Genomic DNA, 144179 nt, shown 5'->3' with positions numbered 1-144179 from the left:
CCCACACTCCGTACAGCTGTACCAGCAAGTGCACTGGGTTGTCCAAGTAATACCTGAGAGAGTCAGGGTCGATCCCACGAGGATTGTGGTTTGAAGCAAGCTATGGTTATCTTGCAGGTCTTAGTCAGGTGAAATCAGAAGGTTGTTGGATATGGAATTGTATTAGGATTAAAATCAGTAATGGAAATATAATTGAGGATTGGAGTTGCTTTGTCTTTCTGAGTTAACTCTGGTAGTACTGTCTTCTTTGCTTGTGAGAGATTTCTTCAATGGCAGGCTGTATGTGATCAACGCCATGGGCCGTGGTCATTGATCTCCTCTGCTACAAATTGAACACCATTGGCCGTGGTCATCCAATCTGACGAAGGGTAGAGCTCTAGCAGTTCATTCTCCTAGCGATCCTACTCAAAATGCCACAGACAAGGTCGAATCTTTCGGATCAGAGAATGCTGCTTCTTTGGATTCTAGCCTATACCACGGAGACCCTAATCTCCCTGAAAATCGGCTGAACTGGTGTCTTGAGAAGTCCCCAACGAAGTCATAGATTAGCCGTCTGAGATATATGTATAAACATAGCTGTTGGTTCGTGCTTTCCAGTCACGTATTCACACGAACCCAAGTAGACGCGGGTGTTTGTCAGGCACGTTCGTCTTAGTATGATGAACAGAGCTGATTGTCACTGACCATCCTATTCACCATGTTGAAGAGTGAGTATACATCTTAGAGATAATCAAACACAGATCGAAGAAGAAATAGTAATACTTTTATTAATTCATAGGACTCAGCAGAGCTCCTCCCCTCAACTTAGGAGGTTTAGAAACTCATACTGAAAGGAAAATACAATGTAAAACTTGAAAATATACTAAATGATGGGCGCAGATCTGATAAAAGGTACGAATGATATAAATCTAATCTTTTAAATACTAAACAAATGACTAGTAAGGGTAAAATAGTCTTTTTAGTGCTAAAATCCACTTCTGGGGCCCACTTGGTAAGTGTTTGGGCTGAGCTTTGATGAGATCCATGTTCTATAAGGCTCCTAGGGCGTTGAACGCTGGCTAGGGGGTCCTCTTTGGGCGTTTGGACGCTGGTCTTTGCTCTGTGGGCGCTGGACGCCTGGAAGGGGGCAGGAAGCTGGCGTTAGACGCCAGTTTTGGGCCTTCTAATCTAAAGCAAAGTATAGACTATTATACATTTCTGAAAAGCTCGGGAAGTCCACTTTCCATAGCCATTGAGAACGCTCCATTTGGACTTTTGTAGCTCCCGAAAATCTCTTCTGAGTGCAAAAATGTCAGATCCGGACAGCATCTGCAGTGCTTTCTCTGTCTCTGAATCAGACTTTTGCTCCAGCTCCTCAATTTCAGTCAGAAATTACCTGAAATTGAATAAAAATACACAAACTCATAGTAGAATCAAAAAATATGAATTTAACACTAAAACCTATAAAAACTTAATAAAAACTAAATAAAAAACATACTAGAAACTATATGAAAACTATGCCAAAAAGTGTATAAAATATCCGCTCATCAAATACGAACTTCTGAATTTGTCTTTAAATTTGTTAGATACTTAGATGATTCTGAATTGGCTGTTGTATTTATCTATAAATAAATTCTACTAGGAAACCAAGAGGGGTCTAGCAAAAAATAAGCCAACAAGCGGTTTTGAATTTCACTCTATACTAAGTAATAATCATTAATTAATAATTATTTAAATTTTATATTTTAGAAGATACAACATTAATGATTATTAATTACCTCTTCTTACTCTAATTCACCTTTTACTATTTATTACTCAAACCCTAATTCTTTTTTCTAAAAATAATTTCGAAATTCCAAAAAAAAACACACCAAAATATAAGATAAAGAATCATTCAACTCCTAAGAAAAAACATACAAAATATATGAAAAAGAATCATCCAAAACTAATAAAAATAATCATCCAAATCCTAAAAAAAATACAAAACATAGGAAAAAGAATTATCCAAAACTAATAAAAAGAATCGTCCAAAATTTAGGAAAAAGAAACATAAAAAACTAGTTAAAAGAATCATCAAAACTAAATAGGAGGAGGAGAAGACCGCAGGGTGGCCAGCGACGACGTCTTGGACGGTGTTGCGTAGATGGTGGGGGACTCACGGTGGCGCGTTGTGAGGAAGAAGCTACGGAGGTCGCGCATTGCAAGTGGAGGAGTCGCCATGGATCGGAATAGTTGATCGCGCGTCGCGAATGGGGGCCTGGCGGTGGTTACGTCGCGACGAATGGAGGCCGTGATAGTGTTCGGTAGTGCAGATCCCGCGGCGGTGAAGGCGACTATGTCCAACAAAGAAGGACGGCTCGTACGGTGGCAGAATGATGAGGCACCGACGGGGTGGTTCCAAATGCGACAATCACGTTGGTAGATCGAGGATGAAGCGACACGGTGGTTCAAACGGTGGCTCGTGCGGCAGCAGAATGAGGAGGGAGCAATGCAGTGGTTCTAATGGTTACAAGAAATGAAAACGGTGGAAAAGAACAGTGCCAAAGAGAACTCAATGCATGGAAGAATATGCATTTCCAATTCTTCACCGTGATTAATGCTACAGTGTTATTACATCCTCTAAATTTTTCAAATCAACCATTAATACACTCTCTAAATTTTTTAAATCAACCATTAATGTTAATTATTCAAATTATAATTTATTAAAATAAAATAAAATTATTATAATCAATTAAATTGTTTAAGTTGGCTAGTTAGGAACTTGATTCCTATACTATTCCTTTTAAAAATTAAATATGGGAACTAGAAATTGTGATGGATTGAATGATCACTAGTTATAACATTTGAAGAAGTAGCTTTCTGTTAAATTTATTTGGCAGTTATTTTATTGAAAATGTAACTATTTGTATGTTCTTAACATATATATATATATATATATATATAAAAGATATTTGTCATTAAGAATCAAGAGATATAGATTCTAGATCTCTCCTGTTTGTGCAGAATTTTTAGTCTTTCAATATTATTAATTAAGTTTTGGTCATTACTGCATTTCATCCTAATAATTACTCATTTTTCCCATTTAGAAAACATAAATGTGAAATTGTGAATTAAGTGGTGTAGGATCTTGTCCAGTAAAAAAGGATTTGAGATGCAGGTTTGGGATGTAAAAAAGAAGCTGGAAGATCAATTGTAGAAGTCTAAAATAATTTGAGGTCGTCATTTATTAATAAATGATCAATCAGCATTTATACAGTAAAATTGTAAACTTTTGTGCTAATGAACAATTAATATCTTTGTTCACGACTTCATATTCAGGTTGAAGAGCTCGAAAGAAAATCGAAAGAACAAGAACAAAACTCAGAGAACTTGCTTCAACAAAAGGTATTGAATTATTTTTCTCAATTTGACACTCTTTTAATCTATCACATGTTTTATTTTATAATTTATTAGATTCATCGTTCACGCTAGAAAAGGCACGTGGATACAGGCCTCCAATGACTAATGAAGATAGTACATAGTTCATTAACTTAACTTTTCATGACCTTTAATTTTTAATGTTGTTTCAGGTCACTTATTAGTCGATTAGAAGAAGTAAATCTTGGAAAGTTGAAACATGAAGAAAATCTAGTTTTCTTGTACACAATGCTTTCGTGATGCATGTAATACTAATAAGGTTTAATTATTCTGTTGGTCTCTACAGTTTCGCAAAATTTTTAATTAGGTCCTTATACTTTTTTTTCCTTTTAATTGAGTTCTTGCACCAATTTTTTTTTAAATCGGGTCCCTACACTTTTTTTTTCTTTTATTTGGGTCTTTGCACCAATTTTTTTTAATTGGGTCCCTATACAATTAAGCCAGTTACTACCAAGAGAGACCTAATTGAAAAAAAAATTGGTGCAGGAACCCAATTAAAAGGAAAAAAAGTATAGGGACTTAATTAAAAATTTTGCGAAATTATAGGGATCAACAGAGTAATTAAACCTACTAATAATTATCCTCAAAAAGATAAAACTCTTATTTTCTTGTAATACTCTTCACACATTTGTCCTCTTTGATTTGCTAGTTTATAATGTGCTCATTGGGACCATTGGCCATAAAGCCATCAATGTACATTTGAATTTTGAATAATAAATTTGGCCATGGATTTCTTACTCCCACTTTTATGTGGGAGTACCGTTAACCTGTCAAAAAATATTTACAAATTGAACCCCGTTTTTTTATTTTTGAAAAAAACTAATGATTAAAATTTTGCCTCTCTAGTTTTGCTTTTCACACTTTTTTCCCTTTTCTTGTAACCATAGTTTTAGAGATGAGAGATGTTCTGCTAGGGTTTTTCAATAATGCTCATGTTCTTCTCCCATCTCTGCAGCTACCATTGATGCTATCGCTGCCTGCACTCAGTACTGCTACCACCACTTCTACTGCCGCCACACCACACTTTTCGGTCCTCTGCATTGTTGTGCTTCGTCTCTGTCTCTGTGAACTACTCAGGTTTCATTTTACTTTATTTTATTTTAATGCTTTTTCTATGGCAATTTTTGTGAATTTGGAGGTTTTTCTACTGTCTTCGCACCACAGTTTTTATTTTATTTTATCCCTCTGCCCTGCTTTTTTGCTTTTACGAAAAGAAATTGGGGTAAGTCGCTGAAGCAATCTTAATTATGTAAGACATAAGTCCGAGAGATACATCATGTAGAATTGGTCTTTCTTTATCAATTAGAAGTTAAATCTTGTTGTCTATAAGATTGTTAGATTTAATTGATTAATTTTTATTTTGTAATGTGTTTGCATAAAGAATTAATTGATGGAACATGTCCATGAGAATTGAAAATCTTAATCTCTTCTAGCAAAGAACTATCTTAATTAATTTTGGATTCTTTTCGTAGCATCTACTTTTAGTTATATACTATCAAATGTACTTCCTATCATCCTAATGTAGTAGAGTTGTATTCAGTATTCAGTGTTACTAAGGTAGAAAACAGGCTTCATCAGTTGTGAGCAAGGAGAATAGGCGCTTTTTATCCTCTGCATTCCTAATTCACTGTTTGTTATTTAAGTGAATTTGAAAGTTCTTGCTCTAGCACGATCCAACAATAATCTTTATAAAGTTATTTGCCAGAGTATGCCTTTTGAGAAGTGTGAAAATGTGTAATTTTGATTGGCAATAAATTTATTTATGAGTTTAATAGTTTTACTTGAATGTTGTTTTGATTTCAAAAGAATTGTATAGTAAACCAATTTTCAATTAAAAGTTTCCCATCCTTATATGTCGGTGATCATATTTTGCGTTTGTGAGAATCATGATAGTTTGCACTACCTTTGGCTATAGCTTTCCACATAGAATACGTACCACAACCAAAAGAAAGCTGTAAATTTGATGACATGTAACATGGTTCGATTAGATGTATCCATATATCTAGAATGTGCACATGATTGGGCCAACAGTTGCAAAGGGAACACCACTTAGAGGTGCCCAAAATATTTGGAATGGATTTGTGCGGGCAACTTTTCATGAGTTCTTGCGACCACACTAAAGGTTACAATCCAAGGATCTCATTATGCTACAGCATGATTCCACTTGGATCTTGTACTATGAAGTTGAATGCAACAACTAAGACGATGCCAGTAACATGGCCTAGCTTCACTGATATTCACCCTTTTGCACCAACTGAACAGACTCAAGGTTATCAGGTAGCTAGTTTGATGTTTAAATGGTTCTTTTTAGACTCTTATAAAATATGGAAGAGAAGGGTTTTTTTAATTTTATTTTCTGTGTCTGAACAATAAAATTTGGTGTCTGAAAATGTTCAACAATTTGGATGACTTGCTGTGTACCATCACCGGGTTTGACTCCTTCTCTTTGCAACCAAATGCTGGAGCTACAGGAGAGTATGCTGTGCTGATGGTTATTCGAGCATATCATTTATTATGATGACTTAGCTCATTTGAAATATGTCTGCTTAACTTTTATGGAAAATATTTGCTATTAGAAAGGATTTTTTATCAATTTATGAGTTAATTTATGACTCTTCTGATTTACTTACATTCAAAACAGTATTTGACATTTTTATTTAACATTGTACTTGTTCATTTCATCCGATAGTTGATAACCTTCAGTTGTGCTATTGTCTCTTGCTGTATATTTATAAGAGATCAATTTTTTGTTTTTTAATGTTGCTCAAATAAATTCCTGCAATGGCTCTTAACTATTTTGGAAACTAGAAACTGCAGGCAAGAGGAGACCACCACCACAATATTTGCATTATACCTGTCTCTGCACATGGTACAAATCCTGCCAGTGCTGCCATGTGTGGCATGATAATTGTTTCTGTCAGAACCGATGCCAAGGATAACATTAACATTGCAGAGTTGAGGAAGGCCGCAAAAACTCACAAGGACAACTTATCAGCACTTATGGTAAAATCCTTGAGGAAGTAGGTGTGGGGAACTTCTTTCAAATTTTGGGATTACTGAAACATCAGCTTCTTTACTCGTAAATGTCATTATAACATTTTTTATGCTCCCTTGCATTGCTCTTTCCATGAAACTTATGGATATTTCAGGCAGGAGGTAAGTTTAACTACAATTTCAAAATTTATTATGTAGTTTAAATTTGCTTTAGCCTTTTTTTGTTGTTCAAGATATCCTTTCGTAAAGTGTATTATAAGTTATAATCATATCTTTCTATAGTCTTATTCGATAACACTTTTCTAAATTACAAAATACAAAGATACTGAGATTGTAGAGAGATAGTAAAAATTCGTATATACCATATCCATATTTTGGATGGATATAAATTTCGTCTATCTTCTTCGATCAGTTTGTGTCTTTAGATTTCTGTATTTTTATTCAGAAACTGATCTCCAATTACATTCTTATATTCAATTTAAGGACAAATAATGCATCATTGTTCTAAATGAGAATAATTATTTGTGAAATGCAGGGCACTATTGCTCAACACAATCCCCATCTTGATAGTGTCTCTAACAGTACTAGTACTAAGGGATTCATTTGCCATGAGTTCTATTGTGAATGCAGTAGTAACAGCAACATGTGTCATTGTCTATGAGAGCATATTCTGCATGGGATTTGGTGTGATTCCCAACATTATTTGTGCACAGATTTTTTCAACAAGTGTGAGAGGAATATGCATCTCAATTTGTGCACTCACATTTTGGATCAGCACATTGATGGTCACATCTTCATTCCCATTCTTGCTGCATCAAATTGGACTCACTGGTGTCTTTTCATTGTTTGTTTGTGGTTGCATCATTTCATGGGTGTTTGTTTACATGAAAGCTCCTGAGACAAAGGACATGCCTTTAGAAGTCATCATCGAGTTCTTCGCCATTGGTGCTAAGCCTGGAGCTGATCTTCGCCATTTTGTTTATTTGGTAACTATCTCATAACAAAGATAGAGAGACATTGGAAGACACAACACAACTATTTAGAGAAAAAAATAAACAAAATGTCTCTGTCTTTACTTAACCCAAAATGGATGGGACAATAAAAGAGTTTATAAAGACAAGTTTTCTGTGTCTGAGATCATTGGCAAACAAAACATTCATAATATTATCATTATTGTGATCACAAAGAATTGAAGCAGCAGTAGATTGATATAGTTTTGAGTCTTTAGTTGATTTTGATTCCAATTCCTATTGAGAGTTGAAGATTTCATTGGTGAAATGGAAATATTAGAACCTTTTGCTGGTACAGATAAGATTATGTATCTTTTTTCCATTGTACTTTGAAAAATAGAAATTACAATACAAATACTTAAAACAACTATAAGTGTTATGGATTGATAATATTCTAATCAAATTCTTGCACTTATAACATTTGTAAGTAATAGGTGATTGAGTTAAACTACTTTATTACTCTTATTATAGTATACGATTAAATATCTATTAAAAAATTTAATATTAAACATACATACAAATAATATAAGTAACAAAATATTTAAGCTTTGTTTGGTTGGAGAGAAGTGAAAAAGTAATAGAGGAGAGGGAAGAGAAGTTGCAAATTTTTATGTGTAATTCATGAAAAAAAATTTGCAACTTTTCTGTCTCCCACTATTTTTCCACCACTTATCTCCAACCAAACAATTGAAGTGTCCATTTCCTTGTGCTGGGCATTTTTTTTTCTGGTGAATGCTATGAAAAATTTCTCCTTGTATGAAGAGTTTGTGGACAAATGAAATCAAGATATGTATGAGGTTGTTAACTTTGCACGACAGAACTTGTCTTATTTAGCATTAATTAATTGTTGTTAAAATTAATTAATGCTAAATAAGACAAATTTAAACTATTTTTTTTGTCTTTCTAACATTATTGGTTATACAAATACATTACAATAAGCCAAGTATAATGCCATTTTGTGGTTGACAAGTGATAGTTGTTCGAATTGCTTAAATACCATTTTGTGATAATGTGATTGATGGTTAGAAGAATATATGAATACCCTTATCAATTACAAAGAATTTTTTTATCCAATAGTAAAAATAGGGTGACCATGCAGGCACGAAAACATAAAAAATCCTGGACCTTCTTCATTCACTACCTTAATACAGATTCTACAGTCCTATACTGCATTCTTTTTTCACCCTAAAGTGCCAACATCAGCAATCACTGAATGATCCCATTCTGCCCTTTAACTAATATCTTCTTGGATATAACAGATTTCACCTCTTCTACCATCATATTTGGACAATTCATGGCAATCAAGTTCTGTCATTTAGAAGGATTCTCATTGCTTTTCCCAGCATTCCCACCATTAGCAAGTGAGGCATGAAATGCACGCGTAATCTGAAAAAATAAAATTAAAAAATAAAAATAAAAAACCATTAGCTTCCATCCTTCCACATACATTTTATTGTAAATTTGTGATACATAATAGGAAAATAAACTTGTCTATTCATTGCTCTGTATAGTTTTTATCTACTCCCATAACCCCCCCCCCTCAAGATTGATATTATGTACATTCCAAGACTCGAGAAAAACAATATAAAAACAAAGAGAAGGAAAAATTGCACTTCTTATTCAAATTATGTTGGTTTGGTTAAATCAAGGGGACAAGTCTTTTTTTTCAATGCAGATTCAATGCAGAACAACCCCAAAAATTACTTATCCAAGTAACTGAAACTTTGACACAAAACAATCAGATAGCAATGCATGCTCAAGTAAGACAGCACAATTAGATGAAATGGAGAACAACCCCATCAAAAGAAAATCACTCAACCAAGTTTTTAAAATATAGAACATATTTATATCTACAAAAAAAATTATTTCAACTTGTAAATAATGAATGTTAAAAACCATTGATGCAGTGCTCATAGAATCTCACAATGAGACATCAATTAATAATCACAAGTTTGCAATGTAAAATTCATGGTGTTTGTTGTCAATTGCAATGCTCAGTTAATCTTGCATTCTGGACAATACCATGGTCCTTCTTGTATATGCATTTTCATAACACCAATACACCTGGAGTGATAACTCAGAATTGTTTTAACATATAACTATAGTTCCATTATAAGAATTCTGCACTTATGAACCAGAAAAATAGAATCACTGATAAACAATTGAAACAAAATTTCCTCTAACATATATCAAGCACAAATTGAAAATACAATAAAACAAAACAAAATAAAATAGAACACGAGTTTGGAAAGAAGCAATAAAATATATCATATACAAGAGATAGGGTGAAAACGACACCTAATAGAAAATGATATTGCGGCGGCGGGAGAAGCGGGTTGAGCGGCGGCTGCGGAAGCGGGTTGCGCGGCGACTGCAGAAGCAGGTGTGAAAACGACACCTAATAGAAAATGATATTGCGGCGGCGGGAGAAGCGGGTTGGAGGCGACTGCGGAAGCGGGTTGCAAGGCGACTGCGGAAGTAGGTTGTGCGGCGAAGATGAGCGGACGGGAGAGAATGCAGAGGGAGACGAAGAGACCATAGCAATAGTGATTGAAAGAGGGACAAAATCCTAACAGAGCAAATGGCTTACTACTTTGAATTTCAAAGTGTAAAAAAAAATAAACATAGGGGTCAATTTTTAAATATTATTTTTTTCAAAAATAAAAAATGAGGTTCAATTTGTAAATATTTTTTGACAGGTTAACGGTACTCCTACATAAAAGTGGGAGCAAGGAATCCATGGCCCATAACTTTAATGTATTTATGAATTTTGTCTTTTTTTAATTTCTATATTTTGATATAGATATTGTGAATACTTTTTGTATTTATTTAAAACATTGATTTATTTTCGATTCTTTTTATATTTTGTTGAAATATAATTATTTATGAAAATCAAGTTTTAATAATGGTATATGTGAAACTAGTAAAAATCTATAATTAAGAAATCAGTAACAATGACCGATTTAGCGACTAATTTTAGATTTTCAGATCAGACATCAACGACTGATTCTGCAACCAATTTTATCAGCGATCAAAAAGTGGGTCACTATTTAGCGACCGATTTTCTTAGCAACCAATTTAGCAACAAAAAAGTGGTCGCCGTTTAGCGACCGGTTTTATTAGCGACCGATTTAGCAACCAATATCGCTTGGTATTAGTCTGGTAGCATTGGTTGAAAATCGGTCGCTAATATCGGTCGCTAACGGTTAGCGATCGAAGTTAGTCGCTATTTTTAAATTAGCGACCAAGGTTTTAACAACTACCAAAATCGGTCGTTAATGGTTTAGCTACCGATTTTCAAGAAAAATAAGTTGCTAAATCGGTCGCTATTTCGATAATATCTTATAGCATAATAACTAATTTTATTAGTTAATTATAGTATACATCTAATAAATTACACTAATATTTTTTTAATTACACCTAATAATATATGATGACTGTAATTTTAAATAATATTAGCGTAATTTATTAGGTGTATACTAAAATTAACTAATAAAATTAGTTATTAATGTAAAATATATATATATATATATATATATATATATATATATATATATATATATATATATATATTAAAATACAAAATACATATTAACAATAAATTAAATTACATATATATTTATATAAAAATATATGATGATTAATTTTAATGATTTCATATACAAATAATATTTTTTATATGAATAATACTAAAGTAGAATAATAAACTTCATTAATTCAAATAAAATTTCAAATTTATTGTTTTAGTCAAAATTTAATCTTTCAATAGTAGTATCAACTATCAAGATTTGTAAATTTACAATAATAAATACTTTTAATTAAATTTACGATAATTTTTTAATCATATTAGGTGTACATGAAAATAAATTATTAACATAAAATATATATTAAAAATGAATTAAATAATATATATATTTATATATAAATATATAATAATTGATTTTAATAACTAATTTTAGTGTATATTTAATATTCTTTTATCTTTTTTATACCAAATATCTCATGTTTTGTGTATGGTTTATTTATTCAATTAAATATGATAAAATAAGAGAAAATAGATAAATGAAAAATCAGAAGCATTATTTAACAGTAGACCTAATTAATAGGATTTTGTATTTATATAAATTAAATAATTCTATTAATTACCGATTTATATCATTTTTAGCATTTTTACCAAAATGCATTGCATCTCATATTTCGTTTATAGTGTAAACGAAATAATTTTGAACATATTTCGTTTACACTGTAAAAGAAATATAGAAAAATTTTTAAACATGTGTTATGGGTGCACATGTAATACGTGAAAATTGATGTACTCCACGTATTTCGTTTACATTGTAAACGAAATACGAGTACCTGTAATTATAAAAAATTTAATTTTTATAGGTATAAAAATATCATTTTTAAAATAATGAAACAGTATTAAAAAATAAATTTGATCGATTTAAAAAAATAAAATTCGATATATGTTTGTTACTGTTTAGATCTATCTTAATTAATTTATATCTCATCTATATTTTAAAATTTAAACTAATAACTTTCTCACGTTGTTACTCTACAAAGTGGAACGTTTCAATTAACAAGCGGTTTTAACTTAAGTCACGTAATTTAAAATTGTCAATTTAATATAACAAATTTTATAAGATTTTTCATGTATTCTATTATTTAAAATTTTCAAATTATATCGTTCAAATTATATTAAAATTTTTAAATTTAAATTATATATCGTTTAAATTTTGTTTATTAAAATTTTTAATTTTTTTATGTTTTTTTTAAGTACGAATTTAAATGAGATGATTTTTAGAAAATAATGTGATGCCAATTTTAAATTACGTAATTTGATCGCTACGGTTTAAATAGACAGTTTTAAATTACGTGTTTAAATGGGTAGTTCTAAATTACGTGACTTAGTTAAAGTCGCTCACTAAAACCGTCTATCTCCCATATTGCACTTGAAACATTTCTATTTGTAGAATAACAACGTGAGAAAGTTATTAGTTTAAATTTTAAAATATAGATGAGATATTTTTTTTGAAACAAAGGAGCTCAAAACAAGAATGGAGCAAAACAAGAAAACAGACATAAATTAAATACAACTAGGTAGCACCACACAAAGCAAAAACATATCCCGCTGTCATTTTCGGCATTGCCATCAACAACTAAAGGGATTCTGATGCCTCTACTCCTCAAAACTCTGAAAAGATGCGTTAATGGTATCTTCTACACTTTTTTCTGCATTCTAAAAAATCCTCCTATTCCTCTCCATCCAGACGTTCCACACAATGGCAAAGAAGCAAATTAGCCATTTCTTTCACTCTTCCTTTCTCGTAGTTACACCTGTCCAACTGTGGAAATGTTCCTTTACAGTACCAGGAAATGACCACTTCCTATCAAAGTGATTCAGCCATGCGCACCATACCTGCCAAATAAAATCACACCCAAGAAACAAGTGATAAACATTTTCAGCATCCTTACTACATAGGGCACACATGTTGTTGTCATGACCAACTATCCCAAACCGGCACAATCTGTCTTTTATATTCACTCTGCCTATCAAGACAAACCATATAAACAGCTCCATTCTTGGTGAGACTAATCCTTTCCAAATAGAATTGGTAAAACTATAACTTGTTATGTCCTCCGGGAACGTATCCTCCTGCAATACCTGCACAAAGGAGTTAGTAGAAAAAATACCTTGTTTATCAAACTTCCACCCAATCCTATCCTCCCTGTTTGGCGCTAATTTAAAATTTAACCACTCTCAGAGTTTCATGTAACTGATTCAGAAGTTCCAATTCCCACTGGAATGGCTCACGCCTCCATTGGAAGTTCCAAACCCAATCTAACCCGTCCCAGAATCCGCAGACCCCAATGACACATCCTTTTTGCATTGAAATCGAGAAGAGCCTTGGAAACCTATCCTTTAGGGGACCACAGTATAGCCAGACATCCTCCCAAAAATGCGTTCTTCTCCCATCTCCAACCTCCATGGACAACTCATTTATCATCTTGTCTCTGACATGTTGTTCCTTGATCTGTAGCTGACATATATCCTTCCAATGACCTCCTTTAGTGGGCAATGTCTGAGTGGATAACAGCTTGTTAGGATTGAGATTATTGCACGAACACACCACCTTCTTCCACAGGGACAATTCTCCTTTGAGAACCTCCACCACCATTTAAACAATAGCGCTGTGTTACGTATCATCGCATCTCCAACACCTAGCCCACCTAGCCTTTTTGGCGCTTGAACCACTTCCCATCTAACCAACACCAAGCCATTCCTTCCATCCCCTCTACTCCACAAGAATTTTCTCTGTAGTGAAATCAACTTTTTAGCAACAGCTTTCGGCATCCTGTACAAGCTTAAGTAATATATTGGCAAGCTATTTAAAACAGCTTTGATGAGCACCAACTTTTCTGCTTTATTAAGCACCTTCGACTAATCAAAGGTAGATCTAAATAGTATCGAATTTTATTTTATTAAATCGGTCAAATTTATTTTTTTAATACTGTTTTATTATTTTAAAAATGATATTTTTATACCTATAAACATTAAATTTTTTATAATTACAGGTACTCGTATTTTGTTTACACTGTAAACGAAATACGTGGAGTACATCAATTTCCACGTATTACGTGTGCACCCGTAATACGTGTTTAAAATTTTTTCCATATTTCGTTTACAGTGTAAACCAAATACGTTCAAAATTATTTCGTTTACACTATATACAAAATATGAGATGTAATACATTTTGGTAAAAACGTTAGAAATAATATAAATCGCTAATTAATAGAATTATTTAATTTATATAAATAAAAAATCCAAAATAATAACTATTAGTATTAATAAATATATGTCAATAAATTTTATAATAGAATAATATTTGGTTTTATACTAGTAATTATATATATATATATATATATATATATATATATATATATATATATATATGCTTACAAAGTCTGTTTAGCTTTTGTTTAAACTCAAGATTGTCACAATTAGTGTCCCTAAAATATTCATCAACCAAGTATTCTCTGATGACAAGTTGGTGTGGAAATACCTTGCCAAGAGCTAATATGGTAGTTTTCCCATGGTTGGCTTGCTTTGTGACACCTCTCATGATACTTTCATCTCCCATCATTTCTTTCTTTGATAGATCAAATGAATGCAGTTAATTTCCTTGGCAGTGAATGTTATGCAGGACTTGTCATATCATATTTAGATAATAATATCCTATGCTTTAATGTCTATGACAAATTTGTAATGGGTAGGACAGATAATACAAGAACTTTGCTATAGACATATAAAATTTGGATTAGTTGGAAAGCAAGTCCTTCATGGAGATTGTGTTACTAGTTTGTGGTCGTTGGAAAGAGGTTTGGATTAGATTTTTAGCTCTAATTACATCTAATTTGAAAGAGAATAACTAGGGAACTAAAAGCATATCAGCCAAAAATCAGCCAAAATGTGTTTGGGTTCCATGAAAAATTGGGTTTTGATTTGTGCTCCGTGATCTCAGGAACAGTTTTCAAACATATTATTCAAAAAGTGATTTTAATTAAACAGTTTTGTTTACTTTTTGGCTGGTCACATTTTAGTTCCGTATACTTTTCCAATTTGAAATAGGTACTCTAATTAGGATCTCTCAAAGGCAAAAAGACTTGCATTTTCATTGTAAAAATAGCTTTGCTATTACAACACAACACCTGTCTCGACAGTTGGCCTATAGCCCAAATCAATGACTTGGGTTTTCCTAAATGGGCCAACCATAAAAATACTCCAAGCAAGACCTTATTTCACCATGACCCAAATAAAAAAGACAACTCAATTTCAATTGGCCAAACAAAATATTGTTAAAGTGAAACTGCTGCATACAACTTTAACAAAAAAAAAGCTGCTGCCTACAAAACAGAAAATTTTTCCCCAATCACCAAAAAAAAAATGTTTCAAAATCACCGATTCCGGCTCCCCCAACCAAAAAATTTTAATCTTCATTTTTTATTTAACTTCACTCTTCAAAATAACAAATTTCATTATTATTTTTTATATAGCTAAATTGATAAACAAAGAAACCATATATATATATATATGCATGAATTAATTCTTATAAGATGAGATGGATAAAAATATCTTTTTACGTGAGATATCCATATATTTTTATTAAGATAAGATGGATCATAATCATCGTAACAGCAAATATCTACTAAATGTCCAAATTGGTGTCCCTAAAAACTGAAATAGTGGCAATTATTAATTATAACGAGAAAAAACATCGTATAGATTAATCTTCATTTTTTTATTTAACTTCACTTTTCAAAATAAAAAATTTCGTATATTATTTCTTATATAGATAAATTGATAAATAAACAAACTATATATATGTGTGTGTGCATGAATTAATTCTTATAAGATAATCTGCCTAGTTTACCTAACTACTTTTAGTATTTAGTTTTCCATAAGAGTAATTAACCAACAATTTAACTGTTTTCGATGATTTAAAATCTAATGTTATTGCTAACTGTTGACATATAATAAAGAACCTGATAGAGAGAAGACCAAGTCAATAATCAAGATTGACCAAGATTCTAATTTAGCCGCTGAATCAGTTAGCAAAACAGCATGGAGATACATAAGCTAGCCTAGTAGTATAGTTTTTCCACTTGTACAAATATTGATTGAGCTTGTTTTGTAAAGAAGTTTTTTCATGATCATTCATTCAATACAAACACATACACAGATTTATGATTCATCATGAATAGAACTTCAGATCTTCCTTTACTTTTTCTCATGGTATCTAGAGCTCATTAAGATCCATGGGAGAAATAGTTCCAATTTCCACCACTTTACGCAATGCGAAAAATTTTCTTTCTCAACCAATCCTTGATAAACTTGATAAATCTACCTTCAAAACATGGGAGCAACTTGCTCTTCACACGATTGGTTCCAAAACTCTCAAGGATCATCTAATCAAAGAGAAGATTCCTCCAAAATTCTCTACTGATGCAGAAAAAATAGCAGGAATAGAATCTTCACAGTACAAAGAATGGAAGGCTCAAGACCACTACCTTATGACTTGGCTTCTCACGTCTATGGATCTTTCTTTTAAAAATAAAATGCTAGATTGTGTTTTTGCATATCAGGTATAGAAAAGATTCATGATCATTTTGCAAAAACCTCCAAAATTCAAATCACTCAGCTTCGAGCATAATTGCTATCAATCAAGAAAGGAGGAATGATAGCTTCAGAATATCTAAAAATAATTCAAAAAATTGTAGATTCTCTTGCTTCTCTTGGATTTAATGTTTCTTCTGATGATCACATTACTGCAATTACACAAGGACTAAATGAAGATTATGCCTTGTTTTTATCATCTATTATGACTAAGGCTGATTCCATTACTCTTCCAGAAGTGAAAACTTTACTTTTGGGACATGAGGATATGATAGAGAGGTTTAGAAAGACTGAGAATACTCTTATCCAATCTAATTTCACTCAAACCAATTTTGGTAATTCTAGAGGCAATGGTAAAAGTTTTTCTGGCAGAAGAAGCCATGGACAAGGACGTAGATTTGGTAGAGGTGGCAGATTTCAATCTTTATACTCTTCCAGAGTTCAATATCAAGTCTATGGCAGAATGGGACATTCGGCCTTGACCTGTTTCCATTGTTACAATCAAAATTATCAAGCATCTTCACCTTCTTCGAGTTCAACCTCAGGCCCACCAATTCCTCCACCTACATCATACCACAATCCAAGAGCTTATCTTTCTACTGCTACAAAATTTTCAAACAATTCCTGGTTTTCAGATACTGGTGCATCTCACCATATCACCCCCGATCAATCAAATCTCTTAAAAGCATCTGAGTTTAATGGTTCTGACCAAATTTTGTTTAGTAACGGAACAGATACTCACATTGCACACACTGGCCACACTTATCTCATTTCTTTAGATACAAAGCGACAATTCTTTCTAAGAAATATCATTCATGCCCCTGATATGTCGCAGAACTTAATTCGTGTTCAGAAATTTGCAGAAGATAACCACTCTTTCTTTGAATTTTATTCCACTTTTTGTTGTGTTAAATCACAGGAAACTCAGGAGATACTCCTCCGGGGCATACCTAAGCATGGCATATATGAATTTCAAAGAATTGCTATTACTTCATCTACTTCTAATGAATCTGCCTCAAACCAGCAAGTTCATTTTCCTAGAGAAAATCAATGTAGTTCTCAATTTGTTCCTAGAAGTTTCAGTGCTAATTGTCCCTCATTTTCTCTTTGGCATGATAGATTAAGTCATACTTCATCTAATATAATCAAGAATGTCATTTCTAAATGTAATCTTCCTGTTTCTAATAATAATACAACAAACAATAAGGTGTGTGAAGACTGTTGCATGGCAAAGATGCATGCTCTTCCATTTCAATCTGATTCTTTTCAATTTCATGCACCTTTAAAGATAATTTATACTGATGTTTGGGGTCCAGCACCCATGTTATCTTATCATGGATTTCGATATTATGTTTCTTTTGTGGATGCATTTACTAGATTTACTTCAATCTTTCTACTTCAAACAAAATCACAAGTTTTGCAGGCATTCATGCAATTTAAAAATCAAATGGAGAACCACACTGGTCTTAAGATTAAGTCCCTGCAATCTGATCATGGCAGGGAGTATTTGTCATCTTCATTTTCTTCTTTTTTAACTATGCATGGTATTGTTCATAGATTCTCATGCCCTCACATCCATCAACAAAATGGGAGGGCTGAGAGAAAATATAGGCACATTGTAGAGATTGGTATGGTTATATTAGCAAGAGCTTCTATCCCTCTTCTTCATTGGGATGATGCTTTTTTGTCATCTGTTTATCTAATAAATAGACTCCCTTCACCTAATACTTCTAATGTCTCACCTTTTGAATTACTACATAATCAAGCCCCTGATTACTCTTTTCTAAAATTTTTTGGTTATGCATGTTATCCATTTTTAAGACCTTACAATAATACAAAATTCTCTTAAAAATCACAATTATCTGTTTTTTTTTTTTTTTGGGTATGCACCCAATCACAAAGGGTATAAATGTTTAATGAAAACTGAAAAATAATTATCACTCGACATATTATTTTTTATGAAACTTCTTTTCCTTATCCTCAATTATTTCCTACTACCTCTACTCCTTACATTAACAATAAATTCTCTCAAACTTCCTTAAGTATCCCTCTTTTACCTGTACCTGCTTCAATTTCTATGGCCACTAATCATGATGCAGATCCATTAAACTCTAATGATGATCAACATTCCAATCAACAATCCTCACTTTCAAATTCTAATACTAATCCTATCCCTCAACCTGGTAATAATCATAATGTTCAACCCTCTAATACCAGTGATCCTCAACCCTCTATTCCTATTTCAGGTAAAGAAATCTTGTTACCTTCTACTACACGTACCCAAAGTACTCATAATCAACACCCTATGGTCACTAGATCTAAGTCTGGAATTTATAAACTAAGAGCATTAAGTGCACTCACTTCTTCCTCAAGTACTGACCCTCAATGTCTACAAACACCTCCTACAGTAAAACAAGCATTACAGCTTCCACACTGGAAGAATGCAATGCTATCTGAACTTCAAGCTTTAGAATAGACGCAAACTTGGTCTCTAGTTCATCCAAGTCCCAATTCTACTGTGATTAGTTCCAAATGGGTTTATGCCATTAAAAGAAACCCAAATGGCTCAGTAATACGCTATAAAGCTCGTCTTGTAGCTTTATGGAATCATCAATTTGAAGGGATGGATTTTACTGAGGTATACAGTCCTGTGGTTAAACCTGCCACTATTAAAGTGGTTCTCACTCTTGCTCTTTCTATGAACTGGCTTATCAATCAATATGATTTTAACAATGCCTTTTTAAATGGCAAATTACAAGAAGTGGTATACATGAAACAACCACCAGGCTTTGATAATGGTGACTCTAACGCTGTTTGCAAACTTCATAAAGCTATATATGGATTAAAACAAGCACCTCGGGCATGGCACATTACATTATCTACAACTTTAGGCAAGTTTGGCTTCACTACAACAAGGTCAGACCCTTCCTTATTCACTAAAAGAACTTCTTCTTCTATAATTTTTATTTTAGTTTATGTTGATGATATACTGGTGACTGGTAATAATCAAAATGAAATCACTGCATTGATGTAGAAATTACATGGCATGTTTGCTTTGAAATCTCTTGGCACTTTCAATTATTTTTTAGGAATTGAGGCCACTAAACTAAAATCTGGTGCATATCATTTATCTTAAACTAAATACATAAAAGATGTGTTACACAAGTCAGGCATGATTGATGCTAAGTCAGCCCCAACACCTATGATTACTTCAGAAAATCTCTCTAAACATGGTTCTGAATATTATTCTGATCCTACTCACTATCGTTCTATAGAAAGGGCTCTGCAGTACTGCACCCTCACTAGACCTGAGATAGCATTCTCAGTAAATAAGGTAAACCAATTTATGAAAAGACCTTTGCTCAACCACTGGAGATTAGTAAAAAGGATCCTTCGATATCTAGCTGGTACAATTGAGCAAGGTTTTCTTTTTCGTCCATATACTAATCTTCAAGTTTTTGGTTTTACAGATGCTGATTGGGCCTCTGATGTTGATGATAGGAGATCCACTTCAGGCTATTGTATTTTCTTAGGCACTAATTTGGTTGCTTAGTCAAGTAGAAAACAACATGTAGTCAACCGTTCCAGTGCAGAATCTGAATACAGGAGTATGGCAGCAGCTACAACTGAGATTATTTGGTTACAAAATCTCCTATCTGAGCTTGGTTTTCAACATTTTGGAGTATCTACCATTTATTGTGACAATGCTAGTGCTGTCCAATTATCTGCCAATCCCGTTATGCACAGTAGAACCAAGCATTTCGAGCTTAATATTCATTTTGTGAGAGACTTGGTTAACCAACATCAACACCACATTGTTCACATACCTGGTGTAGATCAAATTGCAGACCTTTTTACTAAGCCGTTATCTGTTTTCTCCTTTAATCGGTTCTTGGACAAACTCAAACTCACTCTAAGAGTGTCCTTGAGTTTAAGGGAGGATGATAGAGAGAAGACCAAGTCAATAATCAAGATTGACCATGATTCTAATTTAGCCGCTGAATCAGTTAGCAAAACAGCAGGCAGTTACATAAGCTAGCTTAGTAGTATAGTTTTCCCACTTGTATAAATACTGATTGAGCTTGTTTTGTAAAGGGATTTTTCCATGATCATTCATTCAATACAAACACATACACAGATTTATGATTCATCAAGAATAGAACTTCAGATCTTCCTTTACTTTTTCTCAGAACCAGCATATTTGATGTATAGACATTTTTAATTGGAATGATCATTTTATTATGTGGTAAAAATTCTAAAGTCTAAAGTTATTGTCATTAATTAAGCTTTGATACTAGTCAATTGAAATTTAAAATTATTTTATATAAGATAAATGACAAAAATAAAATAAAAATTGTAAATATTATAAAATTTAATAACTGAGCGTGACACTGAAATTAAGTGAAAATCTAAAAAAATATATTGAATTTTGTGAGTTTGTTTTTGGGTTTCAGAAATGAATATATGATCACGTGTTATTCTGATCTCCGAACAATGATTACTATGATTAAACTTTAGAGTCTAGCGGTTAGGCATCATTTTCAATATTTACTGGTGAAATTTCTGTTGGATTGCATCCAATGAGCATTGTTTTCCCCCAAACTTAATTTCTGATACTAGATCAAGATGCTACCTGAATGCATTATTGGATTTCATTTAAGCCACCTTAATGCTTATTAAAATAAGCAGACTCTTGTCTAGTGAGTATGCATAGTATATGCGGCTTTGTAGCTAGTCATCATTGTATCTGTTACATAGGTTATTTTTTGCCATAGAAGTTGTTATCATGACTAATCATAACTTGTGATCGTCACTGTGAGTGTATTCATTTTTTTATCTCTTATTTTTCTATCATGGGTTCATGGGTTTGAGGGTTTTTCATACTCCTAAGGCATTCACTTGAATTTTCCAAACAAAAATTGCACTTGGGTCTAGTCTTTTATGAGCATCATTGATAGGTCTTAGCTTTATTTTACATTTTCCAATGGGTAGCATAGTCACGCCTTAATCATTCCTTGAATAGTGTAATTACTTTTCATAAGCACCAATGCTATAATTATTATTGTTGTAATTGTGCAACTTATTGGCCTTTGCATGTGAGACGGCAGTGGCAACATCACATAAGTGTATGTGCACGCAAGCTTTCATAATTCATACTTAAATAATAGACACTGACAACCCTGTCCCCCAAAAAGAAAATGCTTCAATTTTCTATATGTAAGGTTAGGAACCTAGGACATCATATATATGGTAAAAAAATTGACCCCTCAAGCACAATAATGTGAACACGAATTGATAACACACCCGTGATAGTCATAATAATAATAATAATGCCTGCACTTTGAGCTGGGACTATGCTAACAGAATGAATTTGTAGGTCAACTCCTAATACTAATAGGTGTATTACTAACTAAATGAGACCCATGAGAGAATTGCACTGCACACATGCAACACATTATTTGTGTAAATTGTTTGATTTGCATTTAGCATGTTCCATTTTGAATTTGAATCTCCTAAAAGTGAGTATTTTAGTGTGAAAGGTTTTATTATTGGATTAAGAAAATTATAAAGGGGAATAATTCCATTTTGTTGATTTAGAGTAAAATTCTCACTTTAGAAGGGATTTTTTATTTATATAAATTAAATAATTCTATTAAATACCGATTTACATCATTTTTAGCGTTTTTACCAAAATGCATTGTATCTCATATTTCGTTTACAGTGTAAACGAAATAATTTTGAACATATTTCGTTTACACTGTAAAGGAAATATGGAAAAAATTTTAAACACATATTACGGGTGCACACGTAATACGTGAAAATTGACGTATTCTACGTATTTTGTTTACAGTGTAAACGAAATACGAGTACCTATAATTATAAAAAAATTTAATTTTTATAGGTATAAAAATATCATTTTTAAAATAATAAAATAGTATTAAAAAATAAATTTGACCGATTTAAAAAATAAAATTCTATATATGTTTGTTACTGTTTTGATCTATCTTAATTAATTTATATCTCATCTATATTTTAAAATTTAAACTAATAACTTTCTCACGTTGTTACTATACAAAGAGGAACGTTTCAATTAACGAGTGGTTTTAACTTAAGTCACGTAATTTAAAATTGTTAATTTAATATAATAAATTTTATAAGATTTTTCATGTATTCTATTATTTAAAATGTTCAAATTATATCGTTCAAATTATATTAAAATTTTTAAATTTAAATTATATATTTTTTAAATTTTGTTTATCAAAATTTTTAAATTTTTTATGTTTTTATTTTTTTGAGTACTAATTTAAATGAGATGGTTTTTAGAAAATAATGTGATGGTAATTTTAAATTACGTAATTTGATCGCTACTGTTTAAATGGACAATTTTAAATACGTGACTTGAGTTAAAGTCGCTCACTAAAACCGTCTATCTCCCATATTGCACTTGAAACATTTCCATTTGTAAAATAACAACGTGAGAAAGTTATTAGTTTAAATTTTAAAATATAGATAAGATATAAATTAATTAAGGTAGATCTAAACAATATCGAATTTTATTTTTTAAATCAGTCAAATTTATTTTTTTAATACTGTTTCATTATTTTAAAAATGATATTTTTATACCTATAAAAATTAATTTTTTTTATAATTATAGGAACTCGTATTTCGTTTACACTGTAAACGAAATACGTGGAGTACATCAATTTTCACGTATTACGTGTGTACGATACGTGTTTAAAATTTTTTTTATATTTCATTTACAGTGTAAACGAAATACGTTCAAAATTATTTCGTTTACACTATAAACGAAATATGAGATGCAATACATTTTGGTAAAAATGCTAAAAACGATGTAAATTGGTAATTAATGAAATTATTTAATTTGTATAAATAAAAAATCCAAAATAATAACTATTAGTATTAATAAATATATGTCAATAAATTTTATAATAGAACAATATTTGGTTTTACACTAGTAATTATATATATATACTAGTGTTAAACTCGTGCGATGCACAGGCTGATATTTAAATTTGATATATTAACCTAAAAATAATATTTTATAATCATAATTTTTTTTTAGTTTAGTATAACACGATCATCGTCATTATATAATAAACGTACTGAATATGTTGTTTTATCTTTATTCAAAGTAAAAAGCAAATAGAAGAGTTTGAAGTCTATAATATTCTTGAACCATAAGGAGGGAGACATGAAAAAAATAAGAACATATATAACTGTAATAATAGCATGTCAATTTTACACTAAATTTTATATCAAAAGGCTAATAAAAATTTATCGACAACCTAGTATCTTAATAACTTCGTTAGAAAAGCAATTGGCATATGATGTTGTGCTCCTTGTTACATATTTCATCTCAAATCTGAAAACAGAGTTATAGATAAATTAGTTATATCTACAGTAAATATTTATACAAAAGTGTAAATCATAACATGCTATTAAAATGAAAATAATATTATTCTTACCTAAATATTATTAAAAACTTCTTTGAACACGACATTTGTTGTTGATGACTTTGGATTGCCGTCTTCGTCTATAATTAAAACCCTGAGGCCACTGCGACTCTTAACTCTTGACAAAGCAACATAAAGTTGTCCATGGGTGAACACTAATTTTGGCAAGTAAAGTCCTACATGTGATAATGATTGACCCTGACTCTTGTTAATGGTCATTGCAAAGCATACTGTTAATGAAAATTGTCTCCGTTGAAACTTAAATGACAATCCTGAATCTGAAGGGATCAAGTTCATTCTTGGAATGTACACTTTATCTCCAATATTTTTACTGATCACTACCGTCGCTCCAATTATGTTGCTGCCAAGTTCGTTAATTATTAATCTTATCCCGTTTCATAAACCTGAAGTATGGCCTATGTTTCGCAGTAGCATTACAGCGACTCATAGCTTCAAAGTCAACTTGTGATTGGATAGTCCCGAACATTTGATGTCATTTAGGAACTCTGGTGTGAACCACTCTTGATGTACATCTTCATTCTCATCAGCTTGACATGTTGTGTCAAAACTCAAATACTCATTTTTCATCACTGGAAAGATTGTCAAGACAAAATCGTTTACCTTTTCGATACTCTCAAGCATGGGTTCAAGAGTTATCCTACTCTAAAAATACCTGTAATCTTACATGTTTTGCAACAAATCTGGATATGCAAAGTCTACCGTAGTTGTAATCAATAGATTATTTGGAATTTCAATTTCTGATTCATCACCAACAACAAAATCAATATTTTCATTTCCAACATCATGTATCCAATTAGCAAATCTCTTCATTTCACCTTCATCTTGATCTGAAGAAGACATTAGAAGTTTCATGATTAAGAATATAGGAATTAGTATTAGAATTTTAAATTTTAAATTTTTAAAAGAGCTTCCTAATTAGCTAGTGCAAATTTTAAATTTTTAAATAAAATTTCTTAATTAAAGGTTCGTTGTTCATTAGGAATATATGAATTTGTTAATTTAAAAATAATTTTTATTAGTTTTGTCATAAATAGTATCAATCCTATTATTTGTTGATAAAAATAAATAAAACTAAATACAATCTAAAAATTAATAACCTTATAAATTACGTAAATTTAGAAAAAAAAATTAAAAAGAGAGAAAAAATGAAAGTATTTCTATTGTGGAAAAACAATCTAAAAGATAACAATGTAAAATGAGTAAAGAGAAAATTTATAAATGTGGCAAGTAAAAAAAATTTAAATTTAAAAATTAAAACGGTTAAGGGATCACTTAATTTTGAATTAGTATTAGGATTTCAAATTTTAAAATTTTAAATAGAGTTTTCTAATTAGCTAGTACAAATTTTAAATTTTTAAACAGAATTTCCTAAATAATTCAATTTTGTCGAAACAACATTAGAAACAGAATTCAGTATAGAAGAATATCAAATTAAAATTTTCTTTTAAATAGTATAAATAACCTCACATTTTAATAAGACTAATAATTCTATTTACTTTAATATAATCTTTTGTAATTAGCATAATAGCTTATAAATTATATAAAGTTTTAAAAAATATTCTCAAACCCAATTGCTTACTTAAAAATTCAAAAAAAAAGTTTATTTGAATTTAAATTTAAAATTTTAAACATAATACTTTAATTAAAAATTATAATTAGATTTTTTTAAAAATAGGTACACATTAAAAATTAATAACTTAATTGTATCAATAATAATTCATATGAGAAATTTATAAGTTTCTGACATTAAATACTAAATTAGAAATTAACAGAATATCAACGGTGTGAATCGAATTAAAAATAAAACCACAAGTAATAACCAAATAACTTCAATTTATATTTAAAAAAAATTCTAAATTCTAAACATAAAAATCGAAAAGAACCAAAAGAAAAATAACAACTCAAGAAAAGACAATGTTTCTACCAAAACAAACATATGCTTGGCATTATTCTATTAGATAGACTCTAAAAGGGATTCCAAAACATGTGCATCCAAATTCTCAAGTTTCATTCTCAATCTTGATCTTCTTGCAAGTTGAGGTATCACCTTGCACCTTCGAATCTTCCGATTCCGATCGAGGATAGTTGCTTGGTTGGTGTAATAGCATTTTCCAACACTTCGGATTCATCATTATCCGCAACTTCAATGGAGAATTCAAGCAACAAATTCTGTATAAAATACTACGTTAAATTAAAGACTTCCTTCTCACCTTTGATTTTATCTCAATAATATTTTTTGAATAAAATAAGGATCTAACTTTGAGAAAACAAACAAACAAAAAGTTCATTTTTTGAACAAATACCTTAGCACCTTCTACTTTCTCCCCTTCAATGATTGAGGATGCCTTTGAAGTTGGAAGCAAACCACCGCTATAGTCAACATCCTAAAATAATAATTAGTTATTAATTATTATTTATAAATTAGATACTACTAATGACCAAGGAAGAGAAAAATAAACTGATTGTTAATAGAAAGTACACTTATAACTGTACTCACAATTTGAATAGGGTGAGCCTTTTTGAATTTATTTTTGAGGTCCACATTATCAGTTATCTTCTTAACTTTATAAGAAGGTGAAAAATGTATTATCAGATATTTGAACCTCAACGATGAAGAGGAAGGTCTTATCAATTAGGTTGAACAAAAGTGTAGGTGTATACGATAGATCTCCTTTCTGCAGGGTATTACATAATATATTAATAATAAATAATATAAAAATTACCATAAAAATATCTTCACTAATGTTTTTAGAAATAAATATTGGTTAGAATTTACCAATAGGAGTGGATCAAGTATCTCTACACAGCTCTTTCCCAAAATTTATTTTGCCTCCTTGTCAAAGACTACGAAACATGCACAGTTAGAGTCATCAATGACACCAAGCTTTATTTGGTACTTACTTAATAAAAAAAAAGTATAAAAAAAGTTAAACATAGACTTATTCAATATCTAATCTATTGTGATTAGACTTTAAATTAAATAAATAAATAAATAATCTTGGAGTTATGGATAAAAGGAGACAACCACAACTTGAACATTTGAAAGTTTTTGTAAAAGCATATGTGGACCTGTTGCATTCACATTGCTCGTACTACCAGTCTGGAGTATCTATAATATGACTTATAGTAACCAAGCCAACACAAACAACATTCTGAAAAAAAAAAAAACTTAATGATTTAAATTCCTTGAATTTGGTGAGTTTTTAAATCTAAAAGATACATCTAAATAAATAAGATGAATAAACAAAAATAATCAATGTACAACATATTTAAATTAATTTTTTTCTCAACTTTTTTACAGAAAAGAAAATTACCATATCTAATTCTTTTAACTGCTCAATGGTTTTGCCTTAATAAATTTTTAAGAACGCATCCTCATTTGGAATTGCACCGATATTACCCCTATGTCAAATCTTACAAAGCTAGATAAATAAAGCGAAAAAAAAAATTACGTTAGATAACACACATAATTAATATTAAACTAAAGAATTAATATATATATATATATATGCCCACCTATTTTTAAATTAGATGACATTTGCTTTTTTAAGATTGAAGAGCATCTTTGTGCCATACATAAAATTCTGTAAAATAATTTTTTCTGAAAAATTTAATTTAATACAAAATGAGTAAAAACTCATAAAAAATGAGTAAAAGCTCACATATAAAAATTCACATAATTATAAATAAATATTACCGTTATATAACTTAACTCTAACAAATTGTAAGACGACAACAACTCCATTTTTATTGCCGGATCCCAAAAAAGTATTTAATTCATGTGCAGAGTTGCCAAAAAGTGCACACTCCATTATTTTTCTATGTCAAATAGAATGTTTAATGTTAAATATATTTTTTATAACAAAATAAACAAAAAATAATTACACCTAAAAAAATAACTACCAATAAAATAATATCAAATTATATATATATTTATATTTTAAAATTTTAAAATTAACAATAAAATTAAACGTCAAACACAATTTAAAAAAATTAATAATTAGTTTATTATTTATTTTAAACTCATAAAAAACTAACTACGGAAAAAATGCTTTCTATTAAAATTCTTTTAAAAAAAGATTTAAACACTTTCTTTCAAAACCAATCCGAACTTATTTTTCAAAAAATTTAAATACTATTAATAAAAAACCGTTGCCTTTTTTTTAAAATCGTTGCCTTTGATTCAAAAACGTTGCCTTTGAATAAAAATATTTGTTACCTATTAATAATATTAATAAAAATAATCATAATAAAATAAATTAAAATAGCAATTTAAAAAGATGAGAATATCAAAATTTTTAGATTTATAAAAATAAATATATGATTATCCATCATCAATTTCTAATTTAATAATGGTGTACTTGGTAGATTTGTCATCTTTTTCAAGAGTCCTCTCACTCCCAATTCCAACAAGATATCCAGCAACATCTGAAATGATTTAAAATAAAAAAAATTATTCTCAATAAGTTTGTTAAAAAAAAAAACATAGCCGAAATTATCAATAAAATAAATAAATTTATAAAAAAATTATACTTTTTCTAAAACAATAAACTTACCTACTAAGTAGGTGTAATCGTACCCAAGAGCATTGAGAGTGTCAAAACTCACAAAATTAAATTCATATCATGGGATACCTGACGATTCTGGAAGTCTGTGCACATCGGTACGTTGGTTTAAATTAACCACGTACTCATGATGTGTAGTCTTGAAGTTACCCTCATTGAGTCCAACACCAAAATATCTTATTTGGTAAGATATTCTTCCTTTAGCAAATTCACGAATCGAGACACAAGAGCCCTCTTAACCGAGCCAAACCATCTCAATTAAGTATGGCAATGAAGAATTTCCGTCACTTGGTAGTGTCCATAACCGTATCACTCGTATACGTACACACAAATTATCAATTGTAGGATTGATTTCTGCAATTTTGTGAATACCAGCCATTGGAATAAGTAGAAAAATTTTAGATTTTGGATGTATGTAAAGAAAGGGGTTGATGTACTTTGAATTGTGGTGCTATACATATCTCATAACTTATACTTTATAGTTGACTCATAACTAAAATTTTTAAATTTGATTGACTTTAATTTAAAATTGAATTAAATTTGTAGATAAAGTAAATAAATATATTAACAATTTTAAAAATTCTAAATTAACGTAAATATATTTAAATTTACGTATGTAGCTACAATTTAAAAAAAAATCTACAAAAATTTAAAAAATAACAACCTAAATAAAATAATTTAAAATTTAAAAAATAACAACCTAAGTATAATAACCCAAACAAATAATTTAAAATTTGAAAATAACAACCTAAGCAAATAAACTCTTAAACTCAACGTATGAGCTCCCCATTTGTATTACTGAAAAAAATCTACAAAAATTAAAAAAATAACAACCTAAATAAAATAATTTAAAATTTAAAAAATAACAACCTAAGTATAACAACCCAAACAAATAATTTAAAATTTGAAAATAACAATCTAAGCAAACAATAATTTATAATTTATAAATATAAATCTAAAAATTTCTATTGACGACACCTAAGCAAATAAACTCTCAGACTCAACGTATGAGCGCCACATCAGCATATGAGCTCTCCATTTGTATTACTACTAGTGTTAAACCCGTGCGATGCACGGGCTTATATTTAAATTTGACATGTTAAATTAAAAATAATATTTTATAATCATAAATTTTTTTGAGTTTAGTATAACACGATCATCATCATTATATTATAAACATACTGAATATGTTGTTTTATCTTTATTCATTATTCAAAGTAAAAAAAGCAAATAGAAGAGTTTGAACTCTATAATATTCTTGAACTATAAGGAGGGAGACATGAACAAAATAAGAACATATATAACTGTAATAATAACATGTCAATTTTACACTAAATTTTATATCAAAAGGCTAATAAAAATTTTTCGACAACCTAGTATCTTACTAACTTCATTAGAAAAGCAATTGGCATATGATGTTGTGCTCCTTGTTACACATTTCATCTCAAATATGAAAACAGAGTTAGATAAATTAGTTATATCTACAGTAAATATTTATACAAAAGTGTAAATCAAAACATGCTATTAAAATGAAAATAATATTATTCTTACCTAAATATTATTAAAAACTTTTTTGAACACGGCATTTGTTGTTGATGATTTTGGATTGCCGTCTTCGTCTAGAATTAAAACCCTGAGGCCACTGCGACTCTTAACTCTTGACAAAGCAACATAAAGTTGTCTATGGATGAACACTGATTTTGGCAAGTAAAGTCCTATATGTGATAATGATTGACCCTGACTCTTGTTAATGGTCATTGCAAAGCATACTGTTAATGAAAATTGTCTCCGTTAGAACTTAAATGGCAATCCTGAATCTGAAGGGATCAAGTTCATTCTTGGAATGTACACTTTATCTCCAATATTTCTACCGGTCACTACCGTCGCTCCAATTTTGTTGCTGTCAAGTTCGTTAACTATTAATCTTGTCCCGTTGTATAAACTTGAAGTCTGGTCTATGTTTTGCAGTAGCATTATAGCGACTCCTGGTTTCAAAGTCAACTTGTGATTGGGTAGTCCCGAACATTTGATGTCATTTAGGAACTCTGGTGTGAACCACTCTTGTTATACATCTTCATTCTCATCAGCTTGACATGTTGTGTCAGAACTCAAATACTCATTTTTCATCCCTGGAAAGATTGTCAAGACAAAATCATTTATCTTCTCGACACTCTCAAGCATGGGTGCAAGAATTGCTCTACTCTGAAAATACCTGTAATCTGACATGTTTTGCAACAAATTTGGATATGCAAAGTCTACCAAATGAGAGAGAGGGTCATCAGTAGTTGTAATCAATAGATCATCTGGAATTTCAATTTCTGATTCATCACCAACAACAGAACTAATATTTCCATTTCCAACATCAAGTATCCAATTAGCAAATCTCTTCATTTCACCTTCATCTTGATCTGAAAAAGACATTAGAAGCCTCATGTTCGTGTGCAGTTTTAGAACCTTACAAAACGACCACAGATGGGATGAGTTAATAGCTGATGTCAATATATCGTGTCTACTCCCTTTCGGAACACCGGAAGTATCTGTCTGAAATCACCTTCTAGAATAACAACCTTACCACCAAATGGTTGATGTGTCTTATGTTGATCGGTAACTGACATAAGATCTCTGAGAGTCCGATTAAGTGCTTCAAAGCCCATTTTATTGAGCATTGGAGCTTCATCCCAAATTATTAAGCTACTTTGGATGAGCAGTTCAGCCTTCAAACTGCCATGCTTGATGTTGCAAGTAGATTCATCAGTAATTGTAATGGGTATTGAAAATCTATAATGAGCCGTTCTGCCACCAGGTAGGAGTAAAGACGCAATTTCACTGGATACGACATTTAAAACAATCTTTCCTCTAGACCGAATAGCAGAAGAAAGTCCATTCCAAATAAATGTCTTACCACACCCACCATGCTCATAAGCGAAGTAAAAACCACCAAAGTCTGTAATAACAGCATTGAGTATCTCATCGAATACTAACCTTTGCTCATGAGTCATCTTTTGTTTCTTATATAAGTTTGTATGAGTCAACTCATTTGTGTCATATGCTAACTCCTTCTCTATTAGCTTATTCTAAAAATGCCGAATATCAGATATCTCAGGATATGGCATTGATTGATAGTCTCTTAAAGATTTCGCATTGCTGTTGAGCATCTTCTCAATCTCAATAAGGCAGAGGTTTTTCAATTCTTCATCAGTCATGTTTAGTCCTAGCAAAAGCACGTGGTGGTTTTATGACATATTTAATAAGTAATTCCAAAATAAAACTATTAATATTATTAATAAAAATAAAATAATAAGATAATACAATCTTGATATAAAAAAAGACATAGTAAAATACCTTGGTTTTTCAAAGCTTTTCTCCTCTCATATAGTATTCCATCAGCTAATAATGTCCAAGTTGCATTCCAAACATGCTCTGGGTTGCTAATGCTATTAGATATCAGTAGCATCGTAAATAATTTTATTGGCCTCCATCCAAGCTAAGAACATCGTACATTTTCCTTACTCTTCTTCCACGATTTTCTCAAGATCGTCATCATCTTTAAAGATGATATTTTGCTCTCCAGACAAATGAAAGGTTAATCTCATCACTGAAGGCCACCTCTAATGAATATCATAAGCTAAAGTTCTCTACACAGCTTCACATGCAGACAAATATCTGCAATTATAAAATTGTTTGATCTCATTAATAACCTGAGCATACTCTCCACTGAAAGCTTCCTTTGTAACTCCAACTGCTATCCTATCTGGACCTTTATTCACGTATTTGAACAAATATTTGATAGCATTTGATTCGTTGCAGTACTCTACATTAACATGCACTTGATAAGACATAAAATGATTTTTATTAGTTTCATCATAAATAATATCAATCCTATTATTTGTCGATAAAAATAAATAAAATTAAATACAATCTAAAAATTAATAACCTTATAAATTACAGAAATTTAGAAAAAAAATTTAAAAAGAGAAAAAAATGAAAGTGCTTCTATTGTGCAGAAACAATATAAAAGATAACAATGTAAATTGAGTAAACAGAAAATTTATAAATGTGGCAAGTAAAAAAATTTAAATTTAAAAATTGAAATGGTTAAGAAATCACTTAATTAGGAATTAGTATTAGAATTTCAAATTTTGAATTTTTAAATAGAGTTTCCTAATTAGCTAGTACAAATTTTAAATTTTTAAATAAAATTTTCTAAATTAATTCAATTTTGTCGGAACAACATTAGAAACAGAATTAAGTAGAAAAGAATGTCAAATTGGAATTTTCTTTTAAATAGTATAAATAACCTCACATTTTAATAAGACTGATAATTCTATTTACTTTAATATAATCTTTTGTAATTAGCATAGTAGCTTATAAATTATATAAAGTTTAAAAAAATATTTTCAAACCCAATTGCTTATTTAAAAATTAAAAAAAAAGTTTATTTGAATTTAAATTTAAAATTTTAAACATAATACTTTAATTAAAAATTATAATTATATTTTTTTAAAATAAGTACACATTAAAAATTAATAACTAACTTAATTGTATCAACAATAATTCATATGAGAAATTTATAACTTTATAACGTTAAATACTAAATTAGAAATTAACAGAATATCAACGGTGTGAATCGAATTAAAAATAAAACCACAAGTAATAACCAAATAACTTCAATTTATATTTTAAAAAATTCTAAATTCCAAACATAAAAATCGAAAAGAACCAAAAGAAAAATAACAACTCAAGAAAAGACAATATTTTCACCAAAACAAATATATGTTTGCATTATTCTATTAGATAGACTCTAAAAGGGATTCGAAAATATGTGCATCTAGATTCTCAAGTTTCATTCTCAATCTTGATCTTCTTGCAAGTTGAGGTATTTTCTTGCACCTTCAAATCTTCCGACTCCGAAGATAGTTGCTTGGTTGGTGTAATAGCATTTTCCAACACTTTGAATTCTTCATTGTCCACAACTTCATTGGAGAATTCAAGCAACAAATTCTGTACAAAATATTACGTTAAATTAAAGACTTCTTTCTCACCTTTGCTTTTATCTCAGTAATATTTTTTGAATAAAATAAAGATCTAACTTTGAGAAAACAAACAAACAAAAAATTCATTTTTTGAACAAATACCTTAGCACCTTTGATTTTCTCCCCTTCAATGATTGAGGATGCCTTTGAAGTTGGAAGCAAACCATCGGTGTAGTCAACATCCTAAAATTATAATTACTTATTAATTATTAATTATAATTGTTACTCTGAGGTTGTAAAATTTGTTGTTCATTCTCTCCCTGGCAATGGCGCCAATAACTAGTGTACAATACCATGGTCCAAACATAACTTCACAATTTCGCACAACTAACCAGCAAGTGCACTGGGTCGTCCAAGTAATAAAACCTTACGTGAGTAAGGGTCGATCCCACGGAGATTGTTGGTATGAAGCAAGCTATGGTCATCTTGTTAATCTCAGTCAGGCGGATATCAAATGGTTATGGAGTTTTCGAAAATTAATAATAAATAAACAGAAAATAAAGATAGAAATACTTATGTAATTCATTGGTGAGAATTTTAGATAAGTGTATAGAGATGCTTTCGTTCCTCTGAACCTCTGGTTTCCTGCTGTCTTCATCCAATCCTTCCTACTCCTTTCCATGGCAAGCTTTATATAGGGCATCACCGTTGTCAATGGCTACATCCCATCCTCTCTGTGAAAAAGATCCAAATGCTCTGTCACGGCACGGCTAATCATCTGGAGGTTCTCGATCATGCTGGAATAGGATTCACCCTCCTTTTGCGTCTGTCACTACGCCCAGCACTCGCGAGTTTGAAGTTTGTCACAGCCATCCCTTCCTAGATCCTACTCGGAATACCACAGACAAGGTTTAGACTTTCCGGATCTCAGGAATGGCCATCCATGGGTTCTAACTTATACCACGAAGATTCTAATATCTCGGACTCGGTCCCCTGTATTAGATATCTAAGAGATACTCATTCTAGCTTGTTTGCATGTAGAACTGAAGTGTTTGTCAGGCACGCGTTCATAAGTGAGAATGATGATGAGGGTCACATAATCATCACATTCATCATGTTCTTGGGTGCGAATGGATATCTTAGAAGCGGAATAAGTTGAATTGAATATAAAACAATAGTACTTTGCATTAAATCATGAGGAACAGCAGAGCTCCACACCTTAATCTATGGAGTGCAGAAACTCTACCGTTGAAAAATACATAAGTGAAAGGTTCAAGCATGGCCGAATAGCCAGCCCCCATGAAAGTCTAAGATCGCATAAAACTGATCAAAGGTGATCCGAAGATCATAAGATCGATATACAATAGTAAAAAGTCCTATTTATACTAAACTAGCTACTAGGGTTTACGGAAGTAAGTAATTGATGCATAAATCCACTTCCGGGGCCCACTTGGTGTGTGCTTGGGCTGAGCTTGAAGTTTACACGTGCAGAGACTTCTTTTGGAGTTGAACGCCAAGTTGTAACGTGTTTTTGGCATTCAACTCTGGTTCGTGACGTGTTTCTGGCGTTTAACTCCAGACTGCAGCGTAGAACTGGCGTTCAATGCCCTTTTGCGTCGTCTAAACTCGGCCAAAGTATGGACTATTATATATTGTTGGAAAGCTCTGGATGTCTAATTTCCAACGCAATTAGAAGCGCACCATTTTGAGTTTTGTAGCTCCAGAAAATCCACTTTGAGTGCAGGGAGGTCAGAATCCAACAACATCAGCAGTCCTTCTTCAACCTCTGAATCTGATTTTTGCTCAAGTCCCTCAATTTCAGCCAGAAAATACCTGAAATCATAGAAAAACACACAAACTCATAGTAAAGTCCAGAAATGTGAATTTAACATAAAAACTAATAAAAACATCCCTAAAAGTAACTAGATCCTACTAAAAATATACTAAAAATAATGCCAAAAAGCGTATAAATTATCCGCTCATCACAACACCAAACTTAAATTGTTGCTTGTCCCCAAGTAACTGAAAATCAAATAGGATAAAAAGAAGAGAATATACTATAAATTTCAAAATATCAATGAAACATAGCTCCAATCAGATGAGCGGGACTTGTAGCTTTTTGCCTCTTGAATAGTTTTGGCAGCTCACTTTATCCATTGAAGTTCAGAATGATTGGCATCTATAGGAACTCAGAGTTCAGATAGTGTTATTGATTCTCCTAGTTCAGTATGTTGATTCTTAAACACAGCTACTTTATGAGTCTTGGCCGTGGCCCTAAGCACTTTGTTTTCTAGTATTACCACCGGATACATAAATGCCATAGACACATAATTGGGTGAACCTTTTCAGATTGTGACTCAGCTTTGCTAAAGTCCCCAATTAGAGGTGTCCAGGGTTCTTAAGCACACTCTTCTTTTGCTTTGGACCTTGACTTTAACCGCTCAGTCTCAAGTTTTCACTTGACACCTTCACGCCACAAGCACATGGTTAGGGACAACTTGGTTTAGCCGCTTAGGCCAGGATTTTATTCCTTTAGGCCCTCCTATCCACTGATGCTCAAAGCCTTGGATCCTTTTTATTTACCCTTGCCTTTTGGTTTTAAGGGTTACTGGCTTTTTGCTCTTGCCTTTTGGTTTTAAGAGCTTTTGGCTTTTTCTGCTTGCTTTTTCTTTTTCTTTCTATATTTTTTTTCGCTATTTTTTTTTTCTTTTCTATTTTTTTTCTGCAAGCTTTTGTATTCACTGCTTTTTCTTTCTTCAAGAATCATTTTTATGATTTTTCAGATTATCAAATAACATGTCTCCTGTTCATCATTCTTTCAAGAGCTAACATATTTAACATTCTTAAACAACAACTTCAAAAGACATATGCACTGTTCAAGCATTCATTCAGAAAACAAAAAGTATTGTCACCACATCAATATAATTAAACTAAGTTCAAGGATAAATTCGAAACTCATGTACTTCTTGTTCTTTTGAATTAAAAACATTTTTTATTTAAGAGAGGTGATGGATTCATATTCACTACTTTAAGGCATAGACACTTAGACACTAATGATCATGTAATAAAGACACAAACATAGATAAACATTTAACATAAGAAAACGAAAAACAGAAAATTTGAGAACAAGGAATGAGTCCACTTTAGTGATGGTGGCGTTTCCTTCTTGAGGAACCAATGATGTCCTTGAGCTCTTCTATGTCTCTTCCTTGTCTTTGTTGCTCCTCCCTCATAGCTCTTTGATCTTCTCTAATTTCATGGAGTATGATGGAGTGCTCTTGATGTTCCACCCTTAGTTGTCCCATGTTGGAACTTAGTTCTCCTAGGGAGGTGTTGATTTGCTCACAAAAATTCTGTGGAGGAAAGTGCATCCCTTGAGGTATCTCAGGGATTTCTTGATGATGAGCTTCCTCACGTGTTTCTTGAGCTCCATGAGTGGGCTCTCTTGTTTGCTCCATCCTTTTCTTAGTGATGGGCTTCTCTTCCTCAATGGGAATGTCTCCTTCTATGAAAGCTCCAGCTGAGTAACATAGATGGCAAATAAGATGAGGGAAAGCTAGCCTTGCCAAGGGGGAGGGCTTTTCGGCTATTTTGTAGAGTTCAAGGGAGATGACTTCATGAACTTCTACTTCCTCTCCAATCATGATGCTATGAATCATGATGGCTCGATCCACAGTAACTTCAGATCGGTTGCTAGTGGGAATGATGGAGCGTTGGATGAACTCCAACCATCCTCTAGCCACAGGCTTGAGGTCCAGTCTTCTAAGTTGAACCAGTTTGCCTTTTGAGTCAATCTTCCATTGAGCTCCTTCCACACATATGTCCATGAGGACTTGGTCCAACCTTTGATCAAAGTTGACCCTTCTAGTGTAGGGGCGTGCATCTCCTTGCATCATAGGCAAGTTAAACGCCAACCTCACATTTTCTGGACTAAAATCTAAGTATTTCCCCCGAACCATGGTGAGATAATTCTTTGGGTTCGGGTTCTTACTTTGATCATGGTTCCTAGTGATCCATGCATTAGCATAGAACTCTTGAACCATTAGAATTCCGACTTGTTGGATGGGTTTTGTTAGAACTTCCCAACCTCTTCTTTGGATTTCATGTCGGATTTCCGGATACTCATTTCTCTTGAGTTGGAAAGGGACCTCGGGGATCACCTTCTTCTTGGCCACAACATCATAGAAGTGGTCTTGATGGGCTTTGGAGATGAATCTTTCTATCTCTCATGACTCGGAGGTGGAAGCTTTTGTCTTCCCTTTCCCTTTTCTAGAGGATTCTCCGGTCTTAGGTGCCATGGTAATGGAAAAACAAAAAGCTTTATGCTTTTACCACACCAAACTTAGAATATTGCTCGCCCTCGAGCAAGAAAAGAAAGAATAGATGAAGAAGAAGAAGAAATGGAGGAGAGGGAGAGAGAGAAGTGTTTCGGCCAAGAAGAGGAGGAGGGGGTTGTGTTGTGTGAAATTGAAGAAGAATGGAGGGGTTTATATAGTGAAGGGAGAGGGGTTAGGTTCGGCCATTTAGGGTGGGTTTGGGTGGAAAAGTGATTTTGAATTTTGAAGGTAGGTGGGGTGTATGAAGTAGGTTTATGGAGGAGAATGGGTGGATGTGAGTGGTGAATAGGTAATAGGGAAGAGAGTTTGAGGTGATTGGTAAAGGGTTTTGGGGAAGGGTGTTTATTGGAAAGAGAGGATGAACATTGAGAAGAGGGAAGAGTATGAGTGGAGGTAGGTGGGGATCCTGTGGGGTCCACAGATGCTGAGATGATCCTGTGAGGTCCACAAATCCTGAGGTGTCAAGGAATTGCATCCCTGCACCAATTAGGCATGTAAAATGCCTTTGCATGCAATTCTGGCGTTTAAACGCCGAATTGATGCTTGTTCTGGGCGTTCAGCGCCCAGATGCAGCATGTTTCTGGCGTTGAACGCTAGTTCTATGCTTGTTTCTGGCGTTCAGCGCCAGCTTTCCTCAGTGTGCATTCCTAGTGTCTGAATGCCAGGATGCTGCTTGTTTTGGGCGTTCAACGCCAGATCCATGCTCTGTTCTGGCGTTGAACGCCAGCCAGATGCTCTTTACTGGCGTTTAAACGCCAGTAAGTCCTTCCTCCAGGGTGTGATTTTTCTTCTGCTATTTTTGATTTTGTTTTTGATTTTTCTATTTATTTTGTGACTCCACATGATCATAAACCTAATAAAACATGAAAGAACAACAAAAATAAAAATAAAATTAGATAAATAAAAATTGGGTTGCCTCCCAACAAGCGCTTCTTTAATGTCAATAGCTTGACAGTGGGCTCTCATGGAGCCTCACAGATGTTCAGAGTATTGTTGAGACTCCCCACACCAAACTTAGAGTTTGGATATGGAAGTTCAACACCAAACTTAGAGTTTGGTTGTGGCCTCCCAACACCAAACTTAGAGTTTGACTGTGGGGGCTCTGGTTGACTCTGTTTTGGGAGAAGCTTACTGTGCCTATTTTCCATGTTTACAGAAGGATGTCCTTGAGTTTTAAACTCAAGGGAGTCCTCATTCAATTGAAGGACTAGTTCACCTCTGTTAACATCAATCACAGCTCTTGCTGTGGCTAGGAAGGGTCTTCCAAGGATGATGGATTCATCCTCATCCTTCCCATTATCTAGGATTATGAAATCAGCAGGGATGTAAAGGCCTTCAACCTTTACTAATATGTCCTCTACTTGTCCATAAGTCTGTTTTCTGGAATTGTCTGCCATCTCTAATGAGATTTTAGCAGCTTGTACCTCAAAGATTCCCAGTTTCTCCATTACAGAGAGTGGCATGAGGTTTATTCCTGACCCAAGGTCACATAGAGCTTTCTCAAAGGTCATGGTGCCTATGGTACAAGGTATTAGGAACTTTCCAGGATCCTGTTTCTTCTGAGGCAATCTCAGTTGATCCAATGCATTTAGTTCATTGGTGAACATGGGAGGTTCATCTCCCCAAGCCTCATTACCAAATAAATTGGCATTCAGCTTCATGATTGCACCAAGGAACTTGGCAACTTGCTCTTCAGTAACATCCTCATTCTCTTTTGAAGAGGAATACTCATCAGAGCTCATGAAGGGCGTAAGGAGGTTTAATGGAATCTCTATGGTCTCTAGATGAGCCTCAGAGTCCTTTGGTTCCTCAAAGGGAAACTCCTTGTTGATCACTGGACGTCCCAGGAGGTCTTCCTCCTTGGGATTCACGTCCTCCCCTTCCTTTCTAGGTTTGGCCATGTTGACTATGTCAATGGCCTTGCACTCTCCTTTTGGATTTTCTTCTGTATTGCTTGGGAGAGCACTAGGAGGGGTTTCAGTGATCTTCTTACTCAACTGGCCCACTTGTGCCTCCAAATTTCTAATGGAGGACTTTGTTTCATTCATGAAACTCAGAGTGGCCTTAGATAGATCAGATACTAAGTTTGCTAAATTAGAGGTATTTTGTTCAGAGTTCTCTGTCTGTTGCTGAGTGGATGATGGAAAAGGCTTGCTATTGCTAAACCTGTTTCTTCCACCATTATTAAAGCCTTGTTGAGGCTTTTGTTGATCATTCCATGAGAGATTTGGGTGATTTCTCCATGAGGGATTATAGGTGTTTCCATATGGTTCACCCATGTAATTCACCTCTGCTATTGCAGGGTTCTCAGGATCATAAGCCTCTTCTTCAGAAGATGCCTCTTGAGTACTGTTGGATGCAGCTTGCATTCTATTCAGACTCTGAGAAATCATATTGACCTGCTGAGTCAATAGTTTGTTCTGAGCCAATATGGCATTCAGAGCATCAATTTCAAGAACTCCCTTCTTCTGAGGCGTCCCAGTACTCATAGGATTCCTCTCAGAAGTGTACATAAATTGGTTGTTAGCAACCATGTCAATAAGTTCTTAAGCTTCTGCAGGCATTTTCTTTAGGTGAATGGATCCACCTGCAGAATGGTCCAGTGACATCTTTGATAACTCAGACAGACCATCATAGAATATATCCAGAATGGTCCATTCTGAAAGCATGTCAGAAGGACACTTTTTGGTCAGTTGCTTGTATCTCTCCCAAGCTTCATAGAGGGATTCACCTTCTTTCTGTCTGAAGGTTTGAACATCCACTCTAAGCTTACTAAGCTTTTGAGGAGGAAATAACTTGGCTAAGAAAGCCGTGACCAGCTTATCCCAAGAGTTCAGGCTATCTTTGGGTTGAGAGTCCAACCACACTCTAGCTCTGTCTCTTACAGCAAACGGGAAAAGCATGAGCCTGTAGACTTCAGGATCTACTCCATTAGTCTTAACAGTATCACATATCTACAAAAATTCAGTTAAGAACTGAAAAGGATCTTCAGATGGAAGTCCATGAAACTTGCAGTTTTGTTGCATCAGAGAAACTAGTTGAGGTTTCAGCTCAAAGTTGTTTGCTCCAATGGTAGGGATGGAGATGCTTCTCCCATGTAAATTAGAATTTGGTGTAGTAAAGTCACCAAGCATCTTTCTTGCATTATTATTATTTTCGACTGCCATCTCCTCTTCCTTTTCGAAAATTTCTGTAAGGTTGTCTCTGGATTGTTGTATTTTAGCTTCTCTTAGTTTTCTCTTCAGAGTCCTTTCAGGTTCAAGGTCTGCTTCAACAAGAATGTTCTTGTCCTTGCTCCTGCTCATATGAAAAAGAAGGGAACAGAAAAATAATAATAGGGATCCTTTTTACCTCAGTATAGAGGTTCCCTTGTTGTTAGTAGAAGAAGAAAGGGAATAAGAGTGAAGAAGAATGGATAATCCAAACACAAGGGTGAGGATAGGAGCAGTAATTTGAGATGAAGAGAAGTGTTAGTAAATGAATAAATGAATAGAATAAGATGAGAGAGAGAGGTTTTCGAAAATAAATTTTGAAAAGGAGTTAATGATTTTCGAAAATTAAGATAAAATTAAAATTAAAATTAAAAATTGAAACAATTAATTAGTTAAAAAGAATTTTTGAAAAAGAGAGAGGTATTTTCGAAAATTAGAGAGGGATAGTTAGTTAGGTAGTTTTGAAAAAGATAAGAAACAAACAAAAAGTCAATTAGTTAGTTGAAACAAATTTTGAAAATCAATTTTTAAAAGATAAGAAGATAAGAAGTTAGAAAAGATATTTGAAAAATATAAGATAAAAAGATATTTTTGAAAAGATATGATTGAAATTAGTTTTGAAAAAGATTTGATTTTTAAAATCACAATTAATGACTTGATTCACAAGTAATCACAAGATATGATTCTAGAACTTAAGGTTTGAATCTTTCTTAACAAGCAAGTAACAAACTTGAAATTTTTGAATCAAAACTAATTTTTGATGAGATTTTCGAAAATTATGAAATAAAATTAAGAAAAAGATTTTTTGAAAAATATTTTTAAAATTTTCGAAAATAGATAAGAAAAATGAAAAAGATTTGATTTTTGAAAATGATTTTGAAAAAGATAAGATTTTCAAATTGAAAATTTGATTTGACTCATAAGAAATAACTAGATTTTAAAAAAATTTTGAAAAAGTCAATCCAAATTTTCGAAATTTTAAGAGAGAAAAAGGGGAAGATATTTTTTTGATTTTTTGAATTTTTAATGATGAGAGAGAAAAATATGAAAAATGATGCAATGCATGAAAATTTTGGATCTAAACATGTGATGCATGCAAGAACATTATGAATGTCAAGATGAACACCAAGAACACTATGAATGTCAAGATGAACATCAAGAACTTATTTTTGAAAAATTTTCAAGAAAAGAAAACATGCAAGACACCAAACTTAGAAATTTTTCATGTATAGACACTATGAATGCAAGAATGTATATGAAAAACAAGAAAAGACGCAAAACAAGAAAATATGAAGATCAAACAAGAAGACTGGCCAAGAACAACTTGAAGATCATGAAGAACACTATGAATGCATGAATTTTCGAAAAATGCATAAATTTTTTTTTTGAAAAAATGCAATTGACACCAAACTTAAGAATTGACTCAAGACTCAAACAAGAAACACAAAAAATATTTTTGATTTTATGATTTTATGATTTTTTTTTTTGTATTTTTCGAAATTATTTGAAAAAGAAAAATAAGGATTTCAAGATTTTTAATATGAATTCCAGGAATCTTGCACTCTTAGTCTAAAGCTCCAATCTAGGGGTTAGACATGGCTTAATAGCCAGTCAAGCTTTAGTATGTAACTCAGATATACTGCTCATTAGTTATCAAATTAACTTGCCTCTATGCTGATGGTTTGGAAACCTTAGTCCAAAAGATTTTAGACATGGTTTTACAGCCAGCCAGGCTTCAACATGCTTCATGAAACACTAGAATTCATTCTTAAAAATTCTGAAGAAAAATGTAAAATTTTTTTTTTGAAAAGATTTAAGTTTTTATATATTTTTTTCAAAAATTTATTTGAAGAAAAATGAAAACAAAGAAAAAATTTTTTGAAAAAGTTTTTGAAAACCAAATAAAAGTTGAAACAAGAAGAAAATTACCTAATCTGAGCAACAAGATGAACCGTCAGTTGTCCAAACTCAAACAATCCCCAGCAACGGCGCCAAAAACTTGGTATGCGAAATTGTTACTCTGAGGTTGTAAAATTTGTTGTTCATTCTCTCCCTGGCAATGGCGCCAATAACTGGTGCACAATACCATGGTCCAAACATAACTTCACAACTTCGCACAACTAACCAGCAAGTGTATTGGGTCGTCCAAGTAATAAAACCTTACGTGAGTAAGGGTCGATCCCACGGAGATTGTTGGTATGAAGCAAGCTATGGTCATCTTGTTAATCTCAGTCAGGCGGATATCAAATGGTTATGGAGTTTTCGAAAATTAATAATAAATAAACAGAAAATAAAGATAGAAATACTTATGTAATTCATTGGTGAGAATTTCAGATAAGTGTATAGAGATGCTTTCGTTCCTCTGAACCTCTGGTTTCCTGCTGTCTTCATCCAATCCTTCCTACTCCTTTCCATGGCAAGCTTTACATAAGGCATCACCGTTGTCAATGGCTACATCCCATCCTCTCTGTGAAAAAGATCCAAATGTTCTGTCACGGCACGGCTAATCATCTGGAGGTTCTCGATCATAGTGGAATAGGATTCACCCTCCTTTTGCGTCTGTCACTACGCCCAGCACTCGCGAGTTTGAAGTTCGTCACAGCCATCCCTTCCTAGATCCTACTCGGAATACCACAGACAAGGTTTAGACTTTTCGGATCTCGGGAATGGCCATTCATGGTTTCTAACTTATACCACGAAGATTCTAATATCTCGGACTCGGTCCCCTGTATTAGATATCTAAGAGATACTCATTCTAGCTTGTTTGCATGTAGAACTGAAGTGTTTGTCAGGCACGCGTTCATAAGTGAGAATGATGATGAGCGTCACATAATCATCACATTCATCATGTTCTTGGGTGCGAATGGATATCTTAGAAGCGGAATAAGTTGAATTGAATATAAAACAATAGTACTTTGCATTAAATCATGAGGAACAGCAGAGCTCCACACCTTAATCTATGGAGTGCAGAAACTCTACCGTTGAAAAATACATAAGTGAAAGGTTCAAGCATGGCCGAATGGCCAGCCCCCATGAAAGTCTAAGATCGCATAAAACTGATCAAAGGTGATCCGAAGATCATAAGATCGATATACAATAGTAAAAAGTCTTATTTATACTAAACTAGCTACTAGGGTTTACAGAAGTAAGTAATTGATGCATAAATCCACTTCCGGGGCCCACTTGGTGTGTGCTTGGGCTGAGCTTGAAGTTTACACGTGCAGAGGCTTCTTTTGGAGTTGAACGCCAAGTTGTAACGTGTTTTTGGCGTTCAAATCTGGTTCGTGACGTGTTTCTGGCGTTTAACTCCAGACTGCAGCGTAGAACTGGCGTTCAACACCCTTTTGCGTTGTCTAAACTCGGCCAAAGTATGGACTATTATATATTGTTGGAAAGCGCTGGATGTCTAATTTCCAACGCAATTGGAAGCGCGCCATTTTGAGTTCTGTAGCTCCAGAAAATCCACTTTGAGTGCAGGGAGGTCAGAATCCAACAGCATCAGCAGTCCTTCTTCAACCTCTGAATCTGATTTTTGCTCAAGTCCCTCAATTTCAGCCAGAAAATACCTGAAATCATAGAAAAACACACAAACTCATAGTAAAGTCCAGAAATGTGAATTTAACATAAAAACTAATAAAAACATCCCTAAAAGTAACTAGATCCTACTAAAAACATACTAAAAACAATGCCAAAAAGCGTATAAATTATCCGCTCATCAATTACCCTTAGGTTCTTCAAATATTACAAAGCTAGATAAATAAAGCGAAAAAAACGACGTTAGATAACACACATAATATTAAACTAAAGAATTGAAAAAAATATATACCCACCTATTTTTAAATTGGATGACATTTGCTTCTTCAAGATTGAAGAACATATTTGTGTCATACATGGTGTAACAGCCCAGACCACCCGCTAGCACGATATTGTCCGCTTTGGCACACAAGGCTTCACGGTTTTGCCTTTGACGATAGGGACGATAGCCGAAGCCCCCACACTCACTCGTCAAAACACGTCATGCTAGGGAGAGGTATCCACACCCTTATAAGGCATGCTTCGTTCCCCTCCCTAACCGATGTGGGACCTTACAATCCACCCCCTAAGGGAGCCCAGCGCCCTCGTTGGCACATCGATCCGGGCTCCGGCTCTGATACCATCTGTAACAGCTTAGACCACCCGCTAGCACGATATTGTCCGCTTTGACACACAAGGCCTCACGGTTTTGCCTTTGACGATAGGGATGATAGCCGAAGCCCCCCACACTCACTCGTCAAAACGCGTCATGCTAGGGAGAGGTATCCACACCCTTATAAGGCATGCTTCGTTCCCCTCCCCAACCGATGTGGGACCTTACACATGGAATTCTGTAAAACAATTTTTCCTGAAAAATTTAATTTAATACAAAATGAGTAAAAACTCACATAAAAAATGAGTTAAAAAGGCTCAAATATAAAAATTCACATAATTATGGATAAATATTACCGTTATATAACTTCACTCTAACAAATTATAAGACGACAACAGCTCCATCTTTATTGTCAGATCCCAAAAAAGCATTTAATTCATGTGGATAGTTGTCAAAAAGTACACACTTCATTATTTTTCTATGCCAAATAGATTGTTTAATGTTAAATATACTTTTTAAAACAAAATAAACAAAAAATAATTACAACTAAAAAAGTAACTACCAATAAAATAATATCACAATATATATATATTTTATATTTTAAAATTTAAAAATTAACAATACAATTAAAACGTCAAACACAATTTAAAAAAATTAATAATTAGTTTATTAATTATTTTAAACTCATAAAAAACTAACTACGAAAAGAATGCTTTCTATTAATTCTATTTAAAAAAAGATTTAAATACTTTTTTTAAAAAATCAATCCGAACTGATTTTTTTAAAAATTTAAATGCTATTAATCAAAAAACGAATTGCCTTTTTTCTCAAAAACGTTGCCTTTGAATAAAAACATTTTTTACCTATTTCAAAAAATTTAAATATTATTAATCAAAAAACGTTGCCTTTTTTCAAAAAACGTTGCCTTTGAATAAAAATGTTTGTTTCCTATTAATAATATTAATAAAAATATTCATAACAAAATAAATTAAAATAACAATTTAAAAAGATAAAAATATCAAATTTTTTAGATTTATAAAAATAAATATATGATTACCCATCATCAATCTCTAATTCAATAACAGTATACTTGGTAGATTTACCATCCTTTTCAAAAATTTTCTCACTCCCAATTCCAGCAAGATATCCAACATCTAAAATGATTTAAGATAAAAAAAAAATTATTGTCAATAAGTTTGTTAAAAAAAACACAGCCAAAATTATCAATAAAATAAATAAATTTATAAATAAATTATACTTTTTCTAAAATAATAAACTTTTCAGCTAAGTAGGTGTAATCGTACCAGGAGCATTAAGAGTGTCAAAACTCACAAAATTAAATCCATATCGTGGGATATTTGATGATTCTGGAAGTTTGTGCACATCTGTACGTTAGTTTAAATTAACAACATACTCATGATGTGTAGTTTTGAAGTTACCCTCATTGAGTCCAACACCAACATATCGTGGGATATTCCATTCTTTAGCAAATTTACGAATCGAGACACAAAAGCCCTCTTAACCAAGGCGTGTATTTTTCCTCCCTAGAATTGATATACAAAAATTAAAGAACAATTAGATGGGGATAAACAAACAAATTTAAAATATAAATAATATAAATTTAAAATAAAATAAAAATATTAGTAGAAAACTCACGTCTTCATCAAGCCAAACCATCTCAATTGAGTATGGCAATGAAGAATTTCCGTAACTTGGTAGTGTCCATAACCGTATCACTCGTATACGTACACACAAATTGTTAATTGTAGAATTGATTTCTGCGATTTTGTGAATACCAGCCATTAGAATAAGTAGAGAAATTTTAGATTTTGAATGTATGTAAAGAAAGGGTTTGATGTACTTTGAATTGTGGTGTTACACATATCTCATAACTTATACTTTTATAGTTGACTCATAGCTAAAATTTTTTAAATTTGATTGACTTTAATTTAAATTTGAATTAAATTTGTAGATAAAGAAATAAATATATTAACAATTTTTAAAATTCTAAATTAACATAAATATATTTAAATTTACATATGTAGCTGTAATTTTTGAAAAAAATCTACAAAAATTTAAAAAATAGTGCTAAAAAGAATCAACAAATTTTTAAAAAATAGTGTTAAAATTTAAAAAATAACAACCTAAGTAAAACAATTTAAAATTTAAAAAATAACAACCTAAGTATAACAACTCAAACAAATAATTTAAAATTTGAAAATAACAACCTAAGCAAATAATAATTTATAATTTATAAATATAAATCTAAAAATTTCTAGTGACAATACTTAAGCAAATAAACTCTCAGACTCAATGTATGAGCGCCACGTCAGCATATGAGCTCCCCATTTGTATTACTATAAAGATAAAGATATATATGCATTTACAAAGTCTGTTTAGCTTCTGTTTGAGCTCAAGATTGTCACAATTAGTGTCCCTAAAATATCCATCAACCAAGTATTCTCTTATGACAAGTTGGTGTGGGAATGCCTTGCCAAGAGCTAATATGGTAGCTTTCCCATGGTTGGCTTGCTTTGTGACACCTCTCATGATACTTTCATCTCCCATCATTTCTTTCTTTGATAGATCAAATGAATGCAGTTAATTTCCTTGGCAGTGAATGTTATGCACGACTTGTCATATCATATTTAGATAATAATATCCTATGCTTTAATGTCCATGACCGTTTGTAATGGGTAGGACAGGTAGTACAAGAGCTTTGCTATAGACATATAAAATAGTCCTTTATGGAGATTGTGTTACTAGTTTGTGGTTGTTAGAAAGAGGTTTGGATTAGATTTTCAGCTCTAATTACATCTAATTTAAAATAGGTACTCTAATTAGGATCTCTCAAAGGCAAAAAGACTTGCATTTTTATTGTAAAAATAGTTTTGCCATTACAACACCTGTATGACAGTTCAGGGACTAATTTATTACGGATCTAAACTCTATATAAAGATTTATTGTTGGCTAATCAGTTGCTGCATGCACAAGACAGTTCACTTATTAGCTGCTGATGTGTTCAAGTTGGGCTTATAGCCCAAATCATTGACTTGGGTTTTCCTAAATGGGCCAACCATAGAAATACCCCAAGCAAGACCTTATTTCACCATGACCCAAATAAAAAAGACAACTCAATTTCAATTGGCCAAACAAAATATTGTAAAAGTGAAACTGCTGCATACAACTTTAACCAAAAAAAAGCTGCTGCATACAAAACAGAAAAATTTTTCCCCAATCACCGAAAAAAATGTTTCAAAATCTCCGATTCCGACTCCCCCAACCAAAAAATTTTAATCTTCATTTTTTATTTAACTTCACTCTTCAAAATAACAAATTTTGTTATTATTTTTTATATAATCATATATATATATATATATATATATATATATATGCATGAATTAATTCTTATAAAATGAGATGGATAAAAATATATTTTTACATAAGATATTCATATATTTTTATTAAGATAAGATGGATCATAATCATCGCAACAGTAAATATCTACCAAATGTCTAAATTGGTGTACCTAAAAACTGAAATAGTGGCAATTATTAATTATAACGAAAAAAATATCTTATAGATTAATCTTCATTTTTTATTTAACTTCACTCTTCAAAATAAAAAATTTCGTATATTATTTCTTATATAGCTAAATTGATAAATACCTAAAAACTGAAATAGTGGCAATTATTAATTATAACGAGAAAAAACATCTTATAGATTAATCTTCATTTTTTATTTAACTTCACTCTTTAAAATAAAAAATTTCGTATATTATTTCTTATATAGCTAAATTGATAAATAAACAAACTATGTGTGTGTATGTATAAGATAATCTGCCTATTTTACCTAACTACTTTTAGTATTTAGTTTTTCATAATAGTAATTAACCAACAATTTAACTGTTTTCGATGATTTAAAATCTAATGTTATTGCTAACTGTTGACATATAATAAAGAACCTGATAGAGAGAAGACCAAGTCAATAATCAAGATTGACCAAGATTCTAATTTAGCCGCTGAATCAGTTAGCAAAACAGTAGGCAGTTACATAAGCTAGCCTAGTAGTATAGTTTTTCCACTTGTATAAATACTGATTGAGATTGTTTTGTAAAGAGGTTTTTCGATGATCATTCATTCAATACAAACACATACACAGATTTATGATTCATCAGGAATAGAACTTCAAATCTTTTTTAAATTTTTCTCATGATATCTAGAGCTCATTAAGATCCATAGGAGAAATAGTTTCAATTTCCACCAGTTTACCCATTGCGAAAAATTTTCTTTCTCAATCAATCCTTGATAAATTTGATAAATCTACCTTCAAAACTTGGGAGCAACTTGCTCTTCACACGATTAGTTCCAACAGTCTCGAGGATCATCTAATCAAAGAGAAGATTCTTCCAAAATTCTCCACTGATGCAGAAAAAACAGCAGGAATAGAATCTTCACAGTACAAAGAATGGAAGGCTCATGACCACTACCTCATGACTTGGCTTCTCACGTCTATGGATCTTTCTTTTAAAAATAAAATGCTAGATTGTGTCTTTGCATATCAGGTATGGAAAAGATTCATGATCATTTTGCAAAAACCTCCAAGATTCAAATCACTCAGCTTTGAGCACAATTGCTATCAATCAAGAAAGGAGGAATGATAGCTTCAGAATATCTAAAAAGAATTCAACAAATTGTAGATTCTCTTGCTTCTCTTGGATTTAGTGTTTCTTCTAATGATCACATTGCTGCAATTACACAAGGACTAAATGAAGATTATGCCTTGTTTTTATCATCTGTTATGACTAAGGCTGATTCCATTACTCTTCCAGAAGTGGAATCTTTACTTTTGCGACATGAGGATATGATAGATAGGTTTAGAAAGACCGAGAATACTCTTATCTAATCTAATTTCACTCAAACCAGTTTTGGTTATTTTAGAGGCAATGGTAAAGGCTTTTCTGGCAGAAGAGGCCATGAACAAGGACGTAGATTTGGTAGAGGTGGCAGATTTCAATCTTTATACTCTTCCAGAGTTCAATGTCAAGTCTGTGGCAGCATGGGACATTCTGCCTTGATCTGTTTCCATCGTTACAATCAAAATTATCAAGCATCTTCACCTTCTTCAAGTTCAACCTCAGACCCACTAATTCCTCCACCTGCATCATACCACAATCCAAGAGCTTATCTTTCTACTGCTACAAAATTTTCAAACAATTTCTGGTTTTCAGATACTGGTGCTTCTTACCATATCACCCCGATCAATCAAATCTCTTAAAAGCATCTGAATTTAATGGTTCTGACCAAATTTTGTTAGGTAATGAAACAGATACTCACATTGCACACACTGGCCACACTTATCTCATTTCTTTAGATACAAATCGACAATTCTTTCTAAGAAATATCATTCATGCCCCTGATATGTCGCAGAACTTAATTTGTGTTCAGAAATTTGCAGAAGATAACCACTGTTTCTTTGAATTTCATCCCACTTTTTGTTGTGTTAAATCACAGGAAACTCAATAGATACTCCTCCGGAGCATACCTAAGCATGGCATATTTGAATTTCAAAGAATTGCTATTACTTCATCTACTTCTAATGAATCTGCCTCAAACCAGCAAGTTCATTTTCCTAGAGATAATCAATGTAGTTCTCAATTTGTTCTTAGAAGTTTCAGTACTAATTGTCCTTCATTTTCTCTTTGGAATGATAGATTAGGTCATGCTTTATCTAATGTAATCAAGAATGTCATTTCTAAATGTAATCTTTCTGTTTCTAATAATAATACAACGAATAATAAGGTGTGTGAATACTGATGCATGTCAAAGATGCACGCTTTTCCATTTCAATCTGATTTTTTTCAATTTCATGCACCTTTAGAGATGATTTATACTGATGTTTGGGGTCTAGCACCCATATTATCTTATTATGGTTTTCGATATTATGTTTCTTTTGTGGATGCATTTACTATATTTACTTCAATCTTTCTACTTCAAACAAAATCCCAAGTTTTGCAAGCATTCATGCAATTTAAAAATCAAATGGAGAACCACACTGGTCTTAAGATTAAGTCCCTGCAATCTAGTCATGGCAGGGAGTATTTATCATCTTCATTTTCTTCTTTTTAAACTATGCATGGTATTGTTCATAGATTCTCATGTCCTCACACCTATCAACAAAATGGGAGGGCTGAGAGAAAACATAGGCACATTGTAGAGAATGGTATGGCAATGTTAGCAAGAGCTTCTATCCCTCTTTTTCATTGGGATGATACTTTTTTGTCATCTGTTTATCTAATAAATAGACTCCCTTCACCTAATACTTCTAATTTCTCACCTTTTGAATTACTACATAATCAAGCCCCTGATTACTCTTTTCTAAAATTTTTTGGTTGTGCATGTTATCCATTTTTAAGACCTTACAATAATACAAAATTCTCTTACAAATCACAATTATCTGTTTTTTTTTTGGGGTATGCATCCAATCACAAAGGGTATAAATGTTTAATGAAAACTGAAAAATAATTATCACTCGACGTGTTGTTTTTTATGAAACTTCTTTTCCTTATCCTCAATTATTTCCTACTACCTCTGCTCCTTATATTAATAATAAATTCTCTCAAACTTCCTTAAGTATCCCTCTTTTACCTGTACCTGCTTCAATTTCTATGGCCACTAATCATGATGCAGATCCAATTAACTCTAATAATGATCAACATTCTAATCAACAATCCTCACTTTCAAATTCTAATATTGATCCTACCCCTCAACCTGGTAATAATCATGATGTTCAACCCTCTAATACCAGTGATCCTCAACCCTCTATTCCTATTTCAGGTAAAGAAATCTTGTTACTTTCTACTACACGTACCCAAAGTACGCATAATCAACACCCTATGGACATTAGATCTAAGTCTAGAATTTATAAACTAAGAGCATTAAGTGCACTCACTTCTTCCTCAAGTACTGACCCTCAATGTCTACAAACACCTCCTACAGTAAAACAAGCATTACAGCTTCCACACTGGAAGAATGCAATGCTATCTGAACTTCAAGATTTAGAATAGACGCAAACTTGGTCTCTAGTTCATCCAAGTCCCAATTCTACTGTGATTGGTTCCAAATGGGTTTATGCCATTAAAAGAAACCCAAATGGCTCAGTAATGCGCTATAAAGCTCGTCTTGTAGCTTTAGGGAATCATCAAATTGAAGGGCTGGATTTTACTGAGGTATACAGTTCTGTGGTTAAACCTGCCACTATTAGAGTGGTTCTCACTCTTGCTCTTTCTATAAACTGGCTTATCAATCAATATGATTTTAACAATGCCTTTTTAAATGGAAAATTACAAGAAGTGGTATACATGAAACAACCACCAGGCTTTGATAATGGTGACTCTAACGCTGTTTGAAAACTTCATAAAGCTATATATGGATTAAAACAAGCACCTCGTGCTTGATACATTACATTATCTGCAGCTTTGGGCAAGTTTGGCTTCACTACAACAAGGTCAAATCCTTCCTTATTCACTAAAAGAACTTCTTCTTCAATGATTTTTATTTAGTTTATGTTGATGATATACTGGTGACTGGTAATAATCAAAATGAAATCACTGCATTGATGCAGAAATTACATGGCATATTTGCTTTGAAATCTCTTGGCACTTTCAATTATTTTTTAGGATTTGAGGCCACTAAACTAAAATCTGGTGCATATCATTTATCTTAAACTAAATACATAAAAGATGTGTTACACAAGTCAGGCATGATTGATGCTAAGTCAGTCCCAACACCTATGATTACTTCAGAAAAGCTCTCTAAACATGGTTATGAACATTATTCTGATCCTACTCACTATCGTTCTATAGTAGGGACTCTGCAGTACTGCACCCTCACTAGACCAATATTATTCTGATCCTACTCACTATCGTTATATAGTAAGGGCTCTACAGTACTGCACCCTCACTAGACCTAAGATAGCATTCTCAGTAAATAAGGTAAGCCAATTTATGCAAAGACCTTTGCTCAGCCACTGGAGATCAGTAAAAAAGATCCTTCGATTTCTAGCTGGTACAATTGAGCAAGGTCTTCTTTTTCATCCATCTACTAATCTTCGAGTTTTTGGTTTTGCAGATGCTGATTGGGCCTCTGATGTTGATGATACGAGATCTACTTTAGGCTATTGTATTTTCTTAGGCACTAATTTGGTTGCTTAGTCAAGTAGAAAACAACTTGTAGTCAGCCGTTCAGTGCAGAATCTGAATACAGGAGTGTGGTAGCAGCTACAACTGAGATTATTTGGTTACAAAATCTCCTATCTGAGCTTGGTTTTCAACATTTTGGAGTATCTACCATTTATTGTGACAATGCTAGTGCTGTCCAATTATCTGCCAATCCCGTTATGCACAGCAGAACCAAGCATTTCGAGCTTAATATTCATTTTGTGAGAGACTTGGTTAACCAACATTAGCTCCACATTGTTCACATACCTGGTGTAGATCAAATTGCAGACCTTTTTACTAAGCCGTTATCTGTTTTCTCCTTTAATCGGTTCTTGGACAAACTCAAACTCACTCCAAGAGTGTCCTTGAATTTGAGGGAGGATGATAGAGAGAAGACCAAGTCAATAATCAAGATTGACCAAGATTCTAATTTAGCCGCTGAATCAGTTAGCAAAACAGCAAGCAGTTACATAAGCTAGCTTAGTAGTATAGTTTTCCCACTTGTATAAATACTGATTGAGCTTGTTTTGTAAAGGAGTTTTTCCATGATCATTCATTCAATACAAACACATACACAGATTTATGATTCATCAGGAATAGAACTTCAGATCTTCCTTTACTTTTTCTCAGAACCAGTATATTTGATGTATAGACATTTTTAATTGAAATGATCATTTTATTATGTGGTAAAAATTCTAAAGTCTAAAGTTATTGTCATTAATTAAGTTTTGATACTGGTCAATTGAAATTTAAAATTATTTTATATAAGATAAATGACAAAAATAAAATAAAATTGTAAATATTATAAAATTTAATAATTGAACGTGACACTGAAATTAAGTGAAAATCTAAAAAAAATATATGAAATTTTGTGAGTTTGTTTTTGGGTTTTAGAAATGAATATATGATCACGTGTTATTCTGATCTCCGAACAATGATTACTATGTTTAGACTTTAGAGTCTAGCGGTTAGACATCGTTTTGAATATTTACTGGTGAAATTTCTGCTGGATTGTATCCAATCAGCATTATTTTCCCCCAAACCTAATTTCTGATACTAGATCAAGATGCTACCTGAATGCATTATTGGATTTCATTTAAGCCACCTTAATGCTTATTAAAATAAGCAGACTCTTGTCTAGTGAGTATGCATAGTATCAGTATTGCAGACATCTAAATTTGAATGCGGCTTTGTAGCTAGTCATCATTGTATCTGTTACATAGGTTATTTTTTGCCATAGAAGTTGTTATCATGACTAGGTCTTAGCTTTATTTACATTTTCCAATAGGTAGCATAGCCATGTCTTAATCATTCCTTGAATCGTGTAATTACCTTTCATAAGCACCAATGCTGTAATTATTATTGTTGTAATTGTGCAGCTTATTGGCCTTTGCATGTGAGGCGGCAGTGGCAACATCACATAAGTGTATGTGCACGCAAGCTTGTATAATTCATACTTAAATAATAGACACTAACAACCCCATCCCCCCAAAAAAAATGCTTCAATTTTCTATATGTAAAGCTAGGAACCTAGGACATCATATATATGGTAAAAAAATTGACCCCTCAAGCACAATAATGTGAACAAGAATTGATAACACACCCGTGATAGTCATAATAATAATAATGCCTGCAATTTGAGATGGGACTATGCTAACAGAATGAATTTGTAGGTTAACTCCTAATACTAATAGGTGTATTACTAACTAAATGAGACCCATGAGAGAATTGCACTGCAACATGCAACGCATCGTTTGTGTAAATTATTTGAGTTGTATCTAGCATGTTTCATTTTGAATTTGGATCTCCTAAAAATGAGTATTTTAGTATAAAAGGTTTTACTATTGGATCAAGAAAATTAAAAATGGGAATAATTCCATTTTGTTGAATTAAAGTAAAATTCTCACTTTAGAACAAATTTTTTATTTATATAAATTAAATAATTCTATTAGGTAGCGTTTGTTTTCGGAGACAGGACACAGAGACATGGACAACACATGTTTAAAAAATATTTGAAAGCAAAGACATGGACACTGAACACATTGTCTCCGAGACAGTTTTTTATACTTTTGTGTTTTTATTATAAATCAAATAATAGAATACAAGATTAAAATGGTATTGAAGTAAACCCGATAAAAAGGAAAGAATTATCCACCCCAATAAAAAATTCTACAAAAAAGAGAGAGTACCTGAAAAAAAAAAAGAGATAGAGAAAGAGCAGAAAGAAAAAAGTTCCTCTCTGAGAACAACGTAATAAGAAAAATAAGAAGGGGCAATAGTGGAATAATTTAAAATATCTATGGATAAAAAAGGAAAACAAAATTTATAAAAAAGTCCATGTCCACTCTTCTAAATCTTGTGTCAATCATTGTCCTTCGTAAAAGAGTGGACACAAAAGTATAATAGTTTTCTAAATAAAAATAGATTTTTATGTGCAAAAATTATTTTTTTCATGTAAAAACAGATTCTTTTTAAAATTAATTTTTATTTAAAATTAATTTGGTTTATTAACCTAAACAAAATTTTTTATTAATCAAACTTAGATTTATTTTTTTGTTATTCTTAACCATATGTATTCCTACATATTAATAATAAATTTAAAAATAAAATAATTATATTTATAAATTTTATTTTAATATAAATACTATTATATATTTTTTTATTAAAATTTTTGGCCTCTTTAAACATTTTTTTCAAGTTCCGTCTGTACTCCTACGTACTCTCATTCTTTATTAGTTTGTACTTGATGTAGAAAATTTAGAATCACATGGCTATTTTAGTCATTTCATATAATATTTTAGTCTTGTCTATGTGTATCCAAACATAATACTGGACATTACATTAGTGTCTTGTACATCGTATCCAAACATAATACACAAAGGATAATTTCTAGTGTCTCCGTCCTATTGTCTCTGTCTCAGTGTCATGTTCTGTACTGTCTCTAAAAACAAACGCGGTCTTAATTACCAATTTACATCATTTCTAGTGTTTTTACCAAAATTCATTGCATCTCATATTTCGTTTACAGTGTAAACGAAATAATTTTGAACGTGTAAACGAAATATGGAAAAATTTTTAAACACGTATTAAAAATTTATTTTTTAATACTATTTTATTATTTTAAAAATGATATTTTTATACCTATAAAAATTAATTTTTTTATAATTACAGGTACTCGTAATTCGTTTACACAGTAAACGAAATATGGAAAATTTTTCAAACACGTAATACGTGGACATTGATGTACTCCACGTATTTCGTTTATAGTGTAAACGAAATACGAGTATCTGTAATTATAAAAAATTTAATTTTTATAGGTATAAAAATATCATTTTTAAAATAATAAAATAGTATTAAAAAATAAATTTGACCGATTTAAAAAATAAAATTCGATATATGTTTGTTACTGTTCAGATCTATCTTAATTAATTTATATCTCATCTATATTTTAAAATTTAAACTAATAATCTCACGTTATTACTTTATAAAGCGGAACGTTTCAATTAACGAAGCGGTTTTAACTTAAGTCACATAAATTAAAAGGCAGAAACTCACCTTCAGTCGACTTCACATGAAGTTATTTTTGAATGAATGACATGTGTTATCATTTGGTTTAAAAAAAACTGATTTATTTTATATAAATAATTTAATTAAAAAATCAATTAATATAGCTATGATATTAGATTTTTCACAGTATTTTATTTTAAAAATAAATTGACTAATTTAAATTGAGAAATTGTAGTTAATTATTTGCTATATAATTTTTTAACCAAAATTATAATTAAAAATCATTAAAAAAATAAAATTATCTAATATATTGGACCAACTAAATATTAATAAAGTTTTTTTCTATTATAAAATATAAAAAATTAATTCTAAAAAAATTTATGTTATTTTTTAGAATTTAATTTTTTTATTATGTTTTAATTAAATTATCGGTATAAAATAAATCGTTTTTTCTAAACCAAATAGTAACACGTGTCATCCATCTAAAAACAATTTCATGTGAAGTCGACTGCATATGAGTTTCCACCAAATTAAAATTGTCAATTTAATATAACAAATTTTATAAGATTTTTCATGTATTCTATTATTTAAAATGTTCAAATTATATCATTCAAATTATATTAAAATTTTTAAATTTAAATTATATATCGTTTAAATTTTGTTTATCAAAATTTTTAAATTTTTTATGTTTTTATTTTTTTGAGTACTAATTTAAATGAGATGATTTTTAGAAAATAATGTGATGACAATTTTAAATTACGTAGTTTGATCGCTACGGTTTAAATGGCCAGTTCTAAATTACGTGTTTAAATGGGTAGTTTTAAATTACGTAATTAACTTTTTAATTAACTAGCTAGCATTTGGAGAGCTCTATTGCCCATTTCGTGAGTCATCCTGCTAGGTATGATTTTGATAATATTTGACGTAAGGGATGGCCAGTCCAAACTATTATCTGATGTGTCTGAAAATAATGTCGTAGACGCCGAGCTGTGATGACTAAGCCAAATGCTAATTTTTCTATCGTCGGGTCTCTTGTTTTGGCATTTTGTAGGACTTTGCTCACAAAATATACTAGGTGTTGTTCTTTCTTTGTTTTTATTAAAAGCACGGAGCTAACCGTGTTAATTGAAATTGAAAGAAATACGAAAATGGATTTACCTGGTTATGGTTTCTTTAGTATAGGTGGTGAGCCTATAAGATTTTTGAATTCAACAAAGGATTTCACATTCATTTGTCCAGCTGAACTTCTCGCCTTCCTTAGGGTGTTGAAGATATGATGTGACTTGGCAGCTGCTATAGGCAAGAATCGGGATAGGGCTGCTAGGCGACCTGTAAGCTATTGTACCTCTTTGATTGACCGTGGTGATTGCATGTTTATCACGGCCTGACACTTGTCGGGTTGGCTTCTATCTCCATGTTTGTTAGTAGGAATCTGAGGAATTTACCTCCACGTACTCCAAATGCACATTTCTCTGGATTTAGTCTCATATTGTGCCTTTGTAGTTGTTGAAAGATTTATTAAGATCAGCTTCATGTTGTTGTTCCGAGCTTGATTTGACCACCTTGTCCTCGACATATATCTCAATGTTTCGGCTAATGTGATCTTTGAAGACCTTGTCTATTAATCTTTGATAGATTGCTCCTGCATTTTTCAGTCCGAAAGGCATGGCCTTATAACAAAAATTACCTTGGTCAGTCACAAACGTTGTTTTGTCTTCATCATCAGGGTGCATTTGTATTTGATTGTAACCAGAGTAGGCATCCATGAAACTTAGCAATTGATACCCTGAGGTGTCGTCCACCAGTCTATCGATGTTCGACAGTGGATAAGAGTCCTTCGGGCAAGCTTTGTTTAGATCTGTAAAGTCCACGCTAATGCACCATTTTTCCGAGCTCTTCTTAACCATTACCACATTTGCCAGCCATGATGAGAAACGAAGTTCTCGGATGAAACCTGCATCAAGTAATTTATGTGTTTCTACTGTTGCTGCATTTTTTCTTTCTATACCCAGATTTCGTTTCTTTTGTCTTACAGGTCGGGCGTTAGGATTGACTGCTAACTTGTGACATATAAAGTTTGGATCGATCCCTGGCATGTCAGCAGGTGTCCATGCGAATAGGTTGGAGTTGGACTTTAGTGTTTCAATCAGATTTTGTTTTGTTCCTACAGAGAAAACAGAACCGATGTTAGTAATCTGGTCTGCTTTTCCAAGTTGTACCTTTTCTAGGTCGTCCGTTGGGGCGGGACGACTGTTGCTATTCCTCAGATCTAGTTCGGCCAAGGTCGGAATGCTTTCTGAGTTATAGACAGAATGGACTCTTGTGATAGTCTCTTTTGGAGTGACTTTCAAGCCTGCATTGTAGCATTGCCTAGCCTCTTTTTGGTCGGCATGCACCATCACTACTATGTTATCCTGCACAGGGAACTTAACACAAAGGTGAATTATAGAGATAATGGCTCCAAAGGAGTTCAGGTAAGGACGCCCCAAAATAACATTATAAGGGCTTGCACAATCAACTACAAAAAATTGGATATCTAGGGTTTTTAAGTTTGGAGACTCCTGGTACGCCGGAATCGTGATTATTCATTCCCTGGCTATAGCGCCAAAAACTTGGTGTGGGAGAACGTGATCTCAAAACTTCTTCACAATTCCGTGTAAATGACCAGCAAGTGCACTGGGTCATCCAAGTAATAAACCTTACGTGAGTTAGGGTCGATCCCACAGAGATTGTCGGCTTGAAGCAAGCTATGGTCATCTTGTAAATCTCATTCAGGCAGATTCAAATGGTTATGAGGTTTAGATAATTAAAATATAAATAAAATATAAAATAAGATAGGAATACTTATGTAATTCATTGGTGGGATTTCAGATAAGCGTATGGAGATGCTTGTTGCTTCTGAATCTCTGCTTTCCTATTGTCTTCATTCAATCATTCATATTCCTTTCCATGGCAAGCTGTATGTTGGGAGATCACCGTTGTCAGTGGCTACCGTCCGTCCTCTCAGTGAAAATGGTCCAAATGCGCTGTCACCGCACGGCTAATCATCTGTCGGTTCTCACTCATGTTGGAGTAGGATCCATTGATTCTTTTGCGTCTGTCACTACGCCCAACACTCGTGAGTTTGAAGCTCGTCACAGTCATCCCATCCCAGATCCTACTCGGAATACCACAGACAAGATTTAGACTTTCCGGATCTCAAGAATGCTGCCAATTAATTCTAACTTATACCACGAAGACTCTAATCTCAAGGAATTGAAGGCTCTGTTGTCAGGAGAGACAATCAAATGCATGGACCAGGAATCCAAGAGATATGCATTCAAGCTTGTTTTCATGTAGAACGGAAGTGTTTGTCAGGCACACGTTCATAAGTGAGAATGGTGATGAGTGTCACTTGATCATCACATTCATCATGTTCTTGTGTGCGAATGAATATCTTAGAATAAGAATAAGCTTGAGTTGAATAGAAAAACAATAGTACTTTGCATTAATTCATGAGAAATAGCAGAGCTCCACACCTTAATCTATGGGGTGTAGAAACTCCACTGTTGAAAATACATAAGTGAAAGGTCTAGGCATGGCCGTGAGGCCAGCCTCCAAATGTGTACAATATGATCTATGATAGCATAGAACTGATCAAGGATCTAAAATAAATCACTAAAAGTAGTTTTTATACTAAACTAGTAGCTAGTGTTATAGAAAATAAGTAACTAAGTGCAGATAGTGCAGAAATCCACTTCCGGTGCCCACTTGGTGTGTGCTTGGGCTGAGCATTGAAGCTTTCACGTGTAGAGACTCTTCTTGGAGTTAAACACCAGTTTGCGTTATCAAAACTCGGGCAAAGTATGGACTATTATATATTGTTGGAAAGCCCAAGATGTCTACTTTCCAACGCAATTGAGAGCGTGCCAATTGGGCTTTTGTAGCGCCAGAAAATCCATTTCGAGTGCAGGGAGGTCAGAATCCAACAGCATCTGCAGTCCTTTTTCAGCCTCTGAATAAGATTTTTGCTCAGGTCCCTCATTCAGCCAGAAAATACCTGAAATAACAGAAAATCACACAAACTCATAGTAAAGTCCATAAATGTGATTTTTATTTAAAAACTAATAAAAATATAATAAAAAGTAACTAAAACATACTGAAAATAACCTAAAAACAATGCCAAAAAAAAAAGCATATAAATTATCCGCTCATTAACTCCCCTAGCGTTGTTCTCAGCCATACATAACCTGATACAAGAACTCTTTCTCCGGAGAATCCTACTAATTCTCCAGGTGATGGTTGTAGTGCTTTGTCTCTGAGTTGCATCTTCTTAAATGTGGAGTAAAACAGGATGTCGGTACTACTCCCAGGGTCGAGTAGAACCTTTCTGACTGTTAGTTCTCCCATGTGTATCGAGATTACCACCAGATCATCCAAGTTCGAGTATTGCGACATGAAGTCAGACTCGCCGAAAGTGATCTGGCCAGCTAGGGCCGAGGTTTGGGTTATTTTCCGAGACCCTTCCATTGTCATCATGGCTCTGTAACTTCTTTTTGTAGCTGTATTGGTTGCTCCTCCTCCTGCGAAGCCACCTGAAATGTAGTTTATTACTCCTTTGGATGCAGGAGTTTCGACTGGTCCATACCAAGTTCCTTTTTCTTTGTGGTCGAAGCTATAGCTCGGTTTGTCAGTGTTCTTTGTTTCTTTCTGGCTTCTGGAAGTGACATATTTATCCAGTAGGCCTTGTCTTGCTACCCTTTACAACAAGTCTTTGGCCACTACGCATTCGTCAGTGGTATGGCCGTACTTCTGGTGAAATGCACAATGCTTGCTTCTGTCTACATACTTTTGATCGTGATATGTCCCTACCTTGCTCGGCAGTTTTATTAATTTGTTGTGTAGTATCTCCTTGATGATGTTTTCTCTTTTGGTATTGAACTTGGTGTATGAGTCGAACTTTGGTGTTAATTTGAAAGGTTTTTTGGGCTCCTTGCTTTGAGATCTGGGAGGTCTTTCCTCTTCTTTCCAAGACAATGGTTTTCATTTCTCCGAGCTTCATGTAATTCTTCAATTTCAATTTGTCTGGTTGCTTTGTCTCTGAAATCCTCTGCTATTGCTTTCTAGAATTTCCCAGGTCAGAGGCCACTCTTTATCGCGTGCAGTTGTACTTTTGGATTGAGGTTTGGGATTTCCATGGCTGCTATTGTGAAGTGCGTCACGTAGTCCTTCAAACTCTCATGTTATCCTTGTTTGATTGTACTGAGATAGTCTGAATCTCGCACATAAATTTTGGACGCTGCGAAGTGGTTTATGAATAATTTGGCAAATTCGTTGAAGCGTCATATCAAACCTACAGGTAAGTTAGAAAACCATAATAAAGAAGCTCCATCTAGAAAAGTTGGAAAGGATCAGTATAAGATGGGATCAGAGTCACTGTTAAGAAACATCATAGATTCGAATTTTGTTACATGAACTTTAGGATTTCTGATCTCCTTGTACAGCGTCAAAGTCATTGGAAGTGTAAAATTTTTAGGCATTTTAAAATTCATTATTTATTTGGAAAAAGGGCCAATCCGTTGTCTTTCTGTTTTGAGGGGTTGCTTCTCCTGTCTTCGCATTTGATTTTGACTGGCATTCCTCATGGAGATCGGCATTGGTCTTCTTATCATTCTTTGCTTATTGTTCTGCATTGTTGCTAACAATTCGGCCGTTCGTTGGTTTTCTGCCTGTAGAGCAGCGTTAGCAGCTAAGAGCTCAGCCTTGGTGGGGTTGGCCTGAGGAGTCACCGAATGATCCCTCATGCTTCGACTTCTGAAAAGAAAAGAAGATACAAGTCGAATATAGTAGTGTTAGATTAAAACTAAAAGTGAGGCGGGGCCCACGGTAGGTGCCAAATATTATGGAAAGGATACTCCTTCTGAGTTATACGTCAGTCTTGCGATGGTCCAAAACGTCTGATAGTTTAATCTAGACTTGGAATATCCTCGTGAACTCGAACCCAAGCCTGGTACCTATAAAAAGGACTCCGACGCTCAAGTCAGTAAATAATCACTTGAGAAAAAATGGGTGTATAATCAGTGAGGTTGTGTTGTTGAATGATCTGGTGCCCGTCATCCGCCTTGTTCTTGATTTATAGAGTAGTTGGTACTAAATGAGTCATCGCTCGAGCCGAGATCTTCGTGACCGACTTTGAAGTGAGATCATGGGGGAGTGGTTTGTTAGGAAAGAGTCATTTTAATTCTTGAATATAGTTTAATGTGCCGAGGTATAACTCGATTCATCCGATGTTTTAGGGATACAGTACAAAAATAAATAAAATAATTTAAAAAAATTAATTAATATTAATTAAAAAATTAATATTAATTTTTGAAACATGAACAAAATTTAGCTTTCTGGATCAATTTACACAATGCTTTGGTGATGCATGTAATACTAATAATTGTCCTCAAAAAGATAAAACTATTATTTTCTTATAATACTCTTCACACATTTGTCCTCTTTGATTTGCTAGTTTATAATGTGCTCATTCGGCCATTGGCCATAAAGCCATCTATTGAGTTTGGAAAACTTGAATTATTATGATGATCAAACATTATTAAAATATTAAATAAAAAATCATTAATTTGTTAATTGCTTCCAATTGGTTGTACGATGGATTTGGTTTAGTGTGTAGGTGAAAAATAAAATTGTTTCTTGGCTCAAGTGATAAAAACCCAGTTTTGTTACTAAACATATTTCAGCCCAGTAATAATTGTCCACTTCTAGTGACTGAATATTAAAAGAAGAAAGATCCAAAGAGGCCCATATCACAAGCCCATGATGAAATGAAACAATTGACCCAAGGTTGAGAGAGGAACCCGTTCAGTGGTCACAAACCAAAGGGAACTCAAATTGTCAAAGTTATCATTCTTGGTTACTGGAAGAAAAAATCCAATTGAGTTTAATTTCATTAAAGGCATGCTTCGGTTACCAACTCCACTTGTTACTGGAACTTAAAATTTAACTTGGTTAATTGCAAGCATTAGTAACCGAACTCAAAATTCAATTGATTTAATAACTTGCCTTGATAACTGAAAAAGAAAATTAAATTGAGTTAATTGCATTGATGGTTCCACACATTACTCCACTCCTTGAGTAATGTGAATGGAATTTCAATTCATTTAATTGTTCTTTGAAAAACTTTGTGTTTTCTCTCTCTTCTCTCTCTTTGCATTATGTCACATCCATCAGAGGAAGAAGAAGAAAATACAAGTTATCAGAGAAAAGCAACAGTAAGGCTAATGGAAGAAGAAAAGGCTAGGGTGATGGCCTTTGAGAAAAGAAGATCCAAAGCATGACATGGTTGAGATCTTTTTCACTAAAGGCAAGATGTGGAGAAGAAGCTTCAAGATCTTCATGCCTAAAGTAGAAGCAATCCGTTTCGGTTAGAGAAGAAGATCTCTGAGGTGAAGCTCGTTTTCACTTTTGTTCATCTATCACAGAAGGTAGCTACTGTAGCTACGTGGAAGAAGAAGCAAAAATGGAATAGATGGAGCTGTCAAGGATCAAGAGTTCATCAAGGGTCAGAATTCTTTCTTGGGGACAAAGTCAAGATGGAGGGCTCAGATTGATGAAGCTTGATGAGAAGGGATGAGAGAGAGGTATATGCATGTTGATTTACTTTTAGTTTTCCCTCTCTCTTCTCTCTGTCCGAATCGGCCTTATGTGATGGAGAAGATGTTGGTGGCTTGGTTGAACCGGTTTCAACCTTGAAAGCTTCCCCTTCTATAATAAGGGAGAACGGCCAAGGGTTTAGACAAGGAGTGAGAGCACATATTTGGGTTCCCATAGCTCTTTGAGCTGTTTATTCTCCTCCTTCATGGCTTTCATTGAATATTTCTTTTTCTCAGTGAGTCTGTCTGTGTTTCATTAGTAAAAGGCAAAATGTGAGATTTTGTAAAAAAAACCCAACGAGTGAAAAAAGGCAGAGAGTTAAAGAAAAAGCCATTATTATCTCAGAAATTCTTTGTATGTATTTCTGTTTTTTTGTCATGATCCTGGGGGAATTTCCTTGCATGTTGGGTTAGCACTTTACAGTTGAAAGCAGGATTGAGGTCTAGTCAAGTTCAGGTTTGGGTAGAATCTGGACTTGTTCCCTTGCAAGTTGGGTTAGCACTTTGCGGTTGAAAGCTTGGCAGTTGTCCGAGTCAAGTTCAGTTTTGGGGATAGATTCTGGACTTGTCTCAGATAGGAATGGGTAGTTCCTAAAGAAGAATTGGTATATGTAATCTGTTGATTATAGTGAAATTCCGTCACTGCTGCGATGGAGACTGGATGTAGGCTGCATTGCACTTAGCAACTGAACCAGGATACTTCTGGGTGTGATTCTCTCTTTCTCATCTACTCCATTTCTGATTCTGTTGCGTAGGAGACAAAATTGAAAAATATCTCCTAACCGGTTACGAGACAAAAAGAAAATGTCTCTTGACTTGTTATGAGACAAAAAGCAGAAATATCTCCTGAAGCTATCTTAAAAGGTAGAAAGTAATATTCAGCAAAAAGATGGGCTAAAATTCAAACCCCTCTTTATTTAGCCATTGATTACCATCAATTGGTATCAGAGCTTGGTCTTAAAGAGATCATACTTCACAGCTTAGAAGAAAAGATCCTGATGGCGAACTACATGGGTTAAAACACAATGGCTTATACTCTGACAGAAGGACAGTCCAATAATAGATCTCCATTCTTCAAAAAAAAACTTTAACTATTGAAAAGAAAGAATGAAGATCTTTTCTTAGTCAGTGGATTACAACATGTGGAAGATAATCACAAATGGTCCTCAAGTCCTACAAAGGATGGCGCTGGTGGTGTTGTCTCCCCCAAAGTCGAAGCAGAATGGAATGAAGATGACAAAAGGAAAGAAAAACTAAATGCCAATGCTCTCAACATGCTGAACTGTGTAATCAGTTTCAAGGAATACCAGAAGGATTCAAGATGCAAAACAGCAAAAAAAATCTGGGATAAAGTTTCAAGTCACAAATAAGGGCACCACACAAGTAAAAGAAACCAACATTAACATGCTGAGCAAATAGTATGAGATGTTCTCTATGAAGAATGGAGAATCAATTGATGACATTCTTTATCATCAGTAATAGCTTGAAAGCTATGGGGATTACTCATTCCGAACAGATGCTAGTGAGGAAAATCTTGAGAAGCTTGACAAGAGAGTGGAAAGTGATATAACCTGTAATGAGTTAAGAGAAAAGTTACTAGCATATGAAAAAAAATAATGATGACACAAAAAAGAGGGAGAGTGGCTCTTAAATCTTGCACAGAATCATTAGATGATGAATCCAGTGACTGTTTATAAGATTACGAATTTGCATGTTTTGCTAGGAAACTTAGAAGGATGATGAAACTCAAAGGAAGAAGCAGAGGTGGCAACTCAAAGGAACCAAAAAAGGAAAGGACTTATGGCTTCTTGGGAGGATCTCAAGATTGACTCAGATAAGGAAGAAGTCTCTGAAGGTAGAGCACAAATCTATTTCATGACTGAAGAAGATCAACAAGAAGAGGTAAATTTTTATGACTTATCTCTTGATGATTTGCATGTGACTATTAGTGATCTCTCTCACCTTTCTGAAATATTGCTGAATAAATACAATAAATATAAATCTGAAAATGAAGTTTTGAATGCTGAAAATGAGTTTTTGAAAGAAAAGGGTGAAGGAGACCAAATGTGCTTTTAATTTCAATAAAGAAAATAGATTTTTTTAAATCTGAAATTAAAATGTTCAATGGAAAGCACATTATTGATCTCTCTCAAAAACCTGTTGCTGAAAATAAAAGATTAAATGAAATGATCAAAAGTTTGAATCATGATTTAGCAAAATTCGCACATAACTCAAGCAACTTAGACAAATTACTTGCTAATCAAAGAACTTTGTTTGAAAAATCAGGTTTATGGTATGTAATGAAAAATGATGCATTTTTTTAAATAAAAAATTACTTGCAAATTCACAACATCATCTTCAAAAATAAAATCATCATTTGATAAATCTGGCCTTGAATACTCATCTAACATTGATGCTGATTTTGAAAAGCCATATTTTTTTTATAAAAATGCATCTTATTCAAAACCTAAACCTGCTTCAAATAAACTCTGGTCTGAGTTACATCTCTAACAATGAAGACGTTTTTAGAAAATTTCTCTTTCACAAAAGAGCCTCACGTTCTAGATACCCATTTGTGTCAAGAAATTCTGGTTTAAAGTTTCTGACAAAAGGAGGTACTAATGTTAGAGATTGATCTTTCAAAAGAAATGCACCCTTTCAAATACCAGAAAATTCAAATCTTTTGATCAGCATCATGTCTTAAAGTATTTTCAGCAACATGCTCATACAAATCACTGTTTTAATTGCAATAAATCTGGTCACTCTTCTTCTTAATGCTTTATTGACAAAAGAAGAGTAGGAAACAAAACATAAAAAGTTGTTTGTGATTTTAATGTACTTGGAAAACTAAGAAGGACTAACTTCAAAGGATCCAAATTAGTTTGGATACCTAAAAGATTTGTGCAGTTTTACTTAGCATCCAAGAAGAAGAAAGACATGTGATACTTGAATAGGGGATGCTCTAGGCACATGACCGAGAAGTCCACTTTCTTCATCAAGCTTGGTAAATTCAATGGAAATTTTGTGACTTTCGGTGACAATGGTAAATGAAAAATTGTGGCCATAGGTAAGGTCCGTGAGAATTTCTCAACTTTCATTGATGTTGTATTTTGAGTTGATGGGTTGAAACACAATCTGCTAGGCATTAGCCAATTGTGTGATTTATATTGTTTGGCTATTCTCAAGAAATTGGAATGTTTGGTTGTGTGTGAAAAATCTGGTGAAATTTTATTTGAAGTTAAAATATGCAAGAATGTGTATAGACTAACCTTAGAGGAACTAAAAAGAATAAAATGTAGCTTGTTTTACTTCTTTGGAATAAAAAAATGGTTATGGCACAAGAAATTAGGACATGCAAACATGTTTTAAATTTCTAAGATTGTGAAAAAGAATGTGGTTAGAGGTCTTCCTAAAATAAAATTTGACAAAGACATCACTTGTGATGATTGTCAATTGGGTAAACAAGCAAAAAAAAAAATTCTTTCAAATCCAAGGATGACATCTCAACCAAAAGAACAGTGAAAATGCTACATATTGATCTTTTTGGTCCTATAAGGACTCAAAGTCTTGGTGGTAAGCACTATAGCTTAGTGGTGTTTGATGACTATATTAAGTTTGGATGGATTCTTTTCTTAGCTCATAAGAATGATGTCTTTCTTGATTTTTTAACTCTATGCAAAAAGATTCAAAATGAATTTTTTGAAAATTATTTCCTTAAGAAGTGATCATGGAAATGAGTTTGGAAAACAACACTTTGATGAATTTGGTATTTCATATAATTTTTCATGTTCTAGAATACCTCAATAAAATAGAGTTGTTGAAAGAAGAAATAGAGGCCTTCAAGAAATTACTAGGGCTATGTTTTGGTGAAAATGAAATTTCAAAATTCTTTTGGACTGAAGCTATATTTTGAACCAAATCATCATTAGAAAAGTTTTAAAGAAAACACCATATGAGCTTTGAAAAGGAATACCACCCAATCTTAAGTACTTTCATACTTTTGGATGCAAATATTTTGTGTTAAACACTAAAGATAATCTTAGAAAATTTGATCCAAAATCTTATAAAGGTGTCTTTGTTGAATAGTCAACCACTAGTAAAGCTTATAGAGTTTACATCAAGGAACATAGAATAAATTGAGGAGTCCATACATATTATTTTTTGTGAGTCTAACTCCATTCCAAGTGTTGCCTAGAAAATTGATGCAGAAAGTAAAACAGAAGCAAATCCTCAAGTGAACCAAGCGGATCCCAAATCTGTTCCAGCTGTGGATATCATCAGTCCAAAAATGGCTCCTGTGAATGAAGGAGACTTTTTCATTTTGTCTCCTGACCAAGCCAGAGAATCCAGAACAATGGACTCATCAGAACCTTGCCAAGGTCAAGCTGAAGCCTCAACTCAAAAGTAACGTGAATGGAAGTTCTTAAAGAATTACCCTCATGAATTCATCATTAAAGACCTTTCACAAGGCATGACCGCTAAATCCTCAAGCAAGAAGCAAGTGGAGGCAAACAATGTTGCTTTCTTGTCCCAATTAGAACCTCTCAATTTGAAGCAAGCTCTTGAAGATCCCTCATGGGTGAAAGCAATGGAGAAAGAACTGGTCAAACTTGAAAAAAAAATAAGCTGAATATTGTGATGCAGATTTTGCTGAGATCGTGTGAATAGAAGTAGCATTTCAGAGATTTGTTGTTATCTTGGACAATCCATGTGTGGTCAAGCAAGAAGCAAGCTACCTCTGTCAACGGCTGAGGCTAAATATATCTTAACTTCCTCTTGTTCTCAATTGACTTGGTTCAAAGCACAACTTGCACATTACAAATTGCAAGTCAATAGTATTCCTATGTTTTGTGACAACTTGAGTGCAATAAATATTTTTTCAAAATCCTATTTTACACTCAAGAACTAAGCACACTGAAGTAAGATTTCATTCCATAAAAGAACATGTGCAAAAGGGAACAATTGACATTCAATTTGTGAAATTGAGAACTATTCTAGGGACTCTTGATTGCTAAGTTTTTTTTTTGAATTAAATATGCTTAAAGATTTTTCTGGTTGTTTTTGTCTCACATGTTACAAGGAGACAAAACTGGGCAGATGATGACTCCCTCTAGGTTCTATGATGTTCAAACTATGTGTTGATAATTTTAAATGAATTTGGATCTGAACTAAATTCTTGGTGGTCAAATGTGTTTCTTTAAAACCACCACTAAACCCAAGAGAAAGTTGTTTTGTTTTATAAAGTGGATCTCATTGCTTCTTTTGATTACATACACACAAAAAAAAGAGTATTTGCATTCATCTTTTTTCAAGTCAAATAAGTTTCAAATTTTTTTCAATTTTTATTTGATGTGTTAGTTTAAAACTGCCCGTATTGTATTTAAAATTCAAAATTCTTTTAATCCCATTTTATTAAATTGGTTTGTGGAACATTTAAAGCAGTTATTATGATTACTTCTCATCTTCTCCACTACTCCTATTTTTTCTTACATATAGAATGTTTTTAACTTGTTTTTTTGAGTATTTTGGTGTCGATCTGAGTAATGAAACCCAAGACAGAATTTTATATCTTAAGAGTAGTGATGCTGTAAAGAAATCTAAGAAAAAGGGCACAAAGGCAGCTAAGGACACGATTTTGAAAAGAAGAGGAAGATCCTCTTACAACCAAGGATGAGGGATCTGATGTCTAGCCCAATTTGATGCAGCTGATTTCTTATAATCTGTTTTTTTTTATGATACATTTTACAACTTCTGTTGACACTTACACTCATACCTGTTTTGCACTTGTGGATTACATATTGAACTGTTTTTGTGTGCAGGTTTACTATTCTTGATAACAACAGGGGGAGTAAGTATTGTGTGAAAATAAATTTAAACAGCTATAGTGAAACAGTTGAACTTATGATGCTTGAGACTGGCTGCAATTTTCTTGGTTTTACACTATTATTTCACGCAGCTATGAGTATGCATATTGGTCTGATTATGAATATTGCTTATACTTATTATAGTTTTTGTTTTATTTTGGTATCTGAGTCTTCTTTTCTAAGACTGCTCCATGATGTTGCTGCTGAAAAACTATTTCTGAAATATTGGTTTATCATTATGTTTGCTCTATTTTTGGATTTTAGTTGTTGAACTCTGATTTGGTGATTGTAGCTTGGCTTTTACACTTTTATCTGCTCTACATTTTTTTTGCATATATGGTGAACTGTTTTTCCATGTAGGTGTCCCTCCTTAATGAGAAAAGGGGGAGAAAGAAAATTGAATTGAAAGACTGTTGTTTGTTTTTATCTTGATCTATGATGATAATGCTTGAACCTGCTATTTATAATTTGAATTTACTGCTATTTATTATTTAAATTTGTGTTTAAAAATCTGTAGTTTGATCTGGTTGTGAATATTGTTTATAGCTTAGCATCTGAGCTTGTGAATAAATAGTATTTAATTAACTTTTGGTTTAGCTCTGATTCATGCTTGATTCAAGGCTGGCTGATGATTTTTTGTGAATTGATAAGATCCTTGCAAACTTTTGACATATGATGTGTCCCTCCTTAATGACAAAAGGGGGAAAAAATGAAAGAAGGCTGAATTGCTAAATTGAAACTGTTTCTTTGCTGTCCTGTTTCGACATGAGCATTCTGTTTGAACATGAGCATTCTGTTTCATATTTGTGCTCTATTTTGGCTCATTATTTTGAGCATTCTGTGTTAGAGAATTTTAACTTGAGCTCTAATTATATTTTGAAAAATTTATTTGCTCAAGTATACATATATGTGCTGTCTGGATCATGTTGTGAAAATAATGGCTCGATCTTAAAGGTTTCATGTTTTGAAATCTTTATCTTCTTGGAACTCTTTAGAGCTTGTATACAGGTGATGGCTTTCTTGAATATTTTGTTAATCAGGCACACATTAAGGGAGAGCACATTAAACAAAAGAAATGGGCAGATTTTGGCAAATCTTCAAAGGAAAGTTATCTAATCCTAATCCTTTCAATTCAGTTTTAATAATGTTTCTCATCAAGGAGGAGATTGTTGAGTTTGGAAAACTTGAATTATTATGATGATCAAATATTATTAAAATATTAATTAAAAAATCATTAATTTGTTAATTGCTTCCAATTGGTTGTATGATGGATTTGGTTTAGTGTGTAAGTAAAAAATAAAATTGTTTCTTGGCTTAAGTGATAAAAACCCAGTTTTGTTACTAAACATATTTCAGCCCAATAATAATTGTCCACTTCTAGTGGCTGAATATTAAAAGAAGAATCCAAAGAGGCCCATATCACAAGCCCATGATGAAATGAAACAATTGACCCAAGGTTGAGAGAGGAACCCGTTCAGTGGTCACAAACCAAAGGGAACTTAAATTGTCAAAGTTATCATTCTTGGTTAATGGAAGTAAAAATCCAATTGAGTTTAATTTCATTAAAGGCATGCTTCGGTTACCAACTCCACTTGTTACTGGAACTTAAAATTCAACTTGGTTAATTGCAAGCATTGGTAACCGAACTCAAAAATCAATTGATTTAATTACTTGCCTTGGTAACTGAAAAGGAAAATTAAATTGAGTTAATTGCATTGATGGTTCCACACATTACTCCACTCCTTGAGTAATGTGAATGGAATTTCAATTCATTTAATTGTTCTTTGAAAAACTTTGTGTCTTCTCTCTCCTCTCTCTCTCTTTGCATTCTGTCACATCCATCAGAGGAAGAAGAAGAAAATACAAGTTATCAAAGAAAAGCAACAATAAGGCTAATGGAAGAAGAAAAGGCTAGGGTGATGGCCTTTGAAAAAAAAAAGATCCAAAGCATGGCATGGTTGAGATCTTTTCCACTAAAGGCAAGATGTGAAGAAGAAGCTTCAAGATCTCCATGCCTAAAGTAGAAGCAATCCGTTTCGGTCAGAGAAGAAGATCTCTGGGGTGAAGCTCGTTTCCGCTTTTGTTCATCCATCACAGAAGGTAGCTACTGTAGCTACGTGCATGAAGAAGCGAAAATGGAACAGATGGAGCTGTCAAAGATCAAGAGTTCATCAAGGGTCAGAATTCTTTCTTGGGGATAAAGTCAAGATGGAGGGCTCAGATTGATGTAGCTTGATAAGAAGGGATGAGAGAGAGGCACATGCATGTTGATTTACTTTCGGTTTTTCCTCTCTCTTCTCTCTATCCAAACCGGCCTTATGTGATGGAGAAGATGCTGGTGGCTTGGTTGAACCGGTTTCAACCTTGGAAGCTTCCCCTTCTATAATAAGGGAGAACGGCCAAGGATTAAGACAAGGAGTGAGAGCACACGTTTGGGTTCCCATAGCTCTTTGAGCTGTTTATTCTTCTCCTTCATGGCTTTCATTGAATATTTCTTTTTCTCAGTGAGTCTGTCTGTGTTTCATTGGTAAAAGGCAAAATGTGAGATTTTGTAAGAAAAAGCCAATGAGTGAAACAAGGCAGAGAGTTAAAGAAAAAGCCATTATTATCTCAGAAATTCTTTGTATGTATTTCTGTTTTTTTGTCATGATCCTGATGAGATTCTCTTGCAAGTTGGGTTAGCACTTTGCGGTTGAAAGCTAGATTGAGGTCTAGTCAAGTTTAAGTTGGGGTAGAATCTAAACTTGTTCCCTTGCAAGTTGGGTTAGCACTTTGTGGTTGAAAGCTTGGCAGTTGTCCGAGTCAAGTTCAGTTTTGGGGATAGATTCTGGACTTGTCTCAGATAGGAATGGGTAGTTCCTAGGAAAGAATTGGTGTATGTAATCTGTTGATTATAGTGAAATTCCGTCACTGTTGTAATGGAGACTGGATATAGGCTGCATTGCACTTAGCAGCTGAACCAGGATACTTCTGGGTGTGATTCTCTCTTTCTCATCTACTCCATTTTTGATTCTGTTGCGTAGGAGACAAAATTGAAAAATATCTCATAACCGGTTATGAGACAAAAAGAAAATGTCTCTTGACTTGTTATGAGACAAAAAGCATAAATATCTCCTGAAGCTATCTTAAAAGGCAGAAAGTAATATTCAGCAAAAAGAGGGGCTAAGATTCAACCCCCCTTCTCTTAGCCACTGATTACCATCAATTGGTATCAGAGTTTGATCTTAAAGAGATCAAGCTTCACAGCTTAGAGAAAAAGATCCTGGTGGCAAACTACATGGGTTCAAATACAATGGCTTATAGTCTGGCAGAAGGACAGTCCAACAACAAATCTCTATTCATCAAAAAACAAAAAAAAAACTTCAACTATTGAAAAGAAAGAATGAAGATCTTTTCAAATCTATTGTTTTGGTCAAAATTTAATCTTTCAATAGTAGTATCAATTATCAAGATTTGTAAATTTACAATAATAAACACTTTTAACTAAATTTACGATAATTTTTTTTAATATATTAAATGTACATGAAAATAAATTATTAATATAAAATATATATTAAAAATAAATTAAATAATATATATATATATATAATTGATTTTAATAACTAATTTTAGTGCATACTTAATATTTTTTATCCTTTTTTATACAAAATATCTCATTTTTTGTGTATGGTTTATTTATTCAATTAAACATGATAAAATAAGAGAAAATAGATAAATAAAAAATCAGAAGCATTATTTAACACTAGACCTAATTAATAATAGTGGAATTGGTAGCTAAATAGATAGGCACAATAATTATGTGATTCTACTAAGAAAAAGTATAAATAATTAACTTTTTAATTAACTAGCTAGCATTAATTAATTTTAAGATTTAATATTTAGAATTATTCTTCACATACAAGTTATTTATACATACAAGTTCATACAAGTCATTTATATTGTATTGTTTAAAAATTTTTGGTATATATATTAATAAATTTTGTATAATTCAAACTCTTTCTTTTCTTTCTTGCATTATAAAAGTAAATTTTATTGAGTTATAATTAACTTATATAAACTTGTATGCCAAAAAAACTTGTATGTGTAGCAGGTCTCTAATATTTATAACTTAAGATATAAGATTAAAAATTTATAAAATCTAAAATAAATAAAATAATTTTAAAAAATTAATTAATATTAATTAAAAAAATTAATTATCTAACATTATTCATGTTTAAATTACTCAACTATTCTAGTACTCTAATGATTCATATCGTTGTGTGGTGTTCCCAAATTCAATTTGCATTCTTTCTACTCAAACTATTAGTAACGCGCCCCATCAGGTGCTGCAGAAAAACAGAGTATTCCATTGCATTAAACAATGCATCTAACCGGAAAATTAGGCATCAGCAAGAAAAGAAAAGAACTGAAGCCGTGCATGCGTGGTCCCCTTTGTGCAGAAATCCTCAGATGCATGCTTATGATGATCTTATAGAGATGCTTTGTGAGGTGTAACGCAGGAAGGGTGCCATAGCCATGCATGCTGAAGAGTGTCACAAATGCTCTCCTACGTGTCCCTTCCTTCACCCCCTCTCGCCCCTATAAATCACTTGCTTCTCATTCTTCTCTTCATCACAACCACAGCAATAACAATAATAGCAGCCATGGGTAAGCTGCTTGCGCTTTCTGTTTGCTTTTGCTTTCTAGTCCTGGGAGCTAGCAGCATCTCCTTCAGGCAGCAGCCGGAGGAAAATGCGTGCCAGTTCCAGCGCCTCAATGCGCAAAGGCCTGACAACCGCATTGAATCGGAGGGCGGTTACATTGAGACTTGGAACCCAAACAACCAGGAGTTCGAATGCGCCGGCGTCGCCCTCTCGCGCTTAGTCCTCCGCCGCAACGCCCTTCGGAGGCCTTTCTACTCCAATGCTCCCCAGGAGATCTTCATCCAGCAAGGTTATTACTACTTTTTCGTATTATTATTGTCAATTATTCTTTATTCTCCCTCAAATGATTGAATTTAATTATTAATTTGTACACTCACTAAACTTACTAAGATTTTATAAGAATTTCCGTTTGACATGAAAAAAACAACTATGTTAAGTCATGTATTTTTATATATCAAAATTATCGAAAATGAGTAAAATAACACGTGCATTTGTACAAAAATAATATGATATAAAAATAATATTATATCAAAAATATGTTAAATAACACATGCATTCGTACAAAAATAATATTATAGCTAATTTGGTGAATTTAATTTATACATATAAAATATATATGATGACATACAGGAAGGGGATACTTTGGTTTGATATTCCCTGGTTGTCCTAGCACATATGAAGAGCCTGCACAACAAGGACGCCGACATCAGTCCCAAAGACCACCAAGACGTTTTCAAGGACAAGACCAAAGCCAACAGCAACAGGATAGTCACCAGAAGGTGCACCGTTTCGATGAGGGTGATCTCATTGCAGTTCCCACCGGTGTTGCTTTCTGGATGTACAACGACCATGACACTGATGTTGTTGCTGTTTCTCTTACTGACACCAACAACAACGACAACCAGCTTGATCAGTTCCCCAGGGTATATATATGTTTCAATCTCATTCGTTATTTTTGGCATGTGCATATATATCATGAAGGAATGGTGACAATTAATAATACATAACAGAGATTCAATTTGGCTGGGAACCACGAGCAAGAGTTCTTAAGATACCAGCAACAAAGCAGACGAAGAAGCTTACCATATAGCCCATACAGCCCGCAAACTCAGCCTAAACAAGAAGACCGTGAATTTAGCCCTCGAGGACAGCACGGCCGCAGAGAACGAGCAGGACAAGAACAAGAAAACGAAGGTGGAAACATCTTCAGCGGCTTCACGCCGGAGTTCCTGGCACAAGCCTTCCAGGTTGACGACAGACAGATATTGCAAAACCTAAGAGGCGAGAACGAGAGTGACGAACAGGGAGCCATTGTGACAGTGAGGGGAGGCCTCAGAATCTTGAGCCCAGATAGAAAGAGAAGGCAGCAGTATGAACGTCCCGACGAAGAAGAGGAATACGATGAAGATGAATATGAATATGATGAAGAGGAGAGGCAACAAGATAGAAGGCGTGGCAGGGGAAGCAGAGGCAGCGGCAATGGCATTGAGGAGACCATCTGCACCGCAAGTTTTAAAAAGAACATTGGTAGAAACAGATCCCCTGACATCTACAACCCTCAAGCTGGTTCACTCAAAACTGCCAACGAGCTCAACCTTCTAATCCTTAGGTGGCTTGGACTTAGTGCTGAATATGGAAATCTCTACAGGGTTTGTACTTTCTCTTTTTCTATGTTTTTTTAGCAATATATACTATCATTTTTAAGTATTAAATTTTAAATACTAATGCTATAAGAATAAAATGTTAACTACTGTTGATTAATATCGATAAAAAGGATTACATTAGACATTTATTTACATATTGAAATGTGATTGCAGAATGCATTGTTTGTCCCTCACTACAACACGAACGCACACAGCATCATATATGCATTGAGGGGACGGGCTCACGTGCAAGTGGTGGACAGCAACGGCGACAGAGTGTTCGACGAGGAGCTTCAAGAAGGTCACGTGCTTGTGGTGCCACAGAACTTCGCCGTGGCTGGAAAGTCCCAGAGCGAGAACTTTGAATACGTGGCATTCAAGACAGACTCAAGGCCCAGCATAGCCAACCTAGCCGGTGAAAACTCCTTCATAGATAACTTGCCGGAGGAGGTGGTTGCAAATTCATATGGCCTCCCAAGGGAGCAGGCAAGGCAGCTTAAGAACAACAACCCCTTCAAGTTCTTCGTTCCACCGTCTGAACAGTCTCTGAGGGCTGTGGCTTAAAAACAAGCGTGACATGTATGTGTGTTATCCACTACATACATACTTTTTGCCACAACTGAATAATACATAATAATAACGAGAATAATGTAGTTTTATTTTTGTAGTGTGAATAAGAATACAAAGGGGCATTGATGCCTTTTTGTTTAAGCTATAAGATCGGAATGTAATGTATGTGCAATGAGCAGCATCGATCTGGAGAAAACCTTTTGCGGGAAAAACTTGAATAAAAGAAGGGATGGTTTAACGCAGCCAGATTTGTCTTTGTTTCCTCCTTCTTTCTTTTTTCTTTTTGTCTTTGTTTCCTCCTTCTTTCTTTTTTCTTTTTTCTTTTTTCTTTTTTTGATAAAACAAACTTGAAAAGAATATCAACAACACAATATGCTCACATTTTCATTTAGGAAACTCCGAAAGTCCATTTGCTAGGATTTCTAGTCAAGCACGCACTATAAAATCGCGACAATTCAATTTTAACATGCATGCATGGTACATATAGCCTTGCTTATGGTCATTGATGACTTACCAACATAAATCCAATTTTTACATTTAAGATGTCAAGTTTTGGGTGTAGAGATCGATTCTCGCATCGCCTGAATAAAAGATTTCAGGTGGGTCTTTTTTTTTTTTTTTTTTTTTTGGGTTAAAAGAGTAATCCTAAAGAATCAAACGGTCAACCTTCCGCGAATATTATAACAAGTTGTCAAATAAATCAAATATAAAATCTAATAAAAATAATTTTTTATGAATTTGATTTGAAAGATTCTTTTAATTAAATTTTAAATATTTTTATTTTTAACAGTTTTTATCTTTTTTTTTTCTTATATTAATGTTTGCTGCAATGTTGGTACTTTCTCTCTTCAAAAAGAAAAATATCCAATCCATTCATTAATGGCCTGAAAAATGAATACAATGGTCCAATTTCAAGACAAAAAAGCATTCTTAAGTGTGAAGTTGATGAGTAATATTATTTTATGGTAAAGTATAATGATCTGATAATTAAAAATAGAGTTATTTTGTTTAATATTTCAATAATTTTGACTAATATAATAAAAATAAGGTGAATTCTATCCGATTTTTTATAAAATAAAGGATAAATTATTTTTTGTAATACGTTTAATAATTATTATATAAAATTAGTTAGCTTATCATCATTAATTTTAACTTTTAATTTAACTTAAATTTTGATAACCTAACTAATGAATTATGGTATAATTTGTTACAAATTATAAAAATCACTAGATAATTAGATTAAATGTTAATATTCATCATTTTGGTTAATATTTATGAAATTAGGCATTTAACTTTTTTTCCCTTTTAGATAGTTAGGTTTAATGTTTGATGTTATTGACTTATATATCAAAAAATTTATTATGATAGTATTTATTTAAAAAATATATATTATAAAATAAAAAATATATATATTTAAATAGAATATTTAAAACATGCTACAACCTTATTCCATTAGTGTATCAAGGTACATCCTTTAATAAAGTCATTCTTATATATTTTATGGACGAATTATTGTCTAACTTAAATTTTAATGATATGATTTTAACCCAAAAAAAAATTCAATCCTATTTAAACACTTACATTTTTTTCATTATTTGATAATATGATTTTGTTTTTTTTTCTTTTATACAGTTCTATTCGGTAAGAAATAATAAAATTTAGTCAACAATTCACTACAAGAAAAACGCTGAGTACTGTCAAACTTAGCGTCGCAGAGTAGCGACAGATTTACCGTCAGTAACGGGGTCAAATTCGTAAGGTTGCAGCTGTTTACCTAAGTCTGCATGCCGAATTACTTTGAAGTTTCTTCCTTGAGAAGCGAGGTTATGATTGAAATCCCTTGTTGGAAGGTTCCTGTGGTTAGTTTGTGTTGTCACCAGCTTCTTTACACATTCTTCCACCAATTGGCTCTTATTAACTAATTCCGCAAATTCTGTATTTCCATCGGGCTCACATGAGATAACAGTTCTTCTCTAAGTCCTCCTTCGAACTTAATGCACTTCCCTTTTTTTAATGTAGCTGGTGCTCCTTGACAAACATTTTAGAATCGACATAACTCTTCAAACTTACGAGTATACTCATCCACTACAAGGGAGGCGGGAATTGGCGGCGGTTTTTTCATGAATTAGCGGCGGTTTTAAACCGCCGCAAAACCATTTTCCGGCGGTTAACCTGTCTGCCATGGATATGGGTGCCGCGGTTGGATTTGGCGGCGATTTCCAGCAACCACTGGCATAACCGCCGCTAAATCAAAATTTCACGGCATAATAACAGAAAACCGCCGCCGAATTGTGCTGACACAATTCCCTCATATTTACCGGCGGTTTTTTAACCGCTGCAATGTTTATTGATATGTCTGACTGGCCGCACGTTTAGCGGCGGTTTTAAAACGGCCGCTAAATGTTAATGTAGTTTCTGTCAGAGATGCCGACAGTTACAAACCACCGCCAGTTATAAAAGTTTCTACAATCATTGAACCAAAATAGAGGCGGTTTAAAACCACCGCTATGTAAACAGAAATTTAAAAAAAAATAAAAATTTCGCTCTTTCAATAAATAACGCCAAATTGGTTCAAAATATTATTCAATGATTTTTTATAATTCTCCTTATATCTTTTATTATTTTAAAGTTTGAATATTTTCAACCTTAGAATCTAAACTTGTATCAAAAACAAATCCAAGATATAAGCAAAACAGGAAATATATATATCCATGAAAATACGAACAAAAAGAAATCTCTTTCAAAGAGTTGCTCAGTCTAATTCAATAAAATGTTTGCTTCAATGCAACATATCTCCAATCCTAATATTCTAGTATTCACTCTATCATTCTACGAAACGCATCCCTGCAGCGATGTCTGGTGGCAGCTCCTCACCCTGCCGTTGAAACAGATAAATCAGAGCACTCTCCATCGCCTTCATCTTTTTCTTATCTGCTGCTGCCTCATCCTCCATCGCCTTCCTCTTTAACTTCTCGCCTTCCAGCTGTGCCTCCAGTTCAAGCAGCTTCCTCTGAGTCTCCTCTAGTTGGACTCCGTTGCCAGGCCCATGTGAATTTGGCCCGAAGAGCTGACTAGGAGTCGGTCCAAAACCCACACCACGTACTCTACCCGGTTTTTCTTTTCCGAAAACCTGAGCAATGGAATCATTCTGAGACAACACCCTAGATGACTCATCATGTTGCTCGATCTCCTCAATTCTTTCCTACAGACACAAATTAGCAAATACAATAATTTTGTTGATGGGTCCATCTCATGTCAAGAACACACCAAATGATAACATAGGATGCCAACCACTATAACTAGCTGTAACGGATAAATGAAAATCAATCATTCAAATTCTATCCCAACTGTTTTCAAATTACGTCGAAGTTCAAAAAGTCTATAAACCTAACAGGTAAATTAGCAATGACAATTAAAGTAAGCTGGAATATGAATTGTAAAAGTATCTTGGTCCATTTTAACGTAGAGTATCAAACCAGTCATCAAATAGGAACAAAAATAAAATAACATTGAAAAATAGACTATTACCCTATTTGAGGTCATAACTTTATCGATCAATTATAAATAGTGGTACTTACACCGATTGCTCTTGCTTCATCATTCATGTAGGAGCCGTCCTTTTTTTTGTGCACTGCGATCCATAACTCCCCTCTTCCGACTATTCTCCCTTGTTGTTCCGACTGTATCAACAAATTTTATGCCATTACCGTTCTCCACACAATCAAGGCAACCTCAAGTCACGGAAATAGTCCAAAGAGTGAACAAAAAAAGTAATTTACCTCTTCTTCGATCTGTCGTGCAAAGCTTTTTGAACCGCCGTGTGGGTATATTGTTGTTTTGATCGATTCTTCGCATTTTTCTTGCACTTCTCCTATTGGTCCAGTAGAGACAAAAGGCGATTATAAGATGATCTAAAAAGACTCAATGCAACAATAATTTACATAAAATTTGTGTACCAATGATATACTAGATTACCTTCGTTTCAGGTTGGCGCGATACTCAAGGAACCATCTCCAATGCTCTCGATCGATGCCCGGCGGACGGTTCTCAATATTTTGTTCAGTCGTGAACGTTGGCTCGAAATAAGCATTATACAACCTCAGCCTTGTCTCCTTCCAGGACTTTCCCATACTTTTCAAGATATTTTTTTATGGTTCCTTCGCTATCTTCATCAATATGGAAAATTTGCTATACAGATAACCAAAAATTTGTCAAAAATTGTAAAATTGAGCATATGTATTTCAAAGGGGATATAAACTTTTACCTTCACACATTCGTTATAAACTTTGTCCTTAGTTGTAATCTTCCGCCAGCTTTCCTCACAGATAGGAAATTTTCCAAAGTTAGATCCTAGGAGACCAAGTACGCCACTCAACAGTCCAACTTCGTTTCCAATGGCTTGCTTTGCATTGTTGAACCTGAGGACGATCTTTCTACCGTTAGGCCGTTCCATGGCCTCCCTCATGCTTAGTCTTGCTAGCTTGATTGTGCCATCGGAATCTATAAGCCAAACATAATACCTTATGTTTATCCGTAGTGGACAGCATGCGAAAATAAGAATAATCACCAAGAGTGTACATCATGTTGAACACATAAAAAATAATAGCTAAATTACCGATTATCCTGACTTCTCAAAACTTTGTTGTCTTGCGTCCTTTGCGATTCTGAGCGCTAGAATCAACAAACGAGTCATCAGCTTCTTGATCAACAGAATCTACATCATTAGCATTATTCGTAGAGTTTACACGGCTTGGCTCCGAGTTCTGAATGGTAGTTGTGCTCGTTTGTGGAGCAGGCCTTGGTACACTACGCGGCGGAAGGAACGGGCGTGAAGTTGGAGGGACACTATCACCATTGTCCGGGAGAATTTCAGAGTCATCGCGGTGGGTAGCAGAGGCCGGAGGCGGAGCCGTTTGTGGTTGCTGACATCCTGGTCCTACTTTCAGTTTTTTCGTGAAACGACCTTTTCTAGCCATCTTAGGAGATAAAGGGCGCCTGTTTCAACCAAATAATAAATTAAAATAAAAAAGAGTCAAAGCACCTATCATTCTATTTTGGTAAATTTGTTACAACCAAAATTAAAATATAATTCATTGACTAATCCATATAGAAAACACAAGTTTAAATACAGATATGAGATTACATACATGTGAGACTATAATTGGGTGCCCAGGACTCTAAGATACTCCCAACCATTTCAACAAAAAAAGCACTAAGTACACTCAAGATTGTAGCAATTGCAAAGGGCAACTCCAAATTAATTGCTATGTTCCATATATAGCATTTGGTTTCAAATATCACGTACACTGTTTAAGGCTAAGTGACTAAATAATTTAATAGATTTAATTAAGAAAACAAGTGACTAAATAATTTTCAAGAACATCTTGTACCAAATACACAGCGAATATTTGAAAATATATACGATGAAATGCCTATAGGTATATATGACCGAATCATTAAATATTAGGTAGACAACACTATTAATAAAACACCATGCACATATCAAAATACAAACCAAATGGCTATATATATTAATGTCATATTTTAGGTACAAGTTTGAAAAACGAAAAGCATATAAATTACTCATGGCCTATCCCAATTTAATTAGCTCCTTCCATTGACTATTTCATACATGTCCTAGAGTGTTAGCTATAATCATTGCAACCAGTACATGGGGCCAAAAAGGTGTCTTATTTTATAATAACCATCGAATAATTAAGTGTTTTATTTTAACAGTGCACTTCACTTCACATACACATTTTTTTTTGCTTCTACTAGGTACTCTGTTTTCTAATATAATATAAAAAATGGTTTAACAATAAAAAACATTCTTTATATAGCACCTATTAATCAGAGTACTAAGGAGTTCCCTTTATTCCTGAATTACTCAATTTTACTATTTTGATATACGGTGTTAATATAAAATTGTAGAAATCAATTTATGACTTTTATGGTTACTTATTTCGTTTTTTACCACTCAAACCAATCCTAAGTATACCATAATACACTCGATTAATAATATGCCAAAAAATGAACAAATAACTAAATCAATAATCATATGTTATATTTTATTAATTAAATAATTAACTACTAAAATAATCAAATCTATCCCATTATAAAATAATTAAATCTATAATAAATAAACTAAACAATCAAGCTTTGACCTATGTTTGAACTACTTTGCTTTTAACTCTTTATAAAACCATGTCAAAGTTCAACAAAAAAGAAAAGTTTATGCAACCATATAAGAAGAAACAGTGACCAAAGAATGCTCATAATTAGCATGATTTCAAGCCTTTTATGGTCACTGCCCAAGGGAACTCATTGTTAAGGTAATTGCTAACACTGACATTTTTATGAGAGCATGTTAAGAAGGCATTTATTCATGAGACACCACCGCCAGTTGTAGAACAGCGCCAAACAAATTCAAAGATTTTGAATATTGTTACGGCCTGGCCCAAATTCACGCGGGTCAACCCGACCCGAGTTCCCTCCAGCCCGGCAATGCGTCCTCCACCTGACCCGGACACGCGTCCCGTACGGCTTGCACACAGCCGTGGGACAGCGTCCTTGAGGGTATGGGCCTGTCCACTTGAGGGACCCACTACTGACATGTATATAAGGGGAAGACTGGCTCTCCCCCCGAGGTACGTCACATTCTTACACCACCTCCCTTCCGCCTGCACATATTCTGACAAGAGCGTCGGAGTGTCTTTGCAGGTGGCACCCCCCTCTCCATGCGAAGTGCTCGGGACCTCGCACACCCGGAACCAGGAGACCACGACCAGACGAGCCTCTCCACCATCCCAAGCGTTGACCTCAGGGTCCTGACCCGAACCGTCCGGTATCCGACCTACCGAACAAATATAAAGATAGTGACAACTGAATGAGTTCCTACTCTCCATAAAAATCTCATGGGATAAAGCAAGCCAAATAGCATTTCATAACTAACACAAAATGAAGGCAATGCAAAATAACCAAATCCAGGAGGAATATAAGTTCAAAGTATAAGATGGGCCAACCTTGATCTCGACCGGAAGCTGTGAAGACTGGCGGAGAGACCTGAGCGACCGGGAGTGTAAGACCCAGATTTTTAGAAAATAAATAATGAGTTATTTATATTTATATATATGGTTTTATTTTTAGAAAGATTATGAGACTCCAAGTTTTAAATTAATTTGGTTTTATATAAATTTCAATTATAATTAGATATTTTTGATTTACTGAGATTAATGGTTCTTGTTTAATTAAAATTCAAAGTTCTAGTAATTAAAGATAAAAGAGTTTTATATATAATTTAAATTACATAATTGAAGGTTTTGATTAATTTTATGACGAGGTGCCGGAAAGTCCGCCCATGGTCATCACGGCTAGGGTCGGAACTGGCCTCGTCAAACGAATCCTGGTAGACACGGGGGCAGACTCAAATATCATGTTCCGAAACGTTTTCGATGCCCTGGGATTGAGAGATTCCGACCTGACGACCCACCAGCACGGTGTGGTAGGGTTAGGAGACCACTTCATCAAGCCGGACGGAATCATCACACTCCCGACCTCTGTGAGACAAGGGCAAAGATGGAGAACAGTCATGGCAGACTTTGTAATATTACGAGATTCGACGGCTTATAACATCATCCTGGGGAGAAAGACCATTAACGACCTGGGGGCAGCTATCAGTACGAAACTACTGGTGATGAAGTTCATCACCGATGACAGATCCGTGGGATCCCTCAGGGGCGACTTGGAAACGGCGGTCGCTTGCGACCACGCCAGCCTTTCTCTCAGGAAAAAATCCAAAGAAGCGTCAGGGGTCTTCCTGGCCGACCTGGATGCCAGGGTAGACGACAAACCCAGACCAGAGCCAGAAGCAGACTTGGAAAAGTTCAGAGTCGGCGAGGAGGACGATAAATTCACATTCATAAACAGAAACCTCCCCCACGAGATAAAGGAGCCTTTGATGGAAATGATCAGGGCCAATGCCGACCTCTTTGCCTGGACACCTGCTGACATGCCCGGGATAGATCCCCAGCTCATGTCGCATCACCTGGCCGTAAAGGCAGGAGCCAAACCAGTGGCCCAGAGAAGGAGAAAAATGTCGCAGGAAAGGGCGGAAGAGGTGGCCAAGCAAACGGCCAGCCTCTTAGAAGCGGGATTCATCCGGGAACTGGACTACTCGACTTGGTTGTCGAATGTAGTTCTGGTTAAAAAACACAATGGGAGATGGAGAATGTGTGTGGACTACTCTGACCTCAACAAGGCCTGTCCCAAGGACTGCTACCCCCTGCCTAATATTGATGCACTCGTCGACGCAGCGGCGGGGTACAGGTATCTAAGCTTCATGGATGCCTACTCAGGGTACAATCAGATACCGATGCACCGACCCGACGAGGAAAAAACGGCGTTCATAACGCCAGGGGGCATCTATTGTTACAAGGTAATGCCGTTTGGTCTAAAAAATGCTGGGGCCACATACCAAAGGTTGATGAATAAGATATTCAGCGAACTCATGGGCAAAACAGTAGAAGTCTATGTGGATGACATACTCGCAAAGACCGCACGACCCGACGATCTCCTGAGCAATTTTAACGGCATTTTCTCGTCCCTCCGGCAACACGGCATGAGGCTTAATCCGCTCAAATGCGCGTTCGCCATGGAGGCCGGAAAGTTCCTGGGCTTCATGATCACTCAAAGAGGAGTGGAAGCCAATCCCGAAAAGTGCCAAGCGGTCCTTCAGATAAAGAGTCCGGGTTGCATCAAAGACGTCCAGAGACTTGCCGGAAGATTGACAGCTTTATCCCGTTTCATCGGCGCATCGGCAGCAAGAGCCCAGCGTGCGAAGAGGCATTCAACCACTTCAAGGAAATCTTGGCGGCACCACCAGTTCTCGGGAAACCCAGGGCCGGAGAACCGCTCTACCTCTACCTGTCAGTAACCGAGGAAGCGCTTGCCGCGGTCCTCGTTACAGAAGAAGCAAAGACCCAACAGCCCGTTTACTTCGTGAGCAGGGCACTCCAGGGACCAGAGCTGAGGTACAGCAAACTGGAAAGACTGGCGCTGGCGCTCCTAGTGTCCTCCCGAAGGTTAAGACAATACTTCCAGAGTCACCGTATAGTCGTGAGGACGGATCAGGCGATTCGACAAATACTGCAAAAACCTGACTTGGCTGGTAGGATGATGACCTGGGCCATCGAGCTCTCACAATATGACCTACAGTATGAGCCCCGACATGCAATCAAGGCCCAGGCAATGGCCGACTTTTTGGTGGAGGTAACAGGGGACCCTCCCGAAGAAACGGGCACACGGTGGAGGCTTCATGTGGACGGAGCCTCCAACCAAACGTCCGGAGGAGCAGGGGTCATCTTAGAAAGCCCAGCAGGGGTCATCTATGAGAAATCGACCAAGTTTGAGTTCCCAGTGTCGAACAACCAAGCAGAATATGAGGCTCTCCTGGGCGGACTAATGCTGGCTCGGGAAGTCGGGGCGACGAGGGTCGAAGTATGCAGCGACTCCCAAGTCGTCACCTCGCAGGTAAACGGAAGCTACCAAGCCCGGGACCCCCTCCTCCAAAAATACTTGGAAAAGGTTAAGGAAATGACAAGCCAGTTCCAGGAGGTCATCGTCCAGCACGTTCCAAGAGAAAAGAACACACGGGCAGACCTCCTGTCGAAGCTGGCGAGCACAAAGCCAGGATCGGGTAACCGGTCGCTCATCCAAGGCATGGTGAAGGAACCAACGGTCGCCCTCCACTTGATGAAGTCGAGCCCCTCATGGCTGGACCCCATCACCAACTTCCTGGAACTCGGCAAGTTGCCCGAAGATGAGAAAGCAGCCAAAGCTTTAAGAAGGGAGGCGGCCAGATATGCAATCATACAGGGACAACTATTCAAAAAGGGACTCAGCCAGCCCCTATTGAAGTGTTTGCACCCCGACCAAACGGACTACGTGCTTAGAGAAGTCCATGAGGGGTGTTGCAGACACCACATCGGGGGCAAAGCCCTAGCAAGGAAGCTCATCCGAGCAGGATACTACTGGCCGACAATGATGAAGGACTCAAAGGAATTCGTCAGAAAATGCACAAAGTGTCAACAAAACGCCAACTTCCACAAGGCGCCGGCCTCCGAGCTAAGCTCGCTAACGACTACACGACCTTTTGCACAATGGGGAATCGACCTCCTGGGACCTTTCCCGGTCGGCCCAGGACAAGTCAAATACCTCATTGTCGCCATTGACTACTATACCAAATGGGTGGAGGCTGAACCACTAGCCACGATATCGTCCTCCAACTGCCGGAAGTTCATGTGGAGGCAGGTGATAACCCGTTTCGGTATCCCGGAGGTCGTTATCTCAGACAATGGGACCCAGTTCACCGACAAGAAGTTCATGGAATTCCTCTCTGGCCTAGGGGTAAAGCAAAAGTTCTCCTCAATAGAACATCCCCAAACAAACGGGCAGGTAGAGGCCGCAAACAAAGTCGTCCTTCTTGGTCTAAAGAAGCGCCTAGACAGTAAGAAAGGAAACTGGGCTGACAAACTCTCCTCCGTCTTATGGTCTTACCGGACAACCGAGCAAAGCGCTACGGGGGAAACTCCCTTTTGCCTAACATACGGGGTCGATGCGGTGATACCAGTCGAAATCGGCGAACCAAGCCCCCGACTACTACTCGCGGGCATGAGCGAAGCGGTCGAGAAAGACCTGATTGAAGAAACAAGGGAGATGGCTCACCTAACAGAAACGGCGCTGAAACAAAGAATAGCCCCGCGTTACAACGCAAAAGTCCTCAAACGAGATTTCGAGGAAAGGGACCTCGTCCTGCGACGCAACGACATCGGCGTCCCGACCCCAGGGGAAGGTAAGCTGGCGGTAAATTGGGAAGGCCCCTACAGGGTAAGGGAGGTACTCGGCAAAGGCGCTTACAAACTCGAAAGACTCGACGGCAAGGAAATACCCAGAACATGGAACGCAGGTAACCTAAAGAGGTTCTACTCTTGACCCACCGGCTCACCGACCAGGGAGCCTAGCCAGATAGTTGATATTTGCCCTATCCACATGTTAATTCATCTTGTTTACTTACTTTGTCAAATACTTGCCCAGCTGACGATTAATTTTCACTTGTTCAAATTTTTTACTTGTTAAAATTTTCTTACTTCACATCTGTTTCACACGACTGATACCTAAAACGGCACCCCGGGATTGATCACCCCGGGAGCCAGACGGGTCATAAGCCTTAACCAATTCGACGACGACGTGACCAAATCGGTCCGAACCGTTGCCAAACGTGAAAACGGCGAGACGGGCACAAGAAATAAGCCCGCCCAGAATAAACGGTAAGACGATAACGGCAACACGACAAGACAACGAAACGAGCGTAAATCACAAAGCAACCAAATGAGGATAACTTATAAAGTGTCAAAATATGGAACGGACAAGCAAATTGTTCAAAACAAACAAAACGACAAATACACAAAGTTACAAGGAATCACTTCCTCGGCATATCTACAACCTTGCCATCTTGAATCATTTTGAAGACCCCAATAGCAGAGGTGTCGAAGTCGGGAGCCACAATCTTCATTTGAGCCTTCAAGGCATCCTCAGTCATAGTAATTGCATTCGTTCCCTGATCCTTGGTCACCTTCAGCTTCTTTTTGAGCCCCTCAACTTCCGACCTAGCGACCTCAGCCAACGAGACAGCTTCGTCACGCTCTTTCTCCAAGGTTGCCACACGGCCCTGGGCAGAGTTCAGCTGGCCCTCCAAGGTCATCTCCCTCTCGATTAGGCGGGCCACCGACTCGTCCGAAACTTTCAACTTCTCGGCAGCGGACGCCGCCTTCTCCTCCGAAACCTTGAGCTTCTCCGTCATTTCGGACAACTGACCTTGGAGCTGCTCAACTTGGACTTTGAAATCATTATTGGCTTTAACGGAGGACTCGAGCTTCCTCCGGAGAGCTTGCATCCCCGACAACTCGAACTCAGCCTTTCGGGCTATTACGGCTCCCCGGAGCAAAGTCCGATACATCCATCTAGCCTGCCCAGCCAGTTCAGTGCCAAGGAAATGTTCCTCCGTCCCGGGGATCAATTGGGAATCTATAAACCTTGTTGCATCAAAATTCCTCTCCATGATACTAAGGGCCCCCTCCGGGCTGGCTGACGACCTCCGCCTCTTGGGGGTGTGAATAAGCTCCACGTCATCATCTTCTTGGTGAGAAGCGGTTGAGTGCCCGCCAGTTGCCTCCTCAGGAACAGGGGAACCCTGATCCCTGATAGCCCTTTTCCCCGCCTTAACGGCCTCCCGAGAAGAAGCCTCACCCTGACCTTCAACCCCCACGGCCGGACCCTCTGATTTCCCGGTCTGATCCTCCCCCTCCCCAGCATCCTTCTCTGTTTTCTCGTCGTCACTTTCCTTAAAAAAGGTCTTCATCAAGTTTTCAAGTCCGACCACAGTGGCAGACATTTCCACTACAACAAACAACAAACGCGTTAGTCGTCAAAACGGATAAACGAAACAACAGTAAACGCAAAGACAAGCAAACAAGACAACTCACGGATATAGCTCCTGCCGGCCTCCCGTTCACCCATAAGAAGATTAGGGTTCACGGGGTTCTTTTCAAAAATAGCAAAAAGAACGTCAGCTATTTGTTTATCTACAGGCGACAACCTTTTGTACGTCACCTTGATGAAGGAGTTCGACCCCGCCCCGAAACTCCAGTACGTCGGGATAAGGCGCTCCCCCTCTAACGACAACCAAAAGGGGTGACGACCTTTGACGGGGCGAACTTTGAAATACTTGTCTTTGAAGCCGTGGTAGGAGTCCTCAAAGAGGCCAAATATCTTCCTACCCTGGGCAGAACGGAAAGAGAGAAACCCCTTCCTCGCCTTCCCCTGCTTGGAAGGGTTGGTAAGGGTAAAGAAAAAGAGAAAGACGTCTACTGATACCGGCAACTCCAGGTACTCGCAAACCATCTCGAAACAGCGGATCGAAGCCCAACTGTTCGGATGGAGCTGAGAAGGGGAAACGGATATCCGGTTGAGGAGCGCCATTTGGAAATCCGAGAACGGTATCCGTACGCCGACTTGTGTGAACATGGATTTGTAAAACCAAATCCAATCGGGGACCCGAGGAGAATGGAAGTTGAGCTCATAAATACGCTCGCGGGGGGCAGGAACGGAGACCTCATAGTTGGCTTCCTCGTCCGTCCCACCGCACAAGTGGCCGGCTTGCCGGAACTCGGTCAACTCTTCCAAACTCATTTGGTTGGGCGACTCCTTTATATCGTCAGTCACCCAAGCATACGGGTCGTAAGCCGCACCAGATCCAGAAGACCGGGAGACAACGCGAGGCATACCTACAGCGGGGTACCACTCCGTTAGTCTATGAGGTCGGGAGCCCGAAAAAACTCAGAAACTACGCCTTTTCAACTCAATCGTGACCAAACACGGCTAAAAACTACGCCTACCACATAAACCACCCAAAAACCTATCCTAGAATGATACCCCTCCCCTAACTCACCTACCCCAACATTGAAAAACCTTTCGGCAAAAATAAACTAGCCATGCAACAAACGCAAGCAGTAATCGCATAGCAGCAGGACATAGCACAGATACCAAAGGATAGAGACCAAAAAATTACCTGGAATGATGAAAGAAACTTGGACTGAAAGTTGAAGCAGGAGGGAGTTCGCACTGGAAGATTTGGATGTTAGGGAGAGAAGGAGTTGGAAATAGCAAGAGTGGGAGGTGGATAGGGAGAAAACTGTTTAAAAACCACCGCCAGAAGCGCGAAAGGAAGCAGGGGCAAGATAGTCTTTGCGCGCGGGTTTTTTCAAATCATTATGAGCATTAAATGCCCAGTGCGAAGAACGAAACGGCAAACGGATGCCACAGCAAACCAAGAGACACGCGCGCAAGAGACGCGTCTCTCCCACGGTCAGCTGACCCGACGACAACGCACGAACGAAGACATCACGCGCCACCAATGGTCTTCACGGCCATCGCTGACGCGTCGGGGGCACTGTTACGGCCTGGCCCAAATTCACGCGGGTCAACCCGACCTGAGTTCCCTCCGGCCCGGCAATGCGTCATCCACCCGACCCAGACACGCGTCCCGTACGGCTTGCACACAGTCGTGGGACAGCGTCCTTGAGGGTATGGGCCTGTCCACTTGAGGGACCCACTACTGACATGTATATAAGGGGAAGACTGGCTCTCCCCCCGAGGTACGTCACATTCTTACACCACCTCCCTTCCGCCTGCACATATTCTGACAAGAGCGTCGGAGTGTCTTTGCAGGTGGCACCCCCCTCTCCATGCGAAGTGCTCGGGACCTCGCACACCCGGAACCAGGAGACCACGACCAGACGAGCCTCTCCACCATCCCAAGCGTTGACCTCAGGGTCCTGACCCGAACCGTCCGGTATCCGACCTACCGAACAAATATAAAGATAGTGACAACTGAATGAGTTCCTACTCTCCATAAAAATCTCATGGGATAAAGCAAGCCAAATAGCATTTCATAACTAACACAGAATGAAGGCAATGCAAAATAACCAAATCCAGGAGGAATATAAGTTCAAAGTATAAGATGGGCCAACCTTGATCTCGACCGGAAGCTGTGAAGACTGGCGGAGAGACCTGAGCGACCGGGAGTGTAAGACCCAAATTTTTAGAAAATAAATAATGAGTTATTTATATTTATATATATGGTTTTATTTTTAGAAAGATTATGAGACTCCAAGTTTTAAATTAATTTGGTTTTATATAAATTTCAATTATAATTAGATATTTTTGATTTACTGAGATTAATGGTTCTTGTTTAATTAAAATTCAAAGTTCTAGTAATTAAAGATAAAAGAGTTTTATATATAATTTAAATTACATAATTGAAGGTTTTGATTAATTTTATGAACTAAAAGAAAATTTATTTATTTATCTTTAAATTGTAAATTAGAGTATTTAATTAAAAATAATTTGTAATTTGAAAAATAAATAATAAATAAGTATTCTTAAAATTAGTTATATTGAATTAAATCTGGTTTTGAATTAAAACTCTACTCAAACCCTGAATTCCCATTTCCAGACCCTAATTTCACTAACCCTAACCTCTCTTACCCAACTTACATACACATGTAATCTCTCTTTCACACCTGTTTGTTACTCAATGAGCCACGTTACTAACTCCTCACCGCTACTCACTCACCATCACCATTCCTTTTTCCTTTTATCTCACCCACACCCACGCAGAAAGAAAGGAAGAAATCAGAAGGAAGAAACGAGGAGGGATTGAGAGTGAGGAACCAGAGCCGCGGGAAGAGAGGGGAGGAGAGGAAAGGTGATGCCGGAGGAGAGAGCGAGTTTGCGGAGGAGAGCCAGAGGAAAGACGCGCCGTTGCTGTGCGAAGACCATCGTCACCGTCGAGCTCGCCATCCCATCGTGGAGCCGTGACGCTGTCGCATCGCCATCGTGCTTTCTCGCCGCCGCTGCCGTCGATGGAACCATTATCGTCGGAGGAGCCATTGCTGGGAGAAGCCCTAGCCATCACCGTCGCGGATGAACAGGGGAGAAAGAGAAGGAGTGACGTGACGGGAGAGAAGGGGGACCTCCGCCACTGCAACGGCCGCTGGCGAGTTGCACGCCACCATGGAGTCACCATTCTTGCCACTGTTTAGCTGCTGCCACTATTTCTCGATTTGACGAACATGCTCCTTGTTCTAATTCCAGTTTTTTCGATTTCCGAAACCTTCATTGCTAATGCATCTCTGGGATAATCATAGTTGGTGCGGTTGTTGCTGTTGCTGCCATGAAGGAGTTGAGGCTACTGACGCTGCTCTGGCTGCATTGAGGGTTGCTGCCGCTGTTGAAAATTAAGGGATAAAGAAAGGGGATTATCACGGTTAGTTCCTACGGGTTCGACAAATTAAGGTAGGGGGTTTGTTTTAAAAATAAAGGTTTTAAAGTATGAACACCAATAACATTAAATGAGTAATTGCAAATAGTTTATGGCTTCTTTGTGTGAATAATTGTTGGAATTGAGTTGAATCATAGCTGTGATTGGTGATTGGTTTAATGATTTCATGTAGTAATTATTGATGATGTTGTGTGTTTTGAAGTGATACGTGATGTTAGTACTTGTTGATGATGGTTTTGAGTATGGAATATTGAGATGGCTGCTGGAAATTTATTTGATGAATCATAACTTGAGATATGTTGTGATAGATGAGATGCTAAAGAATGGATGCTGTGATAATATGATTACGTTGCACCTATAATGTGAAGTGGTGATATATTGAATTAAGCATTCTTGGGCAAATTTTGTTAGTTTAAAGAAAGTTAGAATTGTGGTTTTAGAGGAATTTTAGGCTTGAATATAAAATATGGTATGAAGGATTGTTAAAATTACTTAATGCAGAATTTTCTGCATAATTGGCAGCAGCTTAAAATAAAAACTGGGAGCAATCTAGACATAATTCTTTATCCAAATTATTTTTCTGTCAAACTTCAAGAAGTAAAAATTTCAGGGAATTTGGCCAAGTGGTTTGGAAGATATGAATTTTTGAAGTTTAGTGGTTGCTGCAGAATTTTCTGGTTTTCTGGTTCTGCAGTACCAACTTCCAGACACTATAACTTTTGATTTATTTGGAATTTTGAGTTGCTTTCAAAAGGGTTTTAAAGATATATCAGTCTATTTTAAGTGAGTATAAATTTCACATCCATTTATATTTTGTAGAGTTAGTTATGTCTCTTGGAAGTTGGGCTATTTGCAGGAAATTCAGAACTAATTTAAAAAAACAGGGCAGCACTTCCAACTGACTTTTAATTAACCAAACGAGATGCTATGGATCTGAAATTTATTTGTCCTAAAACTTATGAGTGTTAAGTATATCCTCACCAAAATTTAGAAGTAATGGATTAGAATTGAATTTATTACAGATTTATTAAAAACATAACTGCTTGCTGTATTTTTTTCTAAATTCCCTTTAGTGCAGCAACAGATTTTATTAAGTTGGCTATCTAATTCAATTCTAATTCAAACGTGGTGAAACTTGGCTTAGACCTAAAGGATATGTCCAAATTTAGCAGTATGTATGAACTTAGTTAAACAAAGGTGTGTAAGTTATCCCTAGGAAACGTTTAAAGTTAAATGGTGATGCGGAGGTACGCCTAGTTTCATGGTGATGTGGAGGTACTTTTAGCTACTTGGTGATGCGGAGGTGTGTTTAGTTGTAAGACGATGCGGAGGCATAATGGAAAGGAAAGAAAGTAAGAAATAAAGGATGGAAAAGATACTTAAAGGGAAAGAAAAAGATGAGGAACAAGGAATGAAATAAAAGTTGAGAATTATATTGAATGGGCTTTTGTGCCAAACTGCTAATGCGAAAGAGCCCACCTAACTGATAGCTTGAGATTGCTAATGCGGGAATGTTCGCCTAATTGATAGCACTGTTCCTTACTGTGATACACATTGAACTGTTATTATAATGAGGCCTAATTGACACGGGTAACCGTGATGCCAAGGTGTCTAATTGACACAGTAAAAGGGACCATATTCGGGGTTCACTCCGAGTAACGTCGGGTTGCGGGTAGACAACCGACGCATGAGCTCATGGCCTGCGCTAGGAACAGGCATGCATCATCTTGTTTGCGCATTTACATTTGATTGCGTTTGCTTTATTGTTCATTTGTGATTGAGCTGTTGTTTTGGTGATTTGCTTGTGTGCTTGATGAATATTTTACTTGTGTTGTAGTGTTAATAATGTATTTAGGAATGTTGTTTATGGATAAGGAACTGTTAATGTGACTGGATTTTTGTGTAAGTAACGTGATTTAAAGAAAGGAATTTAAAACTGTTTTAAGTGAAATTGTTTTTGTAATATGAACTAGCTATTTGTATTTACTCTGTTTATTGCGGCATTCACGTTCCCTACTAAGAACGTGTGGCTTTGTTCTCACCCCAAAGTTTTAAAAAAAAAACATTTTCAGAGGTACAGACAGGATGGCTAATTGAAAAGCTACGGACGAATAGAAGGCTTGTTTGGCTAGTTGCTTTTGGGTTTATTTCCCTCGCCCTTGATATTGTAAAGTGTTGTATTTTTACAGAGGGGTAGGTTTGTATTTAAGTCTTGTATAAATAATTATTATGTATTAATATTAATTATGTGAGTATATGTTTATCTGACATAGTTGAGCTGAAGTATATACAATTTAAAAGGAATTTCGTTTTTCTTAAAATCTATCGATCAGTTAACGTGTAGAGGCTCAATATTAAATAGCTAATAAAAGGAAACTAGAGTCGTAACGCCTTACCCTTAGTACGATCATGACGTGCTAGAAGTTAAGGTGTTACAGGGAGAATCTGGAGATCTAGGTCCGGCGCGAGCTGAAGAACCCTCATTGGAGCGCGAGTTGAGAGCTTCTATTGGGGAGGGGTTCTTTCGTTCATTTTTTCGAGTTAGGGCTGGGGAATAAGGATTGAGAAGCAAAGTAACTTTACTAATAGTGGGAGCTGGGGTATTTCAAAAAAGGAGTTCTTGTTTAATTTCGTGGGTCCCTTTATTTGTGAAAACCCAAATCCCTAACATAGCATTGTAGAGCAAAATTATTTATAGGTGGGTTGATATCCTAAATTTTAAAATAATAATAATAATAATAATAATAATAATAATAATAATAATAATAATTAGATAGTACAGTATAGGGGTTAGTCACAATAAAAATTTCTAAAACATATTTGCTTGACTTCCCATAATTCGATTTGCATTGACTTTGGCGGTAAAGTGTCTGTTTTGAAAAATCATTTCTTAAACTATTTTCAAAAGTTAATATTAAATTAAACTTTTTGTATTTATTTTTGACTTATTCATTCAACAGACTCTTTTAGTACTCTTTTTAAATATTCGCAGTAATCTTTTTTTATTAATATTATTATAATAGAACAATTTTTAATATACTCTGACCAAAAAGATCAATAATTCATATTTTTATATTTATTATGATATCGTTTCAAATGAAACTATGCTATTAGGAAGTGACAGAATGCTTATAAAGCTCAATTTAACAAAACATACTCTTCTCAAACTCCATATGCCCATGATACGGATTGACCACAAGGTCTTCCGTAGAAAAGAAGTTTTAAACACCAGCAAATGAAATTTATATAAAATAGAGACTCGAGGGCCTTCATTGTGGCACGGAACAGTGATAAATCCAATTAATTAATTATTAGCCCCCAATAGTTAACAAAACAACTGAACCGTTCTTGCCTAAATATCACATGCCCCAAGTTCTCAAACATGATAAACTTTCCAACAAGAACAATCTCTAATAACAATCTGAGAAGTTATAGAGTCACGACAAGGTCATTAAACAAGGTTCGGCTTTCCCGAATAACTTCAATTGAAATTCAAATAAATAAACTAAAGCACTGTCCTCAAGGATTCAAGTACCGTGTTTCCCAATTAGCCAAGTGCCATGCATTCTTCTTTCCAGGAGACATTCCACTGTAAGGATATTCATTCTCTTCTGGCGTTCTATTAAGGTCATAGGACAGCATGGAACCATTTTGACTGGCAGAAACAGCCTCATCGGACCCATCGAAGGAGACAACGTCCTCTTTCTCTATCAAATCTGGAACTACCTCTCCTGGTTCTTCGAATGCCTCTTGGATCTTTGGTCGAGATAACCCTGAGAGTCCAGCATCATATCCAAACACAAAGGAACAATTGATACATTAGAGTATGACATACAATCCTATTATATTACCATTGCATATATAATGTATTTCTTACTGTCCCATAGTCGTTCAAGGCCATGTTCTATGAGCTTGAATTCCTCCCGTGATGCAACATCCAGTTCAACGACCAGAGTATTTTCATATCGTATCTGTACAAAGTATTTATTATTAATACTATGAATAAGAAGCAGAAGAAACAAGAAAGCACACATAGACCAACTATCAATCAAAAAGATAATAAGGACAGCAAGATCTTGCCCATAATTCTTATCACTGGCATTAACAAAAAATTCTGATAATCCACCGTAAACTCTTTCTCAAGTCTTAGATTCTTATCACAAGCTTCAAATTAAGAAAGAAGACCACGAGTTTTTTGCAACATAAAAGCAATTAAAAATTGAGACATAAAAGCTCACATATGAAGCTTGAAAGAATAGTTCAAACTCAACTTGAAGTAAATCAATAGTGACAGATAGCTTGGAAGTTGAAGCCAAAACAAGTTTCAACCATTGGTTCAAGTGATCATTGCTATGAATATTGTCACAAATAAATTTAGGCTTCACATTGAAAAGCAGTCAAGTTTGTGATTTCACCTCACTTACGATCAGAAAAACTTGTTTAAATGATCATAAAATGGTAACATGGTCAAGCTAAAGATAAGGAGAAACATAACTATTGAAAATAATAGTAATAAAGCAGGGCACAATGATTCATGAGACACTAAGGCGAGAAGACAGAAGACTACATGAAAGTTGAAACTATCCCCTGCAATCTCACTCAGATGAGTTAGTCTTGGTATACCCGTCTGGCAAAGAACCAGCTGAATTTTTCCTAATTAAGTGATGAAGAAGAACGCCTGCGGCAACACTAACATTTAAGCTTTCCACGGCCAAAAATGACAGGAACTCTCTACCAGAGCTCTCATGGTTCACATCGTTGACTTCACTATTATCTAAATCAGAAGGAATGTTCCCAGGAATCCTAACTAACCGAGTACATGATCTCTCTACCAAAGGCCTCAAACCAATACCCTCACTGCCCAAAACAAGAATAGTTGGTGGACCAGGCTCAACCTCATCCAAAGGAATAGCTCTAGAGAACCCTTCCCTTCATCAACAGAAACAGGATCCAATTGCATTATTTTTACCATCTCCAGTGGTGAAGCATCTAATACCAAACCCTGATGGGGACGGTTATCAGCTACCATATTTAGATCATGTTTTGATGCATCTTTTATAGTTAAACCAACCTTTTCCGCAATCTTCAGAGCTTTCTCAAATCCTTTCTTGTCCTTTTTCTTCCTATTGTTACTACTCAAATCCAAACCTTCTTACACGTACAATGCATAGAATTCCCTACGTTCAGCATAGAGTTTACTCTCATCTAAAAAATACAATTAAATCTCTATCCTCAATGGTGACTCGGCTTGTTTAATTCTAATCCATATGGGATGACCAAAAATGCACGTATAAATGCAAATCTGTTTCACTTATAGCAATTTTACTAAAACAGCACAATGTACGCATTTAGCTACATAGATAGAGAGATGTTGTATAAATTAGATAAATCAAAAGGTAAAATAGGAAGTATTACCTTCGCCTCATCAAGTATTTTCTGTGAGAACCACAATTTCGTACTTGTTCTAAACTCAAACCCAAATTTAGCCCGATACTTTCGGTCCCATTGAAGCAATTCCTATAAATTTAACATAATCACCTGAAATGGGTTACAACAAAGAATATGACAAGGAAACACATACTAATAAATTTGGGATCAGCAAACAAACCCTCATCAGAGAACCCGGTGCATGACTAATGGCTCGATAGAGGTGACTTTGTCTAGAAAAGGCATCCAGCCATGACTGTATACTCGACTCTTTGAACCACAACTGCCTTGCAAAGGATGTTGCGTGGTCCAACGAAGAGAATGGAGACGCCTCTATCATCTTCTCTGCGAACAAACGGCTTCTGTTAATGAGATAGAAGTCTCGACTCTCCAATTTCCCTGAAAGGTAACGGAATTATTACCAACGTACAGGGACAATTAAAAAAATGTGATTGTAGGAAATCTTATATGAGAGGCAACAGTTAGATAAAATCAATTTATATCAGAAACCAGTCAAATAATAGAGCTTTATATGAGGGGATAAGTTTTAAATAATAAGAAATAACTCAATCTAGATATCTTTTCTGACAATGAAATGACTAGAATACAATCCAATATCTCTCCTAGGTGAATCAATGATTGTAGTATATATGCATGAAATCCCATGAAAATATGAGCTACATCCATCATGGGGAAATTTATTTTAGGAATCGGCGGCCTCATCACAATCCTCAACTACGTCATATGTGGATTCCTCTAAAACCTCATCTCTTGTCAACCGCAAGCCTTCGACATCAAATTCAGGCAAGCTAGTCATACAGAACTGGGGGTGAAAGTCGACCTCACAATGTTCATAATCTTCGCCCATGTTAAACAAATCTCTTGGCATCACATGGACTACTACACTCCACCCGTTGTCCACCTCATCCTCCACGTAGAACACAAGACGCGCCTCAGATGCTAGGATGTACGGCTCATCGTCTTTTCGATCACTGGTGTGAATCGGATTGGCAAAATTGACATAGGTATGACCCAACTCGTCTTGTCGTATGCCTCTGCCCGACGTGGTGTCTGCCCAGAGACACTTGAACAAGACTACATTGAACTTACCACTGTAATTTAGCTCGATGATGTCTACTAATCTCCCGTAGTACGAGACACCGCCGACGGCAACATTGAGATCCCGTTTGCTTGCATAACTCCAGGTATCCGAAGTGACATAAACCCCGCTATTTTGTGTTTTCAGCCCTTCCTCCCTCGAGATGGATCTAAATTTAAATCCATTGACGTTGTAAGCTTGAAAGCGTCTGGCCTGAGCACGGGGCCCACAAGCAAGCCACTGCAACTCGTTCGAATGACTGGTGCTTCCAAATGGGACCTGGAATTGAACCATTAGAAGCAAGAAAGCATCAAAGGGTAGTGGGATCCTATTATATTAAGGATTACCTCATGCCTGAACCAGTTAGGAAATTCTCTGTGCACCACACTATCTATGTGAGACTGGGACCTCGTTCTACTTCGCAGTTTTCTCTTTGTGATGGCTCTGTACTCCCTATGCATTCAGATAAATATTTTCGTATTCAATACTATGATTATCATATAGGTTCACGGCAAAATTTTAGACCTTGGTCTCGATACTTACTCCGAAAATTTCTCAACAGCAAGGCAATTGCCAAGTACATGACGATGTGCTTGAAGGATCTCAGTGGCTGTCAAAGTAAAATATGAAGCAGCCCCAGCCGCCTTTCTAACTACTGGGAACATGCTAGCAACCTCACTGGGTAGGGCATCGCTCAGCCGATCGTCAACCCGCGTCGGTCGGTTGATCCTAGTCTCGACATTATCTAGATATCTTGAACAGAATATGAGAATCTCTTCTGACAAGTAGCCCTCTGCAATAGATCCCTCCGGTTGTGCCCTATTACGCACGTACTGCTTGAGACGACATAGATACCTTCGAGAACATAACACGTAAAATTATAGATGCCGGCTATCCTAAAATAACAGGTCGAGAATATCAAGTAGATTTTTACCTCTCAATTGGATACATCCACCGGTAATGCACTGGGCCACCGAGGCGTGCCTCCTCGACCAAATGAACCGTTAGATGAACCATGACTATGAAAAAGGATGGTGGAAATATCATCTCCATGTGGCATAGTGTGTGGACCACACGATCCTGAAGGATAGGGAGTTGATAAGGATCTATGGATTTGCTGCATAGTAGTCGAAAAAAGCCTGATAACTGAGCCAAGACGGCGGACACTTGGGTGGGCAATGCGTGTCTTGACGCAATTGGCAATAGATGTTCCATTAGAATGTGGCAATTATGACTCTTCAAACCCGATAACTTGCGCTGTTTTAAATCAACACAACGAGAGATGTTGTTGGAGTACCCGTCTGGAAAGACCACATTCTTGATGGTCCTAAGAAAAACATCCTTCTGTAGATTTGACATGGTAAAAACTGCAGAAGGATACTTTCCACCTTCAAGTGGCCACATATCATGCCTGATTCCCATCAACTGGAGATCTTTTCGAGCCTTTAGGTGGTCTTTGGACTTACCACTCTCGTTCAACATGGTGAAGACAATGTTGTCGCACACATTCTTCTCTATGTGCATCACGTCAAGGTTGTGGTGTAATTCATTGATCTCCCAGTATGGGAGATCAAAAAATATACTCCTCTTTTTCCAGGGAGACTCGTCTTGAACCACGGCCTGCTGTCCGCGCCTTCTTTTACCGTCCACCGCTCCCACCTTGCCGTGTGAGACTGGCACACCCTCCAACTGTCTCAAGATATCCCTGCCAGTCAATTTGACAAGCGGGGATCTATCCTCTACCTTTCCATCAAATCTACTCCGGTCCTGTCTATACCTGTGATCGTGATTTAAGAAGCGACGATGACCCATGAAACACCATTTCTGACTGAAGGTGAGTCGCCTCGTATCGGCATCCAAATTGCACGTGGGGCAAGCTCTCCCGCCGTACTTATTCCAGCCAGATAAATTGCCCAATCCAGGAAAATCGCTGATAGTCCACATCAAAGCAGCACGCATCTTGAATGTTTTCTTCTCAGAGGCGTCGTACATATCAACACCGGCCCGCAACTGCTTCAACTCATGGATGAGGGGCTGTAGGTAGACATCTATGTCATTGCCAGGCATTTTAGGGCCGGGAATAATCATAGAGAGAATAAAGTTGGTTTGTTTCATGCAAATCCAGGGGGTAAGTTGTACGAAATAAGAATCACTGGCCATATTGAATACTTTGAACTGAGGTTTCCATAAGGATTGAAGCCATCGCTGGCCAGGGCTAAGCGAACACTGCGCGGATCACCAGAAAAGTCAGTGTATCTCCTATCAAATGCTTTCCAGGCCTCGCCGTCCCTGGGATGCCTCAAATAACCGTCAGAATTGGTTCCTCTCTTGTGCCACAACATGTCCCTGGCTGTCTTATTGGACATGAATAATCGTTGCAACCGTGGAATCAGAGGAAAGTAACGGAGAATCTTCGCCGCCTGTGGTTTCCCATTCTTCTTGAGACGACGTTGATCCTTACTAAAGAATTCTTCCGGGTCTTTTGCTTCCACCTGGATGCTCCACACTGTTTGCATCTAGACAGGTCTTGGTCGGAGCCCTGGTATAGCATGCAGTCATTTGGACATGCATCTATCCTCTTGTACTCAATACCAAGCTTCTGTATGATCCTCTTGGCATCGTGCAAGGTCTTCGGAATCTTTGAATGCTGAAAGGCTTCCCCCAATAGCTCTAGAATCAAACCGAAAGTCTTATCACTCACTCCGCACATGCACTTTATATGGTATAGTCTCACCAGGAAAGACAGCTTCGAGAATCCTAAGCATCCCGGATAAAGTTCTTGCTCGCCATCCTCAAGCAAGTCTTGTAAGGCACGAGCCTCGCGGGTAGGTTCGTTGGAGAAGTATGGCAAGCCCTCCACACCGTCTCCGACATGTTCATCCATCGAGTCTTCATCATCCCCCTGCATTCCCGTGAAGTTGAATGCCTGAAAGAGCAGAAGATTGATGGTTTAGAGGTTATAAAAACTCTCGTTGTGAGTATAGTTACTAAACCAAGCAATCAACCTTTCTTACAAACGTGTTGGGTGTCACAAGTAACAAACCCCTTTAAAAATTGTTAACCGAGTATTCAAACCTCGGGTCGTCTTCTCAAGGAACTGCGAGGAAGTGTGTTCTTATTATTGGCTATAAAGGTTGTAATCGGGGTTTAGAAGGTGAGAAGTAAGTAATTTAAATGACGAGTGAATTAAATGGCAAGTAAAAATAAATAATAACTTTAAAGCAACTTTTAGCAAGGTAGAGAAATTAGAGGTCCAACTTAGTTATCTCTCTCAACAATAATGAAAGTTGAATCTAAACTCCACTTGGTCAACCTTTACCAGGGCAAAGGAAAGTCAAGGGACTAATTAAATTGACTTTTGAATCCTAATTATTTCCTCAGAAAGGGTTGGGATTATTTAAGTTCAGTTCAATTAGCAAGATAACGATTATCAATTATGTTGAGTTTAATAACTGTTGAGTTACTAAATTCTTAACCAGAACCAAAAGGGGAAAAGTAAAATTGCTGGAATGATAAAGAGGTCCTTAGATGGGAAGCAATGGTAACTTAAATCAAAGAGAACAATCATAAACTGAAAATACCTCAATCATCATTAATTCAAATAGAAATCTGTAACATGGAATAATTCATAAATAATAATAATTAATTCAAATGTTGGAATAAATAAAGAGAAGTAATATTAAAAGAACATTAAACCTGGGATCCAGAGTTACTCTTAAAACAAGAAGAAATCCTAAATCCTAAAAGAGAGAGAGAGAAGATCTCCCTCTCAACTAAATCTAAATCATTGAAAGGTGAAAATATGCGAGCTCTCTTTGAATGGAAGCATTCCCACACTTTATAACCTCTGGTCTATGCTGTCTGTACTTGGATCTGGGCCAAAAAGGGCTTCAGAATTCGCTGGGGGCGTATTCTGTAATTTCTGGTGCGTGGCTCTGTCACGTGTCCGCGTGGGTCACGCGGTCGCGTCATTCGGAGCTTGTCCTTGCCACGCGGTCGCGTCAGTCATGCGACCACGTCATGTGTATTCTGCTTGAGGCGCGCGGTCGCGTCAGGCATGCGGCCGCGTCGCTGCTGATTCGTGCTTGGCACGCGATCGCGTCATCCATGCGATCGCGTGGATACCAGTTTCTTTAAAGCTCCGTTTTGCTTCCTCCTTCCATTCTAGTATGTTTCCTTTTTCATCCTTTAAGTCATTCTGCCTTTAGAATATCTGAAACTACTCAACACACTAATCACGGCATCGAATGGAAATAAAGGTAATTAAAATAATTAATTTTTAAAGCTTAGAAAACATGTTTTTCATTATATGACATAATAAGGAAGGGAAAGTAAAACTATACAATTAATGTGAATAAGTAGGTGAAGAATTGAATAAATCACTCTAATTAAGCACAAAAGAACTCATGAAATATGGGTTTATTAACCTCCCCACACTTAAACACTAGCATGTCCTCATGCTAAATCCAAGGTAAATAATTAAGGTTAAAGTGATGGAATGTTATGAAATGCAACCTATGCTAAATGCATCTACCTAATGAGTCATGCAATTCTAATTCATCCACTCATATATAAAGTTTACATGTAGCTAGGTTAATTCACATTCTCAAGGGGTTATGTATATATATATATATATATAGCCAACCCTTAAATAATAAAGTACTTTAGCAAATGAGATGGGAAAGAAGACATTGTACAAACTTGCAAAACAATTAGTAAATTTTAAGCAGAGATATATGTTGATGAGTTATTGAACCCTCACTGGATTTTGTGTTTACTCTCTAGTCACTCAGTGTTTATTGGGTTTATTCACTCTATTTTTCTTTTTATTCTTAATTTCTACAGCTTTGTTTTTCATCTAACCAATCAACAATTATAGAATATAGTCATACCAAAAAGTCCTGAGGTCTTAATTAAGGTTGTAATGTGGTCAAGGTAAAGGTAAGGATTTATGTATAGGGTCAAGTGAGCTAATAAGTGAATCCTTAATTAGACTAAGATCTCACCTAACATACATATTCAGCAAGATAAAACTTCTTTACCTATTTTCCCATAATTTCCCACTTATTGTTACATGCTCATGTTTCACTTTTTATCATTTTTTTTCCATGTGCATTGTTTTTATTTTGCATTGGAGAATTTCTTTTGTATCCCCTTTTATTTAAATGCTGAAAAAAATTAACTTTTTTTTAATGCACATGATAATTGAATCATTTAGATTTTCTCATGAGCATGCTTCCCAAATTTTATTTTATTCCTTTTAACTTCTCTACCTTTTGTTTCTATCATCCATGTTCCCAAAAGGTTTCCTACATTTAACTCTATTTATAATTTTCTATCTTAAGCTAACCAAGGATTCACTTAGGATTTTATTTTGTTTTTCTGCTTAAGGCTAGTAATTTAGCTAAATAGAATAAAGGGGTTTTGAAAGGCTCAAGGGGGCTAACAAGGGTAATGTAAAAGGTAGGCTAATTTGGGGTGAGTGAGCTAAAATCAAATGATGGCCTCAATCATTCTCTTGGTATGTGTCTATTCTATATTCTATAATTGGACATATAGATTAAAGCAAAGTAAAGAACATCAGAATAAAAAGAAATGTAACACACAAAAATGAAATTATGGTTTGAATGTAACCATACAATTTAAGCTCAAGACTCACAGGCTGTGTGTTCTCTAACTCAAGCATCATATATCATTCATATATTGTATGCAGGTTTAGTTAAAAATTCCCATTATTCTCTTGAAAAAATTATTTAGGGTAGCTTTTAAAGTTTTAATGTTCCTCCTTGATGAAATGTTGTCAACTAACATGTAATTCTATATATACAAGGTGTGGGTTGTTTTGATTCTGTTAAAGTTTCTAGTTTACTTCCTTTTTATATTTTTCTATTTAAACTATACTATCTTATGCTAAAAAGGGTAAACTATACTAATTAATCCACTAATAAATCAGAATTGCAAACTAAACTAAATAACTAAAATAAACTAAATGGCTAAAGTATGAACTAAAGATGCAAAATGCAGCACATAGAGTAAAATACACAAGTAGCAATGTATAAGTACTCAGAAAATAACAATAAAAGAAAAAGAGAAAAATACAGAAAAATATCCAAAATAAAAGAAAAAGTATGTAGTGGTTCACCAAAATACACGCCAAAGATGGCGACCTCCCCACACTTAAAATGAAGCATCATCCTCGATGCTCAATCAAGCTTGGTGTGAAGGAGTGTCATCAGTGGTAGGAATGGTAGCTGGGGTCTCCGTGGTGGTGGTGGTCTGAGGGTCTGGCTGCTGTGGAGGTGGGACGGACTGGAGCGGAATCTCCGGATCTGCAGCCTCTATCTGGGGCAGGACCTCCTGATGCGGGGCAGCCTGCTCTGTGGCTGTCTGCTGATGAGTCTCTGCCTGGGAATGAGGTTCCTCCTCGTGCTCATCCTCCTCCTCGTGCTCATCCTCTGATGGCTCTGAAGGGGTGTCGGACTCGGAAAGGATGTCGGCGCCTTGTCTGATCATCAGCTTCAGATGGGAATAGCGTCGCCTGCTGCGGCGCTCTAATCTCTCATACCGGCGCCTGTTACGGCGCTCCATCTGATCAAGCTGGCGGAATAGACGGTGCAAAGGCGATAGACTGGCTCAGAGGCGGGTGGAGGTGCAGTGGTGGCAGCAGGGGCAGCTGGGGCAGCTGTGGATGAAGAGGGTCCACCAGACGGAGGGGCTGTCTCATCAGTAGCAGTGACAGGTGGTGGTCTGTAGCCCAAAGCAAGGAAGTTCCTGCTGTGCAGGATAATCTTCCTGCAGTCCGCTGCTGGTGGTCTCTCATCGGCATCCTCCCAAGGCACATCAGCCTGACGGCCTAGCCGTGTAACCAGGTAAGGAAAGGGGAGGGTGCCTCGTACGTGGGCCCTGGCCATATAATGCCAGATAAAACGAGGTAAGTATATGTCCTTACCCTCCAGCACACACCAAAGGAGGGTGATCATGGTAGCCGGGATCTCCGTCTCGTGAGTACTCGGCATCACAAAATTACTCAAGATCTGATGCCATAGCCAAGCCTCATCGTTCAAGTACACTCTCTTGATCCCTCTAGGCATAGTGGTGTTCTGACCCATCTCCCAAGGAACAGTAGGGTCGAGAGCTATCCGTGCCTTTACGGCATCCCAGTCAAACTGCATCTGGCCCATGTCCTCCTCAGCCTGTGCAAAACCATCTGGTTCATCGGACTTGGCTGGGAGCTGGAGAATGGTCTCTATGGCTTCCTCGGTGACCAGAATTTGCTTTTCCCTCAGGTTCACTACATCTAGGGTAGTAAGGTAGTAGTTGCAATAGAATTCCCGGACCCAAGATGCATTGACCTCTGTCAGTGGTCTCTCCAGAAAGTACCAGCCCCTTTGCTTGATTTGCTCAGTAGTGTACTGCTGGAGGGCTTCTGGAATCTTCAAGGTACGTTCCAGGTATAGATTTCTGGAGTTTGCAAAAGTCGGGTACTTCAGCTCACAGTACCGGTTTACAAATTTTATAGGATCAGTTGAAGGGAGCAGCTGGTCAGCTTTTTCCTGCTGTGTGAAATTCTTCTCCTGCCATGAGGTATCGTGCATTAGAGAAATGATGGACTGGGAGGAATCTCCTCTCTTGCGCTTGCCAGTAGCCTTGCCTTTACCTTTCCTGTGTGAGGCAGACATCCTGAAAAACAGAAAATTAGGAATGGATAAAAAAATAGGAAAGCAAATAGGCAATTAAACAAAGGAAACTCAAAGCGGTAGGGGAGAAATAGAATAAGGAAAATGAGTAATTGAAATGTGATTGAATTTATGTTAAATGGAAAGAAAATAAGCAATATGCCATTGTTAGAAAGTTAGAGGAAAGTGAAAATAAACAGAAAAGAGAACAAAAGGGTTAGTATGGTTAGGAATTGAAAAAGAAATTAGTAAATTAAAATTAGTGAGTTAGAAAGGTAAGTGGCATAGAAAAATTCCATATAACAAGGATTCACAGGTAAGAATAGAAGTACTCATAATTGAACAAGCAGTTTATGAACCAGGAAATCAAAAAGGATGAGAAAGTCTGCCATAGCATTCAAGTAGTGGTTTGGGTAAAGCAGAGTAAAATAGATTTCAGAAATGCCAAACTAAAACATGAATGAAAACAAATTTAAAAAAAATTGGGCAACATTCCGGCTAAAATTGGATTGTCCCGGAAAATAAACAGCAATTTAATCAGTTCATATGAATTAAAAAAAATCAAGCTGCATGTACATAGATATAAAATAAACATAAAAACTCAATGTAAACAGCAGCAACATACAAGAAAGCAGCATATGAATCATGATTATAGCAGCAACAGATTTGCACATAGGGTAAAACAGAAGTAAGAACAGTGCAAGTAAACAGACCTAGATCCACTAACCACAGCCTAAGCTACCTAACAACCTAAAAATCCACTATAACATGCAAGTCTAACTATCCTAATTATGAACATAAACGGAATAAAAATACAGAAAAGTGACGAACAGATAAAATAAAAAAAATGGTTGCGTGTTGCGGAACCTGGTAAGCGGAACGGGTAGAACAGGGAAGAAGGTGGCTGCGGCGGCGTCTGGTGCGGTGGTGGTGCACGGCGACGTGGTGGTAGTGGCGGAGGGGGTTGGTGTCGAGGGTTTGGGTTGGTGATAGAAGAAGGGGGGTGCGGTTGGGTAGTTGATGGCTGAAGGGGTGGGTGGCGGAGAGGGGGGCGCGGCTGGGTGGGCGGCGCGGTGGTGGGCGGTGCTCGCGGTGGCAGTGGCGGAGAGGGGAGGGGGGAAAAGAAGGAAGAAGAGAGAAGGGGAGGGGGTGGGACGGCGGCGGTGGCGGGTCGGCAGCGCGTCTGGGTGATGGTGCGGTGGCAGCTGGAAGGTAGTGGGTGGTGGTTGGAGGGAGAGGAGGCAGAGAAGGGGAAGAGGGTTGGGGGGGAAGAAGGGTGATGCGATTGCATGGGTCGCGCGATCGCATCACTGGAATTCGTGCTAAACGCACGACTCCAGCACCGTTTCAGCGCAACTCTCTGTCTCCTTTTGGGGTGATGTGCAATCCAAGCGACGCGATCGCGTCGCTCACGCGGTCGCGTGGGATTGGTATTGGGTAAGTGACGCGATCGCACGGGGCATGCGATCGCGTGGGCCAATTTGTGCGAAACGCACAAGGGCCGCACGATTCCAGCCCAACTTTCTGTTCGTTGGATCCTTACGCCGATATATATAACACGCGGCCACGTGGATCACGCGGTCGCATAGGTGGTGTTTTTCGCGATATGACGCGATCGCATGGGGCATGCGGTCACGTCGTGCAACCACTTTTTTTTTTATGCATGAAAAGTGCAGAATGCAATGACTATCATGGATGCTTATGCATGATTCCAGGTTTAATAAATTAAAATGAAAAAGGAAAAATTGAAAGCAATTAACAAGAAATAAATTGAAAAAGAAGCGACCATACCATGGTGGGTTGTCTCCCACCTAGCACTTTTAGTTAAAGTCCTTAAGTTGGACATTGGAAGAGTATCCTGTTTTGGTGGCTTGTGTTTAAATTCGTCCAAAAATCTCCCCCAGTGCTTGGAATGCCAATAGCCTCCGGGCCCAAACTAGGCATGTAAAGCTTCTGCGCAGCTTTAAACAGATATCCAGCCTCCCGGGATGATGAATGTCAGAACATAATCCATGATCCCAAGCTGTGTTTTTAGATCCGCCTCCGTTTTGATTTGTAAGTTTCCATTCGGGCGGGTTAAAGAGTAGAATCTCACCGTGGTTATCTCTCTCAACAATAATGAAAGTTGAATCTAAACTCCACTTGGTCAACCTTTACCAGGGCAAAGGAAAGTCAAGGGACTAATTAAATTGACTTTTGAATCCTAATTATTTCCTCAGAAAGGGTTGGGATTATTTAAGTTCAGTTCAATTAGCAAGATAACGATTATCAATTATGTTGAGTTTAATAACTGTTGAGTTACTAAATTCTTAACCAGAACCAAAAGGGGAAAAGTAAAATTGCTGGAATGATAAAGAGGTCCTTAGATGGGAAGCAATGGTAACTTAAATCAAAGAGAACAATCATAAACTGAAAATACCTCAATCATCATTAATTCAAATAGAAATCTGTAACATGGAATAATTCATAAATAATAATAATTAATTCAAATGTTGGAATAAATAAAGAGAAGTAATATTAAAAGAACATTAAACCTGGGATCCAGAGTTACTCTTAAAACAAGAAGAAATCCTAAATCCTAAAAGAGAGAGAGAGAAGATCTCCCTCTCAACTAAATCTAAATCATTGAAAGGTGAAAATATGCGAGCTCTCTTTGAATGGAAGCATTCCCACACTTTATAACCTCTGGTCTATGCTGTCTGTACTTGGATCTGGGCCAAAAAGGGCTTCAGAATTCGCTGGGGGCGTATTCTGTAATTTCTGGTGCGTGGCCTCTGTCACGCGTCCGCGTGGGTCACGCGGTCGCGTCATTCGGAGCTTGTCTTTGCCACGCGGTCGCGTCAGTCATGCGACCACGTCATGTGTATTCTGCTTGAGGCGTGCGGTCGCGTCAGGCATGCGGCCGCGTCGCTGCTGATTCGTGCTTGGCACGCGATCGCGTCATCCATGCGATCGCGTGGATACCAGTTTCTTTAAAGCTCCGTTTTGCTTCCTCCTTCCATTCTAGTATGTTTCCTTTTTCATCCTTTAAGTCATTCTGCCTTTAGAATATCTGAAACTACTCAACACACTAATCACGGCATCGAATGGAAATAAAGGTAATTAAAATAATTAATTTTTAAAGCTTAGAAAACATGTTTTTCATTATATGACATAATAAGGAAGGGAAAGTAAAACTATACAATTAATGTGAATAAGTAGGTGAAGAATTGAATAAATCACTCTAATTAAGCACAAAAGAACTCATGAAATATGGGTTTATCAATGCCTCGTGGACCATGTCACGCATTTGATCACTGGAGTTACGAGTGGGTTCTAATTCTTCTCTGCCGTTAGAGCTCTCATCTACGATCCTCTCACCGTGATGTAACCAAAAGGTATAGTTCGAGGGAAAGGGTTTCATCAGAAGATGATGATACGCATCCTCTCTGGTTTGGTAAAACCGGAACCCACACAAAGGACATGGGCAATGTATCATCCCATCGGATTATGCATTGGAAAACGCAAAGTCAAGGAATTTATTCAGACCATCCCTATATTCTGCACTACCTCGTGGCTTTTTTATCCAGCCCTTATCAATATCGACTTTAATGAAATAGCACAAACAAATGAATAAACAGTCAATAAGGACAAGGATAAAAAAAACTTAGCCAAAATGGACTGTGTCAGAAGAACCAATCATGGTTTGCCACAATTATGAAATGGGAGACTAATATATGAGCTAAACGAGAAAATTTATAACAAGCAAAACCGTGTAGGGGAGCGACAGAATAACTCAAATCGCAAATATAAATATTTTATTCTTGCATCCAGGATAACAAATAGCACAGGAAAGGTATTGGGGAGAAGGCTTACTCATTACAAATTCTGTGCTTTCTAAAAAAATACTGGTAGAAAGAATTGCTGGTTCCAAGTCCAAAAAAAATGAAAAGATAAAGAAAAGCTTCCTTAAAAAATCATAAAGAAAGCAGGAATAAATGTTAGAATTAAAAAATAGTTATAACAATAAATATAACTAAACAAACAAAATAGCATAGAATAAAACAGAATCTTCAAAATATCATGAAAAACAAAAAATAAAATAGGATCAAAAGTTAGATTAAGAAAACAATTAAATCAGAAAACGTAACTAAACAATTATAACATATAGGGAATAGTATCTTGACATTGAAGACATTTTGTTTTAGATATGCTTCTAAGAAAGTCGTATTATAGTTTTCATATCCTGTCATCTACCGTGTAAGTGCAAAAAATTAGTCCAGTGAAAAAGAGCATAAAAACTAGGATTAAAAAAGGCAGACCTATGAGTGCATTAAAAAAGGCAGGCCTATGAATGCAATATTTTCTTTACCTAAAAATAAAAAAAAAAAAAAAAGAGGAGAGACGAACATGAAAATTTAAACTCTAAAATCTGTATTCTGGAAGATTTCTATTATTCTATCTTGTATATTTAATCCAAATCATAGTTATCATTTTGAGTATTTAATATTTTGTTTCACTAACTGAATCAAATCTTAAATAGTATTGTGTCTACTCATACCCTAATTTGAATAATATTTTCTGATTTGTAATATATTATCACGCAAAAGAGCCAATGAGCTTGTTTATATGAAGTCTGATATCATATTAACTTAAGCTTGTTTAAGTGAAGTTCATATTTTATTTAATGAAAAATATTAAATGTATCATGCATAATATTTTGTAACTAAATTAGAATGATGCAATCACTGCATCATAAGTACCTACATCGATTATCATTCTTCACCTACGAAGATAGCACCCATGAAGAGTTCCAAAACTATAAGCAACAAGCTACTTGAATGATAAAATAAAATAAAATCATCAAATATAATGTTCCTGGCAACTGAGATGAAATTGTGACAAATCAGCAACCAAAATAATAATTAAAAAAAAGAGGGGGTGGAGGAGAGAATACACTACAAAAAAATTTGGTAATTACAGCGATTTTTTAGGGTTATTACGGCGGTTTGAACCGCCACTATAACCTTGAACGGCGCTCAAGAAAAACCGCCATAATTTGAAGCGCCATTTGGTTATTACGGCGGTTTTTAAAAAACCGCCACAATTACCTGGTTAAAACGGCGGTTTTTGAGTTGGGTTAAAACGACGGTTCAAACCACCGTTATTTCTAGATAAAATGGTATTTTTTGTTGGTTAAAACGGCGGTTCAAACCGCCGTTATTTCCAGGGTAAAACAGCATTTTTTTGTTGGTTAAAACGGCGTTTATGAACCGCCATTTTTACCTTGGCAAAGTGGCATTTTTAGTTGGTTAAAATGGCATTTAAAACCGCCGTTTTTACCGGATTAAAACGGCATTTTTAGTTGGTTAAAATGGCATTTTGAACCGCCATTTTTACCCTGATAGTGGCATTTTTATTGATTAAAACGACATTTAAAACCGCCGTTTTTACCATGTTAAAATGGCATTTCATGTTGTTTAAAATGGCAATTACAAGCCACCGTTTTTACCGAATAAAAGTGACATTTCTTACCGTTTTTACCGTATTTCTAACAAGGTAAACTAGCTTTCCTAATTCTGTCTTCCATCTGCAAATCAAAATAGCTCATGTGACATAAACACAAACAATATCCCCAGCTTAACTGTCAAAATCTATAGGTACAATAATTAGAACCCCAACTCATGTATTTAGGATAAATGTCGATGTTTGTATATTTGCAAATATATCTATATTTACAATTCAATGTATATTTTATAGGCCTGGTTCCGTCATGTAGTGGTGAGACACAAATTTTATAAACCGTTCTCTTTTTTTTCTCTCTCTATCAACAGCAACAAAATTCAAAGAAACTTGAAGCTACTCTCTCATGATCTTTCTCTGGCCTACCTGTAAAATGACAAAAAACATTAAAATTTGCTAACCCCAAAAATTTCTCACGAAAATAACGATAGTAATTAAATAATACCTTGGCAACTTTAGCTTGGAGAGGTGGAGTTATATGGTCTTCAAAAGTTATAACAACAGGATACTTATTAGAAGCATAAAATGCATATTCTTTAATTGCTTTCAAACAAGCTCTCAGTTTCAGCGGACTAGTTAGAGTCCTGTAATAATATACAGCTCCAAATAAACAATAATATTAATCATAATTTAGTGTGAGGTGCATTATTGTCAATAATTATATGTTCATATTATATATGAATGAAAAGTAAAGGAAATTGCATACCTTCCATGACGAACTTCAACAGAATTACCAGTGGAGTTAGGCCACAGATCAAGTTCGATAACTCTTTTAACACTTTTCTTGAGTGCCTTTATAATTGGGGCAGTGCTGCTATTACTACTAAATTAATTACCTGTTAAGTAGGAGTTATGGCCCGTGTATAAGAAATAATGGGCCAGTGGGCTTCTCATGTCATGACCAACCTGGAAGTGCAAAACACATCATAGATCATAAAGTGTTAGGAAGAATAATAAAAAATAAAAATTAACAGATTGGCTATTTGGTTGATTTTTTATTTTTATTTGTATTTTTAAAATTAAATTAAGAAAAATGGATAATTTTAGCATTTTTAACTAATTTATACTCAGACAAGTCAAAAAATTTTATGATATATTTATATATTTTCATACTAAACTAATTAAAATGTAAAGTGTAGTTAAAAAGCATGTATATTAATTACCTGAAGAAGAGGGCCATTATCATCACCTAAGAGATAGCGAAAGAATGTATCAAGATGAAAGCCTTTCCTTTCCTTTGATTAAATTTTAATGTTTTTTCTTTGGCCATAATACCCACCAACATCTTTATCTTCTTTTAACCCCTCTAAATCAATGTCTTTTGTTTTCCTTCTTCCATATATTTCTTGAGCCAAAGTCTCACCACTACCATCATTTTTATCTGCATTGCCAAATTTTATGAAGGAAATCAGTTAAAAATTTGAAGCTAAAATTCGAAAATCCAATCATCAATCTAAACCTGTTGTGTCAGTATTAATACTGAATAATAACCCATTTAAAAATTACTACCATTAAGAAATTGTTTAGTGAGACCAGAGAGAGACAGGACACGTGTAAACTTGAACATTACATATTGGCCCAGTGAAATACTCAAGATTGAACTATATTGTTTAGTGAGACCAGAGAGAGACAGGACAATCCTGTTTTCCATCAAAATTGTGCTGTTGAGTAGTGAATTTTACAATGGATTATATTTTAATTTGTTCATTGTCTAAATTGGGATAAGTGATAGATTTCAATGATATTGAACTAAAATGGATGTTTGTGAACCTAATGTGAAAATCTACTTTAGCAAAGACAAACATATTCTTACATGACATCACCTTAGGATTCTGCATTGCAAGCCTTGTTCTTTCCCTGATTTTGCGCAAAGTTTCTGTTTAGAATGACAAAGAGAGCTAAATGATGGAAGACAGGATGGAATGTCAAGGAAGATAAAGAAAGAAGAAAAGAAAATATAGTTACCAGGACTATGCTTTCTTCCTTTGTTCCATGGGGTGTTTCCTTTATTAGCTTTGGAAATTCTCATTCTTCTCAATTTCTCCCTCTCGTCAAGCTCTTGTGATTCTTCATCAGAAGAGTCAAGGTGAAACCCTGGTGCTGAGTTGGCAATAGCAAGGTGCAAGTCAGTGGAGTGTGTGCATTCGTCTCGTTTGTGAGGCAAAATCTTTAGTTCAAAGGTAGCAACAGCCTTAATGAGAAGCGTCCCCGTCCTCGTCCCCCTGGGAAGGCGAAAAGGGACGACACTCAAGTTTTCCTTTCTAAGCTTGTTCCAAGCACAGGGAAGACAGTGGTCATTGCCAAAGGTCAAAGAAATGGATGAGCCTTTCAAGTTAATGTGATACGGCATTGGTGCCCTCAGCGATGAATACAAAGGACATTGCAAGCTTAGCTGTGCATTTGTTATCTCTGCTCACAACAACCAAAAATTCATATTATGTAAAAAGGTTTCATGAGGACAGAAGAAAATGAACAAGTATTTGAACAACAAATGCACCACTTGCCTCCTCCAGCAAATAAGAAGCAGTTATTGAAATTAGCACTTAGTCACTAGTTCAACCACACAGTTGGATCTACTTGAGGTTTTTTTCTTTGTAAAATAATCTAAAGCTTCACAATATGTTAAATTTTTCGTTGAAGATGTTCTCCAATTATTACATATAAAACCAATAATGACCCTCTATCCTTAAGCTTGTATGAAAGATGGTTCATATAAGGTTCTAAAATCTAGATTGGACATCAAACCAGATATGAGAGATGGTTCATATAAGGTTCTAGTAATAAACCAGATATGTATTATTTCATTACAGTAATTAAGTTGTAATTCTTCAATATGCAAAGGATGCAAGAGAGTTATTGAAACACTAAACTGGAAGTAATTAAATGATTTCAATTTCTAAGAAGCAAAATAACAAACACATAGAGTGCATTATTACTAAATGTTTCTAAGATTACTAACTCTAATTGCTTAGGATGCATCTTATAGACAACAGCAAAATATTTATTGTTCCCTTTGTACTACTTGTGGCAGTTAAATTTTAGAAAAGAGAAAGATAGTTAAAAGAAGAAGCAATTATGGCCCACATTACCTCACAGAGAAGGACAAAATAAAACCTAAAATTTAGTTATAACAGAACATTATCATTCAAAACAAACATTAAGAACTTCAGGTTAAAGAATAAACTAACCAAAATTTTAGCACTTCCAAAGTCACATATCTTCAACTGGTGGATGTGAAGATTGACCTATTATGAGACAAACATGAAAGCAACCATGAAATTTTAGTCCAAAATCCAATGAGCATATAACTATGTATTTATTGAAGTAGAAAAATACAATGAATATAGCTATATGTGCACATTTGACATTAGAAAACCCACATCACCGTACCAAAATTTTAACCATAGTATATATAGTATATAGATATTATAAAATATTTAAGCTTCCCAAGTTTAGATACCAAATGTCTAGATAGATTAGAGTTATCAAGATCCCTGCAAAAAGTAACACAAGATGATCAATTTAAAAGAAAATGTCAATGGAACACTAACTACTTCATACAATCTAAAATTCATAATGTCTATTTCCAAAATATAACGTTAACAGGTTGAATGAATATCAAATCAAGCATCAAAGAGATAATTAGCCCCTGTCATAAAACAAAAACACTGTATATATTAGAGGCATCCAATGAGGTCTAGCCATGTACTAACATTAAGAGAAGCATTCTATTAGCGACGTCAAATTTGGGTTTCATGAAGAAAGGAAAACATGGTGAAGGCAAATATGATGTTAGAGGTTGTGTTTGGTGACCACTTTCTATGAATTTGAACACACAGATTTAACAAATAATAAACTAAAGCAATTGACTGCTCCCAGTTCATTGTGTATGTTACAACTCTTCGACTATAGTGATTACAAATTTGCTATAACGAACAAGTTGAACAAGCTAGATTTCAAGAATTTATATAAATAATTGCACATACCATGTTAGAATGTTAATAGGATTTCAAATAATTTGGTTGAGACTCTGACACTCCACGCTTTCAAAATTAAAAAAGTATAACTCAAGTAAATTCCTTAAAAGCTTTTTCTGCAAACAGAAAACATGAAGAACATCTATGCAGTTCACAGTGCACGTCATACCAGGAGAAAACAAGTATTCACATGATTATAATTAATCCCCAATTTTTTACCTAAAAATAAATTGAACAAGGAGGAAAATCAAAACCTGTAATTAAATAAAATAAGTAGCAGTTAGCATAGAACAATCAAAACATAGAATCAAACAAAATAAGGTTGATGAGGAGAAGAGAAGCTCGAAGAAAAGAAGCTAATAGAATACCTCGCAAATCGCATCAATGGAAGCAAATGTACCATCAGAGGAGAAGCATTGATGGACATGACACCGATGGAGGGGAAGAATCATTGATGGAGGAGAAGCTCGCAGAGCAGTGGCGATGTAGTTTTCGAATTCTGCCACACCAACGCAACTCTCACACACATAAAACAAAGAATCGAAAGAATAGTAATAACCAGAGAGGAAGTAACAAATCATGAATCAAAAGAAGATGAAGAAGAAGAGGATGAGAATTTTGAATAAAAACCTAGAAGTGAGAACGGACACGGAGAAGACGAGTTAGGGTAAGAAGCTCTCACAACATAGAGCGTAGAAGCTCGATAGAGGAGAATATGGCATCAATGGCAGAGAAACTCACAAGAATAGAAGAGAAGCTCGCATCAATGGAGGAGAAGAAGCCACTGGAGGAGAAGCTTGTTGCTCACGCTCTACTCTTCGACTCGCAATTAGGTTTAGGTTGGGTTTTTTCTAACAACGGTTATTACTGCCAAAATCACTAGAAACGTACGTCCTTGACTTACAAATACATTATGGCAGTGATATAAACTGCCTTAATTCATGAACATTATGGCGTTTATACAAAACCGCCTTAATATTAACGACATTTTAATCAGTTTTTTTTGTAGTGATATCATTTAGTAATTGTTATAGAATGTATATTAATCGTTCAATTGTTGAATTATATATTAATATTTTGACTATTATATTCATTTTCTGTTAAAGAAAAGAAAGCATGGACGTTGTTGAAATATTATGCAATTAACTTTAATATTTTTTTAAATGTATTTTTGAAATACCTTGTTGGATTGAAATATTGAATTATTGCAAAATGTTTAAATGCAATCTATATCATATTATTTTTTTTAATTAAATTGTTTTTTTTATGTGAAAAATAAAAAAATTTCAATTAAGATTGAAATGTGTTATAATCAACCTCTAAGCCAATTAATTTCGAATTAATGATCTTATTTGGCTTATGACAAAATTGCACTATTGAAATTTCCAAGCAATATGAGTTCTTTAATTCAATCCCAATCAAGTATCACAATTTAGAAGCAACAATGCAAAAAACATCATTATTATTGTCTCCTATACCACCTAATTGCTTCCAATGTAATCAATGGCATAGAGCACTAAAAATGTAACAAAAGATTAAAAAAAAGCATAGCTTCACCAATAAATTTTGTTGATCTTTTTTTGTTTTTCCCCTTAGCATAGTGAGTCACTCATGCAAACAAAACCACAAATACTTGTTTTATATGCTAAGCATGCATAGTGGAGCAAATTATGAGGCTACCAACAGTGCATCAGAGTTTTAGTCTTGCCAACTTCTTTTCCCATGTTCACATTAGGTATTTTTATTACATCTACACCTCTCTAAGTTATAAATCTTCCTATTAAAATGAGAAATCTTATTATTATAGTTTATATCAGTCTCAATCTCTTATTATTTTTCCTTTTCCTTGCTACAGAATGATCAATTCTAATCCTCACTAAGGCTAAAGAGGAATAGTACAATAATAATAAATCAAGATCAACATATACATATATAATAAGATAGTTGCAAGAAAAATAACCTTGTTTAGAGTGTGCTCTAGAAGAATCTCTGCTGCCAATAAACAAAATTTTCTGATATAGAGCAAGTGTAATGAATGAGCCTTCACAAAATCAATGATTCAGACACAAAAAACCAAATTTCCTGATAGTGCAGGCATCTCAGAAACTAGGTAGCAAGGACAATTGTAAATTGTACAATGACATGTATATGCTTCAAAGAGATTCAACTAAGCAAGCAGGTACAAAATTGAGTACTGATCAAAAAATAATGGGCTTATTAAGGGTTGTTAGGGATTTATTTATTTAGTTAGTAGTTAGCAATATATAAGGGCATTAGTGAACTAACAGATTATGAATTCTATGAATTCCTATGGAGTTGGCATGGTACTTGACTCAAAAATGTTGTATCACTCTGATTGTGCTGGTATTAATATCAACAAGATTTGACTAGCACTCATGTAATCTAGTAGGACAAAACTTTGATGTTGATTTTTGATGGCTATAGTCTCCCGACATTTTTTTTTCAATAAGATTGATTTGAATGAGTGCACCACTGGAGATTAATGATATGTAGCTCTGGTATTTTTGATCTGTGGAGTTATCTATCTAAAATAATTTTTGCCTTTGGTTGTAGATTTGATGAGTTCTGAAATTTATAATTTTATTAATGTGACAACTTAGAAGTTATAATATATATATATATATATATATATATATATATATATATATAAAGCTCCTTGCTAGTTACAACTGAGTGAAATTCTATTTCATTTAACACCTCTAACTTTAACTTGGCATGCAGTTTACATTTTGTGGCAGGGATGGTATAGTGGAAATAATTGGTAGAAGAGGCCAACCTCTTACTCATTCACAAAGTCAGTCAAGGAAGTATGTAAACTAACTATTATAGTTCAGTCTTGTTAATGTATAATCTAACTACTGTAATTAGCTCATATAGCTTCTCTCTCACATGGTAAAAGTAAACAATATCAAGTTTTATGTTTACTATTGAAAACTAGATATACGTTATCCCTTATTCTTGAAAATTACTTAAGAACTCAAAACTTGCATGAATATTAATTTTTGTGCTGAAATAGGGTTAATATTAACTCAACTTTTTTCCATGTTTAGGTTCTAATTAAGTGATGTTAATATTATTAACTTGATCCTTTTTCCATGTTTAGGTTCAAATTAAACAAGGCATGCTCTGTCAGGGAGATAATCCCAATTAATAGAAGATATGGACCAATTCATATTCAAAATTTCGAACCAAGAGTGAAAACACCAAGGAAAGCTCAAAGTGTTAGAACTAACCAGGGACAAGGAGAGGCCGCGATAGCTCAAGATGGCGAACGGTGGAGGGTGGCTCAACAGTGTCGTGCATGACCAAGGTGATGGGAGACTTCGACGCCGGTGGGAGAAGCGTGTATGGGATCTGCGCGACTCCACGACCCAGACAGAGGAACAGGGTGTTGCAGATCTTATGGATTTCACACACCCTAGACAAGGGAGTATGGGTTTCCGGAACTGTGGCTGAGTCAAAAGCTCGACGGCGGCAAGAGGACCCAGGATTGGCAGCAATGGCGCAGTGGATCAGCGACGGCAGTGTTCGCGCGCTTCCAAGGAGGTTTTGTGGGGTTCTGCTTGACTTGGGGAAGATTCACTTAGAATTTATAGGATAAATTAAAAAGGGGGTAAAATAGAATTTGAGTTAAGAGATCCTTACCTAGCGGCGTTTAACTAAGGAATCGCCGTTGTTGTGGCGGCACACGAAGAGAGCATTCATCCTCACCTGGCGGCGTTTTCTGATGGAGTCACCACTGATGATAAGGCACGCGAAAGAGTTCTGCTTCCCCACCATGTTCTGCGGTGGCGAGGTGTGTGGCCTCCAGATCTTCGCCGCTGTTTACCGTGCCTGGCGTTTTGTTGCAATCGCTGCTGATTCGTGGCACGCGAAGGAGTCCTCGCTTCAGAAGCTTGTTTTGCGGTGGCTCTGTGTGAGGCCCCCAATTCTTCGCCACAATGCTCCGCCTATGCCGTAGTGTCAGTGACTGTCATGTTTTCCTGCCTTAACTGAAGCAACTCTAGTTCTTTAGCGGTACGAAAACATTGAGGAAAATATTTCTTATAGAATTCAGTTGAAAATTCCTCCCAAGTGATGTTATTAGCTTCTCTTTCTAGTAGTTGAAGCACCTCCTACCACCAATATTGCGCATCGTTCCTTAGCATATAGGCAGCAAACTCTACACGTTGTGCTTCGGGGACTTGTTGTGCTTGTAGTGCTCGTCCTATTTCCTTAAACCAGTCGTCAGCTCGCGTCGCACTAGTGTTTTCATTGAACTACGGTGGATTGATCTTTAAGAAAGAGGCTAAGGTCATTTGCCGATTATCATTACGTAGGTCACCTTCACCTTCGTCGCCATTTCCATTTCTATGTCTAGGCTCATGGTTATTTTCAGCTTCATCATGGCGGTCAAGACGTTCAGATACTCGGTTAGTAGCAGCTACTGAGTCAGGTATAGCACCAGCCATAGCGTTTACAGATTCGAGAATAGCCGTCGCATCAAGGAAAGTTCCCGCACTTGTTCTCTCCAGTCGGGGGCGTCCTCGCCTATTCGCAGCCATTTGAGTCCTATCAATACTCAATAATCAATATTAAGGTGATCAATCTTAATATATCAAAATCAAGTATTAATACTACTACAATGGATGTTCACAGACCTTCATGCAGAATATATTACCAAATTATCCTAACTGCATGGTATAAAAAGATTCAGAGTATGCAAGGAAGCATAGACAGTCCATCCCGAGGCTCAAAGGACGAACTGCTTTGATACCAACTTGCAACACCCTAACTTTCGACACGTCATGACGAATGCCAAATGTTCAGGTGTTACTCGTCGTGCGAGCCTACTTAGCTCTAGACTCAGATTTTGTAAACAAATATTAATAAAAGTATTTATCGGTTTAATCGTGAATAAACTATTATTCGTGGATTAACGTTTAGTTGCTCGCAGGGTTAGTTTCTTTAAAGTTGTGATGTGAGAAAATACATGGCAACAGAAAATAACATATATAAACATATATACAAATATACACATGAGTTAAGTTTAAGGATACATGTCGTCTATCATAAGCCGAGTATCACACCAAGTTATATGTACATATATAAAAGAAGAATCCAGTCCCAACCCTCACACGGGTTTCTTAAACTGGAACCAAACTACTAAGATGTCCTACCCCTCTAAAAGTACTACAAAAGTGAGGGAAAAGTAATACTAAGATCATAAAAAAGGAGCAAAAGATTCACTGCGACTAACTCTGGAGTGATCTCCGAACATCGTCCAAGAAAGTGGTCCAAAGCGTGCTCCAGATGAAGACTCTGCCGCGTGTCAGATCCTCATAGCTCAGGATAGAACAAAACTCAAAGAGCTCCTCTGCCAAACCCGTCTAGGGAAGGGGCGAAAGAAAAAAACAAGAATGGTGAGAACCTAGAGTTCTCAGCAAGGTAAAAGGGAAACCTAAGGTCTCTGTCTCTAGGTTGTCGTGAAACAAAAAAAGAACAAACACAGAACACATAACACAAACATACAAACAACAAGTAAATGGTATAGACAATTAGGAAAAGCACAATAAATAATTCACAGGAAATTTATATGCACAAACAAGATGATGCATGCCTGTTCCTAGCACAGGCCATGAGCTCATGCGTCGGTTGTCTACCTGCAACCCGACGTTACTCGAGGCGAACCCCGTATATGGTCATTTTACCATGTCAATTAGGCACAATTATCATCATGGGCGAACCCATGTCAATTAGGATATCTTGGCATCATGGTAAGAAGCAGGCTATCAATTAGGCGAACATTCCCACATTAGCAATCTCAGGCTATCAGTTAGGCAGGCACTTTCGCATTAGCAATTTGGCACAATGCCTATTCAATATACAATTCTCAATTTATGTTTCATTCAATGTTCCTTATTCTCTTTTCTTTTCTTTATGCCTCCACATCACCATTTACTTACACGTACCTCCGCATCACCGTTTTATCATACGTACATCTGCATCACCTTTTAACTTTAAACCTTCCTAGGGACAACTTATATTCTTACTCATTTTTCAGACTTGTTTAGCCTAATACCTTCTTTGCGATCAGTTTTCTATTTAATAATTAAGGTAACAAACAGACTCGGATTCACGCAAACTTTATGTCCACGTGTTTGTATTGAACTAAAGTTTATAAAGATCTAGAACTCATATTTTTCTAGGCAGTTTGACGCTAGATATTGAAGAAAACCCGAGACTGATGTCCTTAGATTTTTTTAGGACAGCACCTTGCTATTTTGCTATGTAGTTCTTATGTTGTGAATACTTATGTACGAACTATCTCTCTTGGTAAGGTAATTCTAGAGATTCTAATCTTTAATTTGAATTAGATTTTGCTAAATTTAGATTAGAATTGAATTTTATACAAATTTTAGAATTCTGCTACTGCATTTATAAAGATCCAGAAAAGACAGCCAGCAGCGGTGTTTTTTTATAAATTCCACAATAATTTCATTTCTAATCCGTTAAATCTAAATTTTGGTGAAATTAAACTCAACTCTTCTAGGTTTCAGAATCCATAAATTTCAAGTTCATATCACTTTATTTGATTAACTAATTATCAATTGGAAGTGGTTCCATATTTTCACAAATCAATTTAGAGTTTTCAGCAAGCAACCCATCTTCCAAGTGACTTAATTAAGTCTAAAAAATAGATATAGATATGAAACTTATGTTCAATTAAAATAGGCAGATAGATATTTAAAATTATTTTGGAAGCAACTCAAAATTTCAAGTAAATCAAAAGTTATAGTGTCTAGAAGTTGGTACTGCAGAACCAAAAAATCAGAAAATTCTGTAGCAACCACTAAACTTCAAAAATTCATATCTTCCAAACCACTTAGCCAAATTCTTTAAAACTTTTATGGAGCAACCTTGACTTCTTGAAATTTGATAAAAAAATAGGTTGATTCGAAAATAATTTCTAGATTTTTTATTTTAAGTTGCTGTCCAATCTATTTCAAAATTTCTGTAGCAACGCTTCTTAATTTTCAATAACCAAATCCGACCCCCTAAGTTCCTAACTCATGTCAATCAACAATTCTCATTATTTATTACCATTTCTACTTGAATTATGCCCAAGAGCTTCAGATTCATAAACATCAAGAATTTACACGATAAACATAATATGATCACAGTTTACATTCCTAATCCTTACCCTTTTTTTTTAGGATTCACAAACCAAACTTTGTTTATTGCTACCTTAACTCAGGAAACCCTAACAAACATAATTAGAGAATTTTGTCAGTTCACAAGGCTAGGCGAGCTGCATGTGAAGCTAGGGAAAGAGTCTTATTCTTGTGGTGAGATGAATTTGATTGGGTTGGTTCTCATTTGCAGAAATTGGAGCTCAACAGGGGTTAAAATCTTTAAATTAGGAAGAACAACAGAGAGTAGAGTTACTAATTTCTTATCTAATCAGAAAAATACCAAGGGAATCAAAAAGAAAAAGAGTAAGATTTTTTTTTCTTTAGCTTCATATTACAGCTCCTTTAATGGGCCTCTCCCTCCTTGGTGATGATATACGCAGTTGATGATGTCCCTATTGTCGTCTTTCTTCTCCTCTGCCTTGAGCAATCACCACTCTTGACTCCTTCCTTCTCTTCGTACAATTTCCAGAGGGAATTGAAAGGTTTAGCTCTACTATATATATCAATAGAAGATGGAGAAGGATGAGCTGGTGCAGCAAGGCTTCGTGGCTCCTTCTCCTTGCAACACCAATTCGCAGCAGTCCTTGTGTGAAGCAATGACCATAGTTTCCCTTGAAGTAGTGTTTGGTGGTGAGAGGAGAAGAGAGAATGAACTTAACCAAAATTTTCTTGGGTTTTAATTTAATTAGAAAAAATTTGGTTCAGTTGGATCGAGTGAAGAAAGAGAAGAAAAAAAGACCATGACTTTGAAAGGAATCGGAAGAAGGAGAAATCAGATAATTAGTTGGTAACACTTTTAGGATAATTTCTCAACTAATATATGAGTTAGTGAGAGATAGTTAATTTTAAAGGAAATAAATTAACTATATTGGTAATTATCTAATTACCAAGATTCATTACTCGGAAACACTAAAAAAAAGTTTTAACGCTACGTGTTTTAATTTTAACTCGTTATATATATATATATATATATATATATATATATATATATATATATATATATATATATATATATATATATATATATAATCCTATGCGCTTCTGCAAATGCCGTAAAGAACCAAAAATCACAGGCTTCGTGGAGTAGGGTAGTTACAGTTAATTTATAATTTGATTTAAAATATATATATATATCATAGTTAAATCATGATTTTAGTATTTAATTAAATTTAAATTTTTAACCAAAAAATGAATAAATCAAATTTGACCAGCCATATAGTAAAATCATTTCACGTACATGTTCATTACTCAATCACAATATTTATCAAAAAATTACTCCACTGCTTTATCATAGCAAAAACATAAAATTTTAAAGTCAAATATACTTTTATTTGATTCTATTAATACTCATTCCAAAATTCTTTAGAATTACAATTTTTTAGAGTTTTAAATTAAATACTTTGTTGGGCACTAAAATTTTAATCATCTCAAATTTTAGCACATTTAAAACTCAAGGAAATTTACAAAATTGGGGAAAGGATAGGAAAGTAGGGGTGAGTAGGGGTCAGTTTGGTTTGGATTTATGGTAAAATTAGAATTGAACTGATCAAAATGTAATTGATTTGGTTTGGTTCGGATTTGTACTTTTTTGTACACGTACCCGAACCAAACCAAACCAAACCGATTAAGAACGGATTGGTTCGGTTCGGGTAATTGGGTACCCGATGACTTTGAAATTCATAAAAAAAAAACCGAATTTTTATCTTAAAAATTCAACAAGTACAATAAATATGTAACATCAATAGAAATAATTCAAACATGTTAAATACCAAATACATTAAAAAGTAAACTCATTAAAATCCAAACATATTAATAGTGATAATTTTTGTCTAATGAAAAAGTCATATATATATTTTTTATTTTTTTATTTAATTAATATATGATCGGGTTTGCGGGTTGGTTCGGGTTTCGGACCCCAAAACCGATATCCAAACTAATCATTAACAAAGATCATCGGTTTGGTTCGGGTTGGACTCAATTACCCGTTAATTCCAGAACCAATTTAATTGGTTCGGTTTGGGTTCAGACGGGTAATCGGGTACCCGCTACCCGTGCTCACCCCTATAGGAAAGAATATAAAAGAAGAAAATGATTCGATTTAGCGGCATAAAGTTCCATAATCAAGCCTTGAGAAGAGTAATGTTAGGGAGACAAAAAAAAAACAGCCAGAACTTGAAGGTAAAAGAAAACTTTAAAAAAAATTAAAAGGTAGTAAATTATATTTTATTAATTATAAAAATGTTTAAAAATAGAACAGAATAATAAAATGTGAGATTTTCTCAAAACAATTATTAAAGGTATTCACCCAATAGTGGATGGTCGAAAAATAAAGAAAAATCTTAGAAAAGAAAGAATAATAAGTCAAATTGAATAAAACTAAAAATTTGCTTCATGGAGATGACGATCTAAACTGAGAGTTCTTTGGATTTTATGGAACAACTTGATAAAACTTGTTAGAATGGCAGACGATATTGAAATAGAACTTGAAGTAGAACTTTCAAAAATTAACTGGTTGCGAGCTTTCCAACCAGCAATTGAGGATTACAGTCAGCATTTTTCAATGGGTTAAACATCTCTGTTGATGCAGTCCACCAGGTCCAAAAATTATTAGGATTCTGAGAGAAAAGACAGTCACGAAGATAACTATGAGACTATATATACTTCTTTAATTTTAGAGCAATCGATCAAACAATAAGTGATTATTTCTGTTACTTCATGATAGTAGGCATATTGGCAATATAGATGGGATGCAACGGTGAATCTAAGCGAGCACCCGAAGCCAACTATGAAGAACTTTTCAGATAAATAGCTTAATTTTGTGAGGCAAGTTCAACTTTCATAGATCAATCCACGACATTTTTTGCTGCATATAATTAGGACAAAATTTCAAAGACAGATAGTGAAATAAATAGTCAATTCTATAATCTAAAACTGTATTATAGTACTTGAATTTGTTTAAATTCTATCGCAATTTGTCTCTACTCTATTAAATTTTGACTGACAAAATCTTGTCTGCAACGTCTTAAAAAATAATTCTTAAATAAAATTCATTTTAGTAATTAAGTCTTTAACTTTTGAAACCAACTCACAAATTTAAAAAAACAATTACGTATTTAATGGTGAAGGTTTTCGTATAAAAATAGATTTGGCAATAATCACTTCTCAAATTCAACTATGTAACTATTTAAGTGAGTCACAACATTAGAAAAACAAAAACAATCCATCAAAACAACTTAAATTTAATTTATTTAATATTTATTTATTATAATATATATTAAATAAAATTAAAAATAATAAATTTTAATATTTTTTATTAATATTTAAAAAAATATTAAAAACTAATAAATTTTATAATTTATAATTATTAATTAATTATTATTAATATTTTTTAATAGTGTGAGATACTGAGATTATACCTAATAATATGCGATTATTTATTTTTCTTTTACAGATTAAATATTGCCTTTTTTTTTATCAGATATTTTGGAATAGAATATGCTTAAGCAAATTTACATTCAGTCAAGTCGATAGTATCAAGGCATTTAACCGGTAAAGAAGCCATTAGCCTTAGCCACGAGCAAGAAAAGAACGAGAATTACTGTACATGTGAATGCATGCGTGGTCCCCACCCTGTGCACTACCGTTTTCTGCCTTTTCAATATCTGCAGAAACGGCAAATGCATGCGTTCTTGCCTTCTTTAGATGAAGACAATCTCTTTTTTCTTTTTTTTTCTTTTTCTTTTGTATGGTTATGGAGATGCTGAAGGCTGAAGCCACCTTGCAGTATGATACTCTATTAGGTGTAACGCACAAACCCTTCCATAGCCATGCACGCTGAAGAGTGTCCCAAATACTCAGCACGCACACTCACCTTCTCTTACGTGTGTCCTCCTTCACCCTCCCTCTCGCCCCTATAAATCACCGCGCTTGCCATTCTCCTCTTCACAACCACAACAATAACAATAATAATTAATAAACATGGCCAAGCTTCTTGCGCTTTCGCTTTGCTTTTGCGTACTGGTTCTGGGCGCCAGTAGCGTCACCTTCAGGCAGGGGGGGGAGGAGAATGAGTGCCAGTTCCAGCGCCTCAATGCCCAGAGACCCGACAACCGCATTGAGTCTGAAGGCGGTTACATTGAGACTTGGAACCCCAACAACCAGGAGTTCCAGTGCGCCGGCGTCGCCCTCTCTCGCACCGTCCTCCGCCGCAATGCCCTTCGCAGGCCTTTCTACTCCAATGCTCCCCTCGAGATCTACGTTCAGCAAGGTCAATACTCTCTCTATATATCTTGTTAAATTTATTTTTTATATTAAAATATTATTATTTATTTTTCTTAAATAACATTTTCTCTGTTTACTAAATTAGACATGATATTCAAACCACTTCATATTATTTATTTAATCCACCTATTTGTTTATTAAATATGTAAACTTGTAATGATATTAATTAAGATAATAAACACCTTATATTATAATTATGAGATTTTGAATTCAAATTTTATAAATAACAAAATATATTTTGTATAAATATACATAATAAAAAATATTCTAAATATTGACTAAAACAAATTTATTAACTACATGTTAATTAAAAGAAAATATTTGGCCGCTTTAACTTTCTCAATTTAATTGGCCCTGTTTATGCACCACTGACTGTATTCATATAAAACGTGCATTTTGGGCAATGAGCTGAAAAGTTCAAGTGGCACTTATGTCCCCTTGTTTTAAAAATCTCTACTTTTGTGTTGATAATAATGAACACAGGAAGCGGATACTTTGGGTTGATATTCCCTGGTTGTCCTAGTACATATGAAGAGCCTGCACAAGAAGGACGCCGATATCAGTCCCAAAAGCCATCAAGACGTTTTCAAGTAGGGCAGGACGACCCAAGCCAACAGCAACAGGATAGTCACCAGAAGGTGCACCGCTTCGATGAGGGTGATCTCATTGCAGTTCCCACCGGTGTTGCTTTCTGGATGTACAACGACGAAGACACTGATGTTGTTACCGTTACTCTTAGTGACACTAGCAGTATCCACAACCAGCTCGACCAGTTTCCCAGGGTAACATTATTGTTATTCCCAAATTGAAATATTAATTACACTCCAAAGTCCAAACCTCATTTGTTATTATTTAACAGAGATTCTATCTGGCCGGAAACCAAGAGCAAGAGTTCTTAAGGTACCAGCAGCAGCAAGGTAGTCGTCCACATTATCGACAAATTAGCCCAAGGGTACGAGGTGACGAACAAGAAAACGAAGGTAGCAATATCTTCAGCGGCTTTGCACAGGAGTTCCTTCAACACGCCTTCCAGGTTGATAGACAAACCGTAGAAAATCTAAGAGGAGAGAACGAGCGCGAGGAACAAGGAGCCATTGTTACAGTCAAGGGAGGCCTCAGAATCTTAAGCCCAGATGAAGAAGATGAGAGCTCGAGGTCGCCTCCCAGCAGACGAGAGGAATTCGATGAGGATCGATCTAGGCCACAACAACGTGGTAAATACGATGAGAACCGCAGAGGCTACAAAAATGGTATTGAGGAAACCATCTGCTCTGCCAGTGTTAAGAAGAACCTTGGCAGATCCTCAAACCCTGACATCTACAACCCTCAAGCTGGTAGCCTCAGAAGCGTCAACGAACTCGACCTCCCAATTCTCGGCTGGCTCGGTCTCAGTGCTCAACATGGAACAATCTATAGGGTACGTCACATTCTCAATCATACTATATCTTCACATAAATTATATTTCTAGTACGATATTCTTGTGTTTTAATATGTACTCATCCTGCATTATGTAGAATGCAATGTTTGTGCCTCACTACACCCTCAACGCACACACCATCGTTGTGGCATTGAACGGACGGGCACATGTGCAAGTGGTGGACAGCAACGGTAACAGAGTGTACGACGAGGAGCTTCAAGAGGGTCACGTGCTTGTGGTGCCACAGAACTTCGCCGTCGCAGCAAAGGCCCAGAGCGAGAACTACGAATACTTGGCGTTCAAGACAGACTCAAGGCCCAGCATAGCCAACCTGGCCGGCGAAAACTCCATCATAGATAACTTGCCGGAGGAGGTGGTTGCAAATTCTTACCGCCTCCCAAGGGAGCAGGCAAGGCAACTTAAGAACAACAACCCCTTCAAGTTCTTCGTTCCACCTTTCGATCATCAGTCTATGAGGGAGGTGGCTTAAGAGCGCTACTTTTAGACACTCTATGTAGTCAATAATCAATAACAATAATGGTGTACTTAATGAATAAGAGAACAAAGGGTTTGAATACCTTTTGCGCGGGAAAACCATGAATAAGAAAAGCCAATTTCATTACACCGTAACTTATAGTTCTCTTTCTGTCTTTATTTTGCTTTTGTTTTGGCCTTTGCTAAACTAAGTGAAAAGAATATTGAGAACCATCCCAACACGAACAATCTAACTCTAAAATTACCCCAATAAAATAAAAACACACTGTATCTCAAATTATTCACTTAAATTTTAATATTAAAATAAGAAAAAATTTAGGATAATTTTGTTAAATTCTGTCCAGCATATAACTGATAAAAAAAAGTGAGTCATTGAATAAAATTTCACACCAATATCACACTATTAAAACTATTATTGATAATTATTTAATAGTTACAAATCACAAAAATTACTATCCCTAACATTTCGCTTAAAATAATATATTTATTATTCATATTATTTAATATTTTTATTGTCTATTTATACTATTTTATAATATATTAAAACATATTCAACCTAACTTTCAATCGAATTGAACTTCGAATCTAGATACACATGATTACGAGAAGGATAAGACTTGACGATGAGCTAGCTTAGCTAGGACTAAAATTGATGAGCTAAGTAATAGGTACCTACCACAGCATTATTCTAGAAAATACTATGTAACTAATAATAAAATTTATATTTTTAAGTTAGCAGTTAATCAATACTCTAAATTTAAAATAATAAATTATAAAATCAAAATTTTAAATATTAAATTCTAATACTATAAAAAAAATATTGGCCAAATATTTCTCATAAAAAAATAAGAGCACATATGGATCGGAAGTAGAAAAAAAAAAAAAAGAAAACCCAAACCATGAACTTCTAAAGGTGGGCGGTCATCAGGTGAGTGCCTCTGTCACCGCATGGTTTTGTTTGTTAATAAATGATGAAAAGAAAAAGAAGAAAGGCCAAGCAGAAGCACGAGTGGGAGAGAGATGGTTTTGTTTGTTAATAAATGACGGAAAGAAAAAGAAGAAAGGCCAAGCAGAAGCACGAGTGGGAGTTAGGGTAAGCAATGTTGTATCTATTGTCCTTTTGTCATCGTCAACACCGTCGTGGTTGCATTGCATCCCCCCGTGCCCGGTGGGAAAGGAAAAGATTCTTTTTTCTCATATATGATTATTTGAAACTAAAAAATAATCGGTTCCGCTACGTTACCAACAGCATATCTGCCAACTCTTATTTATAATTGTGTTTTATGAAAGGGTGTTCATGGATGTGTCTAATAAAAATGTCTTTTTTATAGCTGTGTTTAATAGAAGTGTCTTTATAGATATATTTTTTGGATGTGTCTCTTTATATATGTATATAAAATATATTAATTATTAGACACATCCACGAACACACTTCCATGAAACACAATTATAAATAAGAGTTGGCAGATAATATGTTGGTACCCTATACTTTTCCAAAAATAATTGAATTTTGATATTTGATGAATCTAAAAGAAGTAAAGAACAGTGTGCGTCAAAAATAAAAATAGAGGTGTTTAATTTTTTAAAATAAATAAATATTTTTATCTTTTTAAAATTAATTATAAAAACATTTCGGTATAATAAATAATATTATATAATTTGTTGGATAATATAATTCGTATATCGTATTTTTTTATCTATATTTGTATAATATCGATAAACGTAAAATTATTATGGTAGACTAAAGTATCAATCTCAATATCACTATGGAAAAGTTTAAAGACCAACAATTTTTGTATTTTTTTGCCAGTATTTAATCATCAAAATAAAAGTGAGTGATTTCTTATGTAATTTCACACCATTAAAAATGGCCAATTAATAATTACAAAACACCAAAATTGCTGGCTCTTAACATTCCTCTATTACTATACTTATATCACATTTTTGTAATTTTTGTTAAATTTAAGAGTTAGCAAAAATTATTATTTTTGCCAATAATTTAATATTTTTAATCATTAGTTTAATTTTTTAATTTAATAATATATTTTTAATTTATATTTTTAAATATTGTTGACTAATTATTGACTAAAAAAATTCGACTAGAAGATAGCGTATTTATTAATCCGTCAACAAATTTGCTAAATCTAAAAAATAACATAGTAAAAAAATTAGAAAAATGTGAAAAAAAAATGTATTACTTTAATTTTAACAACACATATGTATAATCATTTTAGTATAAATATTAGAATCCATGTTTTATTATTATCGGTATAAAAAAAATAAAAATACTTAAGTTAAAGAAAAAACAGTAGGTAAAAAGTTATTATTAGTAAACATAGTGATGATGCCCACATCACATCATATATAACATATAGCCATATATATAAATAAGGCCTTTTCTTATTCTTCCCTGCATACATGCATATACCAAACTAAAAACTACTTACGGCATGTTAAACCTCTTGATACATCATTAGAGAAAGAGAAATTACTTTATTATAATTCATACCATGCAAGCACCATTCTTTTCTCCTTCAAAAGATAACTAAGCCTTAGCCATTCCATCTGTCTCCTCCTCAAGAGGAGGCAAGGTAAACAAGATTGCCTGATCTCTTGCCTCTTTGATCCTCTGAGCGTCTTCTCTGCTCACTTGATACATGTTTGCAACCACGTCGACTGGCAGCACCCTGATGGCCGATGATTCTCCGATCAAGGTGTTGATCATGGCGTTCTCACCTGTTTTGAATGCTATCCACTCGAACCCTTCTTCCCCAGCATGCATCACCGCCACAAAGTTCTGGGGGATGACTACAACTTGACCCTCTTCCATCACGTTGTCGAAAACATTCTTCCCTTTGTTATCCCCCACCTGAACTCGACCACGCCCTCCCGTCACGTACATTACGCTATGGGCGTTCAGGTTCCAATGTGGAACATAAACACCATACTGCATGCATACATATACAAAACATAAGAGAAAGTTTTGGAGTGAATAATGCATAACTAATATTGAAGATAACATTCAATATAAAGAAAAAAATCTCAAAACTCTTGAAAACAAAATAAATTAAAATTCAATTAGAAGATACATTTGAAATTCAAACTTATTTAGTAAATTTTATACGGAATTTATATGATAACTTAATATAATATTTACTGAAATTTATTGTTTTAATATTAGTTATTAGCCTTACTCAAAATATAATATATATTATTTAGATTTTTTTTAGGAAAAGTCTAGGGTCAGCAACTTTTTAAAAAATTGGCCAGCATTTAACCATCAAAAGAAAATTGAATGATTCCACACTATTGGATTTAATCTCACACCATTAAAAACACTTTTGATGGCCAATTGATGGTTACAAAACACAAAAGTTGCTGGTCCCCTAGCACTCCTCTTTTTTTATTAGTTTAATATTTATGGTAATTAATTAATTGATAATGTTAGAAAGACAAAAAAAACTTGCCAGAATTTATCTTATTAGCATTTATTAATTGTCGTGACAATTAATAAATATTAAATAAAACAAGTTACGATTATTTTTGGTTAATTTTTTTTATTACCAAATATTTTTGTTAAATATAATAAGAAGGCATAAAAAATACATAAAATTAAAAAAATTTATTTATATATTTTTTATATATTTTTATTATAATTAATTACCACCAAAATTAAAAAAATAATCTCGGTAATAATATAGTTTCTTAAAAGATCACCCCTCCATTGTCAACCAATATGAAATTCATCCGTCGAATTGAATTACTTACCTTGTAAAGAACGCCTCTCTCAGCACTGAGTTGGAGATCAGCGAGGATAGGGAGCTTGATGCTGTTAAGAGTGGCAATACGACCGGCATGCGGCACATAGATATCTGCACGTGCAGCACTGCCGACAGCCTCTCGGACCCTGAGGGTACATATAGTCTCCTCAAGGCCGTTAGCGTTGGCCCGTGAGCCTGGCTCGGGCCTAACAACATCAAGACCTCCCTCCACCATGACTATGTTCTTTCTCTTATCATCAGGGCCTTGTATCTTCCTCGCCGTCTCTACCCTCACACCAAACACCTGGGCCAACAAATTCAGGCTGATTCCGCTGAACACGTTCCTTCCGCTAATGCTTTTCTCTCTTCCGCCCTCTCCATGTTCATCTTCCGTATTCCCAGCAATGTAGAATCTCTACAGTACCCCAATTCCATTATTCTTCATTAGTATTATCATAATTAATTTACCAGAAAGGGAAAATGATATAGTAATTGAGTTGTACTCTTGGGAGTGTGCCTAGCTGATTAGCGACGTTATTAGTGTGAAGGAGGATAACGACAACAAGGGGAACATCACCGTTGTTGTAGAACCAGTAACCTATTCCTGCAGGTATGGCTATGATATCGCCTCCTCTGATTTCATGCACCTTCTGATGCTGCTCTCTGTATTCTTGACCCGCTTCTTCGGGTTCTTCAAATGACTCGGGACATGAAGGAAATATCGTCATCCCCTGAATGCCACTTCCTTCATGCATCAATTTTTTGTCATTATATAAACAACTGTGCATACAATTCCATATAATAATTTCTTTAACCATGATATACAAAGAACAATGATCATACTTAAACTTTTTCCTCCGAGTAAATATTAATTACCTTGGACATAGTACATAAGCTGTGGAGCATTAGTGTAGGATGGCAAGACGAGGCCACCGGGTTTAACGGTACGGCGAACGAGTGCGACGCCGGCGCAGCGGAGCATCTTGTTGGTGTGGTTCCACGACTCTGTCACACCACCTTCTGCTTCAATGCGGTAATAATCCGGTTCAATGGCTTCCAGCTTTTCCAGCTCACCACATTCTTCCAAACTTAACTTCACTCGCTGCCCCATTCGCCTTTTCTGACTATGAATCGCCGCGCACTCGCTCACCAAGATAAGTGAAAGTAAGAGCACCACCAAAGGCTTAATAACTGGCTTGCCCATTTTGAAGTTCTTGGTTAATTGTTCTAGCTAGTTGGTGTAGGTGATGTGTAGTTGTAGAGAATTCGCATTAAGAAGGGGTTTAATTTATAGAGATTTGGGAATGAGACACGTAGAAATTCTGGGTGAGGAATTGGAAGACATGTGCAGGAATTGCATGGCGGAAGAACAACACCTCATATTGTGATTTAAGATGGTTTGAGAGAATGATATGATGAAGGAAGGGATCAGTAATAATTGTTTCAGATTCCTGTGTGATCTCTGAGACCATTAACTCCATACACCACACCTTTGTGTTTGTTATCACACTGTAAGGAATAAATAATTAATGAGTAAGTAGCTCGCTTAGCTCCTTAGTCCTTATGCATACATTAATTAGTTTGTTAGATATATAGTAAATGAATCTAATTAATTTATAGCTTAGACTCTATTAAAATGATGAATAATAATAATAATAATAATAATAAGCATATGAATTGGTGGAATAATGTGATATTGAATTAGGTAAAGTAGTGTCCAGTATGAGTGAAAGTGGTATAAGAAAGCGTGAAAAGATTATTCCATCCTGGGAATCAAACGCAGCACTTGAAGACGAAAGAACAGTAATAATGCAATTGTTGAATTGCACATATATTGGTATGTAGAATTTTTTTTTTCACAGTAAAGAGTATTCGAACTTAGTTCTTTTAAAATAAGAAAATTAATAAAATAATAAAATTAAATAATATATTAATCATTATTTATTTTATAATTTTTATTATATTTAAGTTTTATTATTTTAATTTAAAAATAATTAATTTTTTAGTTTATCATTTTATTAATTCTTTTACTTTAGAAAATTTTAATTAGTAAAATCCTTCTTTCTGAAAAAAAATTAAATGATCATTAAAATTTATTATCTATTATTATTAATTAATTATTAATATTTAAAAATATAAACTAAAAATATATTATTAAATTATTAAACTAAAATAATTGAGTTAATAATAATTAAAAATAATAATAATAAATAATAAATTTTAATAACGTTTTAACATTTAAAAAAAAAATTGATCGGCATCTTAATTTAAAATGCAGTCCATTATTTGTGGCAGATGCCACCGCCCAGCAGCAACACTAGATCACACGACATTTTCTTATCTAAAATTAAGTATAGTAATTTATACTAACTCATAGAAAATGTAAAGAAATCAATAATATAGTAAAAAACAAATAAAAAAAATTAATTATAATAACTCCCGTAACGATGGGTAACCAGAGATTAATGGGCTGGACTTGTAAGATTAGCCCAAACATCAGAAGGAGGTGGTCTCCGACTTGGTTTTGTGCTTGGGAGCCGCCGTCCGACTTGTGTGTATGAAGGAATGGGGGGTGGTATCTGCAAAGACACTCCAATGCCTAAGTCAGCAAATGGATAAGCAGATTTAGAGAGTATTGGAACTTAGAGATACTTGAGGGGTGTCAGTGTATTTATAGTGGTGAACCAATAACTACCGTTGGAGTAGTTCCACCTTTTAAGGTGGGTAACCGTCCATTTATCTTAGGAAAGTTGAGATATGGCTCCTGGAAGTGGGTTGAGAGATTTTAGGGGCTGTTACTTATTTGAATAAGTGTTATCTGACAGCTATCCTTCGACCCCGACTTCTTTGGAGTGGAGTCTATATTCAATCCGACCTCTTATAAGGAAGTCGGTTGGTAGCAAAGGCCAATCTTTAGATTGGGCCTTTCTGGTTTATCTGGGCCCTAGTGTTAGGCCAAGGTATAAACAGTGCCCTTACTCTAGTCCGATCTCCTTCGCTTAGGAGTTGGATTCGAGTATTTGAACTCGGGCTTGTAACCGACGTGTTATAGGAATCGACGTGATTTTTGAAACCGACGTGATTCGAATTTCTCAATGGTCGCGTCTAATCAAACGTCGCGTCTGTTATGGGTTTTGCATTTTCACGTGGGAGCAGTTACATTGATAATGGCGTGTCTCTTTAATGATTGCGTCAATTTTACCATTTTGCCCGTGGTGTGTTTATAAATACTTTTCCCTCTCTTTTCTCTATCTTTTTCTGAAATTTCTTGCTTACAATCCTTACTTTTTCAAAGAGAAAGCCTTTCTGCCTTCCTTCTTGGCGTGCTGCGTTCGCTGTTGCCTCTGCTCTTCTTGGTTTTTGTCAGCAAAGGTTGGTCTTTTTTCCTCCTCTCTTTTACTTATGGCGATGTTTTGTTCTGTGTATTTGGAGGAGGTTTGCATGCCATTTGTGATTATTAGTTTCTCTAGTGAGTGCATTGGTCTAGTGATTCCGCTTTCTGGTTCTTGAAGTAGGTTGTCTTGTCTTTTAGAGACTCTGGGTTTGACCCTTTTCCTTTTTTCTTTGTAGGTCTTTTGCTGCTTTTTCACTCATTCCTTTTTATTGAAAAGATGTCTTCCCTCGAGTCCCTCTCACAATGGGTAGATGACACTATTTTGGAGGAAACTCCCTTAGTAGACGTTGACTACCTCACCGTTCTTCGTATCCACCATAGAATTTGCAGTGATGAGGCTGACGAGTCAAAATATGAATTAGTGGCCCTGGGTCCTGAAGACCGGATTTGTTTTGGGAGAATCTCCGATTCAGATTCCCATTTTTTCTTTATGTATGACTATCTTTTTACCCGCCTAGGGATTCTTCTGCCTTTCTCCGACTTTGAAATAAGTGTGTTGCATCATTGCCAAGTCGCTCCCACCCAACTTCACCCCAACTCTTGGGGTTTCATGAAAATTTATCAACTTGTTAGTCGAGGGCTAGATTTCCCGACCTCTTTAAAGATCTTTTTCTATCTTTTTCATATGACCAAACCCTTTTAGTGGGCAAAATAACAAGCAACAGTGGATTTCCTTCCAAGCCATTCAAGGTCAGAAAGTTTTTTCTATCTTTGACGATTCTTTCCATGATTTCAAGAATTTCTTTTTCAAAGTCCAAGCTGTAGAGGGTTACCATCCCTTTTTTTCTTGATGAGAGCTCTAACCCCCGATTTCCCCTCTATTGGGTAGAGGCCTCTCCTGTGGAGAAATATGGCCTGGAAGATTTGTACGAGGTAGAGGAAGCTGTCGTGGAATTTTTCCGAGAAGCCTGGGGAAGGGCCCCCAACTTAGATACTAAGAAATTTATTTTGGAATCTCCGAGTTTTGTGCGGACCCAATTAGGTAGCTTTTGTCGTATTCTGTGGTTGCCGACTTGTGGTCGTTTTTCGATTTTGTAGACTAATTACTTGTTTTTTCCTTTTTCAGAAATGGTGAAAAAAGGTTCTAGTGCCACCTACCAGAAGGTCCAGGAGGCTAAGAAAAAGGCATGTGGCCGAGCTAATGCTGCAAGGGCTGCTGGTGCTCCTCCTCCCCCTCATGATTCTGGGACCTCTTCTCGTCCGATCTTGGTAACCTCCTCTTCTTCTCCTCTGGCGTCTGGCTCTTCTTCTTCTGGAGAATCTGATTTTGATGGTCCCAGATTCGTTCAGAATCACATCTACTCCTATACTCACATTAGTATGGATGATGCTTCCGTCCGAAACCATCTTCAAATTTTGGTTCGGGGGAGTGTTCGGGCCGCTAAGGTATGCACAAAACTTCTTGATATTTTGGAGAAGACTCCCCTTAGCTCTATGGGTTCCACCCAAAAGGTTGAAGAGTTGGAGAGGAGGATTTTTCTTTATCAAGAGGAAGAGAAGAGGCTCCAAGAGGAAGTTGTCGGGTTGAAGGAGGAGAGGTCCCGACTTCAGGAGAGGAAGAAGAAGTTAATGGCCCAGTGTGCTATGGCAGAGGGCCTGAAGGAGAAGGCGGATCAGAATCATGTCAGGGTCTTCTCCAAAAACATTGATCTCCAACGGGAGATGGAAAAAGGTTGGGAGGCTTATCAGGATTTGGAGGACTCCGTGGCAGAGAGTTCGGAGGAAGCCTGGAGGATTTTCAAAGAGCAGGTCGGAGTTATTGCTCCTGACTTGGATCTTTCCCCTCTTGATCCTGATAAGATTGTTGTGAATGAGGCTATTGTTTCTCCTCCCCGACCTGAGACGGATTTTGAGTTGAAGACCCATGGGCAAAGACTTGTAGAATCTCCTCCTCGTGAGGATCAACAGGAGGGATCTCAGTCGACGTCTTCAGATGCTCCGACCCTTGCTTCCGAAGAGACTGCTCCATCCTCCCCTACCGTTGATCCGATCTTTCTTCCTACTGGTGATTCCAATCCTTCCTCTAATTGATTTGAGCTATTTGGGAGACCGGTTTGTGGGCCTCTCTTTGAACAATTTTTAGTTTTTATATGTCTGTGGTGGCTGCTCTTGACTCTTTGGCCTTTTGGCCATTAACAAAAAGGTTATTTCGTTAATTTGACCCTTTTTGGACAAGGGCTTATTAGAAATATCTTGCGTGTGCATGCTTTTTGCTGTGTTGTTTATAGGGTTTTCCCATAAAAAACCTTTCGATCTTTTTTCAGAAAAAAAACCTTTTATTAGGTAGGCTGTTTTTTTGTCTAAGTTACTTGTAATTTTTCAAAGACTTGAGACATCTTCTGCCTTTAGTTTTTGATGGTTTTTCTTGTCTCTTTTTTGTATTCCTTGTACTCAATTTTCGCTTATTGAGTTTCTGTAACTTAGGTTATTTTTGCGATGCATTTCTATTTTTTCGGTTCCTCCGACTAGGTAGTCGTTTTAAGTTTTGGGATTCCGAGTTACTACCATCGACCATGTAACCTCTTTACACCGACTTGTACCTCGTCGTTTTATCCTGCCGACCACGTAGGTCGGGCATGGAATTTTCACGCTTTCTCGAGCTTAAGTCGGTGCGTTTCGTAGAATAATTGCAATATAGGAATTTATAAAGAGATGTAATAAAAAGATCTTTATTTATTGATGAAGGTACTCTTTTGCAACTAAGGGATTAAAAATTATTGCCCCTTAGTCCCCACTTTGATGCCTCGTTAAAACTCCCTTCAGTAAAACCCTTCTTTTTGGAAAAAAACCATGAAGTCAGAAAAAAGAGTACACCAGGGAGTGGAGTTCACTTTTAACTATAGTACCTTTTCATATTACAAGCATGCCACGACCTAGGTAGCTCGGTACCGCTCAAGTCGGTTACCTTGTAGTATCCCTTTCCTAAAACTTCGCTTATCTTATATGGCCCTTTCCAATTAGCAGCAAGTTTTTCGTCTCTCGACTTGTTGACTCCAATGTCATTTCTGATCAAGACCAAGTCTTCTGGGATGAAGCTTCTTCGGATGAATTTCTTATTATATCTATTTGTCATCCTTTGTTTCAATGATGCTTCCCTTATCTGGGCTCGTTCTCGAACTTCAGGAAGTAGCTCGAGTTCTTCTTTGTGCCCATGTATGTTGCCAACCTCGTCGTAGAAGCTCACCCTTGGAATTTGCTCGTTGATTTCGACTAGTATCATGGATTATATGCCATAAGTAAGTCGGAAGGGTGTTTCTCCTGTGGCAGACTGAGGTGTAGTCCGATATGCCCATAGTACTTGAGGGAGTTCCTCAACCCAGGCTCCTTTTGCATCTTGCAACATTTTCTTCAACCCAGCCAGTATAATTTTGTTAGCTGCCTCTACTTGCCCATTTACTTGTGGGTGCTCTATCGAGATGAACTGATGCTTGATCTTCATACTGGCTACCAGGTTTCTGAAGGTGGAGTCTGTGAACTGAGTTCCATTATCAGTGGTGATGGAGTGGGGGACTCCATACCTTGTGATAATGTTCTTGTAGAGGAATTTTCAACTTCTCTGGGCGGTGATGGTGGCCAATGGTTCTGCTTCGATCCACTTTGTGAAGTAGTCTACTCCCACTATTAAGTACTTTACTTGTCCAGGTTCTTGGGGAAAGGGTCCCAATAGGTCCAATCCCCACTTTGCAAAAGGCCATGGAGAAGTTATGCTGATGAGCTCCTCGGGGGGGGGGGGGAGCGACGTGGAAGTTTGCATGCATTTGGCATGGCTGACATTTCTTCACAAACTTGGTGGCATCTTTCAGCAAGGTCTGCCAGTAGAATCCGGCTTGGATGACTTTTCTAGCCAACGACCTTGCCCCGAGATGGTTCCCACATATACCATTATGTACCTCTTCTAAGACTTCGGTTGTCCTTGAGGTCGGGACACATTTTAACAATGGTGTAGATATCCCTCTTTTGTAGAGGATATTTTTTACCAAAGTGTAGTTTTATGCTTCCCTCCGGATTTTCTTGGCCTCTTTTTCCTCTTTGGGTAGGATGTTGAATTTATGTATTCGATTAACGGGTTCATCCATCCGAGGTCCAATCCGGATACTTCAAAGACGTCTTGTCTGCCCTCTGTTTTTGTAACTGAGAGTTCTTGGAGAGTTTCTTGGATCAGGCTTCTATTATTTCCTCCTGGCTTGGTACTCGCTAGTTTGGAGAGGGCGTCTGCTCTTCTGTTGAGATTCCGAGTTATGTGTTTGACCTCGGTCTCTGTAAAATGCCTAAGACGCTCCAATGTTTTTTCTAAGTACCTCTTCATATTGGGGTCTTTAGCCTGATACTCTCCATTTATTTGAGAGGTCACTACCTGAGAGTCGCTGAACACAACTACTTTGGTCGCTCCGACTTCCTCGGTCAGTTTTAACCCTGCAATCAAGGCTTCATATTCTGCCTGATTGTTAGAAGTTAGAAATTCAAATTTGAGGGAGACTTCTACTTGGGTTCCCTTTTGATTGACTAATATTATGCCTGCACCGCTTCTGACTTTGTTGGAGGATCCATCCACATATAGCTCCCATGTAGTGGAGGTTTCCCCTTGATCTCCTGCATATTCTGCCATGAAGTCGGTGAGGCATTGGGCTTCAATTACTGTCCGAGTTTCGTACTTAAGGTTGAACTCGGATAGCTCTATGGCCCATTGAATCATTCTACCTGCAATATCCATTTTCTGAAGGATTTGCTTCATGGGCTGGTTCGTTTGAACTCTTATTGTGTGAGCTTGAAAATAAGGTCGTAGCCTTCGAGAGGCTACTATTAAGGCATATGAAAACTTCTCTAGTTTTTGATACCTTAACTCGGGGCCTTATAAGGCTTTCCTGGTGAAGTACAGAGGATGCTGCCCGACCTCATCTTCCCGTATTAAAGCTGATGCTACAGCTTTGTCGGCTACCGACAAGTACAGGACGAGTTCCTCCCCAACTTGAGGTCGGGTAAAAATCGGAGGTTGGCTTAGAAACCTTTTGAATCTTGAAATGCTTCTTCGCACTCAGGAGTCCATTCGAACTGGCATCCTTTTCTAAGTAGGAAGATAAGTGGTAGAGATCTTAATGCTGATCCTGCCAAGAACCTAGAGAGAGCTGCAAGTCAGCCATTTAGTTGCTGGACCTCCCTTAAGCAAGTTGGGCTTCTCATTTCTAGGACTGCTTTGTACTTGTCGGGGTTGGCTTCAATCCCCTTTTGTGTAAGCATAAATCCCAAAAATTTTCTTGCCTCCACCGCGAAGGTGCATTTTGCGGGATTCAACCTCATCCCATGCATCCTAATGGTGTTGAAGACTTGCGAAAGGTTAGTCAAAAGGTCGGCCTCATCCTTGGTTTTTACTAGCATATCGTCTACATAGACTTCCATTAGATTCCCAAGGTGAGGTGCAAACACCTTGTTCATCAGCCTTTGATATGTGGCTCCTGCATTTTTTAACCCAAAAGGCATGACCACATAGCAATAATTTGCTCTTGGTGTGATGAAAGATGTCTTTTCTTGATCCGGCTTATACATTAGAATTTGATTATATCCCGAGTATGCGTCCATGAACAACAAGTATTGATACCCCGAGCTGGAGTCTACTAAGGTATCAATGTTTGGAAGTGGATATGGGTCTTTGGGACACGCCTTGTTCAGGTCGATGTAATTAACGCACATCCTCCACTTGCCGTTTTGCTTTTTGACCAGCACCACATTTGCCAGCCACGCTGGATATTTAACCTCTTTGACGAAGCCGGCTTCTAGGAGGGCTTGCACTTGCTCTTCCACCACATGGGCCCGTTCAGGTTCAAGCTTCTGTCTTCTTTGCTGAACAGGTAGCAATCCGGGGTACACTGATAGTTTGTGCTACATAAGTTTGGGATTTATCCCTAGCATGTCGGAGGCTTTCCAGGCAAAGAGGTCAGAATTCTCTTGTAGGAGACTTATAAGCTTCTGTTTCAAATATTCTTTCAGGTTGGCTCCTATGTTGGTATTTTTTCTTTCCTCCTTTCTGACCTGTACCTCCTCAGTCTTCCCCCCGTATTGTGATCACAACTCTTCTTTAGCTCTAGCTCCTCCGAGCTCAATTGTGTGCACCTCCTTGCCCTTTCCTCTCAGGTTTAGGCTTTCATTGTAACACTTTCTTGCCAACTTCTGGTCTCTCCTAATGGTTGCAATTCCCTCTCGTGTTGGGAATTTCATGCAAAGATGGGGGGGTGGACACCACTGCTTCGAGCCGATTTAGGGTCGTTCTGCCTATTAAAACATTGTAGGCTGAACCCACATCGACGATTATGAAGTCGATGCTCAGAGTTTTGGATAGGGGTATGAACCCTAGTGGTTTTATTGGTGCATCCCCCAGTTCATATAAGGTATCGGGGTAAGCTCTTAACTATGTTTCATCCAGTCCCAACTTATCAAACGCTGGCTTGAATAGGATATTGGCCGAGCTTCCCTGATCCACCAGAGTTCTATGTAGATGGGCATTAGCAAGGATCATGGTTATCACAACTGGATCGTCATGTCCAGGAATGATGCCTTGCCCATCTTCTTTAGTGAAAGAGATAGTTGGGAGGTCGGGAGCTTCACCCCCGACCTGGTAGACTTCCTTCAGGTGCCTTTTGCGAGATGACTTGGTGAGACCACCTCTAACAAACCCTCCTGAGATAATGTGTATATGTCTTT

General features: G+C 35.6%; 9 protein-coding genes, 1 non-coding gene and 2 pseudogenes across 10 annotated transcripts; 4 read left to right on the top strand and 8 right to left on the bottom strand.

The window, feature by feature from the left end:
- Positions 1-5550: 5550 nt before the first annotated feature.
- Positions 5551-7187, top strand: LOC148554888 (glycine dehydrogenase (decarboxylating) 1, mitochondrial-like). The gene is made up of 3 exons (XM_088490043.1): positions 5551-5673; positions 6205-6399; positions 6926-7187. The coding sequence occupies exons 1-3, from the start codon at positions 5551-5553 to the stop codon at positions 7049-7051; spliced, it is 444 nt and encodes a 147-aa protein (XP_088346169.1). The 3' UTR covers positions 7052-7187.
- Positions 7188-24062: 16875 nt separating this feature from the next.
- Positions 24063-24692, bottom strand: LOC148554887 (uncharacterized; annotated as a pseudogene).
- Positions 24693-40609: 15917 nt separating this feature from the next.
- LOC148554886 (small nucleolar RNA R71) lies at positions 40610-40717 on the top strand. The gene has a single exon (XR_015887216.1). It is a non-coding gene; the product is annotated as a small nucleolar RNA R71 (small nucleolar RNA).
- Positions 40718-58493: 17776 nt separating this feature from the next.
- On the bottom strand, positions 58494-62792 carry LOC148554885 (uncharacterized). The gene is made up of 3 exons (XM_088490536.1): positions 62692-62792; positions 61234-61705; positions 58494-59423 (listed from the first exon to the last, which is right to left on the bottom strand). Exons 1-3 carry the CDS (start codon positions 62790-62792, stop codon positions 58494-58496), a joined length of 1503 nt encoding a protein of 500 aa, XP_088346662.1.
- A 12328-nt stretch (positions 62793-75120) lies between these two features.
- On the top strand, positions 75121-77605 carry LOC148554884 (arachin Ahy-3-like). Its single transcript, XM_088490040.1, has 4 exons — positions 75121-75439; positions 75781-76073; positions 76161-76799; positions 76968-77605. Exons 1-4 carry the CDS (start codon positions 75151-75153, stop codon positions 77355-77357), a joined length of 1611 nt encoding a protein of 536 aa, XP_088346166.1. The 5' UTR covers positions 75121-75150; the 3' UTR covers positions 77358-77605.
- A 2494-nt stretch (positions 77606-80099) lies between these two features.
- On the bottom strand, positions 80100-80968 carry LOC107648088 (uncharacterized). The gene is made up of 2 exons (XM_016352096.3): positions 80942-80968; positions 80100-80565 (listed from the first exon to the last, which is right to left on the bottom strand). Exons 1-2 carry the CDS (start codon positions 80966-80968, stop codon positions 80188-80190), a joined length of 405 nt encoding a protein of 134 aa, XP_016207582.1. The 3' UTR covers positions 80100-80187.
- Positions 80969-96780: 15812 nt separating this feature from the next.
- On the bottom strand, positions 96781-99028 carry LOC148554882 (uric acid degradation bifunctional protein TTL-like). The gene is made up of 4 exons (XM_088490038.1): positions 98870-99028; positions 98677-98778; positions 97139-97232; positions 96781-97034 (listed from the first exon to the last, which is right to left on the bottom strand). The coding sequence occupies exons 1-4, from the start codon at positions 99026-99028 to the stop codon at positions 96781-96783; spliced, it is 609 nt and encodes a 202-aa protein (XP_088346164.1).
- LOC148554883 (uncharacterized) lies at positions 97828-98609 on the bottom strand (annotated as a pseudogene).
- A 363-nt stretch (positions 99029-99391) lies between the features above and the next one.
- LOC148554881 (uncharacterized) lies at positions 99392-101854 on the bottom strand. Its single transcript, XM_088490037.1, has 4 exons — positions 100722-101854; positions 100331-100642; positions 100135-100240; positions 99392-100066 (listed from the first exon to the last, which is right to left on the bottom strand). Exons 1-4 carry the CDS (start codon positions 101852-101854, stop codon positions 99392-99394), a joined length of 2226 nt encoding a protein of 741 aa, XP_088346163.1.
- Positions 101855-113203: 11349 nt separating this feature from the next.
- On the bottom strand, positions 113204-116249 carry LOC107646178 (uncharacterized). Its single transcript, XM_088490039.1, has 6 exons — positions 116154-116249; positions 114931-115374; positions 114779-114841; positions 114129-114346; positions 113411-113871; positions 113204-113331 (listed from the first exon to the last, which is right to left on the bottom strand). The coding sequence occupies exons 2-4, from the start codon at positions 115313-115315 to the stop codon at positions 114207-114209; spliced, it is 588 nt and encodes a 195-aa protein (XP_088346165.1). The 5' UTR covers positions 115316-115374; positions 116154-116249; the 3' UTR covers positions 113204-113331; positions 113411-113871; positions 114129-114206.
- An 11833-nt stretch (positions 116250-128082) lies between these two features.
- On the top strand, positions 128083-130466 carry LOC107646177 (arachin Ahy-3). The gene is made up of 4 exons (XM_088490036.1): positions 128083-128405; positions 128903-129201; positions 129279-129836; positions 129934-130466. Exons 1-4 carry the CDS (start codon positions 128117-128119, stop codon positions 130324-130326), a joined length of 1539 nt encoding a protein of 512 aa, XP_088346162.1. The 5' UTR covers positions 128083-128116; the 3' UTR covers positions 130327-130466.
- A 2174-nt stretch (positions 130467-132640) lies between these two features.
- LOC107646176 (11S globulin) lies at positions 132641-135455 on the bottom strand. The gene is made up of 4 exons (XM_016350376.3): positions 134969-135455; positions 134596-134837; positions 134100-134507; positions 132641-133278 (listed from the first exon to the last, which is right to left on the bottom strand). Exons 1-4 carry the CDS (start codon positions 135294-135296, stop codon positions 132877-132879), a joined length of 1380 nt encoding a protein of 459 aa, XP_016205862.1. The 5' UTR covers positions 135297-135455; the 3' UTR covers positions 132641-132876.
- Between the last annotated feature and the right edge of the window lie 8724 nt (positions 135456-144179).

Source organism: Arachis ipaensis, chromosome B6 (assembly GCF_059453495.1).
Source record: "Arachis ipaensis isolate K30076 ecotype BB chromosome B6, ASM5945349v1, whole genome shotgun sequence".
In the NCBI taxonomy this organism is placed as follows: domain Eukaryota; kingdom Viridiplantae; phylum Streptophyta; class Magnoliopsida; order Fabales; family Fabaceae; genus Arachis; species Arachis ipaensis.
This window is presented reverse-complemented; position numbering and strand designations above follow the sequence as displayed.

Bases quoted from the DNA above. Each gene is read 5' to 3' on its own strand.
- LOC148554881 (XM_088490037.1), bottom strand. From the start codon at position 101,854: ATGCCTGGCAATGACATAGATGTCTACCTACAGCCCCTCATCCATGAG. The intron at 100,643-100,721 runs GTAAAAATCTAC...ATGTTCTCGAAG, and splicing joins TGGATGTATCCAATTGAGAG to GTATCTATGTCGTCTCAAGC. The intron at 100,067-100,134 runs GTAATCCTTAAT...GTTCAATTCCAG, and splicing joins CTAACTGGTTCAGGCATGAG to GTCCCATTTGGAAGCACCAG.
- LOC107646176 (XM_016350376.3), bottom strand. From the start codon at position 135,296: ATGGGCAAGCCAGTTATTAAGCCTTTGGTGGTGCTCTTACTTTCACTT. The intron at 134,838-134,968 runs GTAATTAATATT...TGATGCATGAAG, and splicing joins GCTTATGTACTATGTCCAAG to GAAGTGGCATTCAGGGGATG. The intron at 133,279-134,099 runs GTAAGTAATTCA...GTATGCATGCAG, and splicing joins AGAGAGGCGTTCTTTACAAG to TATGGTGTTTATGTTCCACA.
- LOC148554884 (XM_088490040.1), top strand. From the start codon at position 75,151: ATGGGTAAGCTGCTTGCGCTTTCTGTTTGCTTTTGCTTTCTAGTCCTG. The intron at 75,440-75,780 runs GTTATTACTACT...GATGACATACAG, and splicing joins GGAGATCTTCATCCAGCAAG to GAAGGGGATACTTTGGTTTG. The intron at 76,074-76,160 runs GTATATATATGT...AATACATAACAG, and splicing joins AGCTTGATCAGTTCCCCAGG to AGATTCAATTTGGCTGGGAA.
- LOC107646177 (XM_088490036.1), top strand. From the start codon at position 128,117: ATGGCCAAGCTTCTTGCGCTTTCGCTTTGCTTTTGCGTACTGGTTCTG. The intron at 129,202-129,278 runs GTAACATTATTG...ATTATTTAACAG, and splicing joins AGCTCGACCAGTTTCCCAGG to AGATTCTATCTGGCCGGAAA. The intron at 129,837-129,933 runs GTACGTCACATT...TGCATTATGTAG, and splicing joins AACATGGAACAATCTATAGG to AATGCAATGTTTGTGCCTCA.
- LOC148554885 (XM_088490536.1), bottom strand. From the start codon at position 62,792: ATGAGGGATCATTCGGTGACTCCTCAGGCCAACCCCACCAAGGCTGAG. The intron at 61,706-62,691 runs GTTAGCAACAAT...TGTCACTTCCAG, and splicing joins AACCAACGAACGGCCGAATT to AAGCCAGAAAGAAACAAAGA. The intron at 59,424-61,233 runs GTATGGCTGAGA...TTCCCTGTGCAG, and splicing joins GAGTTCTTGTATCAGGTTAT to GATAACATAGTAGTGATGGT.
- LOC107646178 (XM_088490039.1), bottom strand. From the start codon at position 115,315: ATGCCGTATCACATTAACTTGAAAGGCTCATCCATTTCTTTGACCTTT. The intron at 114,842-114,930 runs GTAACTATATTT...CATTCTAAACAG, and splicing joins AGGAAGAAAGCATAGTCCTG to AAACTTTGCGCAAAATCAGG. The intron at 114,347-114,778 runs GTAAGAATATGT...TTGGCAATGCAG, and splicing joins GAATCCTAAGGTGATGTCAT to ATAAAAATGATGGTAGTGGT.
- LOC148554882 (XM_088490038.1), bottom strand. From the start codon at position 99,028: ATGATAGAGGCGTCTCCATTCTCTTCGTTGGACCACGCAACATCCTTT. The intron at 97,233-98,676 runs GTAATACTTCCT...TACTTTGTACAG, and splicing joins AAATACTTGATGAGGCGAAG to ATACGATATGAAAATACTCT. The intron at 97,035-97,138 runs GTAAGAAATACA...CTGGACTCTCAG, and splicing joins CCTTGAACGACTATGGGACA to GGTTATCTCGACCAAAGATC.
- LOC107648088 (XM_016352096.3), bottom strand. From the start codon at position 80,968: ATGAATGATGAAGCAAGAGCAATCGGT. The intron at 80,566-80,941 runs GTAAGTACCACT...TTGTGTCTGTAG, and splicing joins ATGAAGCAAGAGCAATCGGT to GAAAGAATTGAGGAGATCGA.
- LOC148554888 (XM_088490043.1), top strand. From the start codon at position 5,551: ATGATTCCACTTGGATCTTGTACTATGAAGTTGAATGCAACAACTAAG. The intron at 5,674-6,204 runs GTAGCTAGTTTG...TTTGGAAACTAG, and splicing joins AACAGACTCAAGGTTATCAG to AAACTGCAGGCAAGAGGAGA. The intron at 6,400-6,925 runs GTAAAATCCTTG...TGTGAAATGCAG, and splicing joins ACAACTTATCAGCACTTATG to GGCACTATTGCTCAACACAA.